Below are 144,179 nucleotides of genomic sequence, written 5' to 3'. Positions count from 1 at the left end.
TCAAGATGTGAGTAAGAGGCAGGAAATAATGGGCCAGGTAGTATTTAAAAGAATACAGTTTCTGTGTAATTATTTTGGGGCATAAGCTAGTCAGGAGGCCGAAAGCAGGGCGGCGGGAAGCCGCCCGCAGCTACACTACAAATGACAAGGGGAACAAACAAAAAACTTCAGAGGACCAGAAAGGACCAGTGGCTCTCAGACTGGTCCTTTTTTTATAGGCAAAAATCATAGAAGTCAGCTCAATGGCTGAGACTCTTCACCACCTCCCCTGTATGCCTCTATATTAGAAGCAGTTTGCCTAGGGAAGAGAGTGGGAGACTGGAACCCTTCAGTGTGCCCTGCAGAAAATTCTCATGCCAAGGTTCTGTTTAGATAGCATCTAACCTGAGGCCAGTGGCTTTAGGGGAAACCTCTAAAATGTGCAAGCTATGATCTCAGCCAAGGAGACACTGAGTATGTGTCCAAGTGCAATGAAGCAGCCAGCTGGCAGAAAGTACAGTTCCCAAGGTTCAGAACAAAAGGAGCACATAGGTAGTTGCTTTAATAGATACAACAGGTTAGTTACCCACAGGCTAAAACTCTGCCAATCAGTCAAGTGTGGTGGCAAGCACCTGTAGTTCCAGCTACTTGGATGCCTGAAGCAGAGGATTGTTTGGGCCCAGGAGCTCAAGATTATCGTGAACAACATAGTGAGAACTTGTCTCAAAGCAACGAAAACTACTCTGTGTTTATGAGGTGGTTAAAATAATATTCTACAACATCATAGTTACGGGTAAGGAGGTGAAAGTTTTCCCTTATTATCAGGAACATGATACAATGCTTTTATTCTGCATTGTGTTGCTAGTCTTAGCTAGTGAGGCAGGGCAAGAAAAAGAGATGAAATCTAAAATCAATGAACTGCTACTAGTCACAGATGAGTTGATAACCATTAGAAAATGTCAATCTCAGAATGAGACTTAATCCCAGCACTAGAGAGAAATATAAGACAGGAGGAGACAGGTTTCAGTGTCAATCTCATTCTGAGGATTGCTGGAGGTGAAATAGCCATTTTTGAACTGAGGGAGAGGTAAGAGCCAATGACTGCTACTTTGCTTTTCCAGTCTTCGAATTGAACTCCAATATCTGTCTCTGGATTTTAAAAATTGTGCTACATCAATTTTTCTCTAATTCATATACAGATGCCATTAAATACCTAGCAAAAATTATAATGGCTCTAAAATTCATCTATAAATGCAGTCTTCGAAGTTGTTGATAATGAACAAGGTATTGGGAACATGTAATTGCAGTTGTGGAGAGATGATGGAGACAGGAGGACCCCTGTGGCTCAATGACCAGTAAGCCTAGCCCAGTTGGTGAGCTCCAAGCCAGTGGGAGACTCTGTCTTTAAAAAAGAAAAACATAGTGCCTGAGAACATCTGAGGCTGTCCTCCAGGATCTATATGCATGTGTGTGCACCTACACCCACATATGAACACACACACACACATAAACAAAGAAACATAAAGACTGTACATCCGTTTCATGATACATGCAAAAATAATCCATTTCTATTATTTTATATTTTACCACAAGACTCGTGGCTTGTTACCTCACATCTTGCTTCCCCAGTAGCTAGTGGCATCTCCCAGACTCAGCCTTCTTTCTCCCTGTATCTCTGATTGGATTTCCCACCAGGTTCTATTCTGCTTGGCTATTGACCAAGTTAGCTTCTTTATTAACCAATGGTAATAAAACATATTCACAACATATGGAGGGACATCCTACATCAGATGGGGCTTTCTGGATCAAGCAGGAGTGAGCTGGAGACTTCCATCCAAGCATGGAGTAGTTGTAGAAAAAGGTTTCATCTAGCTTCCTGTACATGATATTGGGTTTGAGTCTCTATCATATAACTTTTTGTACTTTGGATGTATATAACAAATTATGATCCTTTAACCTCTTTGTGATCTGCTGCATATTATAATAAAAATGTTTACATTTTCTGCACTGAATCATGACTATTCCTAACAATGACCTTTGAAGTCTCCAAGAAGAGAATTGGGCCCCACAATGGTGATTCCACCTGAACTGTAGCAATGCCACTAAGCTGACAAACATTACCCAAAGATTAGCTTTTGACTACAAGCTGCTCAGAACAATTTCAAGGTGGCTAGCTGAGATGGTCCAGCCTCACAAACTACTCTAGCCAGAACTAAAGACAAGCCTTGCACTTTCCCATTACATAGAGACTGGACAACAAATGATACTGCTAGTTCTCCTAGGACTTAATAACTATCCCAATTTTTTCAGGGTCCCCTAAAGATTCTGTTGCCCCCAGAGAGCAGGAACTAATTTTAAGAACATAATGCCCACATTCCCAAGAGGTGGAGTGGGCAGTTTTGAGTCATTCAGTGGATTATGGATATTTATTATCATTTAAGGGGTGTTAGCTACAATTTGTTATTGGGAATGATCAGGAAAAAAAAGTTGAACAAAGATTAGATTCAAGGATCTCTTTCTGAAAAGAAAAAGTGGGCTATATAAATGATAGGATAGGCCTGGAGAGATGGCTCAGTGGTTAAGAGCATTGCCTGCTCTTCCAAAGGTCCTGAGTTCAATTCCTGGCAACCACATGATGGCTTACAACCATCTGTAATGAGGTCTGGTGCCCTCTTCTGGCCTGCAGTCATACATACAGACAGAATATTGTATACATAATAAATAAATAAATACTTTTTAAAAATGATAGAATAAAAGGATAGGTTATTGAATCTACTTTTAAACCAAAAAAAGCAGCTATTATTCTTAAATATTTAACATTGGTATGGATTTTTGAATATTGTTACAAACTTAAGGTTAATTTTGTTATACTGTATATATATTTCTACTCTTTTCAGAGATTGGGTTTATGCAGCTCATTGAAAATGCAATGTATAATTAAGAAATATGGGTTAATAGTCATCTATAGTAGTCAAACTTAGTCATATTAGGCATGTTTTCAAGGTCATACACAGATATATTTAGATAGATGGTCTTCAAACACATCAAAGACCTACAGAATATGGCATTTACTATGTTTTAATAACCTAAGGCTTTTCAAGACAGTGAGATACATCTGCTCTTGGCAACACCAATCAACTTCAAAGAAGATGATGGACATTGAAGAAACTTATGGGAATTCATTCTGCCAATAGCTTTGGCATACTGGCCTTAAGGTGTGGCTTCTTGTCTGTGGACATGATCTCTTAAAAGGAGAAAGAGAGAAGTTGTATGCTCTCTTGGGTTATAAAGGCTGGGTCAGGTAGCATAAAGCAGAACATGGCCAGTTCCCAGCCTTGTGAGTCCATTTTCCCCAAAGCACTATAGATAGATAGATAGATAGATAGATAGATAGATAGATAGATAGATAGATAGATAGATAGATGATAGATAGATGAGTGGGGGGGGTTCATGTTACAGAAACTCCATACAGAGTTTGTTTTCTTTATTGCAAATGCTAACCATTTGGGCAAAGAAACAGTCCTTGCCTCAATTACTGACAATATACTACCTAAACCGGACTAGCAGGATGCTAAAGAAACTGAGTGCCAAAGTTTGCCAAGGCAAGACAGGACAGTCCTTCAAAATTCCCTGCTCCTCAGATATGTCTCTCAGATATACTAGGCCTGTAGGCCAGAGGTGATGCCCCAACATTACAGAAGAACCTAGGGTGACTTTCCAGACAGCCTGATGTCCCTGTCATTAGGTAACATTTCATCCTTCTGGGGTTTTTGATGGAACTAAGACTAGATAGTTATAGTTATATCTTTCCTTTGCTATGATAGAAGCTAAATTAGGTATAAAACGTTAGACTCACAAAAATAAAATAGATAATAGAGCATTTTCTTAATTTTTGTCAGATACAAATGGCATAAAGATATAACTGTAGAAGTGCAGAGTCAGAAGTTGCCAGAGATGCAGAGAGAAGATGGTTATGCCTTACTGAGAAAAGGTATCAAGCCATATGGAAAAACATAAAAATATGGGTTAATTTAAATGTAACAGTCAGCTAGTAACAAGCCTAAGCTATTGGCTGAGCATTTGTAATTAATATAAAATTCAGTGTGTTTATTTGGGAGCTACTGGTGGGGCAGAAACTTCCAACTACACAGAGGCCTATGAATTCAAGGCCAACCTGGCATACAAAGGTAGTTCTAGGACAGTAAAGGCTACATAAAAGAAACCTTGTCTTGAAAAACCAAAAAATAAATAGAATAAAAAACTAACCATCATAATGTGTAATATGAATGAAAATTCCTTCACCCCAATAAGCCTCTCTGCTTATGCAATAACTGAATCAGACCAAATCAAATCAAATTAGAAAAAGCCCAGGTTTAATGGATACAAACACTCCCAGAGGGCTTTACAGCCCCCCAGAGAGGAAACAGGAAAAGAAGACCAGAAAACCATGTGTTTGTTCTCTGGGGGGCAGTTTAAATACCCTGTATGAGTGGCCTCGAGCATCTCTGGGGAGGGGCCATCATTTGGTGGGCTTTCTCAGGGGTGGGATCTGGACTGAGAGAACTCCCAGGGGAGGGGGCTTGGGGTGGAACTTACACCCAAACATTCCAGATTCTTTGGATATATGGATGCTTTGGGGCCGGGATGTGGCTTCCATCCAAACATTTCAGACTCTTTGGGTATAGGGGTGCCAGTTCAAGTCTGGCTACTTTCTGTGGGTATTGGCGATGTAGGGGAGGGGAGAGGCATCCAGTTAACTACTATCCTGGAGACCTCAAGGCATCTGTTTCTTGAGAGAGATGAGAAGGCAGGCTACTAGGAGAAAAAATAGATTGCTATTATTGGCCCTATAAATGGGGCTAGCCATGGGAAGGGTGATTAACTGCCAGAATGAAAGGACTGGAGAAGTGCCCTGGTTGTACAGGAGAGGCAAGGGTGAATGAATGAGATGAGAGCAGATATGCCCTTTAAAACCAGATTTCCGTTGCTGGCTAGGTGTCCATTTGAGCCAGGAAAGATGGTACCAATGGTGAAGTCCCAGGAGCCAGTGCAGATGCTGGTGTTATCTGGAGGGCCCTCTGCAGGTTGGCCTAGGCCCAGGCTGCAGGAGTGACCTGTAAAATATGCTCAAAAATGAGTGGGGTCAAAATAGGCTCTGGAGACTGTTAGTTTTCACCAGACTAGATTTCTTGATACAGCAGCAGGACTTTTCCCAGGAACCTATAGGTATCTCTAAGACAGCTGGAACACATTTACATCTTGGTGTCATAGCAAGAGGCTATGGCTTTAGGTTAAAAGGCATTAACATGTTAGAAGACAGTTAAAGAAAATTTAAATTTTTGAACCTCTGAAGTTACATCTGAAAAAAGCCTGTGAAAGAGGCACATCTGTTTGTAATTTTAGCAGGAAATTTAAATAATGTAGTAATAAGCTATCAGTACCTTAAGTCATCAAATATTAGACAGATCTGAGAGGGATAAGTAAATGAGCAGAAATGAGGCAGCTTTTCCAGCTACCCTGGCAATCCCAAGGCTCTCTGTAGTCTTTGGCAAACACCAGTCTCAGAAGCAGTACTTGCCTTTAGCTGCTAAGCCCAGGAGGCTTGACAGATTTTCCTGTGAAGGTAGGGCTCAGTCTACCTGTCTTGGCAGGGTGAGATGATGGTGTAGTAATGTCTATTTTAGGCAGGGTCCAGGCAGCTTTTTGCTATGTGAGTAACTTTGCCGTATCTAAAGGCAAGCCTCCAGGAGGAAGTTCTTCTACAGCCATGCATCCCCGCGGAGGAGCTATAAGATGCAGCTGGAGTTGGCATATCTCTCTATCATAAGAAGCTCTTTTGTTAAATGCCATTCTCAGCTCTGTAGCACTTGAGAATCAGGGTACCGTGTTACTTGTCAGGTATATCTAAATTAGACATATAAGTTAAATTTAGACATACAGTTTACCCAATTAGTTACAGCTTACCAATGTCAGTACAGGCAAGAAGATTAGAAGGAATATTTCAGTAAGCCAAAGTATATTGGGGGTGGATTGTCTCCTTGGTAGGGCCAGTACATGTTAGTACTCTTACCAAAGATAGCACTGAGGTTACTGCTTTGAGCTTAACCAAAATGGTGGTTATCCACATGTTTGTATTTTTCCAGAACTGTTGTAATTTGGAATTACAAGTTTTACAGATTTTAAAACAAGCACACATACATACACAGACATAAGACAAATATACTATGGGCCATATTACTTATACATATATATTAACAGATAGACAGACAAAACTTTTTCCAGGAAACTGTGTCAGTTGACCAATATAAAAATCCTGGAGTAGGCTGCAGAAGCCAGTAAGTACACACGTGGTCCCATTGAGGGCCAGATCAGAAGATGCTGTAAGGGAGAAGAGAAACATAAGGGCAGAACACCGATGTAGCTCAGAGTAGGGGGGCATGGAGAACTGATTCGTTGCAGGGAGAATTCCAGCATGACCACATCATATGCCAGGAATGTAGAAGTGCAAACAAATAGCAAACAGTGAGAGAAGAAGGAGAGCAGTGGGGCAGGAGCACAGTATCTAGAAATCATGTACATATGGTTTCAGACAGCCCCAATTTGAAAAGATTTTTTAAAAGGTAGCTGCCCAAAGGCATTTGAGGATCAGGCCTCAAATTATAGGTGCCCGTTTCACAAGTCTATGCTGGGACCTGAACCCTAGCACAGTGTGTCCACTGTGATAGGCTTTGGATAAAAAAAAAGAGGGTGCAGAAAATTCCCCTGAACAGAACATTTTCTGAAAAGGGGGTCCCACAGGAAGTCCTGGGCCTCTAAGGCAAAGCTTAGATAGGACAAGTTCCAGACTCTTTGGACATATGGATGCCAGGGGCTGGGGTGTGGCTTCCATCCAAACTTAAAGAAGGGAGCATTGAAGGTAGAGAGGGACCAGCAATAGGGAGAAGGTGGGGGAAGGAAGAGGATAAATTATAATCAGTACAAATTAAGTATGAAAATGCCACAGTAACTGGGCATAAGGGTCTCTATCTGCCACCTCCAAACATGGGAGTAAAGGCATGAGGGTTAGGAGTTCAAGGTCATCAAAGGCCAAACTGGGCTATACTGAATCTCTCTCTCTCTCTCTCTCTCTCTCTCTCTCTCTCTCTCTCTCTCTCTCTCTCTCTCTCTCTGTCTCTCTCTCTGTCTGTCTCTCTGTGTCTCTCTCTCTCTCTCTCTCTCTCTCTCTCTCTCTCTCTCTCTCTCTCTCTCTCTCTCTCTCTCTCTCTCTCTCTCTCAAAGGAATGGAGCTGTAAGATGAATCTGAATGTAAAAGTACTTGCCTTGCTAACCCGATGGCTTGAATTAAATTCCCAGGATTCATGCGGTGGAATAAGAAAACCAATTCCCACAAGTTGTCCTCTACCCTCCACATGCACATGCCTACACACACCGTGCGCATGCGCGCGCGCGCACACACACACACACACACACACACACACACACACAATAGGAATAATAAATAAATTTAACTTCATTTTGTAGTGAGGGGCTGCGGGCAGGCCTGCTTTTCATCCTGCCCGGCTCCCGGCCACCTGCTAGCTTATGCCCCGAAATAACAACACACAAATTGTATTCTTTTAAATACTGCCTGGCCGCTGAACTGAACAGAGAATTCTCAACAGAAGAAGTTCGAATGGCCAAAAGACACTTAAGGTCATGCTCAACCTCCCTAGCTATCAGGGAAATGCAAATCAAAACAACTTTGAGATATCATCTTACACCTGTCAGATTGGCTAAAATCCAAAACACCAATAATAACCTTTGCTGGAGAGGTTGTGGGGTAAGGGGCACACTCATCCATTGCTGGTGGGAATGCAAACTTGTGCAACCACTTTGGAAAGCAGTGTGGCGGTTTCTCAGGAAATTCGGGATCAACCTACCCCAGGACCCAGCAATTCCACTATTGGGAATCTACCCAAGAGATGCCCAATCATACAACAAAAGCATATGCTCATCTATGTTCATAGCAGCATTATTTGTAATAGCCAGATCCTGGAGACAGCCTAGATGCCCTTCAGTGGAAGAATGGATGAAGAAACTGTGGAATATATACATGCTAGAATACTACTCAGCGGTAAAAAACAATGACATCTTGAATTTTGCAGGCAAATGGATGGAAATAGAAAACACTATTCTGAGTGAGGTAACCCAGACCCATAAAGATGAACATGGGATGTACTCACTCATATTCGGTTTCTAGCCATGATTAAAGGACATCGAGCCTATAAGTTTGGGATCCTTGAGAAGATAATAAGAAGGTGAACTCCCAAAAAAGATATAGTAATCCTCCTGGATATTGGAAGTAGACACGATCGCCAGGCAAAATTGGGAACTTGAGGGTTGGGCAAGACTGGGCCAAGGGAAGATGGGGAGAGAAAAGTGTGAAGGGGAGAGCGGGGGGAGCTCGGAGGAATGGGGTGCTTGGGATATAGGAAGGGTGGATATGAGAGCAGGGAAGCATATATCTGAATTTAAGGAGCTACCTGAGGGTTGTCAAGAGACTTGACCCTAGAGGGGTTCCCAGGTTTCCAGGGAGATGCCCCCAGTTAGTTCCTTGGGCAGCTGAGGAGAGGGAGCCTGAAAAGGCCAGTTCCTATAGCCATACTGATGAATTTCTTGCATATCACCATAGAACCTCCACCTGACGTTAGATGAAGAAAATGACAGAGCCCCACCTTGGAGCACCGGACTGAGCTCCCAAGGTCCTGATGAGGAGCAGAAGGAGAGAGAACATGAGAAAGAAAGTCAGGACCGTGAGGGAACCTCCAGCTGGCGACAGATGGGGAAGGTGACTGAGCCCCACATTGGAGCACTGGACTGAGCTCCCAAGGTCCCGATGAGGAGCAGAAGGAGCGAGAACATGAGGGAGAAAGTCAGGAACGAGAGGGGTGCGTTCACTCATGGAGACGGTGGGACAGAACTAATGGGAGATCACCAACTCCAGTTGGAATGGGACTGATGGATCATGCGACCAAACCCGTCTCTCTGAATGTGGCCAACAGCGGGGGCTGACTGAGAAGCAAAGGACATTCGCGCTGGGCTCTGATTGTTCTTCATGGACGGGCTCTGTGAGAGCCTTCTCAGCTTGGTCGATCACCTTCCTGGACCTGGGGGGAGTTGGGAGGACCTTGGTCTTAGCATAGAGTGGGGAACCCTGATGGCTCCTTGGCCTTGAGAGGGAGGGAGGGGAGGTATGGGTGGAGGGGAGGGGAGGGAAGGGGGAGAAGGAGGGGAGAGAAAGGGGAGAAGGAGGGGAGGGAGGGGGGAGGAGGAGGGAAGGAGATGGAAATTTTTAAATATAAAAAAAATAAACCATGAGAAAAAAAAATAAAATAAAAATATGACCAGATAAAAAAAAATAAATAAATAAATAAATAAATACTGCCTGGCCCATTATTTCCAGCCTCTTACTCACATCTTGACTAACCCATATCTAATAATCTTTGTAACACCACGAATGGTGTCTTACCAGGAAAGATTCAGCACATCTGACCTGGTGGCTGGCTTCATCGCATCTCTCTCCCTAAGGAGAGGCATGGCGGTCTGCTCAGAGAGGCGAGGTAGGGCAACTGTCTGAGCCATCTACCTCACTTCCTTTTTCCTGTTCTGTCTACTCCACCTATCTAAATTTTGCCCTATCAAAAAGCCAACACAGTTTATTAGCCAATGAGAATCCTCCATCATCATTTAAAAGACATCCAAAATATACAAATAACAAAACAAAAAGTCAACAATAAGAAAGCAAAGAATTCAATTACAATATGGACAAAAATATCAACAAAGGCACACAGATAGCAAATGCACATGAAGAAATATTCCCCATCATGGGTTAGCAAGAAAATAAAAATAAAATAAAGAAAATAAAAATTAAAATCATGACATCTACTATACACCCACTACAATGGTCACAATTCAGATCCCTGACAACACCAAATGCTTTAGAAGGTGTAGAGCAACAGAGATTCTAGTTCCTTGCTGTTGGGAATGCAAAATGATCCATCCAGTCTGAAAGGCAATTGGCAGTTTCTTACAACATCCAGCAATCATATTATTTGATATTTACCTAAGGGAGTAAAAAACTTAACTTCACACAAAAATTTACACATGTATGCTTATAAAAGCTTTATCTGTAATTGCTCAAAGTTGGAATCAAGCAATAGTAAGTGAATAGAAAATTAAACTGTGATGTGTTCCCTTGATGGTCTATTAATCACTTCTCAAAAGAAAAGAGCATTAAGAACAATTTTTAATTATTTTGCTTTATTCATTTTACATATCAACCACAGTTCCCCCTCCCTACCCTCCTCCTGCCTCCCATTACCCCCCATCTCAACCCACCCCATCCACTCCTCGGAAAGGGTAAGACCTCCCATGAGGAGTCAACAAAGCCTGGCACATTAAGTCGAGGCAAGACCAAGCCCCTTTCCCCTACATTAAAGCTGAGAATGGCATCCCACCATAGGGAATGAGATCCAAAAAGCCAGCTCATGCATCAGGGATAGATCCTGGTTCCACTGTCAGGGGTCCCACAAACAGACCAAGCTACACAACTGTCACCCACAGGCAGAGGGCCTAGTTCGGTCTCAAGCAGGCTCTCCACCTGTCTGTCTAGAGTCTGTCAGCTCTCACAAGCTTGGGTCCACTGTCTCTGTGGGTTTCCCCATCAAGAGCTTGACCCCCATCATGAGCTTGACCCCCTCCCTTGCTCATATAATCTTCCCTCCCTCTCTTCAACTGGACTCTTGGAGTTTGGCCTGCTGATTGGTTGTGGATCTCTGCATCTGTTTCCCTCATTCTATGATGACAATGAAGTAGTCACCAATCTGATTACAGGGGAAGGCCAGTTCAGGCACTGTTACAAGGAGAGAAACCCAAACTGTTGCAAGGAGGGCCCCTTTGTGGCTACACGGCTAGCTTAGCCCCTGAAATAACCACACAGAAATTGTATTAATTAAAACACTGCTTGGCCCATTAGCTCTAGTTTCTTATTGGCTAATTCTTAATTTAACCCATTTCTATTAATCTGTGTATCCCCATGACTGTGGCTTACTGGCAAGATTCTAACCAGCATCCATCTCAGGCAAAAGACCCATGGCTTCTCTCACTCTGCCCTTCTTCCCAGCATTAGTTCTGTCTTCTCCACCTACCTAAGTTCTGCCCTATCAGGCCCAAAGCAGTTTCTTTATTCATTAGCCAATGAAAGCAACACATGAACAGAAGAACCTCCTACACCAAGGTACCCTCTCCACTATTGCTAGGAGTCTTAGCTGGGGTCATCCTTGTGGGTTCCTGGGAATTTTCCTAGCACCAGGTTTCTCCCTAACCCCATAATGCCACCTCTATCAAGATATCTCTTTCATTGCTCTCCTTCTCTGTCCCTCTCCCAATTCAACCATCATGTTCTCTCATGTTCTCATTACCATCCCTTCCCCTCTACTGCCCTCTGTTTCAGTTTACCCAGAAGATCTCATTTATTTCCTTTTCCCAGGGTGATCCATGCATCTGTCTTAGGATGTTTAAGAACAACTTTTAAGGGCTGGAGAGATGGCTCAGTGGTTAAGAGCGCTGCCTGCTCTTCCAAAGGTCCTGAGTTCAATTCCCAGCAACCACATGGTGGCTCACAACCATCTGTAATGGGGTCTGGTGCCCTCTTCTGGCCTGCAGGCACACGCACAGACAGAATATTGTATACATAATAAATAAATAAATATAAAAAAAAGAACAACTTTTAAGGTGGGGGGTGGAGAGATGGTTCAGTGATTAAGAGCACTTACTGATCTTTTAGAGAATCTTGGTTTGGTTCCCAGCACCAATATGGTAGCTCACAACTTCCAGTGATTCAAGTTCCAGGGGATCCATCATCTTTTTCTAACCTTTTTGAGGTCCCCTGCACACATGTGGCACACATGCACTCAGGCATACATATAAAATACATATTTGTCTTAGTTAGGGTTACTATTGCTGTGATAAAACACCATGACCAAAAGCGAGATGGAGAGTAAAGGGTTTATTTCTCTTACAGTCCCACATCACTGTTCATCATCAAAGCAATAGGGCAGAAATTCAAGCAGTGTAGGGACATGGAGCTGATGTAGAAGCCATAGAAGAGTGGGCATGCTTCCCATGGCTTGCTCAGTTTGCTTTCTTAAAGAACTTGGGATGAGATGGTCCCACACACAATGGGCCAGACCCTCCCCCATCAATCACTAATTTAGAAAATGCCGTACTGGCTTGTTTACAGCTGGATCTTATGGAGACATTTTCTCAATTGAGATTCCCCTCATTTTGATGACAGCTTGTGTCAAGCTGACATAAAACTAGACAGCACACACACACACACACACACACACACACACACACACACACCCCACTCCATCCACTCCTCGGAAAGGGTAAGACCTCCCATGAGGAGTCAACAAAGCCTGGCACATTAAGTCGAGCTGTTCACACTACACTTAGTTCCCTGTGAGAATCCATTTGTTTTTGTTGGTTGTCTATTTTTGTGTGTGTGTGATAGAGGTCTATTTTCTTTATTAAAAATTTCTGCCTCCTCCCTGCCTCCCATTTACCTCCCCCTCCCCCCATTCCCCCTCCTTCTCCTGTCCGAAGAGCAGTAAGGGTTCCCTGCCCTGTGGGAAGTCCAAGGTCCTCCCCCCTCCATCCAGGTCTAGGAAGGTGAGCATCCAAAAAGGCTAGCCCCCCCCCCCAAAGCCAGTATGCATAGTAGGATCCAAATCCAGTGCCATTGTCCTTGGCTTCTCAGCAGCCCTCATTGTCTGCCATGTTCAGGGAGTCCGGTTTTATCCCGTGCTTTTTCAGTTCCAGTCCAGCTGGCCTTGGTGAGCTCCGATTAGATCAGCCCCACCATCTCAGGGGGTGGGTGCACCACTCGCGGTCTAGGGAGATGCCCCCAGCTACTTCCTTGGGCAGCTGAGGAGAGGGAGCCGAAAATGGCCAGATCCTATAGCCGTACTCATGAATATCTTGCATATCACCATAGAACCTTCATCTGGCGAGGGATGGAGATAGAGACAGAGACCCACATTGGAGCACTGGACTGAGCTCCCAAGATCCAAATGAGGAGCAGAAGGAGGGAGAACATGAGCAAGGAAGTTGGTTGTCTATTTTGACAGAAAACCTGGATTTGTTTCATCACTGTCTTTACATAGCATTTTGACTTATCTAGTTAAAGGACGTTTTCCTGTCTTGGCTGAACTTTTATGTGTCTATTGAAGAACCTATAAATCAGGTATTCTTGGCAGAACTTGTGTGTGTGTTTTCTTATTAAGTTCCAGCACAACTCACAGGGAAATTTTGGGCATCATTTCACCTATTGCACTTTTGTTCCACTCTTTTATCTCCTTTTTGTGATTATCTTCTCATGTTTCATAAATATTAACCCCAACAATGTAAAATTAAAGTGTAGCTGGTAGAAAATGGTCAAAGATAATATCACTATTGAAACTGGTGGCATAAAAAGTTAAAATGTGTGTTTAAATTTACCAGGAACTAAAGATAACCACATAGAGTTGGGCATGGTGGCTGATGCCTGTAATCTCACATTTGGGAGACTGAGGTAAAAAGCACTAATGTCAGTTTGAGACCAGACTGAGATCCTGTCTCAAAGAACCAAAAAAGGGAGGTGGAGAGGGAAGAGAAGGAGATATGCTAGAGTTGTATTTCATTCTCATGAGTCTAATGATGATCCCTGAACCATTTAAAAAGAGAAGTATTTTTATCATCAAGGTCCCAACGTGCTTTTTTTAATGTGCTATTGATTAGAAATTATGATAAATTTTGCTTTGTTTCTGATATTGATTGTAATTTTGTACAGTTTTTTTTGGTTGATGTTTCTAATTACAATTTCTTTTCTGTTCCTTGTACAATTTATTATCTCTCCTATTCCTTCTTTAGTTAGGGTGCTTTGGAGACAGGGTCTGTTGTATCCTAGACTGACTTAGAACTTGGTATGTAGCTGAAAATGACCTTGAACTTCTGATCCTCCTACCTCTACATTCCTAGTGCTATACTATACAGGAGAATATTATCACCTCCAGTTTATGTGGTATTGGGATCAATCCCACATTTTTTTTATGCTAGGCAAGCAGTCTACCAACCAAACTACATCCCCAACCCATATCCAGCTTTTTCAATCTCCTAATCACATCTTTTAATGTACTGAATTCACAAACATATAGCTAATTTTCTTTTAATTCTTGGACTCTTTCTCAAAGCTTGCTATTCCCAGGACTTCTGCCCACTTGGCGTTCCTGGGATCATTTATGACTGCTTTTCCTGGCATAGACTCACTATCTGGTGGATCCCACCACTTCCTTCTTGGCTTACAGATTTCTTTTGCTTCAGAACATCCTCAAATAGCTTCCTAGGAAAATGTATTTGAGAGAGAAATTTTATTAACATATATATCTACAACTCTTTATTTCATTGTCACACTTGATGGGTATTTTGACTTGTACAGGATGATATTATTGACAACCATTTTTCTTTAGAATTTTTTTGGCAAGCAAGGTTTTATTGAGAAATAGCCTCCCATATCAGAAAGGGGTCCCTAACGATGGATTGTCTATATTCTTGTTGCCCTCTTATCTTTTGGCACCCAGTGTTCTTAGACAGTCTGGTGCTAGTCTCTCAACTGTTCTTTTTTCTCAGTTTTTAATTTTCAAACTCTTGCTGGGCACTGGACTTCCTAGAACACCCCCCAAAGTTCTCATTTATTTCCCTCTCTTTTTTAAAATTTTATTTCTCCCATTGTTTGTCTTTACTGTTTCACTGTTATCTGATAAACCTCTACAATCTTTCTCTTTAATTTTATCTGGGAATATGAACTTAAATAATCTTAACTTTTTGTTGTGCTAGAGATTGAACCTGAGGACATATGCAGGCCAAGCAACCACTGAGATACATCTCCAGCCAAATAATCAAATTTTAATTCCTTTTGTTGTTGTTGTTGTTGTTGTTGTTGTTTTCAAAACAGGATTTCTCTGTGTAACAGCTGTGACTGACTGTTCTGGAACTCGCTTTGTAGACCAAGATGGCCTTAGACTCACAGAGATCAACCCAACCTCTGCCTCTTGAGTGCTGGGATTAAAGGTGTGTGCCACCACATCTAGCTTCAAAATTTAATTTCTAAGAATTTCTTTTTGTCTCTACTTGATCTTTTATATGATGTGCTGTTCCTATTTACGGATACAATACTTTCTCTTAGTTCTCTGAATACTAATTAAATTTAATCTTTTTCACATATAGCTTATATTTCCTGAGACTCCAAATCCTTTTTATCAGCATTGGCTATTAAAGCCAGTTTGTTTTAGACAAAACTGGATCTTTTTGTGTGTTGAAGACTTTCTTCCAATTTCTTTTTCTTTTTCATGTTTGAGAAGACAGGTTCTAATACTGTATCTCTGACTGACCTGGAACTCTCTATGTAGTGTAGGCTGGCCTCAAATTTGTAGTATCCTCCTGCTTGTCAGTCTCTTGAGAGTTAGGATTACAGGTGTGACTACCACACCCAGCTCCTTCTCCTGATTTTTGATTATATTTAGTAATTATTTATAATTAATAAAGAAGGGTTCATAAGCTATTGTTGATTTAATGTTCTTGATGGGAGAGCTGACCAATCTCTTTGTCTGAGGGGCGTGACCCCTCCGGGGCTCCGAATACCTTTAAAAACATCCGTATGTTTTTGTTTGCTCTCTTTGTTTTCCTGGGCTTCTCGCTGGAACCTTGGCTTTTATAAGTTCTCTTTTCTTTCCTTTATTAAAGCTAAATATTGTATATTAAAGCTATTCTGATTAATCATAATTACCAATCGACCATGCCCCTTCATGTTCTGTTGGAGAAATCAATCTGCTTTCCTGATTCAAATGGCCTCTGTATAGGGCACAGGGTGGAGAAGTGGAGATCATAGACCCTATGAGCTAGAATGAGGAAGAAATTACTCAGGAGTTGATAGCATACATGCTGAAAACCTTGACTCTCTGCAGATGTTATTTAGTTTCTTCATAGAACAGTCAGATGTTTTCTCAGTAGGCTTGTGCCAGCTCCCAGCTCCAGTCGGCTGGGGTAGAGCAAAGTTCCAAGTGAAAATGATCATCCAGCACCAGGGAATATGCTGAATCCCTGTGTGTCTGGTCCTGTTTTATTTCATTTTTCTATAACTATAGATTCAGACTCTTTGCTCTTAAACTTGCAAAGTGTCCTCTATCTCTTCTGCAGCTGCCTTGTCAAATATTTTCAGCTGGATTTTCCCAGCTACCTTATTTCTTAAGTAATTCTTCTCTCTATTCTCTCTCTCTCCTCTCTATCCTCTCTCTCTCTCTCTCTCTCTCTCTCTCTCTCTCTCTCTCTCTCTCTGTGTGTGTGTGTGTGTGTGTGTGTGTGTGTGTGTGTATGCAGGCAAACATGTGGATATGGGTGCATATGTACATGTGTATGTGGAGACCAGAGACAACCTCCAGTGTTGCTCCTCAGGAACCGTCTGTGGGGGTCCCTACAAGTTCTACTGCCATCAGGAAAACAAACCGCAAGAGGTAAAGAAGGAAATCCAGTTCAATAAGATTTAGTTAGCCTGTGTTGGTTCACGTTTCTAGAGCCTAACCCCAGGCAGGTTTGTTTGTTTAGTTGGTTGGTCTGTTTTTGGTTTTGTTGTTGTTGTTGTTGTATTTTGATGTTTTTGAGACAGACTTTCTCTGTGTAGCTCTGACTATCCTGAAACTCTCTCCGTAGACCATGCTGGTCCCAAACTTAGAGATGCACCTGCCTCTGCCTCCCAAGTGTTGGCTTTAAGGTGTGTGCCACCATACCTGGCTCTAGGCAGTTGTAAGTACATATGACATATGTAAGTACAATACAGTTTTGGAAAAGTTTTTTGGTAACAATGATCTCAATTCCATGTGCAGGATGAAGATCGAGGCCTAACTACATAGAACCTCTCTTGCAACGTACATGTGACCTCTACCATGAATATGGGTTCTATAGCTTAGGTTAGGGACCTAGGGTCTGGTGTGGCTTCAGTCACGCGGATGGCGTTGAAGTCACCAGGCTGTAATGTATATGGGACATTTCCCCTAAGGACGGGCTCTGTTGACTGAGAAACCAAACTAAAGGTGAAGGTCTAGGGAGGGAGAGTCAAACATAATAATCTGGGAGATTCGGGTGTGGCCTGGCTCTGCAGACAGCACAGATCACCAGGCTGTTAACAGCATCCTCTCCAGGTCTTCTGGTTGGAAAACAGAAGCAGGCATTCCTTCTGTTGAAGAGACAAGCCTGTGTGTTTACCATTCCTAGTTCCAGGAGTGCTTGTCTGTGAGCACAAAGATCTCATACCCTCTACATACACCACGTTTTGGAGATCGTGCCTCTCAGTTGCCTGATACTTACCAAGTAAGCTAGGCTAGCTAGCCAGCTCCAGAATTTTGCTTGTCGCTGCCTTCCCAGGATGTTGTAGAATATTACTTTAACTATGTAAAGATATGTTGCATTTGTTTTACCTTGCCTGCCTAAGGCATCTGATTGGTCTAATAAAAAGTTGAATGACCAATAGCTAGGCTGGGCTGGTGGATAGAGAAAATAATTGGGAGAAGAGAAGGAGAGACAGGAGAGAATGAGGGAGAAAGAGGGACACACCTGGGACCAGCCAGTTAGGCAGCCTCCAGCCAGACACAGAAGAAGGAAAAGTAAAACATAGAGAATGATAAAAAAAAAAAAGGTAAGAAGTCCAAGGCAAAATGTAGATGTACAAATAAGGTTAATATAAGTAGATGTACAAATAAGATTAATATAAGTTATAAGAGTTTTAAGAGTAAAGAAGGGAAGCTTTCAGCCAGGCAGTGGTGGTGCACCCCTTTAATCCCAGCACTCAGTGTAGTGAGGAGCTGCAGGCAGGCCTGCTTTTCATCCCGCCTGGATCCCACACGGTTAGCTTTACACCCGAAATAACAACACACAAACTGTATTCTTTTAAACACTACCTGGCCCATTAGTTCCAGCCTCTTATTCACATCTTGATTAACCCATATCTAATAATATGTGTAGCACCACGAAGTGGTGCCTTACCGGGAAGATTCTAGCGTACGTCCATCTTGGGCTGGAGCTTCATCACATCTGTCCCAGAGAGGAGAGGCGGGGCAATTGTCTGAGCCATCTACCTCACTTCCTTCTTCCTGTTCTGTCTACTCCACCCACCTATGTTCTAACCTATTAGGCCAAGCAGTTTCTTTATTAATTAACCAATGAAATCATCAGATAGATAGAAGACACACCTACATCAACTCAGGAGGCAGAGATAGGTAGATTTCTGTGAGTTTGAGGCTAGCCTGGTCTACAGAGTGAGTTCCAAGACAACCAGGGCTGCTACTCAGAGAAACCCTGTCTTGAAAAACAGAAGAAGTAGGAGGAGGAGGAGGAGGAGGAGGAGGAGGAGGAGGAGGAGGAGGAGGAGGAGGGAGGAAGCTTTGAGAGCATGTGTACACAGTCATAAATGTATGATTCATAAAAATTAATTCATTTATTGTTTTTTCTTATTTTACCTTTAAATATATATTTATTTTATATATATTAGTGTTTTACTACATGAAAGAGATTGGTTTTCATTTTGTTTTGTTTTTGAGGCAGGGTCTCATATAGCCTAGCCCAGTCTTGAACCCCTAATGTAGCCAAAGATGACTTTGAACTTCTGATCTTCTTGCCTTTATCTCCTAAGTGCTGGCTTTACAAATGTGCACCACCAGGCTAGGTTTATGTAGAATTAGAGATTGTCTCAGGGCTTTGAACATGCAAAGCAAGCACAATACTACTGAGTAATACTTCCAGCTTCTGGGGTTTTGTTGGTGTGTCTGATGTATGAATAGCTTTAGGAGATGTTCCATAAATATCTGAAGCAAAATAGTGTTTATACTTTTGTGGCATCATCTATTACCTTCAATATTTAGGATTCTGTCATCTTTCTCATTTTTCTTTGTAATTTTGAATTTATTCTTCTAAAATATGTTTTCCATCACTCCCACAAATTTTCAGACAGAGTAAATGTGCTCTAGCTTCCATATTCCTAAAATCCTTTAGTTTGTTGAGGTTTTGCTAATGGTTATGTGTACTATATTTTCCTGCTTTAATCTCCCCCATAGAAATTGAATCCAGGGAGGTTTCTCTTCCACCCGCCAGTTCCCAAATAATCACTCTGAGGTTTAATATCAATTACAAACTGTTTGGTCTATTAGCTCAGGCTTATTTTTTAACTAGCTCATACATTTAAATTATCCTATTTATATTATTCAATATTTTACCATGAGAATTGTGGCTTGTTACCTCACATTTTGCTTCTCAGGTGTCTGCCAGACTTGGCCTTCTTTTTCTCTTTATCTTTGCTTGGATTTCCCACCTGACTCTATTCTGCCTGGCTATTAGCCAAAGCAGGTTTTTTTATTTACCAATGGTAATAAAACATATTCACAGCATATAGAAGGGTATCCCACATAATTTATCCTCAAACTTTATCTCTCTATTTTAAAGGAATATTATTTTTAAATGCTATAGTCCCATTTTTTAAATGGCTCATTTTTATTCTCCTAGTAAAATACTTTTGGTACAATATGTTTTTCTACTTTTAGTGAAAAAATGAACTGTGTCATTCAAGTCTTTTTTAAATCTAATTTAAGGAACTTAATATTCTCTTTGCCAGGCACTCAGGAAGCAGAGGCAGGTGAATCTCTCTGAGTTTAAGGATAGCCTGGCCACAAAGCAAGTTTCAGGACAGCCAGAGCTACACAAAAAAAAAAAACCCTGTCTCAAAAAAAAAAAAACCAAAAAACCAAATCACAGAATTTCGAAAATGGCTTGACATCTTCCCACATTACTCTTCTCAATGCAGGATTCACTTGTTATAGTCCATAAAAGCCCTTGGGTTTATTTATTTATTTGTTTCTTTTGGGTTTTTCAGACAAGATTTGTCTATATAGACCTGACTGTCCTGGAACTCAGAGATTCACCTGCCTTTACCTCCCAACTGCTGCAATTAAAGGGATGAACCACAATGAAAGGCTCAAAGATCTTAATTTATGAAGATTGGCATTTTTATGTTGACTTTTCCATTCCAGCAATATGGTAGTTGATGTGTTTTTTTTTTTCAACATCTTTTAACTATTTTGGAACTTTAGCTAGTAAGCCACAGCCATGTGGCCATATACAGATTAATAGAAATGGGTTAAATTAATATGTAAGAGTTAGCCAATAAGAAGCTAGAGCTAATGGACCAAGCAGTGATTTAATTAATACAGTTTCGGGGCTGGAGAGATGGCTCAGAGGTTAAGAGCATTGCCTGCTCTTCCAAAGGTCCTGAGTTCAATTCCCAGCAACCACATGGTGGCTCACAACCATCTGTAATGGGGTCTGGTGCCCTCTTCTGGCCTTCAGGCATACACACATACAGAATATTGCATACATAATAAATAAATAAATATTTTTAAAAAAAATTAATACAGTTTCTGTGTGATTATTTTGAGGCTAAGTGGCCGGGAACCAACAAGCAGCTCTCTCCTCCAACACAAGATGTTAGAGATTCCAGAGTCATGGGATATCTGCCAAGGAGAGCTGCTAACAGGGAGTGGTACCTAACCAAGAGAAAGAAATGTGTTGCAGTCAACAAAGCAGAATGTAGTTGAAGATCTGCAGAATGTTTTGACATTAGACATGCAGATGCAGAGTTTAGAGTTTGCCCAGCTGGTTTTTGGTCTTGCTTTGGTCCAGCATTTTCTCATTATGCTCCCTTCCCTGGTTTTAGGAACAGTAATATATATCCTGTGCCATTATATGTTGGAAGTATATGATCTGTTTTTTATTTTAATTTTTACAGGGGGATTATAGTTAAAGAGGTTGCCATGAATCTCAGAAGAGACTTTGGATTTTGAAACAAATTTGGCACTGTCATAGACTATGGAGACTTTTGAAGTTGGAGTAAATGCATTTTTTTTGCATTATGATATGGCTATAGGCCTTTGGGGGCCAGGGAGTGGAATGGGGTGGTTTGAAAGAAAATGGCCACCAAAGGGAGTGGCACTATTAGGAGGTGTGGCCTTATTTTTTTGGAGGAAGTTTGTCACTGTGGGTGTGGTCTTTGAGGTCTTTTTCTCAGTCTTCACTCAATGTGACAGTCAGTTGACTTCCTGTTTGTCTGCCTGCAAGATGTAGCACTCTCAGCTCCAGCACCATGTCTGCCTGCACACTGCCAAGCTCCCCTTCATAATGATAATGGACTGAACCTCTGAAGCTGTAAGAAAGCCTCCCCCAATTAATTGTTTTCTTTATAAGAGTTGCCATGATCATGGTGTCTCTTTACAGCAATAGAAACCCTAAATAAGACACACATTGTATTTTATTTGATCATCATGGATTAAAGCTGTAACACAAACTACAGAAAGCCTACAAATTAATAGAAACTAAACAACTCTCAACTGAATTATCATTGTTCAAGGAAGAAATAAAGAAAGAAATAAAAGGACTTCCTATAATTCAATAAAAATGAATTACAGGGGCTGGAGAGATGGCTCAGTGGTTAAGAGCATTCCCTGCTCTTCCAAAGGTCCTGAGTTCAATTCCCAGCAACCACATGGTGGCTCACAACCATCTGTAATGAGGTCTGGTGCCCTTTTCTGGCTAACTGTACACATAATAAATAAATATTAAAAAATGAATTACAGCACACCCAAACTTATAGGACACTGTAACATGAGCGGGCCTGTTTGTTGGGGTTTTCTGTCCCACCCAGTTCACCTCAGCCGGCAAGCCCCAAAGAAAATTACAGAGTCTACATTAGGTTATAAAGCTGATTGGCCCAGGTTACTTATTTGTTCTTGTAGTTTATATTAACCCATTATTCTGATCTATTTTAGCCATATGGCTTGGTACCTTTTTCAGCTGGCAGATCACATCCTGCTTCCTCTGCGGTCTGCACAGGACTGGGAGGAATCAACTTCCTCCTTCCCAGAATTCTCCTGTTCTCATTGCATCATTTCTACTTCCTGTCTGGTTTTCCCACCTTTACCTCCTGCCTGGCCAATCAGTGTTTATTTAAAACATGATTGACAGATTACTGACACTTCTCCTGCACCAGGACACAATGAAAGTGGTACTAATAGAAAAGTTTATAGCACTAAATGCCTTCATAAAGAAATTGCAGAGATCTTATACTAGCAACTAAACAGCACATCTGATAGCACTAGAATAAACAAGCAAACACACCTAAGAGAAGTAGATGGCAGAAAATGGTCAAACTGAGGGCTGAAATACAAAAAAAAATAGAAACAAGGAGAACAATACAAAGAATCAATGGTTCTTTGAGAAAATCAACAAGATAAACAAATCTGATGGAGGAGAGTTATCTGTCTATGTTTCTTTCATTGGTTAATTAATAAAGAAAACTGCCTTGGCCCTTTAAGAGACAGAAAATTAGGTAGGTGGAGTAGACAGAACAGAATTGTGGGAACAAGGAAGTAGAGTTGGGGAGCCGCTTGAGGCAGTCGCCATAGTGAGTCTCCATGCTTTTCCTCTCCGAGATGGACGCAGGTTAAGATCTCTCCTGGTAAGCCACATCTCGTGGTGCTACACAGATTACTAAATATGGGTTAAAGAAAGATGTGAGAATTAGCCAATAAGAGGCTGAAACTATGGGCCAGGCAGTGTTTTAAAAGAATACAGTTTCCGTGTAATTATTTCGGGTGTAAAGCTAGCCGGCGGCCGGGTGGCAGGACGCAGCCCCGCCACTTCCCACTACACAAATCCTCATCTAAACTAACTAAAAGGCAGAGAGACTATCCAAATTAACAAAATCAGAAACAAAAAGGAAGACATAACACCAGAATCCATAGACTCTTTAGGCAAGTAACTAAATGTACTCAACAAAATTGGAAAAATCTAAAAGAATGGACAAATTTCTTGATAGATACCACATAACAAAATTAAATCAAGATCAGATAAACAATTTAAACAGACCAATAACCCTAAGGAAATAGAAGCAGTCATTAAAAATTTTTTCTAGTAAAAAAAAAAAATTCAGGGCCAGTTGGTTTCACCAAGAGACAGATGGCTTAAGCACAGACTTCTACCAGACTTTCAAAGAAGAGCTAATACCAATACTCCTCAAATTATTCCACAAAACATATACAGAAGGAACACTGCCAAATTATTTCTTGAGGCTACAGTCACTCTGATAACAAAACTGCTCAAAGACTCAACAAAGAAAATTACAGACCAATTTCCATCATGAATATTGATGCAAAAATACTTAATAAAATACTGAATCCAAGAACACATCAAAAAGATCATCCAACATGATCAAGGAGGCTTCATCCCAGAGATACAGGGACAGTTCAACATACAAAAATTGGTCAATATAATCCACCATATAAACAAACCGAAAGAAGAAAGCCACATGATCACCTCATTAGATGCTGAAAAAGCCTTTGACAAAATCCAACTCCCTTTCATGATAAAAGTCTTAGAGAGATCAGGGAGTACAAGAAACATACATAAACATAATAAAATCAATAAATAGCAAGCTGACAACCAATATCAACTGTTGTGGAATATTAAAGTGTGTCACATTTGTTTACACTGTGGAACATTTGTTTAATGATGCAAAGGTGTGTTGCATTCTTTTGTGTTGCATTTGTTTAACTCTGTAAAGCTGTGTTACTTTGCCTGTCTACAACACCTGATGCTCTAATAAAGAGCTGAATGGCCAATAGCAAGACAGGAGAAAGGATAGGCAGGACTGGCAGGCAGAGATAATAAAAGAGGAAGAGAAATCTGGGGAAGCAAGAGAGATCAAGGAATGAGAAAAGGAGGAGAAGCAAACTCCATGGACCAGTCACAGAGTCAGACAGCCAGACACAGAATAAGAGGGAAGAAAATATATACAGAAATATACAAAGGTAAAAGCCCACAGGCAAAAGGTACACAGGATAAATTAAGAAAAGCTGACAAGAAACAATCCAAGCTAAGCATGGGTATTTATAAGTAATATTAAGACTTGGTGTGATTTATTTGGGAGCTGAGTGATGGACCCCCCCCCCCAAAAGAGTAAAAGAGCAAAAAAGCAAAGAGTGAAAACAAACAACAAATTTTGGCATACCAATGTGGAGACAGAGTAAAAGAAAACCCAACAACAATCACTTAAATGGAGAGAAACTTAAAGCAATTCCACAAGGCAAGTCTGTCCACACTCCATATCTATTCAATATAGTACTCAAAGTTCTAGCTAAAGTAATAAGACAACAAGAGGAGATCAAGGGGCCAAAAATTGGAAAGGAAGAATTTAAAGTATTGTTGTCAGATGATATGATAGTATGCATAAGCGACACCAAAAGTTCTACCAGGGAACTCCTACAACTAATTAACACTTTTAGTGAAGTAATTGGATCCAAGATTAACTTTTAAAAAAAGCCAGTAGCCCCCTTATATACAAATGATAAAAGGACTGAAAAAGAAATCAGAGCAACAACACCCTTCACAATAGCCACAAATACTATAAAATATCTTGGTGGTAACTCTAACCAAGCAAGTGAAAAACCCATATAACAAGAAATTCAAGTCCTTGGGTAAAGAAATTGGAGCATATATCAGAAGATGGAAAGATCTCTCATGCATTGGTAGGTGGTGTAGGAGGTCCTTCTGTATTTGTGTTGCTTTCATTGGTTAATAAAGAAACTGCTTTGGGCCTGTTGATAGGGCAAAACTTAGGTAAGTAGGGAAAACTAAATGGCATGCTGGGAGAAAGGAGGTAGAGTCAGGGAGAGGAATGCCATGGAGCCGCCAGAGACAGACATGCCGAATCTTTCCTGGTAAGCCACTGCCACGTGGTGATATACCAATTAATAGAAATGGGTTAAATCAAGATGTGAGAGTTAGCCAATAAGAGGCTAGAGCTAATGGGCCAAGTGTGATGGAGGAGTGTCTATGTGTTACTTTCATTACTAATAAAGAAAACTGCCTTGGCCCTTTAAGAGAACAGAAAATTAGGTAGGCGGAGTAGACAGAACAGAATTGTGGGAACAAGGAAGCAGAGTTGGGGAGACGCTTCAGGCATTCGCCATAGGGAGTCTCCATGCTGCTCCTCTCCAAGACGGATGCAGGTTAAGATCTCTCCTGGTAAGCCACACCTCGTGGTGCTACCCAGATTACTAAATATGGGTTAAAGGAAGATGTGAGAATTAGCCAATAAGAGGCTGAAACTATGGGCCAGGCAGTATTTAAAAGAATACAGTTTCCGTGTAATTATTTCGGGTGTAAATCTAGCCGGTGGCCGGGTGGCAGGACGCAGCCCCGCCGCTTCACACTACACAAGTGTGATTTAATTAATATAATTTCTGTGTGGTTATTTCGGGGCTAAGCTAGCTGGGCGGCCAGGTTGAACAAGTGGGCCCTCTCCTTGCAACAGGTAGGATTAACATAGTAAAAATGGTCATCTTACTAAAAGCAATCTACAGATTCAATGAAATCCCTATCAAAATTCCAAGACAATTCCTTACAGACCTTGAAAGAACAATACTCAACTTCAAATAAAAAATGAAGAGTCCCAGGATAGCTAAAAACAATTCTGTACAATAAAAGAACTTCTGGGTGTATTACTATCCCTGATTTTAAGCTCTACTACAGAGTTACAGTAATAAAAACAGCCTGGTATTGACATAAAAACAGACAGGTAGATCAATGGAAATGAATTGAATATCCAGGCATAAACCCACACACCCATAGACACCAGATTTTTGACAAAAAAGCCAAAAATATACAATGAAATAAAGAAAGCATCTTCAACAAATGGTGTTGGTATCACTGGATTTCAGCATGTAGAAGAACACAAATTGATCCATATTTATCACCCTGCACAAAACTCAAGTCCAAGTAGATCAAAGACCTCAACATAAATCAAGTTACACTGAACCTGATAGGAGAAAAAGTGGGAAATAGCCTTGAATGTATTAGCACAGGAGACAACTTCTTGAATAGAACACTGGTAGCACAGACTCTAAGGTCAATAATTAATAAATAGACCCTCTTGAAACTGAAAAGCTTCTGTAAGACAAAGGACACTGTCAATAGGACAAAATGTCAGCCTACAGAATGAGAAAAGATCTTCAACAAGCCCACATCTGACAGAGCACTGATTTTCCAAATATATAAAGAACTCAAGAAACCAGACATCAACAAACTAAATAATCCAATTTTAAAATGGGGTACAGATCTATACAGAATTCTCAGCAGAAGACTCTCATATGGCAGAGAAACACTTATCTCTCTTCAGTCACACTGGCCTCCTTGTTAAGTCAGGCAGTCCTTCCTTAGGGTCTTTAAACTTGCCTAGAATGTTTTCCCCAGTTACCCATATTGGGGGGGAGGCACGAGGGCGAAAACCAGAGGATATCTAAATAGCACTCCTATCATACTTACCTTATCTATTTCAGAGTCTTTATTTCTATGTAAAATTTAAGTTCTATTTACTTGTATGTTTAGTCTGACTCTTCCTTAACATGATTCTAGTTTGTCTCCTTGTTCAGTAGTAAAACAGTGCCTAGCAAGTAAATGAATGGAGGGGGACCCCAATTTGAATTAGAAAGTCTCTTGTTGAGTATAAGATTAGCACAAGGAGTTTTGGATGATAACTGATATCAGGGTAAGGTTGCTTTGACACTCTTACCTGACTCCCTACTACCTAACCTTCCATCATGCTCTTAAATTCAGGTTGCTGGGTCTCAGGTTCAAAATTATTACGTCTTCAAAAACAGTGCTAACCATCTGATCCAACAATGACAGATCTCATATAGGCTTGGCATGTTCCATCTTCCTACCGTAGAAGTCTGCAAAGACCAGGGTTTGATATGTTGAGTTTACTGCCGGCCCTAAGAGCGTGACATCTAGAAATTAAGTGAACTAATACAATGGGTAGGCCCCTTAAAATAAGTCCCTTTGCTTGGAACAATGTTAGGCTTCTCAGCAGGCAACTTTGCTGCTTCTACTGAAAATGATACTAAGAAAATGCTGGTGCAGTCAAATGCTTATTGCCCCATACCAGATGCGGATGTGCTCGCGGATAGAGGGTCAACTGCTCAGCAGGGTGGCGCTAATAGGCACCGAGAGCCTAGGCTTTCTTACGCGCCAGCATCCACAGGGGCTCCATTAAACCTTAGCATTGAAATGCGGCCCACAAAACCATCCCCTCTGTGCCCTTGCCGCCTCTTTTCCCCAAATGACAGTCGATTGCCACCAATCCGGACTGAATGGGGTCCGCCCCCTTTTCCCTGGCCTAAACAGACAGGAACTCCTGCCAATTGGGGGCGTCACTTCTAAGGCTCCGCCCCAGACTGGGCGCCACAGCCAATGGAGCGTAGGCTTGACGAGGCGCCGGAGGTGGGGCACGGGCGCGCAGGTGCAGCAGCACTCAAGCTGGCCGGGAGGGCGGGGCGCGACGTCGGCCGTGCGGGGTCCCGGCATCGGTTGCGCGCGCGCTCCCTCCTCTCGGAGAGAGGGCTGTGGTAAAAGCCGTTCGGAAAATGGCCGCCGCCGCTGCCGCCGCCGCCGCTGCAGCCGCCGCCGCCGCCGTGCCGAGCGGAGGAGGAGGAGGCGAGGAGGAGAGACTGTGAGTGGGACCGCCAAGGCCGCGGGCGGGGACCCTTGCCGGGGGGCGGGAGGTAGGGGCGGGACGTGGCGCGGGAGGGGCCCGCGGGGTCGGGCGACAAGGCTGGCGGATGGCGTCCCTCCTCTCTACCCTCCCCCTCCCTCTGCCACCAGTGGCGGCTTTCTTCTCTACTCGTCACCCTCAGTCGCTGGCGACCGTCCTCAGCGCGATCTCCCTGGAGCCACCTTCGAATGACGCCCTCCCGCTGCCCGCCCCCTCTGTGCGCATCATGGGCCTCGGCCGTGCAGGCGCCCTTGTCGGCCGGGTTCTCCAGTTGGGGCTGCGCGCGCTCCTGCCCTTCTTGGGTCTTTGGGCCGCGGCAACGTCGCGCGCCCGCGGTCCCGGCCTCTCCCTGGATCACGCTGTCTCCTCTCCCTCGCGCACCCCCCTCCCGTTACTTGCTCCCCCCCAACACACACATATTCACTCTATCTCTCTCTCCCTCCCCCCTCTCTCATTTACACACACGCGCGCGCGCGCGCGCGCGCACACACACACACACACACACACACACACACACACACACACACACACACACCGCGCGTGCGCAGTCCACCTCCCGTTGGGAGAGTGCGCCACAAGGGCTTCTGAGCTCTTACCCCCATCTCCAGGCTTTGCTCCCCCCTCCTCCTCACCCATTCCATGACTTTTTGCCCCCACTGTAAGCGAGTCGGTTCTCTAGCCCCATTCCCCATTTGGCAGGAACAAGTAGGTGGGGGTTATTGTCCACCCACATAAAGGACTAGACATTATGTTCTGGGTCCCACAACTCATCTGTGGGAAGGGGACTGTGCGTTCCTCAGCACCTGAAGCTCTTCCTGAGACCATGCCCTCAGGGTGCTCTGATTCTTTGGGGGTGCTGTGCTGTGGCTTCGGAATATGAGCGTCTTCCCACCCCACCCCCTTCCTTCGCCAGCGATCATCCAGTTACATAAGTGGAATGGGACATTGTATGTTACGGGCTTTCTTCTTCCTGGAGCGTTCAGGATCGCCAGTACCAGATGGGGCAAGTTCATCACATCATTGTGACTCCTGTAGATTATCTCTGAAAGTTCATTCTCTTTAGTTTGATTATAGTCAAATCACTTAAAATAAAACACAGGTGACTTTTATTTGACAATATTTTTGAGGTTTTTGCACTGAAGGTTTAAAGCCATTATGGAGTCTAAAAAGATTGCTCTCACAAAAAAGACTCTGTGTGACATTGCTACGTATGGACCCCTGAAGGGTAAAGCTTGCTAGGAGTAACTGTGCTAGTTCCTTGTGTGTTTGGGTATGGGTTGATCACAGCAAAAATGGGCTCCACCACAAAATTGATATTCCTGACTCATGGTCAGGCAGAAAGGTGCTTCTGGTTATTTTCCTAGGAACAGAAATGGACTCTGTTGAGCCATTTGCATGTTGTCTCCAGTGTTGGGACTCATTATCCCAAACAGTGAGACAACAGGATCAAATACAGGTTGGTTGATGGTGATCATGAAACATAATGGACTAATTTATAGTGCGAGGTGGCTGAAATGTTGTAGAACTCTCACAAGTTCTAAGTATTTTATTATGCTATATAAATGAAGCCAATTTGGGCCTGGATAGTAAAATTGTACTAATAGGTAATTATTACTGTAGAAGAGAATTTTGAGTTCATGATTGGAATTGTCATGTGAATATCAGTTTCAAATAATAACATGATTAAGATGACCTCTGGGGTCCTTTGAAATATGCCGGATCTCTATAAAAAGATAAAGTCTGGATTGTTTAGGCCTTTGGGGAATTTCCACCAAGGATTTGGAAAAATACATTTATTTATGGGCTTTTGGTTTTGTTTGTTTTTAACTTCAGATCTTATGCAGAAAGCCTAGGAAACACTTGCTTTTATTTATTTACCTGGATATGTCAGAACCTTAAAAAATCCAAACAGTTTAGAAGTACAAATGTTCTAAAATGAGTTGATGCACATGACCCATTCATGGCAGGGCAGCCGAGCAGCTGATCAACAAAGCTCATTCAGTTTCACAAACACACGCAAGCCTTGCTTGTCAAAGATTACAAGGTTTGTACATTTGAGCCTGAACTCAGAGTTGGAATCTTTAGTTTATTTTCATATTCTGCAATGTGTGTGCTTCCTTCAGGTGCCCTTCCAGTTAGCTATTTGTTGTACCTCTAGCTCTCCAAACAGTGTAAGCAACTTCCAGAATACAGTTTCTTTCCAAAGTGCCTGGTGACATCTGAAGTTAGTGTGTCCTTGAGAGTTGAGTTTGTGTATCCTAAGAGTTTGAAGAATCTGTATGGTTTTCTTGCTAACATTGATCTGTCACATATTCCTATTTCCTTTCCATGAGAATGTGCCTTAAATGTTTTAAAGCTACAGTAGCAGATCCTTGTTTCACTTAGGAAGAAAGCATCATGTAGTCAGTTGTACTCTGAGAATTTTTTCTTTTTTGTTATTGTTGTACTGGTGGTCAAACCCAGGACCTTGTGCATGCTAGGCAATCACCCGACCACTGAGCTACATTCCTAGCTTTCTACTCTTTCTTTCATGCTGTTTGAATCCTGAGGTACATCTGGGGCACCACATAGACCACAACGATTTTGGAAGGTTATGATCCATTTTTGCAATCTGTGTTTATATTTTCCAGATAGAGTTGTTCCCTCTGCCTGATCTGCTTCTATGAGGCCTAATCTACTGGGGGCAGGGAGGCAAAGCTATGGAGTTTGAAAGAAAAACCGACTACAGTCCCATGTGCCAGTGCCCCAACTCCACCCAAGCACTCCTGAGAAGTTTGTTTCTTTAACCTAGAATAAAGAACAGCAGTGGTAAACTTGTTAACTTGTTTGCATGGTAAACTGTGTATCCTGGAACCTTTTATGTTTCCTAAAGGTGACTGTCAGTGATAATCTTTTAATTGGCCAAGAACAGTTTATCACCAGGCTGTTTGAGTTACCTCTGGGAAACAGAATCGTGGACAATGACATTTGTAGTAACCAATGTTTTAAGCACAGCCTCTACTGGAGAATTCCAGGGAAGTGGCAAAGTACCTCATTTTCATCACCTGCTCTGGTAACACCTGTGCAGACTAGGCTGTGTGGCTGACAGAAACTATCTTTTTTGTTGGGTAGAGAACAGTGCCCACCACAGCCTTTTGTAGTCACTCTGCTGTTGTCCAATCAGAACACTGCCTACTCATCATTTCAGGAAGGACTAATGTCAATGGTTCCCTTCTTCTGGGGCTTGCTTATACAGAAGATGTGTGTGCTCTTCTCGTTTCCACAATTGTCTTCTGCTTTTATCTTTCAAGTAACATTTTCCATTGAAAGTTTGATTTGTGTGTGATGGCTTAAATACTCGATTAGTATGTGGGATGACTGAGTGATAGCAAGACTCTGAGAGAAGGCAGACATGCCTATTCCCATGTTAAAGGGGGCAGTATGACCAGAATAAACATTGGCGTTTTATCCTTCTTCTTGGCACTCTGCTAGCACGTGGTACCTCTTTGCCAGTACTATGGATGTCTGAACTCTTGTTATTGACCAAGCCTTAGTAAAAATGTGCTTATCTTGGCTGGAGGTATTATAGCATGAACATTTTTGTTGGATTTTCACCTAATTATACTCATTTTTAACTTTTTCCCTGTGAAATCTTAAGTTAAAGATCTCAAACTTTTTAAGAGCTTAGAATAAAGCTTAGTTCAGCTCCTAATGAAACGTGGCTTAGTCAGTAGTAAAGTGTTTGCTTTGCACCTGGAGGTCACTGATTTCAGATCCAACACTACCAAAAACAAACAAACAAACAAACAAACACGAGTAAAATTGCATGTAGGTAAAACTGTTCTTGAGAACTTGTGACTTTGCAGGCCCTCCTAAACAAGGTATTGGTTTGATTTTTATTAGGCGGGTATTTAAAAATATTAACTTTGGGATTTCAAAGTGTTCCATGACTTAAATTATGACAATTAAGAGGTTTTACTGAGCCTTAAAAGATAACTGTAGGCATCATCTAGGGAACTGGTAGTCAGCTGCCAAGGACTTGGTTGCTGTTGCCCTTCATCTGGATTTGACTCCATGAGTGACTATAATAGTTGTATAATGTAAGCTTTTCTATTAGTGATATCTTTGCTGGGAGAGCAAGGTATCTGTTAGCTAATATGGCACAATTTAGGTTTTAACAAGGAAGTGATGGTTTATCTTGATGGCAATGTCCTTATTTGAACATGTGTTCAAAAACAAGACAGGCTGAAGCAGGAAGATCTGAGTTTGAAGACACCCTGAACTATATAACAGAACTGCCTAAAAAAGCAACAACAGGGACTGGAGAGATGGCTCAGCAGTTAGGAACACTGGCTACTCTTAACAGAAGACCTAGGTTCAATTTCTATTACCTTCATAGAGGATCACTATAACTCCAGTCCCAGGGGATATGATGGCCTCTACTGGCTTCAGCAAGCAGTTCATGCAAGTGGTGGTACACAGACATGCTTTTAGAGAAATGCTCATACATATAAAATAACAATAAATATCTCAAAAAAATTTAAAAACAATAACAAAAAAGTCAAAAGACCCATTAATACAATATGTTATAGACATTGAGATTTACTGCTTTGAGGGGCTTAAAGTAATTGGTTAGAGATGGACTTCTCTATTTTGGATGATAGCTTTGGCTCTCCTGGTGCTTTTTGTCTTTTATCTCAAGGTGAAATTGTGTGATATTAGAACAGTTCCTTGCAGCTTTGACTGCTGGAAGCAGAAGAGAGACTTGGCTTTTGGATTTGGTGTGGTTTTTTTTTTTTTTTTTTTTTTTGTGGTGATGTTCTGATGTTGCCTAAACTCTTGAACACATTCTGTCCTTGACTTTTCCTGTATGATGTGGTAGAAGAAATACCAGAAATCACCACTTGTGGTATGCATTGTAGTTTCAAAGTGTTCCCCAGAGGTGTCAAGACCTTTGATAGTGTTGATTCTGACATGCATAAATCTTGTTTTTATTTTAGCATTCTGTGTCACGTGGCAGTAATTTGCAGTTTATTCTTTGCTTCTAACTAGATGAGCTGGGAAGTAAAATAGTACTTTGTCTGTGATTATCTTCAAAATGTCCCAAAAGCCTTGGGAAAAAAGTGCAGCTCAATGGGGACTTTCAACTTACAATTTTCTTTGTTTTAGGCTCCATAAAAATACAGACTCACCAGTTCCTGCTTTGATGTGACATGTGACTCCCCAGAATACACCTTGCTTCTGTAGACCAGCTCCAACAGGATTCCATGGTAGCTGGGATGTTAGGGCTCAGGTAAGTAACCTTCCTTTTTTTTTTTTTAGTATATGTCCTGGTTTGGCCATCTGTTTTTAAAACAAAACAAAAAAAAGGAAAAAAAGATATATATTACTCTTGGACAGTATAAAAGTACCCCAAAGATGAAAAACATAACTGGGCCAAACTGTGCCATATAATAAAAAAAAGTCACTTCCCTGAGCCCTGAAAGGTCAGTTCAGTCTGGGTAGAGTTACTTGGTAGTCACAATGTTATCTGGGGGTGGGTGTCAGATTAGAGCTGGAACTGGTGATTTGCAGCTTCAGTTCACCTTGAAGCAGGAGAGCGCTTGTCCTGAGCTCTTCACCTATGCTGCTGCTCTTACCTAGTGGTCTTCAGCATGATAACTTTCTTTGCTTTGGTTTGGGCTAAATGACTTACTGGTGGTGTACTGCATTTTCAGATATAGGAACTGGTATTTGGTCTCCTAGAAGGATACCCTTCTGAAAGTGTCACAGAACAGTGGAAACTGTAGCTAATGGTGCTTGTTTTCTGTGCTCCTGTGATGGAGTGCACTCAGATATATGTGCAGCTCTTGTGATTCTAGAGCAGAATAGGTGCTTTTGGAAAAGTTGGAGAGCCAAGTAATTATAGACCTAATATTTAGGTGACAGACCTGCTGTACTGTGGTACCATTGTGTTGACTTTAGTTTTGTTAGAGTGAATTGTTCTGTAATTTCTCATCCATTATCAGGCACAAATGCCTCAAGCTTTTTTTTTTTTTTTAAATCAGTGGTTATTCCACATTTGATATTTTTGTCACCTGAATTTCTGTGAGACAAAACAGATAATTCCATTTAAATTTTTCCCATTTTCTACAAAAGAAAATGTTGACTGTTCACACATGCTGCATTGTGCTTCCAGCCCAGACCCCCAAGTAGCCTTTTCTGTATATCTAGTATTTATTATACTTCATAAAGCTGTTGTGTACATACACATTACCTCATACTCAATAGCCTATTTATCTGGGGGAGTTAGTTTTAGGTGGAGGAGAATAGAAGGAAATGAAGACCTTAGCACTGCTTCCAGGTCCCAGGTTTGGTTCCGCTCTTGATCCTGTGACTTTAGTTGTCATTCTACTTACTATGATAGGGCATGCTCTGTTCTTTGTGTTCCACATATTTATGCTGGTGGGAGTTATATGGCTGGTGCGTTGTCTCAGGAATTCTGCAGACTAAATGTAATAGCAGCAAAGATGGGTTTCTTCTGGTAGATGTTGAACTGGGAGTGGTCTGTGTTTTTTTTTATAGTATTTTTCTCAGTTTGCAAATGCCATTATGAAAAAGGTAATAATGACACTACACATTTCTACATAGAAATATAGAGAAGGTGGATAATTTTTTATTAAAAATATTACTAGTAAATGAGAAAAACAAACATATGAGTTTGAACAATAGAATTTGTCTTTACTTGTAAAGAATATCATATCTTTTCTCCTTTAAAAAAAGTTGTCAGGCATGGTGGTATACCACTTTAATCCCAGCACTTGGGAAGTACAGGCAGGTAGATGGATCTTTGTGAGTTTGAGGCCAGCCTAGTTTACATAGCGATTTCCAGGCTAGCCAAGGCTACCATAGTAAGACCCTGTCTCAAAAAACCAAAATGATAATACTTTGTAGAACTTCATGAGCTAGTCATTTTGAAGAATGGCTGCCTAGACTTGAAGGTACTGGTAGGTATTGGCACATCACCTTTCCAAATGGCTGTCTCAGTTCTTGGGCTTTATAATTAAGATAGATGTTTTAAATCAGTTCTCTTTTCATTATTAATAAAGTTAAAACTCAGTAATCATTGGCCATTTGTATCTGGCCTATGTAAATTTTTGTGTTCATTTTCTGTATTCATTATTCCATCACAGTATTTTTATTTTTTTTAATTCTGTGTGAGTATGTCTTTCTGTTTGTGTCTTTAGGGATATGTGTGCATATGAGTGCAGGTACCTGCAGAGGCCAGAGGTAGATCCTCTTGGAGCTACAGATATGGACATTTGTAAGCCATGCCACATGAGTGCTAAAAACTGAACACAGGTCCTCTGCAAGAACAGCAAGTGCTTTTAGATGCTAAGCTATCTCTCTAGATCCCCAAGATACTTCTTTTTAAGTGGATCTTTAAGAAACCAGGGCCTTGTACTTTCTAGAGCCCCTGAACTAAATACCTAATCTTTCTAAGAACTCTTAATATATTAAAGATTTTAACTCTTTGTCATGGTACAGATATTTTCCTACTCTGTCATGGATTTTGATACTGCTTGTCTTTCTACTATATAAAATCTCAGGCAGCCCAGTGATTGGCTAAATGGGTTAAAGATAGGTCCACCAAGCCTAATGACCTGATTTTGATCCCCAGAGCCATGTAGTAGAAGAGAACCATCTTCTGCAAGTTGTCCTTGGACCTACACATATGCACTGTAGTACATACATGTGTAATATGTACTTACTAAAAGTATTTAGGATTTATTTTGCTTTTAAAAAGTGTTTTCCGAGGGCTACAGGGATATTTTAGTGGTTAAGAACATAAGGAAACTTGCTGCATGGCCAGGCAGTGGCGGCACATGCCTTATATTCCAGCACTCAGGAGGCAGAGGCAAATGGATCTCTGTGAGTTCAATCTACAGAGTTTCAGGAGGACAGCCAGGGATACACAGAAACCCTGTCTCAAAAAAAAAAGAACACTTACTGCTCTTACAAAGGGCCTAGATTCAGTTCCCATAGTTCACAACCAGGCATAACTACTGTTCCAGGGGATCGGTCTCTTCTGGCCTTCATAGGCATCAGGCATGCACATGGGAATAAACATACATGCAGGCAAAACACACATAAAATTAAAAGTTTTTTTTTCTACTCAGTTATTTGATATTCACTTTCATTTTCTTTCTGAAAAAACTGGTGTATTATGTTTATAATATATACATATTTAATGTACACCATAAGTTCATGGGTTTCACATTCCTTTTTAAATTTGTTTTTTAAATTCTCCCCCCCCCCCAAAAAAAAACTGGGTGTTGGTGGCACATGTCTTTAATCCCAGCGCACTAGGGAGGCAGAGGCAGGTGGATCTCTGTGAATTTGAGGCGAGCCTGGTCTACAAGAGCTAGTTCCAGGACAGACACCAGGCACCAAAGCTACAGAGACACCCTGTCTTGGAAAAACAAAAAATTAAAAAAAATAATATTCTCTCTCTCTCTCTCTCCCTCCCTCTCCCTCTCTCCCTCCCTCTCCCTCTCTCCCTCTCTCTCTCTCTCTCTCTGTGTGTGTGTGTGTGTGTACGGTTTAGACTAAAGAGACTAAGGGATCATTAGAATTGGTGTCATGCCTATTTATGTCTCTCTAGCCCTTAGTTTTTTTTTTAAATTAGCTTACAAAATGATGGTTTCATTATGGTATTTTCATATGTATTCTGTTCTGTTGCTCATTCTTCCCTTTTCCCTTTCCTGTTCTTCTGCCTTGGCCTGCTAGTCCTGTCTGTAGAAGACCCAAGAGGTTTCATGTCATATGTGTTCTATTACCCGCTTCCCTCTTAAAGTTGCCCTGTGTTTTAAAAAATACTGATTTTTGTATTTTGTTTGGTGGTGGGATGGTTTCTAGAAAACACTTGGTTTTGTCTTAGTCATTGGGTGAACTAGTCATTCAGTTTTCAGATTTATCAAATGCTGTTTTCTTTAGATAAACAAAGTATCTCTTACGTTTTTCCTATTTTCTCTGTAAAGCTGTGTTTTGTTTTTCCTGAAATTTGGGGAATTTGATGGTGGTCCTTTCAGCTAGCATTTATTCATTCACCTGTTTTGAGTACCTGCTTTTTTGAGCTAGGGGCATTGCTAAGACCAGGAACTGGCATTTTCTCCTTCATGGATGTGGGCTACAGTGCTTTCACAAGACTTGAACACAGCAGATCTTCACAAAAGCAGGTTTTTGATAAAATGGCAAGAGTGTAGAAGAGTGTGTGTTGAATTTTTCAAAGAGCCAGGTGTAGTAGCACACATTTTTAGTCCTAGCACTTGGAAGGCCGAAGAGACAGACCTCTAGGTCAGCTAAGGCTATAAGGGCTCTGGCCCTTTTTAAAGTGTGTCTAAAGAAGCCAGAGAGATGGCTCGGTGATTCAGAGCACTTGTTGCTCTTGCAGAGAACCCAGGTTTAGTTCTTAGCATCCATAACGATCCATAATTCCTGTTCCAGGGAATCCTTTCTTATCTCTGTAGGTACCACACATGCATGTGGTACACATACATACATGCAGGTAAAACATTCATAAACATAAAGCCAGTAAATCTTAAATTTTTAAGTATATTTGGAGACAAAAATCTCACTGAGTTGCCCAGGCTAGCCTTAAATTTGTAATCTTTCTGCCTTCCTTGCTGGACTGACAGACATGTACCACAAGATCCAGCATATATTAAGTTTGTTTTAGTCAAAATACACATAAAAGTTGCCATGTTAACTTTTATGTTAAAATGATTACCATGCCATTTAGTGTGTTCAGATTGTTGTACACCTATTATTGCCATCCATATTGAGATCTTTTTTTTTTTTTCAAATAAAGCTGCAATTTTGTGCTCGATGAACATTCCACTTTCTTCCTTTATGCCCACCTTTTGCTAAACCACTATTCTGCTGGCTGTCAATTTGACTGGTCTAGTGCCTTATTCTGAATGTTTATGCATATGTTTTTATGTATTTTGTGTCTGCTTACACACGAGTGTGTGGGAATATATCTTTTATCTGAACTTTAATATATGGTACACAGTTGCAAAGGCTTGCCTTTTATTAATGTATCTTAGAGATTATTTGAAATTAGTTCATAGAGAACCATGCCATTCTTTTTAACTGTTGGGATTAAATAGTCTTATTTATGAGATTTACTGTAATTCATTTAACTGTTTTTCTATTAATGAGTGTTTGTGTTTCTGATTGTTAAAATTTCATTGATTCCACTAGCTAGCTTGGTATAGTGGCACATATCTGTAATCCCAATACTGAGTAGGCAGAGACAGTAGGATCATTGCTAATTTGAGGCCAGCATCTTCCACATAGGGGTTACAGACCATTCAGAGCTATAGAGGAAGACCCTATCCACCCAAAAATGTTAATGCTATACATTCTTCCCTGTAGATGCTATTTAGCTCAGTGAAAAGTTTATCTGTAAGCGAAAGTTCTAGAAGTGGAACTTGCTAGGTCAAAGGATATAAGCATTTTAAAATTTCAAAATATTGCTAAACAAAGGGGTGGCCATTTGGTTGTAGATTTTTTGGGGGGAAACTGAGTAGATGAACACAGGAATTTATGACTACAGTACTATTTTTAGAGATTAGAGTGTAATTGGGCTAGGAGGAAGTTGTTTTTAGCAGTTAGCACTAGAAAACAAAACTTTGGAAGCTTCCATTTCATAAAATACGATCTCATGTGAGTAGGGCATTTCAGGCAAGACATTTTACTTGACAAGGGGAATTTTAGCTAATTTCTCTTTGTGAATCTTGAAGAAAATGGAATATTTTTATTTTGAACCATTCTAAGTTATGGTAGCTTCTTTGGATGCCTGACTGAAGAGTATGTCCTCAGATGTTGGACCTTCTGCCTATTTCCTATTTTAATATGCATAAAAATATCCTGTAAGTATTTGGGACTAAATTGCTATTGCTTCATTTCTCTATGGCTATTGTAGTATATATAGCAATACTTTATTCATATAACCTCTACTGATTGAGCTTCTGTTGTGTAGGGTAACTGTGCTAGCTACTGGGAACTGTCCTTAATCCTGGCCTAATGTAGATACAGATGGGCAAATAGGCTGTGATTTTTTTTTCCCCAAGGGCTTAACCACTATGATTGGGAAAAGTGTATGCCACTGAGGGAGCATATAAAATGTTAGATTTCGGGAATGGAGGTAGATAACAGTTTAGTGTTGTTTTAAATGGCAGTCAACTCCTAGATAGTAAGAAAACTTTAGCTGAGTCCAGGAGAAAGCATCAGTAGGAAAAAAAAAGTCTTAAGGATAGACCAGAATTCCTCACAGGTGAGACATGAGAGAATATGTGGGGCTGGCTCAGTACATAGAAATAGGCAGGTAGGAGTGGCAAGCTGGTGCCTGTGGATGGGAGCTCTTGTGTTTTCAGGCATGTAGTACAGATGTTCAGGCAGCTGTATGCCAGGCAGGCTCAGCTTTCCTTACAAGCTACATCATACTCTGAGATACTACTCTTACTCTCAGAGGCAACAAGCAGTTCCAAGCAGTTCCATGCTGCGGGAAGGTTACAGCTAATACCTATCTGCCTACTGGGGCGTAGCCTCATGGACTATTTACCTGGATGCGGAAGCGCATCCAGCCCCTTCCTTCCTCTCTCTGCTTGCCCCTGGGCCCTGTTTTGGCTGTTCGGTTTGCTTTGGATCTGATCTTCGTCCATCGTTCAAGCAGAACATCCTGACCTTGTAAGTTTACCCCTTAATAAACACCAATCTGTTTTCTTAGTTCTGAGCTAGTGTGAGATTTCCTTTTTTGTTAAGCGTCCAATCATTTCTACCTTCAGTTCCATGTCCATCCATTCTTTCCCATTTCCACATTGAATTTGTTCTGGAGAGGATCTATTCTTTGGCCAAGTTCTGTCACCTACCCGTTCTACCTATTGTGCCTCCAGAGCTCACATTATAGATATCTTCACAGAACCTCCTTCCCCTGCAATTTTGGCCCCCAGGAGACTGGCAGACATTAACTAGGACAGGGCTTTTCCTTCCAACATAGTTTATTAACATAGTAATGCTCAATAGTGCCAGCCTGTGAGGTGGTCCAGACTAGCAGAAGCTATCTGTGGTATTAAATGATACTTAGTTCTCTTGATTTTTTTAAATATTTTATTTATTTATTATGTATACAATATTCTGCCTGTATATATGCCTACAGGCCAGAAGAGGGCACCAGACCCCACTACAGATGGTTGTGAGCCACCATGTGGTTGCTGGGAATTGAACTCAGGACCTTTGGAAGAGCAGGCAATGCTCTTAACCTCTGAGCCATCTCTCCAGCCCTTGATTTTTTTTTTATTCTATAAAAATACTTACCACTGCTGGGTGGTGGTGACACACACCTTTAATCCCAGCACTCGGGAGGCAGAGGCAGGCGGATCTCTGTGAGTTCGAGACCAGCCTGGTCTACAAGAGCTAGTTCCAGGACAGGCTCCAAAGCCACAGAGAAACCCTGTCTCGAAAAACAAACAAACAAAAAAATACTTACCACTAACCTATACCTCCAGCCCTTAAGCCCTTACTGATTTTTATTTGCTGGGTTTTTTTAAATACATGTATGTTTTTGTTTTTGAAACAGTGGTGCTGTGTAGCACTGACTGGCCTAGAACTTTTTGATTTTTTTCAAACAGTTTCATATACCCCAGGCTAGCCTCAAAATCACTTTGTAGCTGAGACTGGTCTTAAATTACTAATCCTACTCCACCTCCCAAATTCTGGGATTAGATGTGTGTATTACCATACCTGACTTTACTATTTTTTGATCAAGACTTTGATAGTTAAGGAAATGTGTGAGCAAACTTGCTCCTTTCTTGTCATGGACTAGGTCCATCCTGATGAGCCATTGTTATCAGCACATGTAATTCTCTCAGCCTGGACTCAGGAGCTGAAACTAGAACCTTCTGCCAGATCCTCTGAGCTTTCAGCTCTTCTTTCCTCCCTAGGTCATTCTCCTACAGTCTTCCTAGCCCCTATACTTTATTCATATGGTAGCTTCCTGAGTACTTTTTGATCAGACATAAGTGTTAGCAATTTGCATATTCATGCCAGGCTCCTTTTGTAGAACCCAGAAACAGTCCAGCTAAACCCCAACCCATGGTTAACATTAATTTTCCTGCCTTCCCAAAGCAACCAATCTGCTAAAATTGATCAGGACACATTGCCTGTAAGGTTTGTATTGTACATACAACATAGGATATTTTACAGTGCTTAGCAAATTTGCAGGATGCTGCTCTTTGCAACTCTTTTCTTTTTTTTTAAGTATAGTTGTGTTGATCTTCATAGACCTTGTTATTTGAGTCTCCTTTTGCTATGGGAACATTTTTGCAACAGAAGCCTAGCTAACCAGAGTCTTCACATTGAATGAAATTAGAAACAAGGATTGGCATTTGGTTTATCTTTACATCCTTTGGTTCTATTAACCAAGAAGCTGTTGAATCTCTGTGTTTGTAAAATGTTTCTACAAAAAAGATGGCATCTGTACGTAGCCTTAACTCCCTCTTTCTCCTTTATAACCTTTCATATTTCTGCTAAATCATGAATTTAATACATTTGCATCATGATCTTAATTTTCTCCATGGGAGTTGATTTTGAAAACCTTAAAATATTTTGACTTGTTTGGGATTTTTAATGCTCCTGGGTGTTCTCCCCCAATTTGGGACCATATCTGATTCTTTTTTTTTTTTTCCGAGACGAATATTTTTGTAACATTCCTGGCTGTCCTGGAACTCACTCTGTAGACCAGGATGGCCTTGAACTCAGAGATCTGCCTGCCTCTGCCTCCTGAGTTCTGGGATTAAAGGTATGTACCAGCATGCCCAGCATTTTAAAAATGATTTAAACATTATATACTAGTTAGTGTTCCTTACGTTTACTTGCCTAATTGTTGAAATTTTTTCTTATGTGTCCAATTCCTGATAATCCTGCATCTTCATTAGTTTACACTACTGAAAGAAATATCCTTTATAAATGAACAGATTCAGTATGCCAAACTACTAAAGGAAAATTCCGTTGTTTGAGGTATGTATTGACATTGCTTTGATATGTTATATTCTAATTTTTCCTACACATACTTACTAATTCATTTTAAAAATATAAATTTCCATGTGTTTCTAAGTTTTGTGTTTTTATAAACAGCAGAAGGTATTAGAGGATATTAAGAACTAATTTGCTCTAATATTTTTAGCTGTTTTTGGAATTATACTTGGCAAAAAAATAGACAAATGTCTGCAAGTTGTGACAGTTTGCTTTTTGCTCTTTTAAATTATAGGATAAGTAAATCTAGTAAGAGTTTTTGTCTTGTAAAAACATGGGAATGATTAAAATTATAAAATCCAAGTAGCTAGGACAGTTGAGAGTATTTTTTAAAAAGTTATTTATATATATATGGGTGTTTTGCCTGCATATGTACTTGGCTCCTGAGGAAGTCAGAAGGCGGCTTCAGGTCCTCTGAGACTGGAGTAACAGACAGTTGTGTGCTGCCATGTGGAAATTGTACTGGGGTCCTCTGAAAGAAAAGCCAGTGCTCTTAAAACCACTGAATCATCTCCAGCCCTGAAAGTGTGTTTTGAAGTAATACTACCTTATTAAAAATGTAGCTTATAAAGCTGGCAGTGGTTGCCTCTAGCACTCAGAAGGCAGATTTAGGTGGATCTCTATGAGTTCAAGGCCAGTCTGAGCTACAAGACCTAGTTTCAGGACATGCTCCAAAACTAAGAGAAACCCTGAATTGAAAACCAAAACAAACAAAGTAGCTTAGAAGTTCTTCCAGGTTAAGACAAAACAAATATGATATCTTTTTTTGGTGTTTTGCTTGCATGTTTGTCTGAGTGAGATTGTTGGATCCCCTGGAACTGAGTTATAGACAGTTGTGAGCTACCATGTGGGTGCTGGGAACTGAACCCAGATCCTCTGGAAGAGCAGCCAGTGCTCTGAACTGCTGAGCCATCTTTTCAGCCCCAAGAAATATGGTATCTTTACGCATTTTGGGCTTTGGTTGTGGTTTGTTTTTTGGTTTTTGGTTTTTTTTTTTTTTTTTTTTTTTTTGGACAGCATGTCATGTATCCCAGACTGGTCTTTAATTCCTCACATGCTGTGGATCACCTTGATCCTTTTACTTCCACCTCAAGTGCTGGGATTACAGGTAGACATCATACCAACAAGGAGAATTCTTTAGTTTTAATATGCAAATGAATTTTTACAGTAAGAAACTTAGAAAATACATATAAATACAAAGATTAAAAGTTAAAAAAAAATTCTGCTGCCCTTAATCCCAGGACTCAGGTGGCAGAGACAAGGCTGATCTCTGAGTTCTAGGCCAGTCTGGTCTACAGAGTAAATTCCAGGACATCCAGGTCTATACTGGGAAACCCTGACTCGAAAAACAAAACAAGAAGTTAAAAAACGTTCTGATAATTCACCAGGCAATGGAAATTCTTGTTACTATTCTTGTGTTTCAGAGATAAGGTAGTAGAATACTCAGTAGTAGAATGCTAACATGTTTATAGACCTGAATTCAGTTCCAGTCCCACAAGGAATTATATCTTTTTAGATTTCTAGGTTAAGAGCTTTGACTCTCAGACTGACAGTTCAGGGATTTGTGATCTCTGTTGGGAAAAACGTTTCATTTTTGTTCACTGAAAGTTGTAGACAATAGATCATTCATGGTACTGTTGGGAATAACTCTAGCCTTGGCATGTAGCTCACTGGTAGAGCACATAGTTAGCATGTATAAAGCCCTGGATTTGGTCTCTAATACCAAGAAAGTATGTGACTATCACCAGTAGAGGATAAAAATCTTCTTAGATTATATTATATTTATTATAGATATACAAAATGTCATATGTGTTCATTACTGTTTCTAATTTTTATAGTTAAATCTACTTCTGGATCTGATTAATGATTTGCTGAAGAAGCACATGCTATTTTAGTGCCAGTTCTTAAAAAGCCATTAATCAGTTTCTGTGTATTTTATATATTTCAAATCATTTCCTAAGGAGGAATCCAGAATCCAAAATGGGTTCATGACAAAGAAAAGGTTATGAATGCCTGCCCATCTGTGGGCTGAAAGTGTAGTTTATTGGTAGGATGCTTTCCTAGCATTTGTGAGGTCCTGAGTTTAATACCCAGACCTTGGAGTTGGGGTGGGGAAAGATTTCTATTGTGTTTATTATTCCATGCAACAATAAATTAAAAAATAAATCATGTCAGACTTGGTGATGCATGCCTATAACCCAGGACTTGGGACACCATCATAAGTAAATAAATAAAATGACCAGTCAATTTGAAAAATACCCAAAGAACACTTTAAAATAGGGGCTTGGAATATGGATCACTGGATAAATACTTCCTATACAAGCATGAGAATCTAAGTTCTGATCACCAGTACCATGATTAAACAAATAGATGTGGCAGAGATGGAAACAGGAGGATCCCAGGGCCAGCCAGTCTAATCAACCTATGAGGTCCAGGTTTATTGAGAAACGCTTTCTCAAAAAATAAGGTGGGAAAGCTGAATAAAATTCTCAGTGATTGTGAGCCTAGCCTTTAGCAGTTGAGCCATCTCTCCAGCTCGACTGCCGGGCAGTGGTGCCTCCCAGCAATTGGGAGGCAGAAGCAGGTGGATCTCTGTGAGTTTGAGGCCAGCCTGATCTACAAAGTGAGTTCCAGGACAGCCAGGGTTATTAAGCAAAGAAACCCTGTCTCCAAAAATAAAACAAAACAAAATTCTCAGTGGTTAAGAGTGCTTATCGCTCTTGTAAAGGACTTGGTTCAGTTCCCAGCATCTACAACTCACAACCATGACTCTAGAACCAAGATACCTGTTTTTTCTACTCTTACTCTTTTGGCTTTGGCAGGGGAGGTGCCACCCAGCGACCAAATCTATCACACACATGGAATCTTATTATTTCTTATAAATGCCCAGCCTTAGCTTGGCTTGTTTCTAGCCAGCTTTTCTTAAATTATCTCTGCTGCGTTTTGCCTCTGGGATTTTTTTATTTTCTTTTATATATCTTACTTTCACTCTTATTCTGTGGCTGACTGTCCTCCTCTCCTTGTTCTTTCTTGCTCCATTTGCTCTTCCCAGATTTTTCCTCCTATTCTCTTTGCCTGTCTGCCCTGCCTATCCTTTTCCCTGCCTTACTATTTATTAGCCATTCAGCACTTAGACCATCAGGTGTTTTAGACAGGCAAAGAATCACAGTTTCACAGAGATAAACAAATGCAGCATAAACAAAAGTAACACACCTTATTTTCTACAACAGACAGCTCTTACCTTCCTCTGGTCTCCTTGAGCACCTGCACATCCATGATGCATGTACACACACATACACATAAAATAACAAATCCCTTAAAAATAATAAAGTAAACTAGAAAGCAATAGAGGAAGATACTACCTGCCAATCTCTAACTTTGTAGGGTTTTTTTAAATGATTTATTTATATTTCCCTGGATGTATGTCTGTGAGGGTGTCTGACCCCTGACTCAAGTTACAGGCAGTTGGGAACTGCCTTGTAAGTGCTGGGAATTAAACCTAGGTCTTCTGCAAGAGCAGCCGGTGCTCTTAACCACTCAGCCATCTCTCCAGCCCTCCAACCTCTCACTTTGTATATGAACACATGGGTATGCACATGTGCACCTGTAGATGGAGCAGCGGAGCGGTGGGCTGTGTTCCCGCCGCCCCATTCCCAGCCGCCTGGCTAGCTTATGCCCCGAAATAATTACACAGAAACTGTATTCTTTTAAACACTGCCTGGCCCATTAGTTTCAGCCTCTTATTAGCTAATTCTCACATCTTGCTTTAACCCATATTTAGTAATCTGTGTAGCACCACGAGGGGTGGCTTACCAGGAGAGATCTTAACCTGCGTCCGACTCAGAGAGGAAAGGCATGGCAACTGCCTATGGCGACTGCCTGAAGCGTCTGCCTCACTGCCTTCTTCCCAGCATTCTGTTCTGTTTACTCCGCCTACCTAATTTTCTGTCCTATCAAAGGGCCAAGGCAGTTTCTTTATTAACCAATGAAAGTAACACATAGATACTCCTCCATCACGCACCCACACTAAATAAGTAAATAAAATTTTAAAAGTAAGTTATCACTGGACTAGAGAGATGGTTCAGCAGTTAGGAGCACCCATAGCTCTTACCGAGGACTCACGTTTGATTTTAGTACCTATGTTAGGTGGCTCACAACCTGTAACTCCAGCTCCAGGGGAATCCTACACCTCTAACTTCCATGGGTGCTTGCACTCTACACACACTTAAAATTAAATCTTTATAAAAAAATTGAGGTGTCAGTGCCCAACTAAGCAGTTAGATAGGGATAAAGCATGGGTATACCAAAAGTAGACAAAGGAACTGGAGAGATATCTCAGTAGTTAAATGCACATATTACTCTACATTGGGTGAGTCACAACTACATTTAAATCAATCTCCAGGGGATCCAATGCTTTCTTCTCTTTGGACACCCTCACTCAACATGTGCACACTACACTTACCCCATAACCCATAAAGATAATTTTTAATTTTTTTGTTTGTTTTTTCAAGATAGGGCTTCTCTGTAGCTTTGGAACCTGTCCTGACACTAGCTCTTGTAGACCAGGTTGGCCTCGAACTCACAGGGATCCACCTGCCTCTGCCTCCTAGGTGCTGGAATTAAAGGCGAGCGCCACTACTGCCTGGCCAAAAAATAAATGTTTTTAAAAGATACAAAATGAAATTTAAAGCTTCATCTTTTCCATTTTGAAACAAGTGTCTCACTATGTAGCTTAAGATGTCCTCAAATTCATCATCCTCCTGCCTCACATTCCTAAATGCTAGGATTGTAGGTATGTGTCACTGTACCTAGATCAAGTTCATCTTAATTACACCTAAAATTTATGAACACATATGAGTAGTTTACAGATATGCAGAATGTAATAGAACAGAATTGGATTTTTTTATTAATTACTACTGTATATTTAAGTGTGGGCACATGCTTTTTGTGCCATGGCACTCATGTGGAAGTCAGAGGAAAATGTTTAGGAGTCAGTTTTCTCCTCCCGTCATGTGTTCCAGAGATTAAACTCAGGTTGTCAGGCTTCTGTTACAACAAGCACATTTGCGTGCTGAGCTATTTCAGCAGCTCAAAAACCTGTTTTGAGTACTTAATGCCACATGAATCACTTCATATTTAATAGCCTAAAAGTTGATATTAATAGCCTATGCTGTTGACATTTTAGGTAGGTTTTTGTTATTGTTCTTTGAAACAGAATCTCAGTGTGCTGCTTACTTAGGTTTACCTCAGACTTGCAATCTTTCTACCTAAGCCTCTTGAGTTCTAAGATCACAAGTGCTGTTGGCATTTTAAGTTTTCTTCTAGTTTTCCTTACCTGCTTGAGTATGTGCATACATAACGTTTTAGGTGAAAGATGTAGTGTTGTAAGTTGCCTTCTTTTCTCATGTATATTTAGGTATCTCTGCATATCAGTAAAATAGATTGGTGTGAGTATGTTTCCCTAAAATAAAGATAATTCAACTACATTTCTCATTCCAAAAATAATTATGTATTAGAACTTGTGATCCTCCTGTCTTCCATAATAAAAATATTATATTTGATAGAAAAGTTTTCATGAAATATAGGAAGAGGAAAAGTACAAGTTGTCCCTAATTTGACATGGATTGGTAGCTAACATCTGAATAAGGTTTTTATACCACTAATTTTAATCCCATATAGCATTTCAATTTCATTTTATAATTTTTCAAGGTTGTGCCTGTAGTAAGTAGTATCTGTTGTTTCTGCCTTTTCATTATTTGAATGATTTATCAGCAAGCCAGTAGCACCAACTCTGTCTTTACCTAGGTCTTCCTGATCCTCACATTTATTGGCTTCCATAGCATCCACTTTAGCTGCCCATTAAATTTAAAGTTGTAAAAATAATTCTTAAACTTGTTTCTTCTGCTCTTTACTCCATTTTAGGAAAGAGCACCAATATCTACCCAGTTACTCTATCTAGATTCCAACAGTCAGCCTTGATTCTGCTCTTTCCTTCATCATCTTTTCCTAGTATGATAACCCACTTCTCATCATTTCCACTGCCAAGATCTCAGTCCAAGCCACAAATGACCTCTCAGATGGATACAGCAGGACTTTAGATTACTTTTTAAAGAGTCCTCATTGACATCTTTACAAAGAAACCAGGTCTCTTGGTTATAGTGACACTCCGTTTTTATGTAGTAAGATTTTTGCATATTCCACACATTAAGTTATCACCATTCATTCATCCCACAATGGAGTGAGGTGTGTATAGTGGCCTAGACACTGGTTTAGGCAAGGGATAGGATGATCATAAAGCTTGAGTATGGTGTCAAAGGCAGACAAAATAATTACACAGTATTTACTTGCTTAGAACACTGGTTCTGAACTTGGGTTGCAGCCCCTTTAGTGTCAAATAACCCTTCACAGTGGTCACCCAAGACCATCGGAAAACACAGATATTTACATTACAACACCTAACAGTAACAAAATTACAATTATGAAGTAGCAACAAAAATAATTTTATGATTAGGGTCACCACAATATGAGGAATTTAATTAAAGGGTCACAGCAATAGGAAGGTTAAGAGCCACTGGCTTAAAAGGAAAAGTATCAAGTCAGGACTCACTATCCTGTATACTATGTATGGGAAGATCCCAGCCTTGAATGAGTTAATTAATCCTTTCCTGAGGAGGCACAGTGACAAAGCTGGGAACTGAGGAAACAGGCAAGATATAAAGTGCAAGATGGCTTTCTAGACTGGAAAAAAAATGGTGAAGGTTTTGAGTCAATCAGAAACTTAGCTTCATCTAGAACAGAGCAATGTAGTTTAGCTTCGTCTAGAACCGAGCAATGTAGTGGGTTGGGTTTTTTTGTTGTTGTTTTGTTTTGTTTTCTCTTTGTTCTTTGAGGGTACCAGCTCCCCCCAAAAAAACCATACAGCAACTTACTCTTTCTTATGAATGCCCAGCCTTAGCTTGGCTTATTTCTAGCCAGCTTTTCTTAAATTATTCCATCTACCTTTTGCCTCCGGGCTTTTACCTTTCCCTGTTTCTGTATATCTTTTCTTTCTTTCTTTTTCTGTGACTGGGTGGCTGACCCCCAGCATCCTCCTCTCCTCCTTTTCGTACTTCTCAATCTTCTCTTCCTGGATTTCTCCTGCTAGTTATTCTTTCTGCCTTCCAGGCTCACCTAATCTTTCTCCTGCCTTGCTATTGTCTGTTCAGCTCTTTATTAGACCAGTTAAGTGTTTTATACAGGCAAAGTAACACAGCTTCATGGAGTCAAATGCAGCATAAAAGAAAGCAACACATCTTTGCATCATTAAACAAATATTCCACAGCATAAAATAATGTAACACATTTTTAACTAATCCACAACAGAACAAAGTATAGAAAATGGCGAGAAGTGGTTAGAGAGACTGACAGCAACTCTGGATCATGCAGATTTTGGATGTTGATATCAGAGCGATAGGAAACTTGAAGGTTAAGTTTGTTTGGGGTTTGAAGTTTAATTTACAAAATACGTTTAATTATGACATTTTCATATGTATAATAATTTGGTCATATTAACTTCATTGGCACTCAGAGTTAAACCTCTTGCTGGTTGTGTCTTCTTATTCCCTAAAAATTCCCCTTCTTCTCTTCCTTTTAGGCTTCCACTTAGAGAAAATATGGTATTTGTCTTTCTGTTTTAATTCCTTTGAGACAGAGACTCATGTACTCAGGTCCTGGCTTCAACTTTGCTAGGTTAGGATGACTTTTAAATCCTCCTGCCTCTACCTTTTCCAAAGTACTGGAGTTTCAGATGTGTACTACCATGCCAGGTTTTTGTCTTTCTGAGTCTGGCTTATTTTTGTTCTCTCATAAGTGGCCTTCCTTTTGTCTTTCCTTCCCTAGATTTTTAGAGTCTTTTTTCTTCTGTGCTCTGAAATTTAAAGAGGCTGTGTCTGAAACTCTCTTTTCATTCATTGTTCTAGGGATTTCTCAGTCAGAACACTTTTGTATATTGTCATTTTTTTAAATTAACATCTTGGGCCAAAGAGATGGCTCAGTAGTTAAGAGCACAGGGGACCCAGGTTCTATTCCCAGCACCCAAATGGCAGTTCACAGTTATCTGTAACTCCAATTCTGGGGGGGACCTAATGTCTTCTGCTGGCCTCTATGACTACTGTGTCAATGTGGTACAATTACATGGAGGAAAGACAGTTGTGCAAATAAAATAAAAACAAATACTCTATTCTTTTGTTGTTAATTTTGGAACTTTGGGTTATCTCAATTTTTCTTTTAATTTCCAGTTATTTGAACAGTCCCCTCATTTTCTGAGCCTCTGTTAAATTCTTTACTTTGTTCTACCCATTTTTCTTTACTTTGAATCCTGTATGCCCACTGCCTAGATTTGTCAGTTGTTAACATACTAGCATATTTGCTGTTCTGTATAGATTGGTACATTTTTATACTTAATTTGCTGATCATTTGAAAGGAATTCACAGACATGATGGCATTTTACTTTTAAGTACCTCTCCTAAAAATTACTATTATATTTTCCAGTCTAAGCAAAACACCCTGGGTCATATCTAAACCACACCCACTCCAATTTCAAATTCTCTTCAACTGCTTTTTATTACTATGAGTTGGGCTACAAAGCAATTACATTTTACATATTTACATTGCATTCAAGTTTTTCTTCCTTTGTCTATTTTGACAGGAACATCCTCTCCACTTCCACTTTACCTTTAACAATGAATCTTTAAAAAATATTTAGGTTTATTTATTTTATGTGTATAAGTATTTTGGTTGAGTGTATATATGTGTGCCACATGTGTGCTTTGTTCCCCCAGAGATCAAAAGAGGGTGTTGTATCCCTTGAAACTAGAGCTCTGAATGATAGTGAGCTGCCATGTGAGTATTGGGAATTGAGCAGCAATTACTCTTAACTTTGAAGTCATCTTTCCAGCCTCTAACATTGATTTCTTGAATCAGTCATCCCAGGCAACTCACATTTTAGAAGTCTCTCTTAATATAGGATTTAACTTTTATCCATTACATTAATTGCAAATGAGAAGTTAGGTCATCAGGCAAGAATCTCTCACAGGCAGTGCTGGATACTTTATCACGAATCAAAGCAGGAAGCACTTACTGGTTTGTCTTATGTGTTATATGAAACTACACTTTACTATGTGATTAAAGGAGATAACTAGTCAGGTATGGTTGACAACCTGTAATCCCAGCACTCAGAGGCAGAGACAGACAGTATCATGACTCCAAAGCTAGCCTGAGATCCTGTCTCAAAACAAGCAAAACACAAGGGTGCACAGTGTGCATACACACTGAAGGTAGATGGTCACTGCCAAATCTCTTCATTATAAATGTACAGTTGTTCTGTTGTAATCAAAAAATAATCTATGAGGTTTGGCACCACACAAATATCTTCTTTCCCACCAGTTATTCACCTAATGACTTAGCATTTGTTGATGATCCTTGCCTGAATCCATTATTTTACTACGTACTGCAAAATTACAGTTTTTTTAAATTCTGTCATCTTTCAATTACCATCCTTCTGTAAAGAATTCTCTTATCAATTAAGGAAGAACTATAATTCCTCCCCCAACAGGTATAGATTCTTAATCTTTGCCTTTAATTACTAGATTAATTACTAAATTTCAGAACAAAGAGATAGTGAAACAATCACCTTTGGTAGTAACAAAATATTTGTTGTGTTTTTCATGTTGTTGTGGACTCATGAGGTTTTATTTATTAGAAATTTTAGAATTCAGCTGGTCCATGGTAGTATACATCTTTACACCCAACACTCGAGAGGCAGAGGCAGGTGGATCTCTGAGTTTGAGGATAGCCAGAGGTATACAGAGAAATCATGTCTTAAAAAGGAAAGAAAAGAAATTTTAGACTTCAGAAAGTCATTGTTTTATGATCAAGTTATCCTGAATTTGGTCTTTGGGTCCCATATATGTATATGTGTATGTGTGTGTGTATTTATGTATGTATGTATGTGTTCGAGGTTGTGGGAGTCGCATCAGGTGGCAACTAGTATTCAGATGTCAACCCACCAAAAGGAATGATTCTCTGGTGGAGGAGAATCCTGTCCAGGCAGGGCCTGTGCATCCACCAGTACTGGAAACTGCTGCTCCTGTCTCACATGTGCAAAGCAACTATAGTGTCTCCCCAGTACCTGCACTGTAGTGTTTAATCTCATTATATCTTAATCTTATGGACATTTATATCCGTGGGTGGTCAGGAAGATGATTTCTCATTAACTGTATAGTTTTGATATATAGAAAATATACTAGAATGTGTTTCATACCTAGATCTGTATGACACTTAAAAACCTTATTTGTTCCTTTTATTCAAGCTGCACACAATTAGCTCATTTTTACCTCAGAGCAAGTTCAAACTAGACTGAATGTTCTGTAAATGGATCGTAAGTTAAATAAATTTACAGTTATACACAAGGTCAGAGTTGCAGGTGTCTAGCCAAGGTTATTAACACTAAGCAACCTAAAAAATCATGCCAATTCTGTGCTTGTCAAGTCTGACTGATAAAGACCTATGTCTAGCAGCTTGTCTCACTGGACACAGTGCCCCCAGCCTCAGGTCACAGTCTTACACCAGAAACCTTGAAACCTTGCATTGCCATGGTAAATAGCTCAGCTCCTTATCAAGTTTATCCAAGCAATGTGTTATGACCAATGAGATGTAACTCAACTTTTTTCTTGCCTCAAGCCTCCTGTAAAAAATGTATTCAAGTTAGGTGAACAAAGAAGTAAGAGAGAATTGGAACAGAGAATTGGAGCCAATGATTAAGGATATGGAGAACTGGAACTAAAGAGAATCAGAGACAATTAGATCAATGGAATTAGAGCTGCAGAATAATAAAGACAATGACCCTGAGATCATGTGTGAAATTATTACAGCAATCTTTAAATCCTCACTCCTGAGACGTCCTCTCTGAGTTACCCTGGGTAGTGGCTTGAGAACTGGACTTTTAGGCTGCTAAATTAAATGTATGTATGTATGTGTGTATGTGAATTGTTTAACAATGGCTGTCTATCAAAGGAAGGTCCAAGAATTTAGTAATTGTTCAGTTCATGAGACTGGGTGTCTCCTCTGATCTTCAGTATACGCCGAACTCCCAAAGAACTTGCCAGTGAGAATGAATGAGAAAGGAGAGAGAGAGAGAGAGCTCTTCTTTCCTTTATATAGGCTGCCAGCAGAAGGTGTGTCCAGATTAAAGATGGGTCTTCTCACTTCAGATGATTTAGTTAAGAAAAAAAATCCCTCACAGGTAAAGCCATCCACTTGGGTTTTAGTTAATTCCAGATGTAGTCAAGTTGACAACTAAGAGTAGCCATCACAAATCTACCCCTTATCAACTTGACACTCAATCATATCTCCTTAAGTCATGTTTGATTTCCAAATGAAAACAATAACCAGGTCATGATTACATCTAATATGATATAACTATCTCTTTTTCTTTTTTTTCTTTTTTTTTTTTTTTTTTTTTGTTTTTCGAGACAGGGTTTCTCTGCAGCTTTTTTTTTTTTAGAGCCTGTCCTGGAACTAGCTCTTGTAGACCAGGCTGGCCTCGAACTCACAGAGATCCGCCTGCCTCTGCCTCCCGAGTGCTGGGATTAAAGGCGTGCGCCACCACCGCCCGGCTTAACTATCTCTTATATAACCCCAAATGCATTATAAATTTTAGAATAGGTGGCAATGTCACTTGAGAGACATTCTTTTAATATCAAACTTGAATATGGTAACCACTGATATTCTCTTAATTGATGTTACATTACATTACAAAGAAATAGGAGAAAGAAAATGCAAATATCTATACAAATACATTCTTAAAATTTGACAGAAACACTCATATCAATTATAATCCTTGCTTCTGTAACTGGTCACATGGCTTTCATTGTTATTTATAACTACCTTCCTCTACTGTCTCTTCTGTATTTCCTCTACCCTCAAAAAACACCTCAGTAAGTCTTGACTCTTTTCTTGGAGAAGTGATCCATACCCAAAGGATATGGAAGAAGTGCTCCAATTAGTCAGCCTGCCACCAGGTCATTAGCTGATCACCCCCAGGGAATGGTACTATGTCTGAGGCTCAGTGTTTGTCTCTACTGTTGTAAGATCTGGCCCTCAGGAACAGCGGTAGCCAGGTTAGCTTTGGTGAATGGACGACCATGCTGTCTAGCCAATGCATAACCTCTTTCTCTGCCTCCATGGCCACTTTGTTTGAGGGCACGTTGGACCATGACAGGGATGGCTGGGGAAAGAGGCTGAGTGTTTATAGAATGGACCATCCTGAGTTGATTACTGAACTCAGCTGAAGTCACCTTTTGATGAGCATTTACATGGGTCACAAGTATCTTCACATCCTTCTTCCATTTGGGGAAATCTATCCACATCTTTCCCAGTTCTCACCAATTTTCCAATCATGTTCTTTACAAGCTCCTGACCATCCAGCTAGTCCATCAACTATAGCCCATCACACATCTGACCATTTCTCCTTCCAGACAAAATGTATGGACATGTGTTCTGCCCACTGTGAAGAGTTACCTTCACTGGTGTCTTTCAGGGCTATCCCAGAAAGGGACTATAAGGCTGCAGCTGTCCACTTCTGGGTGGTTCCTGCATAATGTGTGGAACCATCCGTAAACCAGGCTGTAGTCTTCTTTTCCTCGGTTAACTTATCATAGGGCACACCCCATGAGGCTATAGGTACATACTAAGCAGCAGACAACATTGTAATGGGAGTAAAAACAATAGGCATTTAGGCAACTTCATGTAACTTGTTTGTGCCTCGGGGCCTGCAAGGACTCAACCACATATGTACTTCCATTTGATAATGGATTGCTGCTGTACACATGGTACTTTATCGCTTGGTAGGTCATGTAGCACCCAGCTAATGATGGGCAGTTTAGGTCATGTGGGAACTTGGCCCATTGTCAAATATTTGTTTTCCAATAAGACCCAATAGCAGGCCAAGAGCTGTCTTTCAAACGGAGAATAGTTGTCTGCAGATGATGGTAGAGCCTTGCTCCAAAACCCCAAATGTCTCTTCTGTGATTCACCTATAGGGGCCTACCAAAGGCTCCAAAGAGCATCCCAGTCTGCAACTGACACCTCTAGTACTATCAAGTTTGCTGGATCAAATGGTCCAAGTGAAAGAACAGCCTGCCCAGCAACCTGGACCTATTGAAAAGCCTTTCCAGACTCCACTCAGAATTAACATCTTTCTGAGTCACTTGTTATATGGGCTGGAGTAACACACCCAAGTGAGGAAAGTATCTTCAGAATTCAAATAGGCCCACAAAGAAGTGTGCTTATCAGTGGTGCAATAATTTTATCATGTGCAATAACTTATTTTTCACCTTGGAAAAAATATCTCTGAATACCCCACACCACTAGACTCCTAAGAATTTCTCTGAGGTATAAGGCCCTTGAATTTTAGTTGGATTTATTTCTCATTCTTTGATGCACATATGTGTTACCATCAAGTCCAAAGTGGTTGCTACTTCCTGCTCACTTGGTCCAACTAGTATAATTCATCTATATAGTAAAACAGTGTGATATTTTGTGGAAGAGATATACAGCCAAGATCCCTTCTAAGTTATGAAACTAGATTGTAGAGTAAATATATCATTGAGGTAAAACTGTAAAGGTATAGTGCTGACCTCGTCAAATGACTTCTGGTGGAATTAAGGATTATGGACAAGTACTGAGGAAAAGGCATTTGCTAGATGAATAACTGCATACCATGTTCCAGGAGATGTGTTAACCTGCTCAACTAAGGATACCACATCTGGTACAACGGCAAGTGGACTTGCTACTTGATTGAGTTTTTAATAGGTAACTGTCATTCTCCATGATTCTTCTGTCTTCTTCACTGGCCAGATAGGAGAGTTTTTAAGTCCTTGATGGTGACACTAATTTCTTCAGTTCCTCCAGGGATGCAGTACTGTTTTTGACTATTTTCCCTGGCAGAGGCAACTGTACAGCCTTTCATTTAGCCCTTCCAAACAAGAATGCTCACTCCAAAGGTCAGGGAACCAATGTGAGAATTCTTCCAACTTCTAAGTATATCTATTCCAATTATACATTCCAGGGCTAGGAAAATAAGCACAGGATTAATTTGGGGACCCACTGGACCCACTGTGTGTCGAACTTCAGCCAAAACTTTATTAATCACCTGACCTCCACAAGTATCTACTTTAACTGGAGAGCCATGATGTTTCTTGGAGTTTCCCAGAATCAGAGTCACTTCAGAACCAGTGTCTGATAGACCCAGGAAGTCTAATCGTTTCCTTCCCTCAGTGTACAGTTACCCTTGTAAAAGGCCATAGGTTCCTCTAGAGACAGACTGGAGAAAAGCTAATGGTCAAATGCTGAGGGCTTTTTGTTTTTTAATCAAGGCCCTTCCTTGGGGAAACCTGGCCATCCCTTCCTTTAGGGGGTTCTTGATCGACAGACTTGCTCAAGTCTAGATATTGGTTCACAGGACAAGATTTCCTTTTGTCATGATCCAATATAGCTTTGTATCATTTGTTTGAGTTTTTTTCCATTTATACAGATCAAACAGAATTCAGTAGGCTTATTATCTATTTAATGTCTGGAAACACCACAATTGATTAGCCAGTAGTATCAAAAGTCCATTAAGAATCAAGGCTACTGTCTTAGTTAGGGTTTCTATCTCTGCAATGAAACACCATGACCGAAGGCAAGTTGGAGAGGAAAGGGTTTATTTGACTTACACTTTGCATTGCTGTTGATCACTGAAGGAAGTCAAGAACAGGAATTCAAACAGGGTAGGATCCCAGAGGCGCGAGCTGTTGCAGAGGCCATGGAGGGGAGCTGCTTACTGGCTTGCTTCCTCTGGCTTGCTCAGCCTGCTTTCTTATAGAGCCCAGGACTAGCAGTCCAGGGATGGCACAACCCATCATGGACTGGACCCTCCCCCATTGACCACTAAATGAGAAAATGCCTTATAACTGGATCTCAATGAGGCATTTCCTCAGCTGTGGATCCTTCCTCTGATGACTCTAGCTTATGTCAGGTTGACAAAAAACCACCCAGTATAGCCACCATAAAACTTAACTTTGGCAGTTCAGCACTACCATCTGGCCCCTACTACCTCAGGGCCCAATTAAACCTATTGCATTTAATTCATCCAGTTGAGCAGCAGTGTCTCTCGTCCTGATGTATGCATAAGGAAAAGGGCAACAACGTAACTCAATGGTGTTGGTGCCCCTATCATCATTTTGTGTCTTACAGGATCAGTGAAGGGCATGTCTTCTGGGCCTTCCCATTGTGTAGAATTAGGTTTTACACAGCATACCCACACTAGCATTGCAATTTTCCTGAGTCTTCAAATCCCTTCAACACTGAGCCAAGGAATATCAGGCATCTCCAACTCCTTTTTTTCAGTCGGCCATCTTTTGACAAATGCTTCAGCCAACCATGCAAACAAACCTTTGACAACTTTAACTGTTCAGTCTTCCATATTAAACCTAGAATCTCCACTCAGAGGTCCCAATTTTATGTTCCTTCCACCATTACCTACACCCTTAAAGTCTGTTCCCACACATATTCCCCAGACTTCTGCGTGATTGAATTAGCGAACACATTAAGTTCTTTAGTAGTATATGCAACTAACTCTTCATGGACTGTACTTTTCTATCTTCATTTTAGAGCTTGCTTAGCTTGTAGTCTGGTTATAGGTCTAGAGGCAACAATTAGTGAACCCTTAGGGATATCAATATTGTCTTGCCTGGCATTTCCTTCAGACAAAAATCACTGCTGCTTTAGCAGACAATAAGGGATTAATTTCTTCAGTGAAAGACCAAAAAGATAATATTTCAGGTTGAAGAGATGGGAGTGCATCTTCTACTGAGGGTGGAGAGACTACTTTCTCAGGTGAGATAAACTCTTGAGAATCTGAGGGTTCAGAGTTCTCGATTCAACAGGATCCTCCCACACATCCCCATTCCACACAAGAAGCAGAAGTTGGTACAAATTACAGAATCCCCCCCCTTTTTTTTCAAGACTGGGTTTCTGTGTGTAGCCCTGGCTGTCCTAGAACTCACTCTATAAACCAGGCTGGCCTCTGAACTTGGAGATCTATTTGCCTATGCCTCCTGAGTGCTGGGATTAAAGGTGTGCGCCACCAGGGCATGGCAGTATTCCATTCTTAACCAATTAATGCTCATACTTTAACTGCCTACACTCTCAAAGGCTGGGACTTGAATTTTCAATGTAGTTCATCCAACCTTATAATGAGGACTTTGGTTTGATTTTCTGCAACTTGAGCTCTGTGACTGCTGGAGAGAATATTCTCTTCTAGGGAACATTTAGAAAGCTTTAGACTGTTTATATATATGTACATCTGGAGCCTATCAATTTTATGAGTTGTTTTTGTTTTCCTTTACCATATTCTGTGATGCCAGAAGTTGGTTAATTTTATCACAAAGCTCATTCTTTTCCTTTTTGTCAGTTTATCCAGAGATGATCCAACCAACTTGAATCATCATTGTCTTATTTTTTTTCTACAATGTCAAAAACTTTATATACAGAGTCACCAAATCTCACAATTGGTGAATCAGAATAGTCAAATACATTTGTCTCCTTAAATTTGTAATATAGTTCACATAATGGACTTTCGGTACTTTACAAGCTTCTACGAGGCTTCAGTAACTGGAGAGGCGTCAATAACTGTAGGTGTTGGCAAATCGGAACGCCTGTTCCAGATACTTAAAAAAAATTCATCCTTGTACTTCTGTTGCTTTAGAACCACTTCTGATACCAAAATCTATATTAATCAGGGTTCTCTAGAAGAACAGAATATATTCTATTAGATTTTTTTTAGACTGGCTTACAGGCTATGGTCCAGCTAGTCTAACAATAGCTGTCTGTCAAGGGAAGGTCCAAGAATCCAGCAGTTGTTCAGTTCATGAGACTGGATATCTCAGCTGGTCTTCAAGTATATGCCAGAATCTCAAAGAATTAGGTTCTAATGCCAGTGAAGTAGTGGACTTGTCAGAAAAAAAAAAAAGCTAGCAGACAGTAAGCTTCCTTCTTTCCTGTCCTTTATTTAAGCAAGCAGCAGAAAATGTGGCCCAGATTAAAGGTGGAGCTTCCCACCTCAAAGGATACAGATTAACAGTGGCTCTTCCACTTTCAAATTAATTAAAAATAATTCCTCACAGGTGAACCTAGCCACTATGATTTTAGATAGTTCCAGATGTAGTAAAGTTGACAACAAAGAATAGGTACCACTCCAGGTACCTATTCTTTGTAATCATAGCACTCATTGGGTGAAGGCAGAAGGGTCAGAAGTTCAGGGATGTCCTTGGGTACCGTAATAAATTCATGGCCAGCCTGAAATTCATGAAAGTCTATCTCAAAAAAAAACTTCTCTACAAAAATGTAAAATACCACTTAAAGGGCACTGGAGAATGATCAGAAGTATGCAGAAGCTGGTGCTAAGTGGATCATTGGAAGAAGGAAACATCACTGGAGTGAATTTCCTCCTTATAATGACTGCTCACCTGAGAACTATCCAGTCAAGTTATCTTGGATAGAAACATGTAATCATGGGTTGAGAAATCAGAATTCAGAGTAACCACCACACTTAGGAACCTGTGAGTGGAAATCAGCAAAAAATCAAGGGGCCTAAATTCTTCCTTTACATAGACTCCACCAAACTCTTGCTAAGGTAAGACAATTTGGAGTTTGAGTAAGACAAGTTGGTGTTAACTACTAAATTTTAAAAACCAGAATGCTTATGCTGGGGAAGATGGTTTAGTAGTTAAAGTGCTTTGGGTCCCCCAAACCCATGTAAATGCCAGGTGTATGTGGCTGCTTGCCTGTAATTTTCAGCCGAAAAGCAGAGACAGGATCCCAGGAGTAGGCTGGATAACTAGATATGGGTTCTGTATTTGATTGAGAGACCTTGCCTCGATGAAGAAAGTAGAACAATGGAGGATGATTCGCAACATCAACCTTGGACTGCTACACAAATGGATACATACACTCAAACCCAGGCAAACACCCATATACACATGTAAATCACATACACATAGACATGACAAGAATATGAAAATCAGACTTCTTTCTTGGAAGCTAACAGAATTCAAAATAGGACAGTGTATCACAGTGGTATTAAGGCAAGAAAAAGGGAAAAATGTAACTTACTTGAGCAGGTGTCAGAGTCAATCATTTCTTCCCATAGATAGTAGCTGTTTTTAGCTCATCTGATATGTGTTGTAGGTACAAAATCATGAAATCAACGGATATAGCTGTAGCAAAAAAAAAAAAAAACATTTTTACAGAAACAGGCAGTGGGTTACATTAAACCAGTAGGCCATTTCTGCCCATCCTTGTTTAAAAGAAAAACCAGTTGTTGGAGACCCGCCTGAAGACAGACTAGATGCTGTAATCAGCAGAGAAAGATTTCAGAGTAATATATTGTGTCTGGAACGATGGAACAAATCAGTAGTCCTAAATCCATTCACAATACCAGTCACATTAAGCATAAATAGATGAAATATTTCTGGGAAAAAGCAGATTATAGACAACTGTTGTTGAATTTTTTTTTACTCTTTGCACTTCTCGGGCCCACCACCCAGCTCCCAAATAATCACATGGATACTTATTATTACTTATAAATGCCTGGCCTCAGCTTGTCTTATTTCTAGCCAACTTTTTTTTTAATTATCCCGTCTACCTTTTGCCTCTGGGCTTTTACCTTTCTCATTTCTTTATATCTTTTCTTCGCTTCTTATTCCATGGCTTGCTGTGTAGCTGGGTGGCTAGCCTCTGGTGTCGTCTTTCCTCCTTTACTCATTCCTCCCTCTTCTCTTTTTCTTCCTATTTATTCTCTGCCTGCCAGCTGTGCCCATCCCTCTCCTCCTAGCTATTGGCCATTCAGCTATTTATTAGATCATATTGGCCGTTCAGCTGTTTATTAGACCAATCAGGTTTTTTGGGCAGGCAAAGTAACACAGCTTCACAGAGTTAAATAAATGCAGCATAAAAGAACACAACAGTGGTGGTGCACACCTTTAATCCCAGCACTTGGGATGCAGGGACAGTGTGAGTTTGAGGCCAGCCTGGTTTACAAAGCAAGTTCCAGGACAGCCAGGACTGTTATACAGAGAACCCCTGTCTCAAGGGGAAAAAAAGAGAATGCAACAGATCTTTGCATCATTAAACAAATATTCCACAGCATAAAAGAATGCAACATATCTTCAAGTAATATTTCACAACAAACTACACTAAAAAGCAAGACCCAAGGCCAGGCATGGTGACATACATGCTTTTAATCCCAGCTACCGGGAGAAGAGACATGGGAGTCTCTTTGAATTCAAGGCCAACCTGGTCTACATATTGAGTTCCAGACTAGTCACATATACACAGTAAGACCCTGTCTCGAAGGAAGTAAAAAAGTTATAGGCAATTAAGAGCCACCCAGCATGGATGCTGGGAAGTGAACTTGTGTCCTTGGCAAGAGCTAGAAGTACTCTTAACTGCTGAGCCATCTCTCCAGCCCCAAGATAATTTTAATATGACACAATGAAATTGAAGGGCTAATACTGTCAACGGATATAAAGGAATGTTGAGGTGACAATACTAATATGAAAAAATAGACTTTGAGATGCAACATGTTAACAATGTTAACAGATAAGACATTTTAAGGGATGAGGATGTGGCTCTGTTAGGACACTTGCTTAGCATGTGCGAAGCCCTGGTCCAATACCGGTACCATAAAAAAAAACACATTTTTAAATGATAAGGGTAAATTCATCAGGAAGGCATTCACATTCATAAATGTATACATGTCCAACTACAGAACTATAAAAATAGAGGAAGAAAAATTAGGAAGATTAAAGAAAGCATTCTATAAACCCACAATGAGTCTGGGAAGTTTAATTCCCTTCTTGGTAATTGATAGAACTTGTTAAAAACTCAGTGAGGCTATAAAGGGTCTTAACATTGATGCTGACCTTTAACCTAATTATCATTTGCAGAGTAATATACTCAGTGACTACAGAGTATCCATTCTTGCCAAAGGAAGATACAGCTCAACACTGAATCCTTTAATGGAGTGTAAAACAAATCTTAGTAAAATTTTGAAGCTTGATTATATTCTCTAATCAGAATGAAATTAAATTGGGAATCATAACCATGAGATAGAAAAGGCCCCACATATTTGAAAATTAACACATTTCTAAGTTACCAATGAATTAGGGGAAACATCCCCACAAAAATTTTTAATATTCTAGGTATGAATTACAATGAAAATAATGTAAGATTTGTGTGATATGCCTAAAAGACTGCTTAAAAGGAAAATTATAGCTCTAAGTAATTTCTTTAAAAAGAAAAATGTAGGTGGACAATGGTTTTACATGCCTTTAAACCCAGCACTAAGGAGGCAGAGGTAGGTGGATGACTTTGAGGCCAGCCTGGTCTACAGAGTTGCTTCCAGAACTGCCAAGACTACACAGAGAAACCCTGTCTCCAAAAAAATAAGAAAAAGGTGATCTAAGGTTTTTCCTTAGAAATCTAGAAAAAGAAGAGCAAAGTAAACCCAAAGCAAATAGAGGGAAGGGATGATAAATGTAAGTTATAAGTCAAACAATAGAGAATTAGCAGGTAAAAATTAGTTCTTTGTTATATACAAATGGCTAATCCACAAAGCTGATGATCTAGTTACACTAATTAAGATTATCAGTTTGAAGTCATACTGGGCTACATGTGTATGATGCAAGAAAATCTCACCAACATGACTGCCCAAATGTGAGCAGAACAGTAGATACACCAAAATGGATAGGGAAAAGCACACAAGGCTTCAACCCTCACAGAGAACTACAGGATAATGAGGAAAGCTGAGAGTGGAAGAGGTGGTCTTGTCCCCGAGGGAAGTACACAAAAATTGGTTGTCCAGTGCCAGACAGTCAGCACTGAAAGCCATACATACAAGTAACATTATATGGACTAAAATGGTTATATTTAGGAACATATATGTATATACATATGTGTGTGCCATAACAATGAAAGAACAGACCATAAATTTGAAGGACAGTAGGGAGGGGTATTATGGAAGGACTTAGAGGGATAAAGGGGGAAAAAGAAATGTGATAATGATATACTCTCAAATATTAAAAATACTAATTTTTTTCAAGGTTTATATATATATACCACATGAGTGCCTCGTGCCTGTGGGGACCAGAAGAGGTTATCAGATCCCCTGGAACTGGAGAGAGTGTTACAGATGGTTGTTAGCCACCTTGTAGATGCTATAAAATGAACCCAGATCCTCTACAAGAGTAGCAAATGCTCTTAACCACTGAACCATTTGTCCCAGCCACTCAAAAAATGTTTTAAAGCACACTAAGTTACCAGTGTCCACCATAAAGGAGAATATTGGTAAAGGCCTCTCAGACATCGAAGGGACTTTAAGAGAATATTATTACTTTTTTTTATTTTTCCATTCAAAAATTTCCACTTCCCTCCTCCCATTCCCCTCCAGCTCCCCCACTCACCCTCCTCCATCCCCCTCCAGCCTGTGTACTCTGCCCTGTGGGAAGTTCAAGACCCCCCCCCCCCTACATCCAGGCCTAGGAAGGTGTGCATCCAAACAGACTAGGGTCCCAAAAAGCCAGTACATGCAGTAGAAACAAGTCCCAGTGCCTTTAACATTGGCTTCTCAGCCCCCATTGTCAGCCACATTCAGAGAGTCCGGTTTGATCACATGCTCATTCAGTCCCAGTCCAGCTGGATTTGGTGAGCTCCCATTAGATCAGGCACACTGTCTCAGTGGGTGGACCTTAAGAGATTATGACTAACTGAACAAGTTGACTAAAACTGAAGAGTAGGAATTTGAAAGATAGAACTTAAAACAGATATAATAGGGTACTGGAGAGATGGCTCAGTGGTTAAGAGCACTGGCTACTCTTCCAGAGGACCTGTGTTCAATTCCCTGCACCCACATGACAGCACACAACTGTCTTATTACTCAAGTTCCAAGGGATCCAACACCCTTACACAGACATATGTAGACAAACACCAATGCAAATGAATCATTTTAAAATCTTATATGTGAGGAAATAAAAATATTAACCTTTGTTGTAGCAAAGTTAACTTACTGTCAAAAACTTTAGTCAGAAGCCAGGCATGGCATGATGATGATACATGTCTGTAATCCATGTACTTGGAGGGTAGAGTGACTGGATTATAACTGAGGTCAGCCTAGACTACACAGTAAACCCAAGGTCAACATAGGTTACAGGGTAAGACCCTGTCGCAAAAATACCACCTCTCAACTTCCTGCCCAGAAGTTCCACCTATCCCCCTCTCTCCGCCACCTAGCTATTGACTGTTCAGCTCTTTATTAAACCAGTCAGAAGGTACCTTAGGCAGGTGAGGTAAAAACAGAGACACATCTTCACAGTGTACGGAAATATCCCACAACAAATTGTGTCACAAATCTGTAATTCCAGCATTCAAGAGATTGAGGCAGGAGGATCTCAAGTTTGAGACCATTCCAGGCAAGTTGGGGATACAGCTTTGTGGTAGAGTACTTGCCTAGCATACACAAGACACTGAATGGATTCAACTTCCTATATAGTGTAGAAATGGGAACTGTGAAAATTAAAGTTACTGTTAAAGTAGGCCAGTTATAAGAAAGAACAAAAAAATAGGTTTGATAAAGGGCTTCCATTTAAAATATATGAATAACTACTATAATTTAATAAGATAATCTAGTTTTATACAGTTGAACCTTTTTTCTACTTTTTGTGTGATGTGCATTTGTGTGGGTACACAAGTGTGGTTGAGTGTGCAGTGTTATGGAGGCCTAAGGTTAATGTGGGGAATCATCCTCTTCCACCTATTCATTGAGGCAGGGTCTCAATCAAATCTAAAGCTTGCCAATGTGGCTAGACTAGCGAGCCATTTTGCTTCTGCAGTCTCCTTCTTCAAAGACTGGAATTACAGGTGGGCTACCACACCCACCTGACATGTGAGTTTCTGGGAATGTGAACTCTGGTCATTGCTTACTTTCATGGCAGATGTGGCAAATGGTTATCCATTGAACCAAATTGCCAGCCCCCAAAAGAGGTACTGTTTCAATGGATACTTCATGAAGGGAAGATTATTTGAATCTTTACATTGGCTTTAGTGAAATGCAAATTATAAACACTCTGTGGTGTCACTGCATCCCCACTGGAATGGCCAACATTAAAAACTGATAACAAGGGCTAGGACTTTTGCATAGTAATAGAGTGCTGGTATGCTGGCCTGGCATGTGTGAGGTCATAGGTTTGATTCCCAAATAAACAAAAATCCCTGTCACCACCAGATGTTGCTGATAATATACAATAGGACTGGCTAGGAAGGATGAGAGGGAGCTTACCACTGCTATGTTTATGTCTTGCTAAGAGTGTTACACAGCTGCATGCACTTAGCAAAAGTCATCTATCTCAAAAAAAAAAAAGCGGATTGCATATATGAGGCCCTGAGTTCAACCTCCAAGGCTACATAAAAATAATCTGTTGGATTGATGGATGGGTGGATGCTGTTGACATTGGGACAGTGTAGGTAATGAGTGTACAGACATTTTTGTATTGTTTTTGATTTTTTTATGTAATTGAAGGTTTTCTATATAATATGTTAGAAATCACTTGAAATGTTTTTTTTTTTAAGTTTTGGGTTTTGGGTTTTTTTTTTTCTTTGTTTAACAGAATTTCCCTGCATAGCCCAGACTGGCCTTGAGATTAGACTTTCCTTGTCTCAGCCTCCCAGTGGTTGGGAATACAGGGATACAATACCTACCTAGCTTTCTCTTTACTTTTTAGATTAAAGCATTTTGATGATCATGAAATCAGGTCTGGACCTGGAGAGATGACTTGGCAGTTAAGAACACTGTTGCTCTTAGAGGGACCAGGATTTATTTTCCAGCACCCACATGGGGGCTCAAACCTCCTGTCATTCTACTTCTAGGAGATCTGATGCCCTCTTCTGGCCTCGAAGGGCACAAGATATATACGTGGTACACAGACATACATGCAGGCAAATCATTCATAAACACAAATTTCTCTGAAAGAAATCACTCCTAAATTATTCTATCCTTCTGATCCATTTCCCTTGTTTCTTATACTAAGGATTAGCATGTTGTACCCATACCAGTTGCTGCCTCAGTCTTTTTTTTTTGTTTGCTTTGACTTACACTTTCCAGGAGATCACACCCCATTAGCATAATAATCTTCTTTTCTTCAGGCTATGTGCAGCTATGTCTTCATTCTTCTTCCCATTACTGACTCCCTTGTGTAGATGAACAATGCTTTTTCAGTCTGACAGTTTCCTGTGAATGGACATTTGGGTCATTACAGACTTCTTTTCTGGGAAATGATGCCATACTGAAAACACTGTATAGTACATGTGTTGTTTTGAGTTCGTAGTACCCTATTTTAGTTTCTGAACTCTTACCATCTGTTTTCTTATTGTTTATTGATGAGTCTCGTAGGATTTCTCTGAAATACTGCCTGCTTTCTCTATGAACAAAATTGGAGTCTATATGATATTGGTTCTCTGAACCCCCATCCCCTGCCCTGAAGAGCCTCTAAGGTTGGGATATGTAGTCTGCATGGTCTCTCTTCAGAGGGATTCTAGAAGCAGGAGTTCTGTGGCAGGTTGACAGACAGGCTCAACTTTAGAAGGATTTAGGAGAAAACAGTCTAGTTGATCCTCAGAGGCCAAAAGAGGTGGACTTCACGTGGAAGAAAGTTAGGTTCTGTCTAAGCATTGATGTCTTGGGAAGGGAAGAACTGAGTAACTTCAGTAGTATCAACCTCACAATTGGCACTGTATACCAAACTTTTATGAATTAATACCTAACAAACAATAGGCCTGGCCTATTTGTATGAATGAGCATGAGAGTTTGAGAGAAACTGGTAGACTTATCTGTTCTGGTCTGGTCTGATTTGAGAGTCTCTGTAGTTTGGCAGAGTGTGGGCACCATCTGCTTTATACCACCCTGTCATTTTATTTTATTGGGGTTTTTTTTTTTGAAGACAGGGTTTCTCTGTAACCCTGGCTGTCCTAGAACTTACTCTGTAGACTAGGCTGGCCTCAAACTCTCAGAGGTATGCCTGCTCTGCCTCTGCCTCCCAAGTGCTGGGATTGAATTCGTGCGCCGCCACCACCCAACACCTCCCTGTAATATATTTTATTTTCTTACATAGTTTTTCCTTCCTCCTTATAGTATATGCAAGTTTGCTAAAATTGCTTATCTTGATTATTTGTAAGTCTGTTACTGTCTTTGTAGGAGGTTTCGTCTTTTTTTTGTGTGTGTCTGCAGTTGTATTTCTTAGTGGTTTGAAGAACCATGTTGTAAATGCCCTTACACAGTTGGCTGTCCTTTAGTGAAAAATTTTAAGGTTAAAGTAGCACAAATCTACTTACATATCAAAACTTGCAAGAACCCTACCTGTGGTACAGTAAATGTAGTTGGAGTTAATGGAATCAGAAGCTATATTAGAGTGGATGGGTGAGGGAGAAGAGGTCTATTTAACAGAGAACTCTGTTTAAGAAGTTTTGGTATACCAGGCAGTGGTGGCGCATGCCTTTAATCCCAGCACTTGGGAGGCAGAGACAGGCAGATCTCTGTGAGTTTGAGGCCAGCCAGGTCTACAGAGCATGTCCCAGGATGGACTCCAAAGCCACAGAGAAACCCTGTTTGGAATTTAAAAAACAAAAGTTTTGGTATTATTAAGACATGATGGTGTATGCTTATAATCCCAGTGCTTAGGAAGCTGAAGTAGAAAGACTGCTACAAGTTCATGGCCAGCCTAGATTCTGGCCTACATAATGAGTTCCAGACCAGTCTAGGCTACAGATGAAACTGTCTCAAAAAATAAAAGGGGTAATTTTGGCTTGATTCTCCAACACTACATACAAGAAAAGAAGTTTATTATAATCTCAAATCTGGGAAGACTGAGGCAGGAAGATTGTGAGTTCAAGGAGTTTTGTTGTGATGAGATCTAAAGAACTAGGAATAGAGTTGATGGTCATGTAAGGTTTCAGAGAGTTTTTTTAAGTGAATGGATATGAAAGCATGTCTAGATCACTCTGAATGACTCAGGATCAAAAAGGATGGGAAAGAGGAGACTGAAGCTGAACGAGTAGAGGCATTCTGTGAGAGGAGAGGTAGCATCCAGAGAAGCTAGCTGGAGTTGGTTTGAAACAGACTCCCTTTTGTGTTCCTAAAGATGTAAATACAGGACTGAGACATTTGGTGAGAATTATGGTAGCTATTGCTGCGTTTATGGGGCAGTCAGAGCAAAGCATTCCAAACTGTGTAGCTGTGCCAACAGCAATACATTCCTGAGTAGTCTGGCTGCCAGGTCTGAAACCAATGTGTGACAGTGGCTCCAGAAGATCCAGCAGGGGAACTTTTCTGGCCTCTTCTAGTTTCTGGTGAGTGCCAAACAGTCCTAGACTTTCCTTGGCTTGTGATCACATCATTCCAGTCTGCTTTGTCACATGACAATCTTGGCATCTATGTCTCCTTTTTTCTGCATAGCTACCATTGGCTTAGGGCTTATTTTGACATCACTCACTCTCCAGGGCTTAAGATATGCACATATCTTTTGCTGATCACCACTGTAACTTGTCTATATCAAGGGTGAAAAGCTCTAAACAAGAAGTAGGAAGACCCCCACCACCACCGGACAGGTTGCAAGCACAAGAGCAGTAGCAGTCAGCCTACCATATGTCATGATCACACCACAGTAGTTCATCCTAAAGTAATTTGTGATGAACTTAATGAGATACCTAGTTTGTCACAGTAACATGCATGTAACTCCTGGCTTGAGGTGATGGTATAGAAATCTCATGTTGTTGCCAGCATTTAGAAGCTATAAAACAGGAATGCTCTCATACTTCTCTGTACCATGGTTTGTAGCTGCAGAAGGGAATAGAACATTCAAAATTAAAAGTACTTTACAAGTACTTTTACTTTTTTTAGACTTATTTAAACACCTTTTTTAGACTTATTTTGTTTGTGCTGATGAGTATTGCCTACGTGTGTGTGTGTGTGTGTGTGTATGTGTGTACCACAGTATGTGTGTACCACAGTAAAGAAACAGCCTAGGGCTGGAGAGGTGGCTCAGAGGTTAAGAGCACTGACTGTTCTTCCAGAGGTCTTGAGTTCAATTCCCAGCAACCACATGGTGGCTCACAACCATCTGTAATGAGATCTGGTGCCCTCTGCTGGCCTATAAGATATATGTAGGCAGAATACTATATACATAATAAATAAATCTTATTAAAAAAAAAATAAAAAAAAAAAAAGAAACAGCCTAAGTAGCTGCTCTTTTAGGGTAAGATGGAGACAGAAGTTTCTATCCCACCTGGTCCCACAGCCATTAAGTCCCAAAGAAACACATAGAGGCTTATATTAGCTTGGGCTTATTATTAACTAGCTCTTACAACTTAAATTAACCCACAATTCTTGGGTTTAGCCACATGACTTGGACCTTTTCTTGGTACAGCATTTTCATCTTGCTTCCTCAGTGTCTGGGTGGCAACTGCAGAGTGAGCCTTTCCTCTTCTTAGAATTCTCCTAGTCTGTTCATCCTGCCTATACTTCCTGCCTGGTTACTGGCCAATCAGCACTTTATTAATCCAATACAAGTGATGAATCTTTACAGGGTATAAGACCAATGGTTTTTTATTGTAGGTAAGAGAGGGAGAAGAGCCAGAAGCATTTAGAAGAGTTCCAGAGCAGAAAGAGAAATAAACTTGAAATGTATAACAAGTACTTGTGAATGGGGACTGAGAAGCTTGAATGTCAGCATAGGCTTTGATGTGCAGCCGTGGGTGTTGTGCAAGGCCACTTATTTGTTTCCCGGCCACCCAGAATCCCAAAATAGCCACACAGAAACTGTATTAATTAAATCACTGCTTGGCCCATTAGCTCTAGCTTCTTATTGCCTAACTCTTACATATTAATTTAGCCCATTTCTATTAAGCTGTGTATTGCCACGTGGCTATGGCTTACCAGCGTCTGTCTCTGGCAGGGCTACATAGCTTCTCTCTCATTCCGCCTCTTTTCTCCCAGCATTCAGTTTAGTTTTCCCCACCTAGCTCTGTTCTACCCTATCACATCAAGCCAGTTTCTTTATTAACCAATGATATTCATAGTATTACAGAGGGTAATTCCATATCACCTCCCCATTTCCATTTAAATAAAAAGGAAGGTTTTAATTTTAACATAGTAAAATTACATATAACAAGACAGGTATCAAGCAAGACAATATTTATATCTATCTTTTATCATAATTAACAAAAACTATGTTCTGTCTGTTCTTCAATTCCATCAAGAAAAAAAACAGAAAGTGCATTGTAAGCAACTTCCAAAACTCTAGAATTGACAGAAACATCTTGCTGCCTGGACAGTCACCCAAAGTTTTTTTGTAATGTTGGGGCATCCATCTTCAGTCTACTGGCCCATAGTATCTGACAGACTTTTTCATGAAACAGGAAATTTGAAGAATTGTTCTACCTTGTAATGGCAAAGTCCATCAGTTGCTTTCTTCTGTGTCCTGCAGAATGTCTAGCAAATGTTCATGAAGCAGGAATCCTGAAGGATCGTCTCACCTTCTTTAGGCAACTTCAGCAGTAATTTCTCTGTGGGTCCTGCATGTCCAGTTTACAACATAGCATCAAGCAGTCCAAGCAAGAGCAGTTTCTTGTCCAAATGGCTAACAAACTCCAAAAGGAGCCTCTTTGATGCCCATCATCCTCTGGAAGTAACTGGTGCTGCCAGGAACAGATGTGTCTCATTGTCATGAAAAGTTCTAAGTTATTAAAACATTTTAAATGCCATATTCTGTAGCTGTTTGAAGTGGTTGAAGAATACCTATCTATGTGAGCCTATACCTATATATCTCTACATCTAGAAAACCTAACATGACTACAAACTTGACTATTATAAATGATTATCTATTAACCTATACTTCGTAATTATACATTACATTTTTAAATGAGCTGCACAATTACAGTACCTTAATCAAGAGCAGAAATATCTCTACACAGTATAACAAAATTAATCTTAAATTTGTATCAATAATCCATGATTCATACCCATGTAAATCTCTATAGCATATCCCTCTTTAAATGTAAAGAAACATTTACAAAAAAGTATTTGGGAATATGGGCATAGTTCTCTCCAAACTGCTTTCTGCTTTTTGTTGGGCAAAATAATTTTTTGAGGGGTGTTCAAGGTGACCTTTCAGCAGGTCTTGGTCCATCAAACAACATTAGTCTGGAATTACTCCACAGGTTCTCATCCTCTGTGGAAATAAAGAAGAACCTCTTTTCCAAAGCAACATATCCTTATACCCAAATTTTGAAGACAAGATACCTTTAAAGTATATATGTTGGTCACTTAGCTCCTTCATAGTCAAAAAAATCAAAGAAAACACAATAATATACCTAATCCAGACTCTGTGTATATGCCATCTTTATGTGGCTTATTTGTTTTTACTCTATTACTTTTTAGTATTTATTTCATTGTCTTTATTTCTTTAATCTATAATTGTCTGTACTTTGTCTCTTTAAAGACTTAGTTTTATTTTTTATAAACCATTTACTTCCTTTTATAACTGTCTATACTTTTTTTTATTCTCTCAAGCCTATGTACATTTATCCAACACTGTGACCCATTTAGAGGTCTATGTCTGAATCTGTCCTATTGTGTATCTGTAATTCTTTTCTGTCCAGGAGCATTTCTTAAAATGCTAAGCACTTCTAAGGCTGCTTTGCCTTTTGGCTCCACCCAGTCCAACATGGCAAGGCAGAGGTCTATTTAGCGAGAGCCATCGTTACATGTGCCCCATTTTCAGGCACACAGCAGGTCTGTTAACATTAAGCAAGTTGTAGCACTCTGCTCACAAACCCCATTTAAAATGCTTCATAGCTGGACCTCCAGAAAGAGTCAGAGTTCATGCTGACAGCACAGCCCAGGAAACCGCCATTTCAAAACCATGTGGCTTTTTTTTCTGCTATGGCTGAATAATCAGTAAGAACTCTCTTAAAGGAGTCACAGCGTTAAGCCGTGCTTAACTGTTGTTCTTTTTTTGTCTACAATTCTTTCCCAAACTCTCTCAGGTTTTAAGTGAATTTTAGTCGACCACGTTGGCGTGCCAATTTGTTGTACGAGGCTGCTTGTTTGTTTCTCCGGCTGCCCAGACTCCCGTAACATGCGTATATGCCAATGGATAGCTATATCCCTTCTGCCAGAGGCAAATTGTATTAGTCATTGTTCTCTTGCTGTGAAGAGACACTTTCCAGCAACTCTTATAAAGGTAGCTTATAAATGGTGGCTTGCTTACAGTTTCAGAGTCTTAGTCCATTATCATGGTGGCAAAGAGCATGGCTGAAGGCAGTTGTGGTGCTAAAAAGTAGCTAAGAGCTACATCCTGCTCTTTAGGCCAAGAGAGAGACTGGGCCTGGCCTGGCCTGGCCTGGCCTGGACTTTTTAAACTTCAAAGCCCACTCCCAGCAACACACTTCTTCCATCAAGACCATACCTCCTAATCCTTCTCAAGCAGTGCTACTGCTTAATGACTAAGCATTCAAATATATGAGCCTATAGGGACCTTTCTTAATCAAACCATCACAAAAGGGAAATGACTCCTTTTGGGTGATGGGAACCTATTTAACAAGTTCCTAAGGAATGCTGGATTTTATCTAACTACCAGAAATTGAACTCATTTCTAGACATGGACTTCCTGAGACCTAACCATACACAATAACAATATGTATGTGCACCATGTCTGTGCCTGGCGCCTGTGGAAGTCAGAAGGCATAGAATCTCCTAAAACTGGAGTTTATGGGTGCTTGTGATCTACCATGTGAGTGCTGGGAATTGAACCCAGGTCCTCTGCAAGAGTTCTTTTAACCAGTGAGCCATCCATTCAACCCTGTCAAAGACTTTTTAAAGCTGTATTTGTTCTGAAGGTTAGCCACATCTTTTTTTTTCTTAGTGGCTTAGCATTCTTAGTGGCTAGTGCTAGTTCTAGTACCAGAAAATTTCACCCAGATTATGTTGTTTTTCTTTTTTTACATTATTTTATTTTGTGTGTTTATATATGCACATATGTTACACCAAATGCTTTACCTGTTGAGCCATTGCACTGGTCCTTAAATCTTGTATCTGCAAAAGAAGAGTTCCTCTTATGTTTCAAACTTACTGCCTATAGTGCCCAACTCTAGTACTTTCATTACCTTGGGGGCCCTTTAATCCATATTTGCTTCCATCTTTAATCTGGCTGTACTTCCCATTCATCTCACTCTCAGTTTCAGTGCCATGGCCAGTTGTTTGTACTTAGTCAACACACCAGCTTTGATGAAATTCAGTCATCTGCCTTTCTCCAGTCTACTCCATACACACTGAATATGGTGCCTCTTTAGTATGTTCCAGGTAAGCCAGATGGTGTTAGCACACACCTTTAATCCCAGCACTCAGGAAGCAGAGGCAGGTGGATAGCTGTAAGTTTCAAGGCCAACCTGGTCTACAGAGCTAGTTCTACGACAGCCAGGGCTACACAAGGAAACCCTGTCTCAAAAAAATGAGAGAGAAACTCCAGGTAAGTCTCATGTTGGCCAGCATATTATAGTTTCCCATATTTGTTTGCTCCATTTCCTTTGACTATGTGTTAGATGGCACTGTGATAAATACCTGAAGAAAACTTAAAGGGGGATGATGTATTTTGGCTCAGTTTCCAAGGTCTTCCTTTATAGTCAACTGGTTACATTGTTTCTGGACCTATGATGAGGAGAGCATCATGGCAGAAGGGGATTAGAGAAGAGCTACTTACTTCATGGTGGCCAGGAAGCAACGGAAAGTTCAGAATGGGGGAAAAATATATCCCTCCAAGACATGCCCCCGGTGACCAATTTTCTTCTAACTAGATCATACCTAATAACATTTCTACCACCTCTCAGTAATGCCATTAAGTTATGAGGCCATCAGAGCCCTCATGGTTCAGTCTTCTCACAGTGATTGGATCTACCTGCTGGGGATCAAGATTTCAATATATGATCTTTTGGCCAGAGAGTGGAGAGGTGAGGTTGGAGGAAAGGAATGCTTTCTATCAATTATAACAGGCTGTCATGCTTCCTCTCACCTGGTAACTGTTCTGTTAGTTTCCAGAGATGGGGAGAAGTCCAAATAAATGTCCACAGACCAGCACTGCTTCACACACACACACACACACACACACACACACACACACACACACACACACACACACCCGCAATCTCCCTTATTCTGTGAGAGACCTAGTCCTGCACTCTCTCTTCTGTTTCAGGACATGTCTCCAGAACTCTCTGGTATCAGACTCTCCCCTCAATTCCCTAGCAACCTGTTCCTACTTCTTCCACTTCGGTGGCACTGCTTCTGGCTTACTGCCTTCCAGCTTCACCAGTTCTCTTTCCCTCCTTCCCTTTTCCTTTCCAGTGAGACTCTGTATCTCTCCATGCTTTCCTGACCTCTTTGCTGCCACAGCTAGGCCAGGCTATATAGTAAGGCTTCCCAGTAATGACCTTCATATTGTTCAATATAGGTCCAGTTGTTGCTTATCCTGTTTTAGGACATTTCAGCCTCATTTGCTCTATAGAAATCACCCTCTTCCTTCTGTCAGTATCTGCACTGATGTCTACCTTCTCATAGGGCCTATCCTGGCTGTACTTTTTTAAACTCCAGCCACAGATTTTGTTCCTTTTTAACAGTATATAGCTGACAGTGCTTATTTTTACAGTCAGCCCATTGTAGCATATGTTGTGCAAGACAGGGTTTTGATTCATGATATGACCCAACATACTAGAACAGTGCTTGGTGTCCATGGTTCCTCCAGAAGCCCTGGGCAAGTATATAAATATCCCTTCTTTCGTCTCTGTTCCCTATGTAACATGAAAGGGCCTTGGGCCCCAGATTTCTCCCCTCACTCCCAAAGTTTCCCCAGATTTATGACTCCCCCCTGTTTGTAAACCATTGAGTTCTACATTTGTGTCTCTAGGATGACCAAGTCACAGAACTTTCCATATCTATGACTTCTCTTGCTCTGGTCTCCTTTATAGTCAGGAAACTCCCTGTTTCAGGCTCTTGGCCCCAGTTGTCATCTGTTCCTGGTATCACACAGCTAGTTCCCTTTGTAGTTTTCTTCAAGTCTGTTCAAGGATAACTTTTCTACTATGACTCTCTGTGGCCACATCCTTCAAGGTCAAAGTCTTCTTCCTCTGCCCATTCACTGCAAAGCCTAACTAACACTTGTCACAATCTGCCATAAACTGAATATTTTTGTTTGTGCACTCCTCCTCACACTACAGTCTGAACCCCATGAGGGCAGGAGGGTTGGGGTATATCTCCAGTACCTAGAATCAGGAATAACTATTGAATGGACGAATAGTTCTGCATTGGAACCGTGCCCTATGGTTTTTGTCTTATAGTAAGCAGGACAGACTAGAACACAGCCTGCATGCTGTTAGTTCATCAACTCCAGTGTGGCCAACAGGGACACTATTGTTCATGAGTTAATTAAACCTGTAGCTGTGAGTCAGAGGTACACAGAAAGGGATGATATATGGATTTGGAGTTACTTTAGAGGAGTTGTAGTCACCCAAAACAGAATAAATCAATGGGAGTCTAAATAGCACCCACACATTCTTCCTTCTTTTAAAAATAATTGTATGGTTTAACAGCACAGTTTCTCAGCTCAACTTTGCAAAACAGGAGACATGAATTTTAAAGGCTGTCAGGTGCCTCTGCAATCTGTGGCTTTATATTTGTGTAACAACATTTGTGTTTTTGCCAGCAGATGTACTACTTAAAGTACCCATGAGAATGACCTCTGTGATTTTCTGTTTCACTAGAGGGAATCTTAGGAACTGATGAATGCATAGAGACTGGCACTGCCACCAGCTCCAGCCCCAGGGAATTTACCACTCTCCATCTGGGCCCTAACCTACCCCTGTCACTGCCCCTTTCTGGCACATTTTTCTACCCTCATGATTAATGAGTGCCTCAAACACAGAAGTCCACAGCTGACTTCCCTTCACTTCTTCCCCCATATAGGAGGGTACCCTGTGTGTTGAGGCACCTAACAACTGGTCAATGAAAAAGGGGTGTTCAGTAGAGTCTTCCTGAATGTCTAGGGGAACAGGAAAGGCAACATTTCTGGCTTATTCCATAAAATCTAACCACTGCATTTAAGCAAGTGTGTCACCCATGTTTGGTGCCCCGGTTCGCTCACAAGGCTTCAGCTGCTTCCTTCACTGCTAGGTGACTACTGTAGTTTAGGACTGTTTTCTTTGCTCTGACTAACCAAACTTCCTGGGTCTCAGCAATTTAAACATATTTAGTTTTTCTGGTAAGATTGAAAAGGAAGAGTCTGCTATTGTAGGAGGTGGTGTGTTGTGTAATTACTTATCTTTTAAGTTTTGTAGAGTTTTACAATAAGGTATGTGTTCTTTGAATAAATGATGCTGGGAGGTCATTGCCTAGGAGACATAATTTATATTCAGTACAGTCTGCATTATGCAGGTTTGGTTTGTTTCTCACATTCACTTAGAAGCAATTGAAAGACTGATTTTTTTTGGATAATACATAGGAAGGAAAACCCTTAACGTTGTCATTTTTTTTCTTTTTTTCGTTAATGTGTATGTGTCTATATGAGTATATCCCATATGATTGTAGGTGCTCACAGAAATCACAGAAGCCTTGCTGGGCAGTGGTGGCGCACGCCTTTAATCCCAACAATTGGGAGGCAGAGGCAGGCGGATCTCCATGAGTTTGAGGCCAGCCTGGTCTACAGAGTGAGTTCCAGGACAGGCACCAAAAACTACAGAGAAACCCTGCCTCAAAAATCCAAAAAGGGGGGGGTGCTGGAGAGATGGCTCAGAGGTTAAAGAGCACTGGCTGCTCTTCCAGAGGTCCTGAGTTCAATTCCCAGCAACCACGTGGTGGCTCACAACCATCTGTAATGAGATCTGGGGCCCTCTTCTGGTGTGCAGGCATACACGCAGACAGAATATTGTATATATAATAAATAAATGAATAAATAAATATTTTTTAAAAAGAAAAGAAGAAAAAGAGGAAAAAAAGAAATCAGAAGCATCAGATTCCCTGGTGCTGGAGTTATTTATTTGTGAGCCATCCAACATGAATTCTGAGAGCTGAACTCATGTAGAACAGCAGGTGCTTTTAAGCACTGAGCCAATGCCACTTGTTTTTTTTTTAATGAGTTGAGTTATGCAGTCATTATGACATCTTAGTGGAAAAGCAATATTGTGAATATACCTCACATATGGTATATCATGCATATTTTTTTTGTTTCTGTTCATCTTGATATCCCATTTGTATTGTAAGAATCCCCTTGGGGCTGTAGAGAAGACTCAGTGGTCAAGAACACTTGTGGAGTGCCCAGGCTCAATTCCCAGCACCCACATGAAACCTAACAACTATCTGCAACCCCAATTCTAGAAGATTTTGTGTCTTCTGGCCTCCTCAGGCACTGCATGCCCATGGTGTACAGACATACATACAGGCAAAATACCCCTACACATAAATGTTTTAAAAATTCCCTTGCTGGGCATGGTGGTACATGCCTTTAATCCAGCACTCAAGAAACTGAAGCAAGTGGATATTTGTGAGTTCAAAACCAGCCTAGTCTACATAGTTCTAGGCCAGCTAATGCTATGTACTGAGACCCTGTCTCAAAAGAGGGCGGGGGGGGGGGAATGGAGAGATTTATCTTTTCTATTGCTGTGATAAAATACCAGGACCAAAGTAGCTTATAAAAGAAAGCATGTAATTTGGAATTTAGGGTTTTGGGGGGCTAGAGTCCTCTGCTTCCAATTGTGAAATAAGGTATTAGCCCTCAGATGTTCCTGCCACTGTGTCCTCTTTTACTATCATGGACTCCAATCTTCTGAAATTGTAAGCCAACTAAACACTTTATTTTATAAGTTGCATTGTTCATGGTGTTTTGCCACAGCATTATAAAAAAAGTAGCTAAGACAGATGACTCAGTCATTAAAGCACTTGCTGTTCTTTCAGAGGATCTGAGTTTGGTTCCACACACCATGCTGAGTGGCTTATAACTTCCTACAACTCCAGCTGAAGGCGGGGGCAGTTGATGCCTCTGCACTTACTTGCACATACCCAACACAAATATACATAATTGCCAAACATGATGATGTATTCCTTTAATCATGGAACTGGAGAGTCAAAAGGTACATATAATTAAAAATCTTTAAAACACCCTCCATTGTTTTCTTAGCCTAAAGACAGAATTGAGAACTCATATTCTACTTGTCTTTCATGTACCATAATATCTGGAGGTAGATTTCCTAGGCCACTAGTAACTCTTGTGTGCATGTACAATCTAAAGCCCTTCAGTGTGTATATTCCATCCCCAGCTTAGTGTCATAGCTGTAAGATGGCCATCAGTATTATTGCCATTGTACCTTTCTAGACAAGACAAAGGGCAAAAGTACCATACGCATATACCACACCCTTGCAGGTAGCAGCTGCTTCCAGAGTCTGACTTGTTTTTGTGGTGTTACATGTATGTACATACATATCCAAACATTTTTATTTTCCTTGCACCTGTTTGGATTAATGTGGGGAAAGTTTATTTTTACAGGAGTTGGAATTGTCTATTTTGCCTGATATAATAAATTGATAAAGTTATTCACATCTCTTTTTAAGAACCTAAGACATTCTAGAAGAGATTACCATTCCGATTAATTAACTCATTAAATCTCTATCATGTTTTCAGGAATTGTAATAAAAAAAGACATCTTACTCTTAACATTGGATAACACAGTGTAATAAACTTCACAGCAGTAGAAACCCCAACTGACAAGTGTATAAGGAAGGGTTCCTTTCTCCCTATGTCCTTACAAACATTTAGTAGCTCAATAACATCATGATCAGAGAACTTGGTGTAGTGACACCAGCCCTTGCTATTGGTTAATAATTGCTTTGTGACCTTACATAAAACAGGCATGGGCCTGGCTCCATCCTCAGCCTCTTATCAGAGACTTGGGTCTCAGCTGACATCCCATTAGGTGGTGATAGAGAGCGATAAAAGGAAATATAAAGGAAATAAAACTTGTTAGGATTTATGGTAGAATGGAACTTACATGAAGAATGCATTTTATCAGATTTTACCAATATTTTTATTAGTATGTATTAATTTTACCAAATAATGGGGTTTCTTTATGATATTTTCATATAGGCATAGGTTGTGTGCCTGTTCTTCCCCCCCCCCCCCCCATTACCTTCTCTTTTCTTCCTTGACCCAAATTGTAGTTTGGAGGATTTTTGGTTTGAGGTTGTTTTGTTTTGTACTCTTTCTCCTCTTCTCAAATACTGCCTGCCCTACCACCACTGGGCCTTCTTCAGAACAAGCTAGGTAAATAAGAACACACAGCTAGATGACATATGCTCTGCTTACAGTCCCCCAAGGTGACTCAAAGTCATCTGTCCTTCCCTACAAGACCAATATCCAAGGAGCTGCTAGGTTGTGCCACACTGCCCCTTTCTTTATCCCACCTTTCCCTTGACTCCTACCACTGTCCTGCATCAACCCCCCTCTTGAGAATTCCTGTGGTCTTTTAAGCTTTCCTACAATTTCACACTATCTGCGTAATCAGATCTCTCTCCCCTGCTTTAATCCCAAGTGCTATGTACCTTCCTGGCTTTGAATGACATCAAAACCCATAATGTGACCCTTGCCTTTCTTTCTAGCCTTTTCCCTATTCCCTATCTGGATTAGATTCCCCCATCTCTGTGAACCCACACCCATCCTCTTTCAACAGCTGCTCGTTGATTGTTTCCTATCTTGTGTACCTTAGAGGCAGGACGGCTATGACTCTCAACATCTTTACACCAATAGCCTCTGTCTCTTTGTCTCAGTCCCTCATTCGGCAGGTGACTGTTGCTCATGTTAACAGCCTTCCTAGTGTCTGACTCCATCTTCTTGACCACCTCTATTCCAATGAATGACCTCAGCCACACATCTTCATACTCAAGGACTGAGCTTTGTCATGACTAGAAACTGCTCCACCCATAAAGTCTAACTCAGACCCCTTGATGACAAGGATTTCCTGTCTGACCAGCTTATGTCTGTTGCTGTTCCATGTCCCTGGGACTTCATTTGTCCTCCCTTCTTTTATGAATCATGCTCATCACCATAAAAATGTGTTTTAGAATTTCCTGTTTAACCATGCACATCCTCTTCAGCCTCTGTCCAGTCTCTGCTTCCCCTTTTAGTCAAACTCTTTCCAGAGTTCTCTGCTCACAGACCCTCCCCTCACCTTCTGTAGTCCACTGTATAAAGGGTTATATCTCCCTGTGTTCCATGAAGTGGTCCTACCAGTGGACCTTCACCGTGTTATGACCAGTGGCAAGTCTTCTTCCTTCTTGGCATTATGTTCAGTCTTTAACAAAACTGTTTCTTTGTTCCTTTTCTGGGACTCCACAGTCTCAAGGTACCAATATGTGTTTGGGGGACTTCTCACACCACTGTAGGAGTTTGATGGGAGGCCAAGTAACCTCTATAATCAATGAGAATGCCAATTGTCTGTTTATTACCTAGCTTTTCAATTAAGGCAGCAGCTGGTGAACCACATTCCAAGAGTTAGCTCTGGCTCACTGCTGGATTTAGTTTGGTTTATTTGTGATAAGGTCTTATTATGTAGCCCAGATTAGCCTCCAACTTTTGATCCTGCTGCTTCTGTCTCTACAGAGTGCTGGAATTATAGTTTTGTGCCACCATACCTTGCTTCCACTGCTTGGTTTTGCATAGAAAATTCTTCTGGAACTCAGCTCAACCATTTCTTCATGCATTGCTTTTGGCTGTAGTCCTGCTACAATTCTTAAGTTGAGTGGTTGTGACAGAGCCTGTGTAGCTATCAAAGTAGAAAACATTTACTATCTGGCCCTTCACAGAAAAAAAAACTCCTGGGCCTTGTGCATGGATATGGATTAGGCTCTGCCAGTGACCATCACCGGAGGAATGGGCAGGCAGGGATGCAGGACTGATGAGCTCCAGAGCCAAAGTGGCCACAGTGCTGGCCAATGTTTTCTCCAGGCAGAGTTGCAGAGGCAATACCAGATGCCTGGGCCAGATTGGCAGAAGGATTTAGAGTATTCTTAGCCAACTGGACTCAAACCTGTTCCTCCAACCTCTAGGAATTCTCTGACCACCGAGTAGCCATTTTGAATCTCAAGTTACTTTTTTAGTTTGAGGGAGTTGTTTGGGTCTAGGAGGCATCCCAAGGTGGCTTTGTCTGTTTCGTTTTGGGATGTGTGGGGGGGTTGATTTTTGAGACAACATCTTATTCTTTACCCTGGCTGACTTTAAACTTACAGTCCCTCTCCTTTAGCCTCCTTAGTGCTGGATTATAGGAGTGCACCACATTGACTGTGAATTTTTTTATTGTTCCCAAATATACATAACAACAGAGTGTGCCTATGCTAGCACTTGAAAGCCTGAGAATCCCAAGTTCAAAGCAGACAGAGCTGACTGACCCTTTCTCAACTACCTAAACTACTTTTTTTTAAAAGAATGTTAACATTTAATTTACTTCCCTGTGTGGTTTCAAGCTTACCTGGACAGAGGGTACTACTCCCAACACCCTTGACCTCCTCAGTTATTCTGCTGAAGAATTTAGCCTTAAGCAATGAGTGACAGACTGCTTAGGGAACTTTTCCTTCCCCAGAACTTTGCAGTAGCCTGATTGTACCACTTCAAAGATGGGAGCAGCTCTGGTCTTGTTTGTTTGTTTGTTTGTTTGTTTGTTTGTTTGTTTGTTTGTTTTATCATTTGCCTTGCCTGCTCTGTGACCAATTTTAGGGTTAGGGAGACTTAATACAGTCAAGAGAGCTTGCAGGTCTTACAGAGGACAAGAGTTCAATTTATATCACATTGGGCAGCTTACAATCTCCTGTAGCCCCAACTTCAGGGAATTCTGTGCCAGTTTCTGGCCTCTGCAGGCACCTGCACACACATGCACAAAAAACATAGACATACACATAAATACATTTTTAAATTAAATTCCAGAAGAGTAAAAGGAGAACCCTGCTAGAACACAGTCAAAAGCCCAAGGGAAAGGGAGGAAACAAAAGATGCTAAAGAAGCAGGCTTCTCAGAGGAAGAAATGAGACACTAAATGAAAACTTCTATATTGAGCACTGGGTCTGGCTTTTTTCTCCCTTATCTCATTTATGGAGACAGTAGACACCCTACCTGGATCCCTTGACTTTTAGCAGATTTGTGACCATTGTATCCCCATTTTAGAGCTTTCCTGGGTACTTGATGAGTTTTCCCTAGCTCCTGATATCTCTATTTTATTTTATCAAAGTTGCTGTTTTGGAATACCATCCATACCAGGAAAAAGCAACAGCAGATACTTGGCCCAAGTGTGGCATAGACAAGACATGTAGATGTTTGAGGAACATTGAATTAACAAGTGAGTTAAGTGAGTGAAGTGGAGCAACACATACCATTCATGGCAGTCTTACTCTAATATCATGTACCACCATGCCTAGCTGTGGTATGACTTCTACTTAAACCATGCCATTGGCTACTAAGCATTCTAGAAGGATTTTTGCCATAAAATTTATATGTGAGTATTCATAGAAACACTTCATAATAGCCAAAGGACGAAAAGAACCTATATGTCCATCAGTGAATAGTCATGGAACTTTTTTAATGGTGTGTGTATGTATTTGGTGCATGAGTGTCTGTTCATGTAGGTATGCATATGTGTGCCCAAGTGCATGTGTGGAGGCTAAAAGAGAATATATCAGGTCTCTCTCTCTCCCTCCCTCCCTCCCTCCCTCCCTCCCTCCCTCCCTCCCTCCCTTGAAACATGGTTTTTCAGTGAGCTTCCTGGCTCTACCTACTACCATTTGCCATCCCTGGGGTTACTCTAAAAATGTGCAGACATACCCAGCATTTTACATGGATGCCAGAGTTTTGAACTCAGCTTCTCATGCTTGTCTTGTGGAGCAAGTGCTTTTACTCACCAAGCTATCTTGTCAGCCCCACAAAGTGGTATCTCTATAAGAAATTATTATGTCATAAAAAGGAATAAAATTCTGATCCATGCTACTTTGAAGACATCATGCTATATGAAAGAAAAGAGCCATAAAAGGCCACAAAGTTTATGATGTCACTGATAGTTAAATGTACATAATAGGCTGATTCAGAGACAGAAAGAGATTAGGAGTTGTCAGGGACTGAACATAATTTGAATAATTAGCAACTGCTTATGAGTACAGGGTTTCCTTTGAGAGTTATCAAAATGTTCAGGAACTAGACAGTAGTAATGATTATTAAATGCCACTAATGGTAAGCTTTATGTCTATGTTTATCTTACCACAGATTTTTTTGATGAACTATCCTAAGGATATTTAGCTAATAATCTTCATCCTAATCAAAACCCCTAGTTATTAAACTTTTTGAACTAAATTCCTTTCTGAAGGGCCTGCAGTGGTGGTACATACCCTTTTATCAGTACTTGGGAAACAGAACCAGGGGGATTTTAAGTTTAAAGTTAGCCTGAACTACATAGCAAGAATTTCTTTTTTTTTTAATTGGCTGTGTGGTAGTGGCGCATGCTTTTGATCCCAACAGTCAGGAGGCAGAGGCAGATGGATCTCTGAGTTCAAAGCCAACTTGGTCTACAGAGAGTTTCAGAACAGTCGGAGCTACACAGAATAACCCTGTCTCAGAAAAAAAAAGTGGGATTGGGGATATGACACAGTTGTTAGAGTGCTTGCCTGGCATACATTAAGTCCTGAGTTTAATCCCCAGCACCATATAAATGAGATATAGAGACAAGAGGATCAGAATTTCAGGGTCATCATAAATTATATGCACATATACGTAAAAGTATGGTTCAGTCTGAGCCTAGTGGCATAGGTCAGTGATCTCAGCTACTCTGGAGGCTGGAGCAGAAGAATTGCACATTCAAGGCCTGCCTGAGCTACAGATTGTATTCAAAACCTTCATTCAAAATTTTTTGTGGGACTGAAGAGATGGCTCAGAGGTTAAGAGCACTGACTGCTCTTCCAGAGGTCCCGAGTTCAATTCCCAGCAACCACATGGTGACTCACAACCATATGTAATGGGATCTGATGCCCTCTTCTGGCATACAAGTTTTGTGTCTGGCTTCTTTCACAGGATGTTTTCTCAAGGCATGTCATCCATATGATTGATACTATATAGGAATTCCCTTCCATATGTAGGTTCAGTAACTTTCCATTGTTTTAAAAGGTTATTCTCCATTCATCCATCAGTAGACACTTGGATTGCTTCTACCTTTTGATTCTTAGGGGTCAGGCAGCTGCAAACATTAGGATAAGTATGTTGTGGGCCTATTCTTAATTTTTTGGGATCTGTACTTCAAAATGGAATTGCTAGGTCATAGGAACTCCATATTTAATATTTTGAGGCATTGTCAAGACTTTCACTACAGAAATTTTGTGTTCTTTGTTTTTGTTTGTGACAGGCTGATCTCAAACTTACAGTGTAGCCAAGGATTGCCTTGAACTTATGGTCCTTCTGCCTCTGCCCCCCAAGTGCTGGGATTACTTAAAATTCATGCCACCACTCACTGCTAAGATGGGGGTTTTCTTGTTGTTGTTTGTTTGTTTTTATTTGTTTGTTTTGGTTTATTTTCGGGACAGGGTTTCTCTGTAGCTTTGGAGCCTGTCCTGGAACTCGCTTTGTAGACCAGGCTGGCCTCGAACTCCCTAGTGCTGGGATTAAAGTTATGCGCCACCACCGCCCACCTTTGTTGTTTTTTTAACTGGTATGGTGGATTTGGGTTCGGATTTTTATTTTATACACTTCTAAAAATAAGATGTACTATAAAAATTGGTTGCCTTTATTTGGGGAGGGGCCTGTTTTTATTTCACAAGAACTGTTTTTTTTCTTTTAGTGGTTTTCTTTTTCAGGTTCAAGTCCATCCTTTATTATATAATGTCTATGTATACCAAATCATCACATCACATTTATCCAACTTAAATATAATAGTCTTTATATCTGAATATTTGAAATATATTTGAATATATAATAGTCTTTAATAGTCACTTAAATATGTTTAAATAAAGACAGCTCCATTAGACTCGTACTCATGTACATAAGGATTTCTATCCACTCAACTCAGTTTGATCTAAATTTTACTAATATGGAAAGATTTAAATCTTTCATTATATTTCTTTTGGCATTTCAAGACATAGGTTGTTTCTTGGATCTTCTCTATAGAAGAGACTTTAAAATGCATAGTGAATTTAGAACAAGGCAGCTGAAGCTTAAACTGTACCATTGTAGCCTTCAAGCAGAAACTCTTCCCCTCCTCCTTAGAGACCAATAAGACACTCTTCCATTGCCAGTTTTATTTCATGGATATTTAAACAGCTGAAGCTGTCATTTCAAATTGCTGCTGCCTTTATATTACTTCATGCAGAGAAGCCTCCCTGAATCAGAGATTCTACAGCAGATACTGAAAGTGAAAAGGACTGAGTGCAACAATTAAATCACACTGTAGGGCGAAAGCAACTGGTGTAAGGAAAGAATCTTGTTCTCTGACCCCAGACTGTTTCTGTGGGGAAGTGGCCTCTATCCTGCGCCCTAAGTCCATGATGACCTTGTATGCTCTTTTAATTCTATGTCACTCCATGAGATAACTAGAAATGAAAGATGCTAAGAAACACTCTCTCCTGAAATAGGCCTACTGTACACATGAGTGAAATTAGGAAAACCTAGAACATTGCTAAGTTGCTGAAAATTTCTTAGAGCTCATACAAAAGAGGGCATGGATTGTGCTGGGTTCAATTGAAAATCTTTCGGATGCTGAATTTACCTGACTTTTTAGTGCTCTTCTTAGTTCGGGTTTCTATTGCTGTGATAGTACACTGCGACCAAAAGCAACCCAGAGAGGAAAGAATTTATTTTACCTTACAATTTAAAAGTTCATTATTGAGGGAAGCCAAGGCAGGAACTGATGCAGAGGCCATGGAGGGGTGTTGCTTACTGGCTTCCTCCTCTTGTGGCTTACTCAGCCTGCTTTCCTATACCACCCATGACCACCAGCCCAGTGGTTGCCACACCCACAATGAGCTTGGCCCTTGATTGGGGGGGGGGAGCTAACCAATCCCCTTGTTTGAGGGACGTGCCCCCTCTGGGGGCCCCAAATACCTTTAAAACATTCTTGTGCATTTGTGTCCGTGCTCTTTTGTTTCCTACACTTCGCTGGAACTCTGGCTCTGTTTCTCCCATTTTCTCCTTTTATTAAAGCTGAGTATTTTATAATAAAGCTAGTTTGGTTAATTCCAATTGCTGACAGACCACGCCCCTCCACACCCTCCCAGATCAATCACTAATTAAGAAAATGTTCTACAGACATGCCTACAGGATGCATTTTCTCAATTGAGAGTCCCTTTTCCTAAATGACTCTAGCTTGTATCAAGTTGACATAAAACTGACCAGCACATGTTCCTTGTTTTCTTTGAGGCAGGGTCCCTCTGTGTAATCCAAGTTAACCTTAAATTTACAGTCCTTCTGTCTCAGCCTCCTGACTACTGAAATTATTTGTTCACCACCACACTCAGCTTCCTTCTTTCTTGTAGTACTAGAGATTGAACCCAGAGCAAACAGATGAATATTAGACAAGCATTCTACTAAGCTACTGAAACATGCCTCCAACCCTTATCCCATAGTGGTGGCAGTGGTGTGTTTGAAACAGGATTTCCTCTATGTAGTAGAAACAGGGTTTCTCTAGGTAACAGCCCTGGCTGTCCTGGAACTCTGTTGACAAGGCTGGCCTTGAACTCACAGAGATCCACCTGCCTCCTGGAGTGCTGTAATTAAAGGTGTGTGTACTACCCACTCCCAGCTTCCTCCCCTATTTTTAAATTTAAAAGCCTTAGGGATTATAAGTAGTCTTTCCTCTGTTATCATTGTTTGACTGGCTTAGACTGCCCCTGTTAATTTACTAAATACAGAACACAGCCTCCTGGTTCTGCCTTGAGGGTCTCTAAAATGGGGTTACTATAGATAACTGTCACTATAAAAATGCAGGTAATTCTCATTTCCCAACTCCTCTGGATATAATGATTTGGCCTCCTAGTGCAACAAGATTTCTCTAACTTTTAATTTTCCTTTGCTGCATCCAGTAAAGGCATCCTAGCTGTGGAATCACTGAATGTTGTTTTATTACCCAAGAACATTGCCTTGGACTGTAATAGAGATTTAATATGTAATATCTGTCAGAGCCTCTCCATTCCAATGTGATATGTACATTGGCGGAGGGGGACAGTAATTCTTTTTTTTTTTTTCAGTGCTGGGACTTGCCTTTTAAACCAGTAACATCACACAAAAGGCAAGTGCTTTACCACTGAGCTGCATCTCCAGCTCAAAAATATGAGGTTTTAAAGGAAAAACTAGGGTAGAACCACTACAAATATATATGACTTAGTAACCAGAGCTCACTAATGAAACCATGCTGTTTACAGGGACTAGAAGATAGCTTGGTCTGTAAAGTTATTGCCTCATAATTATGAGAAACTGAGTTTGATTCTCAAGAAGCTATATACAAAACTGGATGTGATAGCACACATTTGAAATCCCAGCACTGGGGAGATGAAGACAAGATGATCCCTGACAAGTACCAGGCCAGTAAGAGATCCTGCTTCAAATGAGATGAATGACATTCTTGATGATGACACTCAAGATTATCTTCTAGCCTCCACATTCATTTGCACACACATATACCAGCACATATAAGCGTAAAAAATAAATAAATAAAACTCTAGCTAGACCTTTAGCCCCAGCACTTCAGGAGGCAGAGGTAGGTGGATCTCTGTGAGTTCAAGGCCAGCCTGGTCTACTGAGTGGGTTCCAGGACACCTAGGACTAAACAGAGAAAGCTTGTCTCAAAAACCAAATAAATAATTATAAATAAATAAGCAAGCAAACTCACTCTAGTTACAAAGCCAAATGTGGCATGCACCTATAATCCCAGCAATTAGATGATCAAGAGTTCCAGGCCAGCCTGGACTTCATGAGACCCTGTCTGGAGGGAGGAGGTCTGGTTACTATAATGTTGTAGCACACTGCAGTCATCCCTTCTCACCATAACCAGCCTGCTTGCTTTCTTGGGCTGCTTCAGAAGGTCCTAGGCGTTATTATTAACTCCTGGGCAAGCAAGTTTCTGGGAGCCTAGATTTGGCTACCTTTGGCATTGCTTTTTTTTCTTAAACATGAAGACTATAGCTTTACATCAGTTCATTCCCATGTGACAGCTTCACCATATACAGTGTAGTGTTGTTGCTGTTTGAGCTACTAAAAGAAAGTGCCTCAACAATGTTTCTAGGTGTTTCTTTTTGTTTTGCTTTAAAAAGAATAAACAAGCTTTGTGGACCTTTAATACTAGAACTTGGGAGGCAGAGGTAGGTGGAGCTGTGTGAGTTCAAGGCCAGCCTGGTCTACAGTATTGAGTTCCAGAACAGCCAGAGCTACATAGACCCTGTCTCTGAAAAATAAAAAACAGTGTATGGATATGTGGTGCTTGCTAGCCTAGCTCACCATGTATGTAATATGCAGCCTGATCTAGAACTTGCAGTGATCTTCCTGCGTCTGCTTTCTAAGTTCAGTTGTTTCTCTTTCTATCTTTTTTTACAAAGGCATTCTCTTTGTAAAGAAGCTTGCTTCAAAATACTACTCTTGGAGCTAGGGAAATGGCTCAGTGGTAGAGTACTGCCTAGCATAACCATAAAATTGCCATCAGGCTGAGTCTGGTGGTATATACTTTAATCCCAGCCCTTGGGAAGCAGAGCCAAGGGGATCTCTGGTCAGCCTGGTCTATATAGTGACTTCCAGGAACCCCAGAGCTACATGATAGAGAGACTCTATCCCCCCCAAAAAAAATTTTTTAATTGCCATAAACAAGTAGTTTCTGATGATATTGATGTCATTTCCCCTTTTGAAGCATATTATCACATTGACACTATACATATCCCTTCAACCCCTGAATCATTTCCCCTTTGAAAGTTGGAAGTTGTTATGATGTTCAGTTATAAATACTTAAGCCTGGCTTTCCTAAGAGCAGACAGCATAGTTACAACACTCCGGAAGTTTAGCAATGAGCTAATGTAGAGCCTTATTCACATTTCCCTGAATGTCCCATTAATGCCTTTTTTAGTGCCTTTAAAACTAGAATCCAATCCAGGGTTTAGTGTTGCATTCAGATGCTCTGTCTCCTCAGTCTTCTTATTCTTTAGTCTGTGTATTCCTTCCTTCCTTTGTAGGTATGTTTAAGACAGTCTGTGATGTCTTTGCTAAGATATTTGTTTGGTTCAACATTTTTAGGTGTTTCAACAAGAGGGTTGTGTGCCACATTTACTGGAAACTGAGCAGTCCTACTGTTGTAATCATCTTTTATAATTACTGCCCTGTGACTCTCGGACCTTCAGGGATCTCTCCAACCTCATCTGCCAATTCCAACCCACTGATGTACAACACACTACTGCTAGCTCTTAAGCTCCCCATTTGTTCATTTACTCAGAGCCTACCTACTTTCAGCACTAACCTAGCTGGTTAGTTTACTAATTACCAACTAATTACTAACTAATCTGGTCAGAAAGATATAGACAGCAAAAGAAGCAGATGTAGCATTCTGTCAGACTCCTGACTATTAACATGGCATATGTTTCTTAAGTGTTAAGCACTGAGACTAGAGCAGCGAGACAGGAGTTGGTGTGTACAATGGTATATTTTATGTTCATGGAGGGTAGAGGTGGTATGCTCTACTTCCAGGACACAGAGGAAGAGAGGAACAGAAGTAGGGAAGGCCCCTGAGAAGTGTCAGTTTAACCTACAGGATGAAAGATCTCCAAATGAAGAGGCAAGAAAGAGCAAGCCCAGAGCTGCTGTTGATACAGGGGAAGGTATCATGGGTTACTTTTCCTTCTGGGAAAAGGCATCACAGTGGTTGATAAAATCCTACTGGGGCTTCCCCCATTTGTAGCTAGTAGCTGTAAAAATGCTGTTAAGTACATGTTCCTCACCCAGACTTTCTTCTCAGTCACTGGAACTGCTGCCTGCCCAGACTTTTACACAAATCTTAACTTAGTTCTGCCCTGTTACCTTTGAGCTCTGTTGATTCTCCCCTAAACAGATCCCAAATCCTTTACTGCCTACATCCTTGCCCATGCCTAGGCTATTGCTAAAACTTATTTTACTTACTGTTTTTGTACTACCATCCCCAGCTTTACTGGCACCACAGGATGCCCCAAAACCAGTCATCCATTTCACCTTTGAGTTTGTCTAATGTCTATACTACCCCTGGAACATTATTGTTGGCTTTGGAATATATCCCACTTAAGTTGGAGTCTTTTTTTGTATAATATGTTATGTTTGGTAATATACTTAGGCTCCTTTGTTCCTGTTTAGATGCATTATAATAGCATATTTTTGTTACTTTTGTTTTATTTTTAGTTATGTTAACATTTACAGTTATATTCCAAGAAGTGTTCAGCAGGGGCTCTTATCTTGTTCTTACCTATCCTAGACTAGCCTGCAATCCTGCACGCCAGATCCATAAGGTAAACATACTTGCAATTTGTTTTTATACTTCAAAAAAGATCAGAAACGGGGCTGGAGAGATGGCTCAGAGGTTAAGAGCACTGACTGTTCTTCCGGAGGTCCAGAGTTCAATTCCCAGCAACCACGTGGTGGCTCACAACCATCTCTAATGGGGTCTGGTGCCCTCTTCTGGCGTGCAGGCATACATCGAGGCAGAATGTTGTATACATAATAAATAAATAAATCAAAAAAAAGATCAGAAACTCATCCTTCCCTAGCTACATAGCCTTGCATTATATAAGCATCCCATAGTTTATTCACCAACTCTCCTTGTTGACACATATTGGAAAGGCCTGCAGTCTTAGCTAGTGAAAATAAAGTTTTAGTGAAAATTGTCATAACTGTCTTGTTAGGCATTTCCAGAGGTATCTCCCTGGGTAGATTTTTAGAAGGTGTTCCTTTGCTCATGTGACTTATGTTTGACCTTGTGGTGGTTAACATATTTCAGAATACTAGTGAGAGTTCCAAAGAAGCCAACTTGTCCTCTTAGTCTAGTGATTTTCTCAAACTCAAGTACTGTTCAGAATCAGGGAAGCAGCCCTGCTATTCAAAAGGCCCCTTTGCAAGTGATAAGTACCTTCTCTATACCACTTTGGCCTTTTTCTTGCCAGCTGTACTAGTAAGTACCCTTCCTTTCCTCTGTCACTGAGAGCTTCCTTATAAGCCAGGCCTGAAAGTTGAACTGTGAGCAGACCACAATGCTTCCAGATGAACCTCACAGCTTCATGGGCTTACTTTACAATTCTCTTACTCTTAGACCAATAGGCAAATGCTACTTCTTTCCAAACCTTCCTTAGTCTAGCCTGTAGCTTAGAGGTGTAAGCAGTGCAATGTGACCAAATTCTGTAGTCATGGGATACTCACTGTGTACAGGAAGGGACCCCACGAAGAAAAAACAAAACCTGTAGAAGGAGCTACCTCTCTCCACAAGTAAGAATGGGCAGGTGTCCTGTCCTAGAATATGGCAATTATTCTATAATTATACTTTTCTCTTTCCTCTGTTTCTGCTGAGAATAAGGTGATTGTTTGTTCGCTTGTTTTTGGTAAGGAATATATTGTGGTAAAGACCCATATGACCCAGGATCCCTTTTTTTGTACTAGAACCCTAGGCAGCAGTTGCTGTTTGCCTGAATTAGCAATAGTTCTACAGTGCCTTGGGACCTTTTTGTCTATAATTCTCACAGAAAGGATGCCTCTCAGATGAGATTAACTACTGTTGAGATGAGGAAACTGCAGCCTACACTACTGAAATCACTTACTGGGGTCCTTATTTTGAGAATGGCAAAGTCATAAAGCTGCTGCTTTTCCCAAGGACCTGGATTCAGTTCCCAGCACCCACATACTGGATCACAACCATCTATAACTTTAGTCTCAAGGAACCCAATTCCCTCTTCTGGCCTCCACGGGCATTAGGCTGTCATGTGGTACACAGTCATACATGCAGACAAAATAGATTAAAGAAATAAAAGAAAATGATATAGTCAGAATTGGAGCTCAGGTTGACCAATTCCAGTTTCATATGTTCTTTTTATGACTGCTGTATAACACTTTTCAGGGGGTTTGAAATCCTAAAATAGGTTATAGTAGGCAGTTCCTTTTCCAGCAGTGGAGGGCCTTTTGTCATGTGACAAGCCCAGAGGGGCCCACAAGTGTAACTTATAAACTGATGTCTGCTAGTGATATGTTGAGAAACCAACCCTATGGTGCTTAAATTCAAGAGAAAAATATATGCCCTTTCACAGCACTAGAACTAGGGTTTGGCATAGTATGATAAAAGTCAAGTGCATTTGACCAACATCACCAGAAACCCAAAACCTCTAAAGAAATCTTTGGGCCTCAGGTTGACCCAAGGATACATTATCCTAGGGGAGTTACCAAGATCTGAGTATGCAGTAGCCGGGGATCTCATGTATGGTGCCCAAACTTGCCTGTACTCACTACTCTGCACGCAACTGTGTTCTCTGTGATAATTACATATTTGTTTAATACTTCAGGGAGGAAAAGTCAGAAGACCAGGATCTCCAGAGCCTCAAAGACAAGCCCCTGAAATTTAAGAAGGTGAAGAAAGACAAGAAAGAAGATAAAGAGGGCAAACATGAGCCGCTACAGCCTTCAGCCCACCATTCTGCCGAGCCAGCAGAGGCAGGCAAAGCAGAGACATCAGAAAGCTCAGGCTCTGCCCCAGCAGTGCCAGAAGCCTCTGCTTCCCCCAAACAGCGGCGTTCCATCATTCGTGACCGAGGACCTATGTATGATGACCCCACCTTGCCTGAAGGTTGGACACGAAAGCTTAAGCAGAGGAAGTCTGGCCGCTCTGCTGGAAAGTATGATGTATATTTGATCAAGTAAGTAAGAGCAAGTCCTGTGTCTATGGATCAGGAAAAGCCAGATGGGTGGAGGGCTAGATACAAGGATCCATTGAAACTACAGCTCTGTAGGACACTTAAAAACTAACATCACTTAAAAACTAACATCAACACCAGATACATTCAGAAAGCACTACAGAGGTCCCTACCCTGTTTCCCTGCTTCAGAGTAGTTCATCCTTTACCTATGCCACATGTCAAGTTTTTTCTGTTTGCCTCTAAATCAGTGTTGGGAAAGGTTTGCTGTTTAGCAGGGCCACTAGAAAGGGACACAAACTGTGTGCCTTTCTAACTGCTCCTTTTGCATTTGTCCAGTTTTGGACTGACCTCATAGTGTTTTCTGTTAAAGTAGAGTAGCTTCCAGAGCCAGAGGATTAAAGGAGCAACTAAGAAGTATATCGGCTCTACCCCTTAAATAAATGATTCCAGAAAAGGCTATAAATTTCCCCAGTATTGGGGGAGGGGGGTAGCTTTATTTAATCTTCAACTCTGAGAAAGGTGAGGAAAGCTTTATTGCACTGAAATGGGTTTCCAAAGAGGCTAGACTCCATACCTCGGTTCAGATGCAGAAATGTTTTGATGGTAGATTAGGTCTGGGCACCAACCAACAGAATCAGCCCAGCCCAATATTTCCCTAGTACCAGGCCTGATTCCTTTGGTTTCTGGATTGTGGAGAAGCCAGGGCGTACAGAGGAGTGGACTTAGAGGTAAACAAGTCCTCTGAGGCTTTTAGGTCCAGCTATTCTGGCTCTTGAACAAGCTATATAGGTACCCACTACTCCTGATAACATGATTTCTACCCATGCAGCAGTGCATTGCATCAGACCTATGTGTGCCCTCCAGTTTTAGGTCATCTCAGTTCTTCAGTTTGACTCTTGTTCACTTACAATGTCTTATAAGAAAGCATGTCAATATCATCTTCTCTACCTCAGTCTCTTAAGTTGTCATAAAAAAATGCTGTTGTTTGTGTCTCTCCATTTGTCTCCACAGTCCCCAGGGAAAAGCTTTTCGCTCTAAAGTGGAATTGATTGCGTACTTTGAGAAGGTAGGCGACACCTCCTTGGACCCTAATGATTTTGACTTCACGGTTACTGGGAGAGGGAGCCCCTCCCGGAGAGAGCAGAAACCACCTAAGAAGCCCAAATCTCCCAAAGCTCCAGGAACTGGCAGGGGTCGGGGACGCCCCAAAGGGAGCGGCACTGGGAGACCCAAGGCAGCAGCATCAGAAGGTGTTCAGATGAAAAGGGTCCTGGAGAAGAGCCCTGGGAAACTTCTTGTCAAGATGCCTTTCCAAGCATCACCTGGAGGAAAGGGTGAGGGAGGCGGGGCTACCACTTCTACCCAAGTCATGGTGATCAAACGCCCTGGCAGAAAGCGAAAAGCTGAAGCTGACCCTCAGGCCATTCCTAAGAAACGTGGCAGAAAGCCTGGGAGTGTGGTGGCAGCTGCTGCTGCAGAGGCCAAAAAGAAAACCGTAAAGGAGTCTTCCATACGGTCTGTGCATGAGACCGTGCTCCCAATCAAGAAGCGCAAGACCCGGGAGACAGTCAGCATTGAAGTCAAGGAAGTGGTGAAGCCCCTGTTGGTGTCCACCCTTGGTGAGAAGAGTGGGAAGGGACTGAAGACCTGCAAGAGCCCTGGGCGAAAAAGCAAGGAGAGCAGCCCCAAGGGGCGCAGCAGCAGCAGCAGTGCCTCCTCACCCCCTAAGAAGGAGCACCATCATCACCACCACCATTCAGAGTCCCCAAAGGCCCCCATGCCACTGCTCCCACCCCCACCCCCACCCCCACCCGAGCCTGAGAGCTCTGAGGACCCCATGAGCCCCCATGAGCCCCAGGACTTGAGTAGCAGCATCTGCAAAGAGGAGAAGATGCCCCGAGGAGGCTCGCTGGAGAGCGATGGCTGCCCTAAGGAGCCAGCTAAGACTCAGCCCATGGTCGCGTCGACCACCGCCACAGTTGCAGAAAAGTACAAACACCGAGGGGAGGGAGAGCGCAAAGACATTGTTTCATCCTCCATGCCAAGGCCAAACAGAGAGGAACCTGTGGACAGCCGGACGCCCGTGACCGAGAGAGTTAGCTGACTTTACACAGTGGATTGCAAAGCAAACCAACAAGAATAAAGGCAGCTGTTGTCTCTTCTCCTTATGGGTAGGGCTCTGACAAAGCTTCCCGATTAACTGAAATAAAAAATATTTTTTTTTCTTTCAGTAAACTTAGAGTTTCGTGGCTTCAGGGTGGGAGTAGTTGGAGCATTGGGATGTTTTTCTTACCAACAAGCACAGTCAGGTTGAAGACCTAACCAGGGCCAGAAGTAGCTTTGCACTTTTCTAAACTAGGCTCCTTCAACAAGGCTTGCTGCAGATACTACTGACCAGACAAGCTGTTGACCAGGCACCTCCAACACCCTCCCCCCAGTGTGCTCATTAGAGACAGCAGTTGAGAGGACACTCCCATTTTTGGTGCCATTGATGCCATGTCCATAGCTTCCCTGACTCTTCCACCATCCCAGGTCCCAATCTGAGGGACTGGGAGGTATGAGGCAGGAAAAACCATTGGATTCTTTAGAAAAGACTGGAGGTGGCCAGTGATTGTGGCCCAATGATTAGAACTGTGGTGGCACAAGTCTGGCCCCACATCCACCCAATCCAAAACTGACAAGGTTATTTTGGAAAAACAGGAAAGTGGCACCTGTCTGATCAAGTTCTGGCATGGCTAGGAGCGAGTCCTGAACTGCTAGATTGTAGACTGCCTGAGCCACAGAAGAGGATGACACAGGGTGAAATGTCATCACCTGTTCATAAGGCATGCTCTCCTAGAGAATGTTAAAGAGGCCATGAAGGCCAGCAGGACCGGGCACAGGCAGGCTGGGTGGGGGTCAAGCTAGGCCTAGTGCCACAGAACAAGAGCAGCCTGTGACTAATAGTTAAGGACTTAGTGGATGGAACAAGGGGTATGGGGGAAGAAAGAAAAATATTCTTCCAATTACTTTACAGTTTTCCTTTAGGGACAGCTTAGAATTATTTGCACTATTGAGTCTTCATGTTCCCACTTCAAAACAAAGAGATGCTCTGAAAGCAAACTGGCTTGAAATGGTGATACTTTGTCCCACAAGCCACCAGATGTGGCAGTGTTCAGAACTACCTGGATCTGTATATACCTGAGCTTGTTTTAAAGTGGGCTCAGCGCATAAGGTTCCCACGAAGCTCCGAAACTCTAAGTGTTTGCTGCAATTTTATAAGGACTTCCTGATTGCTTTCTCTTTTGTCCTTCCATTAATGCTTTTCTTCCATTTCATGCTTTCGTTTCTTCTCCATCCTCCTTCCCCTAGCTCCTAGTTGTCTTTTCTGTTCCAGGCAACTTCAGTGCCCAACCACATGCTTACCTGACAGCAGTCAACCACAGCCCTAGGATTCTCCCTGCCCTTTGACTTCCCATTGCCAGTGCCAGCCATCATGTTTAACCCTGAGCAAGTGCTGGGCTCTGCTGAGTCCTTCCTAACCTCTGAAGAACAAGAGGTCAGTAAGCTCTTGCTCCCCTAGGTAGCTTCTTCCTTACTAAGAAAAATGTCAAAAGGCTTTTCAGACCCTAAACAATGAGCCTTTTTACCTTCTGCTCTAGAAAAGTGGGCTAGAGAAACTAGGCCACATGTGGTAGCTGAAAGACATATAGAGGCCCCCTGTGTTCTGCCAGAATCACTGAGTGGCCCAACAGGGGCACCATGCCCACTATCCTTGATCCCACCCAGAAATCTAATGTCAAGCATAGTGTGGTAAGGCACCTGTCAGGACTTGAGCAGGGAGTAACACCAGGGCTCCTTGCTCTTCTTCTGACATAAACACCTGCGAAGTCTTTTTCTAGTAGAATTCTTTCCCTTTTGCTCACTGGGGACTAGGTGGAGCCAGCACACCTCATATTTCAATCTCTGCTCTGTATGTGTAATGGTGGATTTTATAGGTTTGGCTTTGCCGTGGGATTTTAATTGATCAGTTTTTATTTGGGATCCCAAAGTTTTAACCTCTGTTCAGGAAGTCCTTATCTAGCTGCATATCTTCATCATATTGGTATATCCTTTTCTGTGTTTACAGAGATATCTTGTATCTAAATCTGTCCAACTGAGAAGTACCTTATCAAAGTAGCAAATGAGACAGCAGTCTTATGCTTCCAGAAACACCCACAGGCACGTCCCATGTGAGCTGCTGCCATGAACTGTCAAGTGTGTGTTGTCTTGTGTATTTTCGTTACCGTTCCCCAGCTTCTTTACTGCGGTGTAATCATGGAAGAGTGAAACATCATAGAAATCATCTAGCACTTCCTTGCCAGTCTTTAGTGATCAGGAACCATAGTTGACAGTTCTAATTGATAGCTTAAGATAAAACCATGTTTGTCTCTTCTGGAATGGTTAGAACTAAGTGAGAGATTTTGCCCCATTCTGATTGCAGTCATAGTTGGGCTTTCTTGCATATTTGTATCCCTTTCCTTGTGCTACAAATGCAAACCTTGCAACCAACTTCCTGTCGGGCAATCATTTTGCCTGCTCTGCTGTTGATCCTCAGCATTGGTTCTGATTCCTCCTCAGGAAGGGAAGAGGGGTCAGAAGAGGGACTCTCGAGGGTCCAGGCTTCCTCCAAGGACAAAAGGCCCCTGCGGGCCCCCACCGCACCCCACCCCTGCAGTGAGTGGCCTCACACTCCCCAAGGACACCTTTCCATACCCTCACAGCATCTAGCCAGGTTGACATCAAATTGTTTATTGTGATTTGCTTGGGGTTTTGATGTTATACTTACTTAGTCCAATGAAATGTGACTCTTAGGCTGGGAATCCCTCATCCTTGGAAGACAACTTAGGCTGATTAGACATTCACAGTTGGGATTGCAGCACTTCGGGTGCCATTTTCTTTAATTTGATCCCCATCTTCAGCCTCCTCACTTCCCAGCTTTCCCTTAGAGCTGGTTTCAAAACTGCAGGTGGTTGTGTCTGCAGCTCCTTAGGGGGTTTTTTGTTTTTGTTGGGTTTTTTGTTTTTGTTTTGTTTTGCTTTTTGTTTTTTTTTGTTTTTTTTTTGTTTTGTTTTTGCTTTCTGCTTCCCCCCCAAACCCCCGCATTCCCTCATCCCCAAATAAGGGCATCATGAGTCAGTCTACTTTAAGTGGGCAATTTTGGTGGGGTTTTGCCCTGTCAGCTAGGGACTCTATATAGGCGATCATGCTGCCTTTGCCTTGTAGTCAGGTTGACAGGAAGTAGAAAGGGAAAGCCATAGGATTCTCACCAGCTGTGTCTGGCTCAGACTTGGAGTATGGCCTTGCTTTTGATGTATTTGAATATTGTAAAGATTGGGTGGCATCTTTCACTGGATATGTAAAGAATACAGGAACTGACCAACAGCTTTCAGATACCTGGGTCTAGATCTTGAATGTCATATCCAATCTTCCCTACCATGTTCTTGTTGTTAGTTACTACTACCTCTCCCAAACAGATTGTTGTATATCCTCCAACTATGTTCATCCTGGCCCATTCCTGCCCATTCTTGAGTCTGACTTAACCAGTGGAACTGATGCCCTTGACAGTGTAGTGAGTTGAGAACTCTTGGTCACAGCCAGCCTCTAGTACAGCTGCCTTCTGCTGGTGCTGTATTTCCATATCAAAAGGCACAGGGGAGATCTAAAAGTACTACCTCCCCTAGTCCATCAGTGCCAACGTAGCCTGTGATCCCAGCATGGGTACAGAGAACTCTGTTTAGTGCTATCCCAACAAACTAGAAGCCACAAACTTTGGAAGTGGGAACCAGAGCGGCCCAAATTGCCACTGCTTCCCCCAGCTTGTTCTTGCTACGACAGTGATAAAAGGGCAATAACCAGAGACTTACTGCCAAGTTTGGTAGGGAAAGAGTTTCCAGAGCTAATAGGACTTTTGAATTTTAAGTAAGTTGTAATAAGTGGCTCAAGCACAGCCAGGAACGAGCAAAAGAGTTGGAACTGATCAGATGAGACCAGTCAGATTTCATGCCACTCAAGTGGAATCCAGCTGCCTGAGCTCTATAGCACTTCTCTAACCACAAAGAGCAGTCTAGCCAGGCTCTTCAGGCTGAGGAGAGGTCACAGGTGCCAGTTCTAAAAGAAAACATTTGTGCATCAGTTCATGGCCTATATCTTTGCCCCACTGTTTGCTGATTCAGGTTCACACAACAGATTCTAGGACGGATGGCTGAGACTTGGAGAAAAAAGTTTCTAGAACCCCTGTGGACCATGGCATAGCAAAGTCCTAAGTTGAAGGGGGCTAGGCAGATGCAGCAATGCCCTATGCTGGACCAAGTACCCTCTTCTCCATTCACATCCTCTTCTGGCTCTTCCTTCCTGTTCTCTGCTTCAGTGAACCAGCCGAACTCTGAAGAGAGTTGTTGATTCTCTCCATTTTGATGTCCTTCTATTTTAGGTACTATATTAATCTTTAGAAAAAGCTTAGTCTAATTGTTACAAATCGCTAGGATACTGCCTCCCCCAGTATGCTAAAGGGGAAAAATTGAACACTGAAACTAGTTCTCAACTATTTAGTAGGAAAACCTTGAAAACATTTGGCAAAATAATAATAATACATTTTGATGGTTCTGAATAAGAGGAGGCGTTTGCAAAAAAAAAAAATGTTGATCTGAAAGTACTTAGTTCTGGTGAGTGATCTGAGCAAAGGGAGCTCCTACATCTGTGGAGGTCAAACTGGCAGACTCTTGAGATTCGAGACATTATTATTGGAAAACCTTTTTGGGTAGCTGACCCCAGGATACTACTTCTGACCTTGTCCTTTGCTAGTATGAAGGTTAGTGGCCTACCAGATTTCAAAGCTTCATGAAACCAGCTCTTGGTGTATCAAGTGGAACACTTGTCAATGACCCAGAAGGCCCATCACAAAGTGTCTTCTCTCTTCTCATCTTCACTGAGCCTACCCAAGCACTACTGCATAAACTAGGGAGGGTCTGCTGCCTACAGATCATCCCTCCCTGGGACATACTGTCTCTTGCACTCTTCCTACCCCTCCCTCAGGATCTTGGCATAGATGAAATGGCTGTGTGGCAAGTACTTTGGCATGCCCTCCTAAACTTACCCCAGTGCCTCTCCCTGCCTCTTTAAGTCAGCCTCCCACTAGGGAGGCATGAGAACTCATAGAGTGGAGAAGGGAGGAAAAGAAAGGCAGGCAGGCAATGCAAAGGCTCTAGGAGGAAGGACAGGCCCTCAGGCTTTGCACAAGCAGGACTCAGCCACTCATGGAACTAAGTGTTATCTTTGAGTTTAAGAACATTTGGGCAACTTGCAAATGACCTTTGCTCCTTGCTCTTCCTCTCATCTATCAGGTCCTGTTTAGCACAAAGAGAAAATGCAGTGAAAAGGCAAAGAGGTTTGGCTCCTGCCCACTGATAGTCCCTCTCCCTGCATTGTTTGTGTGTCAAGTGGCAAAGCTGTTCTTCCTGGTGACCCTGATTATATCCAGTAATTTATAGACTATATGCATAGGTCTGCTTTGTCTCTTCTATTCTGGGCTTTTGATTTGCTTTTCAGTTTTGCTTTTAGTTCTCCTATTTTTATTTTATGTACCAACTAGACACACAAAGCAGTTGAATTTTTATATATATATATATATATATATCTGTATATTGCACAATTATAAACTCATTTTGCTTGTGGCGCCACACACAAAAAAAAACTTTTGAAATTATACCTGTTGCTTAATTACAATATTTCTGATAACCATAGAGTAGGACAAGGGAAAATAAAAAAGAAAAAAAAAGAAAAAAAAGAAAAAAGACATCTGCTGGTCACTTCTTCAGTCCAAGCAGATCTGTGATCTTTCCTCACTTCTTTCAAAGGCTTCCCTGTGCTAAGTGAAGGAAGCTCCAGGCTGCACCCAGGTTTTGTACTTTGTTTCTCCTCTCCTCTGCCGTGAAAGGGGCCCCATGATTCTGGGTGCAGAACAGTTCATTTCAGCATGGCAAGGGAAAGCAGGCGCACTCCCTTTACCTGCTGAAATACAGAACTTAGTGGGCACAGCCCAGTCCTCACTTCTAGCGGTGGGGAACTGGCATGCATGGTGGTGGCCCGATTTCCTCCACCCTTCCCTGGCCAGGGAGAGCCTGTGTGTAGTAAGTCTGGCAGGCTTCCCCCAATTAGCAGGGCTCGGAGTATTTAAAAAACCCTCCTCACTTTGCCGAGTCCAGGGACTGGAGAGGAGATAGGAGACTTGACCTATCTCTAAACTTGTTAGCTGTACCAGGTAGAATGCCAGAGACCCCAGAATCACATCCAGCAGCCCAATGGGTCTCTTCCAGAAAGTAGTGAAGACTCCAGAAATATCCCTTTCTCTTCTTCCTGCTCCCATGAGTAACTGCATTTGCTTTTACAATTCTTGATGAGCAGTATCTGCTAGACAGTTTAGCCGTAACAGTTCTTTTTGCAAAAAGATCATTCTTAAGTAATTAAAAAACACCCCCCTCAAAAAAATCCAGAACCTTGTTCTTCCAAAGCAGAGAGCATTACAATGAGTAGGGCCAAAATCTGCCCTACACCTCTACCCTACCCTCCTCATCATTGCTTATGAGGCCAGAATATAGCAGAGATACTTTGTAGGCCCTTTGGGTGGCTGGGCTACCCTTGTCCCTCTTGGAAGATGGGCTGGGGAAACCTCTGAGACCCTATTCTAGGACCTTACTCTAATGAGCAATCAGTATTAGCAGAGTATCACAACATTATTCCCTAGTCAGCATGGGATGGGGGCAGAAGGGGCCAGAGGGTTGTTGCCACTAATACTTGGCCACTGGCCGGTGAGTGACAGTGTGAGTGCTTTATGGCTGATGTGAGATCAGCACCCAAGTTAGCTTCACCTGATGACCTCTAGCTCTGCCTGGATGGAGCAGGCCACCTGGTTCAATGTTTCTGGGCAGCTTGGACAATGGAGTGCAAAAGGCTTGTAGAACATGAAGCCTGCTCCTTACCTTGCTACCATGGCCTCCTTTTCCATTTGATTTGTCACTGCTTCAATTAATAACAGCCGCTCCAGAGTCAGTAGTTGATGAATATATGACCAAATATCACCAGGACTGTTACTCAATGTGTGCCGAGCCCTTTCCTTGTGCTGGGCTCCCTGTGTACCTGGACACTGTAACGTGTGCTGTGTTTGCTCTCCTTCCTCTTCCTTCCTTGCCCTTTCCTTGTCTTTCTGGGGTTTCTCTGTTTGGGTTTGGTTTGGTTTTATTCCTTTTGTGTTCCAAACATGAGGTTCTCTCTATTGGTCCTCTTTAACTGTGGTGTTGAGGCTTCTATTTGTGTAATTTTTGGTGGGTGAAAGGAACTTTGCTAAGTAAATCTCTTCTGTGTTTGAACTGAAGTCTGTATTGTAACTATGTTTAAAGTAATTGTTCCAGAGACAAATGCTTCTAGACACCTTTTCATTAAAACAAAGCATTTGAAGGGAGGGGATTGGTGACTAAGACAAGAGGGTCAATCTGAAGAGATGATCCCTGCTCAGATCAGCCAAAAGCCACCAAGAAGTTAAGCACTGGATTCCATTCCAGGTCAAGAGACTGAAGTTAATATGTTGCCATTTTCAAAGTTAGCAAAACCAGGTTTTGTTCCACCCAGTGGATTCTTTTGATTCCCTTTCCAAGATTATTACTATTGACAATTTTAAAAAAAGACAAGGTCAGTTTCTTTCAGGCGGGGAGGGGATATAAGAGCAGAGCTGAGCTCACTGAGTAGGGAAAGGCTAGGCCTGTGTTTGCTTCAAGAAGATGCCCCACTGAGGACACAGGTTAGGAAGGAGACAGAAAATTAATTAGCAACTCCCTGCCTAAAAAGGCTCTTCCTGGATAAGCCAAGGCAGTAGACATTATTGTCTCTAAAGCATGTTTCAGGTACATGACCTGTCAATACACTCCTTTCACACCCCATGCTATCCCCTAGTGCATTGTACTAATCTGATATCTCGGCTTTCCACCATGCCTGGGGAATAAAATGATGGCAGAGGATTCGCTCCTTCAGTATCCTCCGAGTCCCAACAAAAGCTGGGTGTGAGATATCCTCTTCTCTTTCCATGGCAAACATCTTCAGTAAAGCTGTTATCCTCATTACACATTGTTTCAGGCTCATAAGAGGAACAGACCTGTGCTCCCTTAGAGCCTCTTGTGAGGATAGTGCTACCTGTAGTGACCAGTTGGCCATGGCATTTAGTAGCTGGAAGAACCAGACAGGGTACATGCTCCCTCCTAAATCCATGTTGCACTCCCCTCTGCCAGCCTGAAGGGTGAGATCTGTAGGACAGTGCAGCCAGTGACAGGTCACCCTGTATTGAAAGATGTTGGCCCCAGCTCAAAAAGCCCATCTGAGTTTAGGAGCAGGCACACAGGACACAGAGATCCAGGACAGACATAACTGGAGGGGTCGGTCTTGAAAAGCCCTCTGTCGCATTCACCTTCAGTTTTTGTGTTTTGGGACAATTACTTTAGAAAATAAGTAGGTCGTTTTAAAAACAAAATATTGATTGCTTTTTTGTAGTGTTCAAAAAAAAAGGTTCTTTGTGTATAGCCAAATGACTGAAAGCACTGATATATTTAAAAACAAAAGGCAATTTATTAAGGAAATTTGTACCATTTCAGTAAACCTGTCTGAATGTACCTGTATACGTTTCAAAAACACCCCCACTGAACCCCTGTAACCTATTTATTATATAAAGAGTTTGCCTTATAAATTTACATAAAAATGTCCGTTTGTGTCTTTTGTTGTAAAATCAAGTGGTTTTTCATAAGGTTCTTTTACTATTTGAAAAGATGGGCAGCACGTGGTTTTATTTTATTTTTGTAAGTTTTTTAATACATGTGAAAGCAAAGAATACTCAGCATGCCTTTCTAAGTGATGCGTTTGCACCTTTTGTTGGGAAGTACTGTATCCTGTGCTGTTAGCATTCTCGATAAACCTCTCTGTGAAAGTGACTCAAGGTCTGGGCTTTCATTATAAGTCAGAAGTCCCTTTCAGCTCACCTGACAGCATGATGGTGGGTTTGATCCAGCTATCCCTGAACCCCAAATAGCCTCTCAGTACTGGAGTGGGAGGGAAGGGAGGCCTGTCTCATATGTTGGCCTCCTTGGAATCTTCCTCAGTTTGCTCTGTGTCAATGCTTCCCAGGCACACTGCACTAACATGTGACAGGAAGGCCTGGGATGAGTGTGCCTAGAGTACAACTTCCCTCTCCTGACCAGTGTGGCAGGGGCAGCTACTGGGTCCTGGTATGCCATAGTGTTTTTTTTAACACCTTTCTCCTCAACTATGACTTCTGTGAGTGGCTAACCTGCCTTCTTGACCAGGCTAGGGATGGTGAGAAACTGCCTAAAGGGATCCCTTGTGTCACTGGTTTCCTATAAGAATATGAACCTTCTGCATCTGCCCACTCATAGCTGTCCTCAGACTAATCTGGCGTTGAGGAGAGAATAATGGGTGTGTCACATGCTATTGTGGGCATACCTAGTAAAAGTTACCTTCAAGTCCTGGCCTCGAATGTTAAATGAAAGGGTTGAAGATTCACCAGGTAGACATAGAGCATCTACTGTGTGCCAGGCCTATACCAGACACTGATAGTCTCCAGTACACACAAAAGGACCAAATCCCTGCCCGTAGAGCTTAGCATATATGCACACAATAATTTTGAATACTAAAGTTGGTGCATCTCAATAATGACTGACCATTAAGAAACCACTCTGTTCAACATATGGTTGACCTCTTGGGTTCTGCTTGTTTGGCAGGGTCCAACTTCTAGCCCAAGGTGACCTGAATAGGGTATAGGGTGATCTGCCTCAGCCTCCCAAGTGCTGAAATTACAGATGTGAGGCACCATGCCCAGCTTTGTTTTATTTATGACAAGGTCTCACTGTGTAGCTCTGGCTGGCCTAGAACTCTGCATAGTAAACCAAGCTGGCCTTCCTGCCTCTGCCTATGGAGTGCTGGGATTACAGGCATGTACCACCACACCTAGTTTGACCTTATCTTGAGAGTAGTCAAATTGCCTGTGGTTTCAGAGAAGAGGCCAGAGTGGGAGCCAGCCATGGGCCTTGTGTAGACCTTTCTAGAAACACTGTAAGTTTCTTAGAGGACAGACAAGTGAGAGGGAACCTTTTCTATCTAGAATTGATATGACAAGAGGGTCTTGGAGAAACTGATCAGAAGAAAATGTTGCTTTACAAGTGTGCTTTCAGCTAGAAAACGGAAGGCCATGTTGCTGCCTATGGGAAAGTTCATAAGTATGAAACTCCAACAAGCTCAAGATGTGCCCAAGAGAAGAGTTAGGTGGGGTTTAGGAAGCTTTCCCCACAGCTTTTTATGCTCAATCTTGTCAGGAAGGGGTATATGCAAACTCAACCACAGAGACAGAATGAGAAGTGCTTTGTAGGATAGTCGACTAAAGAGGATTTTTTTTTTCCGGGTTTGGTCTGGGTCTTGTATCCCTGGCTGCCCTGGAACTCACTATTTAGACCAAGCTAACCTCAAATTCACAGAGATCCTCCCAGAGATCCATCTGCCTTTGTTTTCCAAGTGCTAAAATTAAAGGTGTGGATCACCAAGCCAGACAGCAAGGAGTTCTTAATGGCTTAAGGCTGTTGTATGTAAATTCAGGTAGGTGGGCAGTGGCTGGCTACACCACCTTCCCAACAGCCATAAAGAGCTGGGACTATATGGGAGGGCTTTGGGAAGGTCTTCTATAAGAAAGTGATTTGGTGATTTGTTCCTGAGGCTTATCAGAGGCATAAAATTCATGCAGGTAAGTGATATTGACTAATGGTAAGTATAGTCATACCAAAGAGTTCCACAATAGCCCAGAATGAAGTATACAAAGGTTTATTTGAGAATAAAGTCATAGTAAGGGTAGCAATTCACAGTCCTCTATGTGCTGGGAACTGGGAACCGAATCCAGAAAAAAAAAAAAAAAAGAGGGCTGCGCACACTTATAGTACCTGAGACCACATCCAAAATGGGCCAGTAACTAAAAGGCTATTGGCTGAAAGTGTTCCCACAACACCTCCTCCTTTTGTCTAAATAAGAGGGTTCTAAGGCTAATACAAAACTATATACAGGGGGCTGGAGAGATGGCTCAGAGGTTAAGAGCATTGCCTGCTCTTCCAAAGGTCCTGAGTTCGATTCCCAGCAACCACATGGTGGCTCACAACCATCTCTAATGGGGTCTGGTGCCCTCTTCTGGCGTGCAGGCATATACACAGACAGAATATTGTATACATAATAAATAAATAAATAAATATTTTTTAAAAAAACTATATACAGTAAGAACAAATATCAAGTATAAAAGTATATACAATAAGAACAAATATCAAGTATTTTCCAAGGAAAAGAGGCAAAAACATACATAAAAATTAGAATTACAACCAGCATGAACAAGCAAGAAACATGTTAAATGTTTCAATAGTTATCCTGTTCTAAGGAGTCTAAGTCTTATATTAAAAATGGCTTGGCTTAAAAAAAAAAACAAAAAAAATTTAAAAAAAAATGGCTTGGCTAAGTCATGAGAAGAAACTATGACTATTCTAGTCTTCAACCCATCAAAGACCTGTGAAGGAAAATATTACTTGAGTAAACAGGAAGTGCACTCAAGCAACTTCCAAAAGGTGAAAGATGCTTTTCGTGTACACTTATAGTACTTGAGACCATGCCCAAAATGGGCCAGTAACTATTGGCTGAAGGAGTTCCCACAACAGCTAAGAGTAGTGGACACATGGGAAGAGGACTTCAGAGAGGAGAGTGGGACCATAGGAAAGCAGTGTGCACTGAGGCCATGGAGTGACCCAAAAAAAGCCAAAGAAATCCCTGAATGGAGAACATTAGAGTGGGCAAGAAATACTCTTGTGGTGAAGGTAGTGTCACTGGCAACTGCTCTAGAAAAGAGTGGGGGAGGCTGCTAGACTCTAGTTTCCTCATGAGGAAAAGAGCAAACTAAGTCAAAAGTGTGGCAGAAAACGGAAAAGGATGGTAAAAGCTAGACATCATGAACATGAGGACAGAACAAGGCTCTGTTAAGAGACAAGTGTGTTGGTTAGCGAGCTAGTAAGGAACCTGCACAGGCAGATACTGTGAAGATCCTGGAGGCGTGGGTGGGGGTGGAATCTAGCACACAGGCGGCGGCACGGTGTACAATCTTCCATTCTTTGAACGTCCATCCTTACCACCGGATGACTAGAGTCAGCTAGAGGGCCGTTTTGTGACCCACATTTGACCCTGCTCTACCAACATTTCAGCCAACTCTCCACGGCCCCCCAAATAAAGCCAAAAGGAGCCTCTCCGTGACTTTCACCAGGCTTGATATAAATCACCTTTGTAGAACATCTCTTTCCTATGCCCTTTGTCTCCAGAACTGGAAGTCGTTCTTCATCCTGCTCAGTCCTATTCAGAAGGTCCCCACTCCTGGAAGCCCACCCTCTGTGTAGGATCACTATCCTTGGTTCTTCCGCGGGGTACGCCCTCCTGCAGAGCTCCCCCCGCCCTCCCCCCCCCCGGTTAGAGGACAGCGTGAGACGCCCCCGTGTGGCCGAAGGCCGCGGAGGGCAAGATGGCGGCGAGCCCGAGCACCGCCTCTTCCGCCCTGCCGGGCGTTGCACGAGGCCCGCGTGAAGGGGAAGTGAGTCAGTGTTTGTGGACCCGGCCGGCTTAGGCCCGCGCCCGCCGAGGCCCCGAGAGGCCCCGGCCCGGCGGCGGCGTCAGCCATGGCCGGGGGGCCGGGTGCTGGGGAGCCTGCGGTTCCCGGCGCCCAGCACTTCTTGTACGAGGTGCCACCCTGGGTTATGTGTCGCTTCTACAAAGTGATGGACGCCCTGGAGCCCGCCGACTGGTGCCAGTTCGGTGGGTGACGACAGGCCGGCGTGGGGCAGGGGACCCGGGCTTCTGGCGCTAAAACCTGACATTCCCTGCCCCGCAGCGGCCTTGATTGTGCGGGACCAGACAGAGCTGCGGCTGTGTGAGCGCGCCGAGCAGCGCACAGCCAGCGTCCTGTGGCCCTGGATCAACCGCAACGCGCGCGTGGCTGACCTCGTTCACATCCTCACGCACCTGCAGCTGCTGCGTGCGCGGGACATCATCACAGCCTGTGAGCGAGCGTGGCCCCAGGGACCCTAGGGACGGGAACCCATGGGAGGTGACGGGTACAGAGCCTCCTAAGACAAGGGACCATATGGGAACCCCTCCCTACTCTCTCTCTCTCTCTCTCTCTCTCTCTCTCTCTCTCTCTCTCTCTCTCTCTCTCTCTCTCTCTCAACACATACAGAGACTGAGACAGACTTGAGTCACAACCCTCCTCTCCTTCCTTGTTATCCCAGGGCACCCTTCTGCCCCTGTTCTGCCCCCAAGCACTGCTGCTCCAAGGCCCAACAGCATCTCTGCGGGCTCCCAAGCTGAGGACTGGAGCCCCCGGAAACTGCAGTCCTCTGCCTCCACCTTCCTCTCCCCAGGTAAAAAGAACCTGGGTGTTGTGCTTGATAGGCCTGAAGAAAAGGCCACCATGACTGTTGAGATGGCTTTAGACTGCTGCTGGTCTCTGCCTCTCACTGGCATCTTTATGAAGCTTTTCCAGGCTCCCAGACCTATTCTGAGCCAGAGCTCCTCCAGGTTCCAATCCCTGCTTCCCTCAGGCCACCACTGCCATCTTCAGCCCCTTCCTCTACTAAGGTAGGTGTCCTTTAACCCCCAGGGAAAATTCCAGACATGGAGGAAGAAACTCAGCTTTTGGTGTGCCACAGAGCCCACAACAGCACAGCCAGGTCATCTGAGAGACAACCAGGGTTGAGGGGAGCTTGCAACCTGGACCAAGAATAGACAGGGTCCTCACCTGATCCATGGTCTCTTCCAACAGCCAAGCCCAGAGACCCCAATGTCTGACCTCCAAAGGACACATCCCTCCCCATTTTGCTGGCCCTTCTGTGAGATTTCCCAAGGCACCTGCAACTTCTCTGAAGAGCTCAGGATTGGAGAGGGTGGTTTTGGGTGTGTGTACCGGGCAGTAATGAGAAATACCACATATGCTGTGAAGAGACTGAAGGAGGTAGGTGTAACAGTGGGGTAGCCACCTGGAAGACAGTCCATCAGTCCTTGTTTGTCCAGTTTCTCCCTCCATCAGCCCTCACTTCTGCAGTCCCCTGCCTCCAGCCTTCCCAAGCAATTCCTTCAGTCCTCTGATTCCAGTTCAAGGACCCCAAAGCCTTCCATTGTTATGGGCCTGGAAACAGCTGGCAAGCTTGGCTCATTCTGCCTACTTTCCCTGCCTCTTACCCCACCATGTCTGGCGCTGCAGGAGGCTGACCTAGACTGGACTGTGGTGAAACAGAGCTTCCTAACAGAGGTGGAGCAGCTGTCAAGGTGAGTCTTGGGGGTCCTTCCTGTCTGGGGGCACAAGGAGAGATCCACACCAGGGCCTCATCAGTCTCTAAGACTGTACAGAACAAGACCTGGCTCCCTTGAGCCCACAAGGCCTTGCCAGGCCCAGATGAGGGAACCCATCAAAGGCTGCGCACCCAGCCTGGCCTGATGAAAAGTAGTGGGGCCCAGAGAACAACTCAGACTCCACCCAGCAGTGGGGGCTGACATCTTTAATCCCAGCACTCAGGGAGGCAGAGGCAGGTGGATCTCTGTGAGTTTGAGGCCAGCCTCTTCTACAGAGTAAACAGCCAGGGCTATTAAACAAAGAAACCCTGTCTTGAAAAAAACAACAACAAAGAACTCAGACTCCTCTCTTTGTAACAGGTTTCGTCACCCAAATATCGTAGACTTTGCTGGCTACTGTGCAGAAAGTGGTTTCTACTGCCTTGTTTATGGCTTCCTGCCCAATGGCTCCTTGGAGGATCGACTCCATCTTCAGGTAGTCCCAGCTGGTCTGGCATCTTTATTGGCCGGTCCCTTAGCTTATATCAGGCAGTACCTGAGCTTCTGGTTCCCTCTCAAACTCAAGGTTTGGCCCAAGGGTTCCTTTCTTCCTTTTTATTTGCTTGTTTGTTTGAAACAATGCCTCACTACCCAGCCCATGCTGGCCTCAAACTGGCAATTCTCCTGCCTCAGTACCCTCTGTGCTAGAAGTATAAGCATGTGCCATTATACCCATTTTGGCCCAAGATTTTCCATACAATTCTTCTGGCCTCTCCCCTGCTGTTCCTCTAAAGAGGGGATTATTGGCATTGCAAGCAGAATAGATAAAAGATTTAGTCCACATAGCTCTTGAGGGATGTGAATGAGTAGAGACAGGCTATCTAACTGAACCCAAGGTTGAGCCATGCCTGAGTGTCATACTCACAAGCCTTCATACATACAGGGTAAGAACTTCCTTCCTTCTCGATTAATCTATGGTAGGGTATGATGGGAGAAGGACATCAGTACTTTCTGTGCACTCAGGTGAACCCGAGCCTATCGGATTCTGTCCTGAGTCCTGAGAAATTCTCTAGCTATTATTCCAGCTGTAGAGTACTTGCCAAAGCCTTGGGAATAGTTTTAGTTACCACTTGCTCATGAATTAGGTCATGGACAGTCTTGCTCCTCATTCTCCAGAAAGGAAAAACTAAGGCTCAGAATAAAGTGGATAGCTTGCTTCGAGCCACAGAGTGACAGGTGAGGAAAAGGTTGAGAGTCAAAGAACAGCTGCCCCTAACTGCCCCTGTGTCTCCATCTTTGCCACTCCAGACCCAGGCCTGCTCCCCCCTCTCCTGGCCTCAACGACTGGATATTCTTCAGGGCACAGCACGAGCTATTCAGTTTTTACATCAGGACAGCCCCAGCCTCATCCATGGAGACATCAAGAGGTGAGGAGGGGCTCAGAGGAGCTGTGGGAATAGTCTTATAGCTAGGAGAACAGTGGCCCCTGCTCAATTAGCACTCCTATTCTGAGTGCCTCTGTGAGATTCCTCCTGCCCAGTCCTGTGGATATATGGACAAATGCTGCCTGGGACCTCCGAGCTGAGAGTACTTAGGGCTCTGAGCACCCCTACATGGTGCATGTATGGAAATGGAGCGAGTGATAGGCCCAGATGGTGAGCAGAAGCCAAACTATGTGGTGAGGCCCTGGGACAGCTAAGCCCTCAGACAACTGGGATATGGTGTCAGTCACTATTACTATTCAGTGTGCCAGGCTGGTAGCCTTTAGTCTAATTTACCAGGGCCACTCGGGTGTGGGGGACAGAGAATGCTAGGACCTGCCTAAATTGCTGCCATTCTTCCTTCTCCAAGTTCTAATGTGCTTTTGGATGAGAGACTGATGCCCAAGCTTGGAGACTTTGGCCTGGCTCGTTTCAGCCGCTTTGCAGGGGTCAACCCAAGCCAGAGTAGTACTGTAGCCCGGACTTGCACAGTACGGGGTACCCTTGCCTACCTACCTGAGGAGTATATCAAGACAGGCCGGCTGGCTGTGGACACTGATACCTTCAGCTTTGGAGTGGTGAGTCCCAACCCTTCTGTTGGCTTGGGAGGGAAAACCAACAGTAAATAAATGTAAAAAAGCCTAGAAAATTCTAGGCTTAGGTCACTGAGAAGCTAGCATAACTTTGGCCCTATACAACTTCCTCCTCCCTAGCACGAAGTTGTGTTTGTAATTTTATATCCTAATTGCTTTAGCTTAGTTCCCATACCATAACTCTGTCCTTGCTGGGAGTTAGTCTTTACTCTTTACCTGCCTGTCCGAAGACCACTCTCCCATTATCCTTGATCTATCCCCACTCTACCTACAGTCGTCTTTTCTGCACATAATGTCTCCCTGCTAAGACCTGGGTGATGCTCTCCATCCCACCCTCTAGGTAATACTGGAGACCCTTGCTGGTCAGAGGGCTGTGAGGACACAAGGTACCAGGACCAAGTATCTGGTGAGACTCCTGAGGTGGTGCATGGAAGGAGGGGGGACAGCAGCAAGCAGTGGGTGCAGCCCCAGAGGGTGCAATGATACAGATCCTCTGCAGTGCCCCACAGCAGCCTGCCACTGCCACTGCTGACTCATCTTTGGAAGTGGGTGAGTCTCCAAGCAGTTTCTTTTACCTTGCTTGGAAAAACCTGTCTTTCTTCTATATGTGGACCTTGGGGCTAGGGATGTAACCTCAGTGGTAGAGTGATTGATTACCTTATTGCAAGGCCTGGGTTCCATCCCCATCAAAGAGGAAGAAAAGAATCTTAACAGGTCCCCCTCTGCCCTGGACTGGGGACAAAGAAACGGACATTCCTGATACCCTGAGACCAAAGCTGCAGTGGAACTCAGAAAAGGCAGGGCCTAGGAAAGGCAATGGGGAAAAGTTAGGCTGTTGTATGGGCAGTTCCAAGCCATCCTGACCCATACACCAACATTCCTGTGCACTGAGATGGGGCTTAGAAATAAGAGACTTAGGGGCTGGAGAGATGGCTCAAAGGTTAAGAGCATTGCCTGCTCTTCCAAAGGTCCTGAGTTCAATTCCCAGCAACCACATGGTGGCTCACAACCAACTATAATGGGGTTTGGTGCCCTCTTCTGGCCTGCAGAAATACACACAGACAGAATATTATACACATAATAAAAATTAAAAAAAAAAAAAGAAATAAGAGACTTAAAGCCTAGCATCTGAGCACATGCTTTTAGTCCCAACATTTAAGAGTCTGAGGCAGGAGGATTGCTGGGAGCTACATAGCAAGACCCTCTATCAAAAACAACAAAATTAGTCTATTATGGTGGCATATGCCTATAATCCTAGCACTTGGGAGACAGAAGCAAAAGGATCAGGAATTCAAAGTTATCCTCAGTTGCACAGTAGTTCAGCATTAGCCTGAGCTACATGGAACCCTGTCTCCACAAAAGTACAAAGAAGACGCAAGAAACCTGGGTTTTAGTCCCATCTTGATAGTGGCCATGGTTCAAATTCCTGTTCTTCATTGGGCCTCAGTTTCCCATATAGAAAACAGATTTCAATACATAAGCACTATTCCAACAATTTCTGGACCCAGAACACACTTGGCTAATACTGGGTCTTCACCTTTTACAGAGTTGTACATCTCCCATAACTTCTCCTGGATGGGCCTATTTTTGTCCACTGTTGGGCTCAGCAGGGGGTTTAACACAGCCAACAAACTGAACCAGACTCTACCCATCCCTCCTTCCTTCAATCTTCTTCACCATTTGCACATCCCAGCTCAAGTGCCACTTGCTCAGGTCCCATGGTCCTTGCTAACATACTAGTCGGTTTGTTGGCATCTACTTCCCACACTGCTAGGAATGTCAGGTCTGTAAAACAAGGCCCAGAGTGTTTGGTTTGTAGCTGTTTTCAGTAGAGCCGCAGACAGCATTGGGCTCACAGTGGGTCGTTAATGAACCCAGTGAAAGAAGACCATAGGGCTAAGCGACAGTGGTCTTGAAGATTTGGCATAGCCATGCTCACAGTATTTGTCCTACAGAAAGACCTCATTGAAGATGAGGCTGAAGAGGCTGGAGTGGCCCTGAAAAACACCCAGCCCAATCTGCAGGTGGGTGTGGCCACAGATGCGTGGGCTGCTCCAATTGCCGCCCAGATCTATAAGAAGCACCTGGACTCCAGACCTGGACCCTGCCCACCGCAGTTGGGCCTGGCCCTGGCTCAACTAGCTTGTTGCTGCATGCACCGTCGGGCCAAGAAGAGGCCACCCATGACCCAGGTATCCCTGGGGACATAGTGACCAGCCAGAAACCTCAGATTCTTGCCCTTCTTGATAGCACGAGCTACACTGAGCCTGATCTCTTTACAGAGGCAAAACTCCCAGCATACATTCCTTGCTTGCTCTTTTGGCTCTTCTTTGGGGCAGTACTCTGTGGAACTAAGTGGTGAAGGGCTGCTGCTGCTTCACTGGGTGGGGCTCAGATCCCGGTCTCAGGTAGAAGAAAAGGGCTCTTGCCATGCCTCCTAGTTGGGGCGCTGTGTCACCACCTTTGTCTTTTTCTCTTACTTTCTGCCTCTTATTCTGGTGATAATTGAGATTAGAATTCATTAATGGCTTTGGTGGCCATGAATTGCAACAGTCCTTGTGATGGAACAAAGGGGCAATATTTTCCCAGCTACAGAGTGTACCAACTTTGTGTTCTCTACTGTTCTCACAGCTGTCTGGTGCCTGTGTTGGCAACCTGAATAAAGGCAAGTGTAGGACAACCTGAAACAGCTTTGTAGTTTGACCACAGGGTGTCAAACTTGAGCTACCCTGTCCAAGTAAGAGCCCCAGCTCTGCCCATCCTGAGAGCCTCTCTCTCCACGCAGGTGTACAAGAAGCTAGAGGGGCTACAGGCAGGACCTCCTTGGGAGCTAGAGGTTGCCGGCCATGGCCCACCTTCCCCACAAGAGAACTCCTACATGTCCACCATTGGCTGTGTCCAGAGTGAGGGTGAACCATGGCAGCCTCTGGTAATGCCCAAAAGAGCCCATGTCCAGGCTGCCCCAAAACTCCAGAAAAGCCCCAACCAGCCAGTGGAGAGTGATGAGAGTGTTCCTGGCCTCTCTGCTGCCCTGCACTCCTGGCACTTGACTCCGGGTTGCCACCCAAGCCCAGCATCCTTCAGAGAGGCTGTCCAGGGGAGCACCACCAGAGAATCAAGTTTGAGGAGTGGCCCAGGCTTCCAGCCCACAACCATGGAAGGTATCTCTGGGGATGGGTATCCCAAGGTGGGACAAGGATCTCCTTTGACAGTAACCTATTTATTCCCCACCCATGTCTTCTGAGCAGAGGGATCTAGAGTCAAATGTCTGGCCTACTGTGACCTTAGCAAGCTCAAAGACATGGAAAGGGCCACAAAGAGTGGCTTGGGTACTGTCTTATTTGCTCTTGCTGGGCCATGCTCCCTACATGGGTGAGAAGAACTAGGAGCTCCCTTCTTAGCCCTTCTCCTCACCTTATGCCTGAAGTCAAAAGTAAAGAAGGCTCTGCCCAAGCAGCCTAGGAGCCTGGTCTGTGGTGTGGTCCCTCTCCCAGCCTGGGCCTCAGTTTATTGTGAAATTGTACCCTGCAGCCAATATCACAGGCAGTGGGGGCTAAGAAGACTCTGGAGGCTAGAGTTATCACTCGGGGTTGCCAGGGAGAACTAAGAGATTACTGTCTCTGCCCAGGCTCATCCATGAGCAGCTCCTCCTTGTCATCAGAACCACCACAGATCATCATCAACCCAGCCCGACAGAAGATGGTACAGAAGCTGGCCCTGTATGAGGAGGGGGTCTTGGATAGCCTACAGCTGCTGTCATCAGGCTCTTTCCCAGGTACCTGGATATCTCCAGCTCAGCTTCCTAAAGAATGGACCCCCGAAGAGCCTCCAACTCCTGTCATACACATATGTATATAAGCTCATACACTGTAGTTCCAGGGCACACAGGCATACTTCCTTGTGTCAACCCCCTAAACAGCAGAACATTTGTTCTGACTGCACAATTAAGATCCCTACTCACGGAGAATGTAGGACAGGCAAGCCATTCCCTCTAATGATGGTTGGCAATGAGCTGTCAAGATATGCCTGGCTCAGTCTCTTACTCCCCACCAAGAGCACATTTCCTTCACCTGTGGGTACCAGTCTCCTCCCACATGCTCCCAAAAATCCTGAAGTCCCAGCAGGAATTTACCACCCCATGTACTTTTTGAAAAACTGCTGTTTAGAAAAAGAGAGCCTTAGCTGAGCATGAGAGAGCGCCTGTAAAGGTCATCCTTGGCTATATAGAAAGTTTGAAGCCAGGCTCGGATACATTAGACCTTGTGTCAGAAAACAAACTACCATGCTGGAGAGATTGTTCAGTGGGTAAGGGCATATGTAAGAGCTTTTGCAGATGTCCTGGCTTCAGTTCCCAGAATCCACATTAGGTAGTTCACAAGCACTTATAACTTCAGTCCCAGGGGATCTGAGTCCCTCTTCTGGCTTCCACAGACACCTGTGTAATAAGGTGCACATAAAACTCACCCAGGCACACACACACATATAAAAATAAATATCTTATTATCAAAAAGCAAACGAACAAAAAGCACCTTGGTTCCAAAGAGTACCCTGAGCTGGGCAGTGGTGGTGCACACTTTTAATCCTAGCACTCAGGAGGCAGAGGTGGATGGATCTCTGAGTTTGAAGCCAGCCTGGTCTACAAAGTAAGTTCCAGTACAGCTAGGGCTACACAAAGAAACCCTATCTCAGACAACTACAAGCAAACAGCGGGGGGAAAAGTGCACTGTAAGTTCTATAGTCATGGTTTAGCATTCAAGCCAGGGCATTTGAAAGACATTGTCCCCAACTTGCTAAGAAGTATTTTCTCTTCCATAGGCTTGGATTTAGAACCTAAAAACAGGCAGGGGCCTGAAGAAAGTGACGAATTTCAGAGCTGATTTGCCTGTTCACCCAGGCAAGTCCCTCAGATTCAGATGTCAAAGTTCTCATGGTTGGAAGTTCTCATGATGTGCAACCTTCTCAGTAGCCCAAAGGCGTCAGGTGTGGGACCTACCCTGGCGAAGGAGAAAGTGCTGGACCTGCTGTTCTCAGGGTGCGAGCACAGGCAGGGCCAACTGAAGAGCCTGCAAGAAACTGATAGAGCAGGCCATCTCAGGCCAGCATTTGGGAGCAAGGCCAGCAGAGCACCTAAGAGATGGGGTAGTTAGTACATGACAAAAGAATGCTAGCTACGTGGGCCCCGTGGAGGCAAGTGGGGCTGTTTGTATGGTGGGAGCTGGCTCCCTTGAGAGCTAGACAAGGTATCTGCAGCTCAGGCTTGCAATAACTGTTTGTCCATCCCTCTGAACTTCCCTAGACCCCCAAGAGAAAGTAGCTATTGTGCTTGTAAATTGCAAAACTGAGTGTCTTTCAGTTCAGTCCACTAGCTGGAAGTGAGAACTCTGAGGTTCCCCCAAGAGTCCAGTAGAATCCCCCTTCACATCTTGGGTGGGTATGTGCTCGCCTTGCCAGACACCTGTGAGCTGGTTTCATGTGACTGCCTACTAGGCAGGTTGTCTCTAGACCCTGGAGGTGAGTTGTGGATGACCCAAATTGAGCTGTAAAACAAGGTACTGTTTATGGCAGAAAGGTCTAGCAAAGGCAAGCTTTGTGGTACCCAGACAGTGAGAAGCCCATAAAGCAAAGCAAAAAGTATTTGAGGAGGGAGGAAGGCTCCATTTTAAGAAGCAAGTTTTTGTTTAACCAAGTGTCTTCAAAAGTAACCTAGGGTTATAGCCCAGGCTTATAGTGATTCTGTGTTGAGTCACAAGTCACACTACATGCCCCTGTGAAGCACTGGTAACATCCAGTTTGTCCTAGAGTAATAAAAGTACATTTTACTATCTGATTAAGCTTGTTGATTAAAAATTTGTTGCACTAAAAGCTTTGTGCTTTTCTAATACTTTACATCCTGATTCTTGGGTATCCAGTCAAACTTCAGGCCCCCACTGTTAGCATTCAGGCATCTGTCCTGGCCTGCCCTTGGGGTCCTGACAGGAGACTCCTCAGCTGCAGCCACTAAGAGCACCTCCTGTGCACATTTGCTACTTTCCCTTATAAAGGGTGGGCCTTGCCCACCTCCTCTCTCTTTCTCTTCCTCTTCCTCTCTCTTTTTCTTCCATGACTCTTGTCCCCAGGGACCACTTTCTGCCCCCTTCTCTCTCCTCTTGCAATAAACCTTCCATGTAAACCCTATTACATGGTATGATTTCTCTTCACGGCATTTTTAAATAAATTACAATACTTAGCCTCTTTTTTATTCTCTTGCCATGCCCAGACTGGGGATAGATCCCCAGTGCTGCTACCCTTGCTTTCATGTGCCATTAAGTTTTTCTTATAGATCCCATGGGTATTAATGCTATTCGAAATGAAACTTTCATGTCCTAATTATTCATCAATCATATATAGAAATATAATTAAGTTTTGCCTCTGATCTTTATTCTGTGACCTTACTTAAATGCACTTACTAGTTCCACTTGTTTTGGGATGACTATTCTGGGATAGTGTGTATACAATCTTCCCATCTGAAAATAAAGACAATTTTACTTCTTCTTTGCCAACTTATATGCCTTTTAGTTTTTATTTTAGACAAGGTCTCACTATGTAGTCCTGACTGTCCTGGATCTCAATATGTAGACCAGGCTGATCTCAAACTCAGGAGATCCTCCTGCCTCTACCAAGGTATGCACCACCATACCCAACTGCCTTTTTTTTTCTTCACTTACTACACAACTATAACTATCTATAAATTTTGGATACAAGTAGGAAACCCCTCCCACTCTTAGAAGTTCCTTTTTGTTTGTTTTTTGAGATAAGATTTCTCTGTATAACAGTCCTGGCTGTTCTGGAGCTAGATAGAATTGTCTTACAGCTAAATGTGCCATTAACTGTATTTTTAAAGCTTATCCTAGCTGTCAGAATTTGTGTTCTAAAGGTTAAATTGTAAGAGGAATGATTCAAATTAATACTTCGGAGTCTCTTAAAATATACATGGAATTTCCCTCCATTCTGTTCATGCAGTGATCACACTGATTTTGAAATGTTAGACTGGATTCATATTCTTGCTTGATCATTGCATATTCTTTTTGTTGTTGTTGTTTTGTTGAATTCCATTTATTAGCATCTTATTTTTTGTTTTTCATTTGTTTATTTGTTTTTCTTTCCTTTTTTCTGGTGTTTGGAGGCAGAATCTCACTATGTAGTCCTCCCTGACCTGGAACTCACTCTGTAGACCAGACTGGCCTCGAACTCACAGAGATCCATCTGTCTCTGCCTCCTTTAAAGGCATGTGCCCTCCCTTCTCTGTGTGTATGTGTACACAACTTTAAACCATCTACTAACCTGTATGTTCCATTTTTGTACCTATATTCATTACAGTTACTTGTACTGTAGCTTTCTTCTAATATCTTTCTCTGATTTTGGTAACTGAGCTCAGAAAAATAAGTTGAAAAATATTCGTTCCTCCTTTTGTTTAAATAGTTTAAGCATACTTGATAATTGTTTTTTATATATTTCATAGGTTTACTAGGGAAGTAATTTGAAGGGAAGCTGTGGTCAGAGGTTTTCTGTCCCACCCTGTCCCACAGCTGTTCAGTCCCAAAGAAACACACAGAGGCCTACATTAATTATAAACTGGTTGGCCTATTAGCTCAGGCTTCTTATTAACTAACTTTTATATCTTAAATTAACTCATAATTCTTGTCTGTGTTAGCCATGTGGCTTGGTACCTTTTATCGGTGAGGCATTCTCATCTTGCTTCCTCTGCGTCTAGCTTACAACTTCATCTCTGCCTTTTCCCTGAATTGTCCTAGTCTGGTCACCCTGCCTATATTCCGTGCCTGGCTACTGACCAAATCAGCATTTTATTAAACCAATACAAGTGACAAATCTTTACAGGGTACAAGAGCATTGTCCCACAGTAGGAAGCCATTTGAACCTAGAATATTCTTTAATATTGATTCAGTTTGGGTGTTGTTTTGTTTTGTTTTTGAGACAAGATTTCCTCTGTGTAATCGCTCTGACTGCTCTGGAACTCACTCTGTAGACCAGGCCATTCTCAAACTCACATAGATGCCTCTGCCTCTGGAGTGCTGGGATCAAAAGCATGAGCCACCATACCTGCCTAGGGTACATTTCTTGTTGTTGTTTAGTTGGTTTGTTTCATTGGTTGGTTGGTCAGTTGGTTGGTTTTGGTGGTTTTGTTTATTTTGAGGGTGTGCTTTTGGATTTTTACTGTGCTAGTTATTGAGCCCAGGACTTGATGGAAATCTCATAACACCTGCCTCAGAAAGCTTTAATTGAAAATTTAGTGTCAGCCTAGAGTGGTGTTTCACATCTTTAATCCTAGCATTCAGGAGGAAGATGCAGGCAGATCTCTGTTACTTGAAGCCAGCCTGGTGGCAGAGGAAGTGGGGAATCTTGGAACTCCAGGAAAGCCAGGCCTACATATGGAGACACTGTCTAAAAACAATTAAAAAAATTAAAAAATAAGAAATTCAATGTCTTTAAATTAGATATTTGTCCATTCAGGTTGTGTTTTTTTAATCAATGTTGATTATTTGTGTACTTAACCTCCTTTAAGAATTTTTCTTTCTCATATAAGTTAGTATACCCCTTTATTTAATGAAAATCATAGCAACTCATACTTTTATTTTTATTGCTTTTATTAAGCTATATATTTTTCTCCACTCCCCTCCCTTCCTCCCCCTCCCCTTCATCCCTTCCTCAAGGTCCCCATGCTCCCAATTTACTCAGGAGACTTTGTCTTTTTCTACTTCCCATGTAGATTAGATCTATGTATGTCTCTCTTAGTGTCCTCACTGTTGTCTAAGTTCTCTGTGATTGTGGTTTGTAGGCTGGCTTTCTTTGCTTTATGTTTAAAAACCACTTATGAGTGAGTACATGTGATAATTGTCTTTCTGGGTCTGGGTTACTTCACTCAAAATAATGTTTTCTAGCTCCATCCATTTTCCTGCAAAATTCAAGCTGTCATTATTTTTTCTGCTGTGTAGTACTCCATTGTGTAAATGTACCACATTTTCCTTATCCATTCTTCAGTCGAGGGGCATGTAGGTTGTTTCCATGTTCTGGCTATGACAAACAAAGCTGCTATGAACATAGTTGAGCACATGTCCTTGTGGCACGATTGAGCATCCTTTGGGTATATACCCAAAAGTGGTATTACTGGGTCTTGAGGAAGGTTGTTTCCTAATTTTCTGAGAAATCACCACACTGACATCCAAAGGGGCTGTACCAGCTTGCATTCCCACCAGCAATGCAGGAGTGTTCCCTTTTCCCTACAACCTCTCCAGCATAAGTTGTCATCAGTGTTTTTGATCTTGGCCATTCTTACAGGTGTAAGATGGAATCTCAGACCAACTCATACTTTTAACATCTATGGGCTCTGTTGTAAGAGCTGTTATTCCAAGTACTGGTAATGTTTCTTTTTCTTTTTTTTTTTTTTTTCTTTTTCTGGGCACAAGTAATTTCCTTTTTTTGTGGGCTGGTATCTAAAAGGCTGTTGGCTGAAGGAGTTCCTCAGCACCCCCCCCCCATTTTGTCTAAATAAGAGGATTCTAAGCCTAATACAAAACTATATACAAAAGAGTTCCCACAACACTTTTGTTTATTTTTCGTTTGTTTTTCTTATTATAATTCGATCATCTTTTTCCAGTTAAGTTGGGTACAGCCACACTGACTTTAAAAATGCTTATGGCTGAGGGCTGGAGAAATGGCTCAGCCGTTAAGAGCACTGACTGCTCTTCCAAAGGACCCAGGTTTAATTTCTAGTACCCACATGGCAGCTCACAACTGTCTATAACTCCAAGATCTGACATCCTAACACAAACATACATGTAAACAAAACACCAATGCACATAAAATAAAATAAATTATTTTAAAATGCTATGGTTTTGAGATTTTTTACTATTATTTTTCAAAACTATCCTTATTTTATGTATATGAGTACCTGAATGCATGTACATGCACCATGATTTTGCCTAGTGTCAGAAGATGTGGTGCCTGTATCATCTGGAACCACTATCAGGTAAGGATCTGGGGATTAAAAAACACGTCACTCTTGAAACAAGAATGCCAATTTTATTGTGTTCCAGGGCAGCTTATATAGTGTTCTCCTTGACTAATGGCCACTCCCTATCTCTCAGGATTTTCTAAAGCAAGCCCACCAGAAACCACTTCCTTGTTATCAGGAACTCATGAGGCTCTTGTGCTCAGAGCAGCTGCAGGCATAGGAAAAAAATTGTTTACTCCAGCAGGTAAGGGGTCATAGAAAGTTCAGGGTCTAAGGGTCTGCAGCCCCTAACAGGAAGAGATCAAAATGTGGCATTGGAGTCCCTGGAACTGGAGTTACAGGGAGTTGTGAGCCATCATGTGGATTCTGGGGACCAAATGAAAGGACTTGAAACAAGTGTACCTGCAAAGCCATTTCTCCAGCCCTATTTTGTTGTTGTTTTGGTTTTTGTTTTTCAAGACCGGGTTTCTCTGTGGCTTTGGTGCCTGTCCTGGAACTAGCTCTTGTAGACCAGGCTGGCCTTGAACTCACAGAGATCCACCTGCCTCTGCCTCTCGAGTGCTGAGATTAAAGGCATGTGCCACCACCACCTGTCTCCAGCCCTATTTTTACATTTTTAATTATGTATAGTTGTGAGTACCTATATGTTAGTATGTGCATGTGAATGTAGGTGCCCTCAGAGGCCAGAGGCATCCTCTCCTCCTGGAACTGGAGTTAGAGACAGTTCTGAGATACCTGACGTGTGCTAGGAACTGAACTCAGGTCCTCTAGAAAAGCAGTAAGCACTCTTAACCACTGAGCTTTCTCTCCAGTACCCTGCTTGGGTTGTTTGCTGGTGGTGGTGGTGGTGGTGGTGGTGATGGTGGTGGTGGTGGTGGTGTGTCTCTGTATGTGCCACAGCGCATGTGCTGAAATGAGAGGATTGCTTGTGGGAGTCAGTTCTTTCCTTCCACAATGTGGGTCCTGAGGATCAAACAAGTCATCAAGCGAAAGTGCCAAGCATCTTTACCCTTTAGGTCAGTGGTCCTCAACCTTCCTAATTAGTTGTAGCCCTTTAATACAGTTCCTCATGTTGTGATGACTCCCAGCCATATCACTGTTATTTCACAACTGTTATGAATCATAATGTAAATATTTGATATTTGACCCCTGTGAAGGGGTCATTCAACCCTCCAAAGGGTTGTAACCCGTCAGTTGAGAATTGCTACTGCCTCAGGCCATTTACCAGCCCCTTAAAACTCATTGTTTGAGACAGTATAGTGGTATTTTATTTGTGTTTTAATAAATAAAGCTTGCCTGAAGATCAGAGGGCAAAGCAGCCATACTAGTCAGCCTTAGAGGCCAGGCAGTGGTGGCACACACCTTTAATCCCAGCAGCTACACTAGTTAACCATAGAGGTCGGGCGGTGGTGGTGCTTGTCTTTAATTCAAGCACTAGAAAGGAATGTAAGACAGGAGGAGACAGGAGCTCAAGGTCTCAGTCTGCAGTCACGCTGAGGACAGGATCGTCCAGTCTTGGTAAAGATAAGAACTCTCCGGTGGTTGGCTGCTTTGCTTTTCTGATCTTCAGCTTGAACCCCAATTACTGTCTCTGAGTTTCTATTACTTGAGCTACAAAACAGTATCTCTCTATGTATTCCTGGTTGGCCTAGAACTTGCTATGTAGGCCAGGCTGACCTCAAACAGATCGACTTGCCTCTGTCTCGAGTGCAAGAATTAAAAGCACAGACCAACACACCTGGCCTTAAAACTGTTTTGTTTTGTTTTTGTTTTTGATACAAAATTTTGTTATATTGCCTAAACTGATTTCAAACTCATGGGTTTAAGCCATCCTTCCATCTCAGTCTCCCAAGTAGCTGAGGCTGTATCTGTGTACTCTCCCAGCAGCTTCTGCTCTCATGTAAGCTTGAAGTATAGCTTCTTCTATCTTCTACACCTTTAAATGTGTTGTTTTTGTTTTTCACTTTGAGATATTTTCTAATTTCTCCTTTAACCAGTAACTTACTTAGAAGTGTTTTTGTTTAATTTACAAGTACAGTCATTCCTTGGTATTCATAGAAATTGGTTCCAGGACCTTCTATGGATAGAAAAATCATGGATGCTTAAGTCCCTTATATAAGGATGGAGCTCAGTTTGTGGAGTGTTTTTCCAGCAGACACAAAGTCCTAGGTTCCATCCCCAGCACTGTATAAATGGATCCTGCCCTGCTACTTTCTTGTCTTGCTTTTCATTTTTTGTTGGCTTTTTATGCCCCACTGGGTTTACGGAGGATTTCCTGCATGAGCACTGGCGAGGGTTATTCTCTCGCATTGGTAACTTAGCAGTGCTCCTTTACAACTGAAACTTCTTTAAATTGTGTTGTTTAGAGAATAATAGCAAGGACAGAAATTTGTATTTAGTGTATATGGACTTAGAAAACTGAGTCAAAGCCATAAATTCTCCTTTTCTGTCTTTCTTTTGAATGCTGGGCAGAGCCTACATAAGCTTTTTTCTGATACTTCGTGTTTCCTTAGTTTTTCTCTAAGGCTCCCTCCCCTCCTGGCCATGTGGCTATCTGTCCATCATGTGTTTGACCTCCTTTTCTTCTCCATTCTCCTCTGTGCAACTGCTGAGATTTATAGCTTGACTGCCTTGAAATATTTTTAAACTCTAATGCAAGTATATTATATAATTATCCTCAGCCGGGCAGTGGTGATGCACACCTTTAATCCCAGCACTTGGGAGGCAGAGGCAGGTGGATCTCTGTGAGTTTGAGGCCAGCCTGGTCTACAGAGTGATTTCCAGGACAACTGGGACTGTCCCACAGACTGTCTCAAAGAACCAAAAATAAAATAAAATAAAATAATCCTCAAATTTCAGAAGAAATGTTGGTTGGTTTTGTTAGATCCATAGATATGGTACCATGAACACAGAAGGCTAGCTGTAATGTTTTACAGATTATCTTTTGCTATTGGTTTTTCATGTGATTCCATTGTAGTGACAGTTTATTAATTTCTTCAGAATTTATTGGGAAGACTTAAGGTCTAGCATATGGTCAGCTTTGCAATGTGCCTCGTACATTATTTTGTCTTGATTTGTTTTGGATTTGTTGCTGTTATTGTTATTTTGGGTTTTTTTTTGTTTGCCTCTGGCTGTCCTGGAACTTGCTTTGGAAACCAAGCTGGCCTGGAACTCACAGAGATTCACTTGCCTCTGCCTCCTGAGTGCTGGGTTAAAGGCATGCACCACCATCTGGCTGCCCTATATACTTGATGAGTCTATATTCTGTAGCTGAGTTGAGAGTTCTGTGTCAAGTAGGTCAGAGTACTTATTAGTGCAATACAAGTCTCAATATCCTCAATAATATCCCATCTCCATTCTGCCTTGCAGACTGAGAAAGATATTGAAATGTTCAACTGTAATTATGAATTCATGTTTCTTTCTTTAGCTCTGTTAGATTTTGTTGCAGATAGTTTGAAGCTCTCTCATTGAATATGTTGTGCCCACGTCACATGGAACCCCCAAACAAGACCACCACAGAGCCTGTATCTGATACAAATGCTCTGGGGTGTATTGATTACAAGTTAGCTAACTCAGACCATAATCTGACACTCCAACACAGTGGGTGGAGGAAAACGGCCTGAGGCTCCAGGGTAAAAGGATTTTTTTAAAGAGAAAAACTGCAAGCAGGGTGGCACAAGCCTTGGTGTTTTGGGACTCAGTAAAAGTATACAAATTTTGAATTTGTTGGTTGGAGTATAGGGGAATTTAAAACAGTGACTGTCAGCAGACAATAACTTCAAGACAGCAGTTAATCAGGTACCTACAAGGGTGTTTATAGCAAGCAGATATTGTCTGGACACCCTGGTGGGTCACTTTGACCAGTGCTGGCACAGTTTCTTGGGAATATTTATGACTTTGTTGGGCTATATTTACCGCCTAGTTAGGTCCTGTCTAAAATGGAGTTCTTTCTCAAAATGGACTTTGTTCTGCTCCTTTAAATACATTCGTTCTTTTTTGTTTGTTTGTTTGTTTGTTTGTTTTTCAAGACAGGGTTTCTCTGTTTAACAGCCCTGACCATCCTGGAACTCACTCTGTAGACTAGGCTGGGCTCGAACTCATAGAGATCCACCTGCCTCTGCCTCCCGAGTGCTGGGATTAAAAGTGTGTGCCACCTCCACCCAGCTGAACACATTTATTCTTAATTTACCTTTTTATTGTTATCAGCTATTCTTTCCCTAGAAATGCCCACCTTTAGAAGTTGGCTTTATCTGGCATGAATATAGTCACTCTAGATTTCTTAGGCATAGTTTTTTTGTGTGGTATAACTTTCCCCATATTTTAATGTATTTATGTCTTTACATTTGAATACCATCTATGGCCATGGTGGCTCACACCTGCAATCTCAGCACTTACAAGGTTGAGGAAGAATGATTTTCATGAATTCAAGGTCAGACTAGGCTACAAGATGAAACTTGTCTCTAAAAAATAAAATTAAATTAAATTAAAAACCAGCCAAAGAGATAGCTCACTAGTTATTCTTCCAGGGAATCAGGGTTCAGTTCTAAGTGATCACAATCATCTTTAACTCCAGTTAAATAAGATCAATTGCCTTCTTCTGGCCTCTGAAGGCGCCAGGCCTGCATGGGATACAAAGACAAACATGTAGGCAAAACACCCACACACATAAAATCAAATAAAAAAAAATTGTAAGCCAGGCATTAGATTTGGATGCAGGAAGATCTGAGTCACCATTCTTGAGGCCTTGGGACCTGGGAGAATAGAGCGGATAAATGAGGCAGACTAAAGTCTTAAGTAATAGCCAACTTTACTGAGAACCTCTGGCAATTTGCACTCAAGAGTTAAGAAAGGTCACCTAAAGTAAAGTTCTCAAGAGTTCCAAGTGGTATGTGTAACACCCGATTCTGCGTTACCCTCTCGGTACAGTTCGTGTGCCACTGTACTGTATGTGAGTCGGGCAAGGGCCTGGAGATTGAAAGAACACACAAGAGACCTGGGTCATTCGAAAGGAGATCAACGGAATGCCATTTATTCAACTTTGGGGAAATCCTTATATACCTAGCTGCTGCACAAGGATTTCCCCCCAGGCAGGTAGGAAATTACCACACCAAAGATGGAGTCAACAATGACCTACAGCTAATCACCAGGAGGGACAGAGGGAGCACAGGAACAAACAGAATGTTTTAGCTAGCTGACCAGAAACTGTCCTCAAGATGAACCCCAGGAACAAGGGTAGATCCTGGCCCTACAGGTATACAGTCGCAAGCACATGTGGCAGAACATGTTTTTCCATAGAGGCACATAAAGGATAGTCTAAACATTTAGCTAGATAATGTTAGCAAGCAAGCAATTATGAGTAAGCTGAAGTAAACTCAATCCTTTTTGCTACACCTGGGAGGAACACAAAACTACATCCCAAGAACAATTTCATTCAGGTTTTCAAGAAACTGGGCTCACAAGACTCTTACACACACCAAAGAAACAAATAAATGCAACTTTAAAAATATATACTTAGATGCACATATATGTTTAAAAGGAAGGAAGGGGATGAAGATCATTCATGGACTAAGGGTTAGCTCACTGATGGACCGCTTGCCCACTGTCCATGAGACTCAGAAAGGCTGGCCTTCCCCCACACCTCTGCCTTCTGAGTGCTTGTGGGACTGCACCACCAGGCCCAACAATATTAACCAGGTTCCATCCTGTTTAACTTCTTTTTTGAGACAGGGTTTCTCTATGTAGCATTGGCTGTCCTGGAACTCACTCTGTAGACCAGGCTGGTTTTGAACTCACAGAGATCTGCCTGTCTCTACCTCCTGAGTGCTGGGACTAAAGGTGTGCACCACCATTGCCGATCGCAGCTTGCTTTCTTATACAATTCAATACTAACCACCTAGTGGTGGAATCAATAATCAATCATCAAGAAAATGTCCCCACAGGCCAATCCAGTCAAGAATAACCCAGTTGAGACTCCCTCAAAGAGTACTTGTGTCAACTGATAGCTGAACCGAGCTAAGAGACCTGGCTTATTATACCCTGAGTTCTTTAGTCTGTAAATAGTAAGAACCTTCCACACAAACACACTCTGGTACTCAGATTTATTTTAAATCCCAAAGATAGTTGTATTTTGAAGTCTGCTTTCACTTACATTCACCCTCATATATACTCTTTCTAGGACTTTCCACTGAATGAAAAAAAAAATGAAAGGAAAGGAAAGGACATGACTGTGCCTATGTAGGCTGGAGAAGAAAATTTATTATAGATATGTGGGAGAACATAGCCAGAAGTATTCAGGCATCTGCACTGGTCTGCCCTTGGGGTCCTGACAGGAGCCATCCTCAGGTGAGCAGCCACTAAGAGGACCTGCTGTGCACATTCAATCTTCCCTTTTAAAAGGGCCCTGCCCACCTCCCGAGTGTCTCTGTCTCTCCCTCCCTCCCTCCCTCCCTCCCTCCCTCCCTCCCTCCCTCCCTCCCTCCCTCCCTCCCTCCCTCTCTCTCTCTCTCTCTCTCTCTCTCTCTCTCTCTCTCTCTCTCTCTCTCTCTCTGCTTTGCTTTTCTGCTACTCCTATCCCCAGAGACTGGTCTCCCCCCTCCCATACCCCCTTTTATGCTTCCTTTCCCCTAATTAAAAAAAATCCCTCCACGTGAGTCCTGTCTCATGTCATCTTTCTTGTGCCATTTTTTAAATTACAACATTGGTTCGCTGATTGACAAAGACTCTCCTAGTGCTTCATCCTGCCTGCAGGCAATCTGAGGTATGCCAGGACCCTGGAATGGTGTCCACATGACAGCCTTGCTTCTCCTGATCACTGAGTCCTTCCCTCTAACACTGGAATGATAGGTGAGCTCCTCCCCTTTCCCCACCTCTGGCTGTTTCCCATGAATGAGACTCCTTTTGAGCATGTTTTTTCTCCTTTTGGCCTCATTAAGTCCTGATACCAGGCAACCATGGCTCTTTCGGACTCAGAGCCTTTGCATGACGACTCACTGGGTGGCCTGTGCCTATCTCATTTCTCAGACCCTGGGGTCCTTCAGTCCCTGCTCCTTGAGTGATGATATTTGTTTATAAATGCTGATGAACTGATCCAACATAGATATTTTGAAAATACCTTGACTTCAGAATTTGGATCTAAGGTTATGATACTTTGGAAAAAAGATTCTTCTTTTGTTTTCATAGAGGATGAGATCCTGTGGATTGCTCTGTCCCAATATGGTATGATAGACTACGCCCTCCTGAAAGGTTGCTGTGAACACCTTCAGAAAATTACTTCATTCAACTTCTAACTGAGATGAACCTGGCAGACAGGTTATACCATAAAAGATCTGATTAACAGCATCCCCATTCAGCAGGAAGCAGTTTGGAGAGAAATAACTGCACCCATATTCCCAAATATTGTTTATAAATGTTCTTTTACATTTAAAGGGGGATTTGATATAGATATAAATAATATACACTGATATAAATTTTGCCTTATTGATAGATATTTAAGGTCTATTTTGTTATATGTATATATATTTCTGATCTTGATTAAGGTATTATGATTGTGTAGTTCATTAAAAATGTAATGTATAATTAGGAAATATAGGTTGTTAATGGATAATCATTGATAATAGGCTTGTAGTCATGTTAGTTAGATTTTCTAGATATGTAGAGATATATTTCAGTTAGATAGACATTCTTCATATCTTTCAAAGGCTACAGAATATGGCATTTTAAATCTCTTAATAACTTAGGATTGTTCATGACAGTGAGACACGTCTGCTCCTGAAAGCACCAATCTACTTCAAGAGGAAGATGGACATCGAAGAGCCATTTGGGCAAGAAACTGCTCTTGCCTGGACTGTTGCATAAACTGGACACAGAGAACCCTCAGAGAGAGGACTGCTGAACTTGCCTAAAGGTGAGATGATCTTTCGGGGTTCCTGATTTATGAAAGAGTCTGTGAGAAATTCTGCAGGACACAGCAGATACTGACTGACCTGCCTTTGAAATTTCCTGCTTCATGGAAATGTCTGCTGGAAACTATGGGCCTGTAGGCCGAAGATGGATGCCCCAATGGTACAGAGGAACTTTGGGTGACTGTCCAGGAAGCGAGATGTCTCTGTGATTTCTAGAGTTTTGCAAGTTGCTTACTTCTCATTTACTTAGGTAATATTATATCCTTCTGGAGTCTTTGATGGAGTTGAAGAATAGATAGTTATAGTTGTTTTCCTTTGTTATGATAAAAGATAAAATAGATATAAATATTGTAATTGTAATTCTTACTTGATAACTGTTTTGTTATATGAAATTTTACTATGTTAAATTTAAAGCCTTTCTTTTTTGTTTAAACAGAAAAAGGGGAAATGATGGAGGACTCTCATTAGTTAATAAAGAAACTGCCTTGGCTTTTTGATAGGGCAAGATTTAGATAGGTGGAGTAGACAGAACAGAATGCTGGGAAGAAGGGAAGTTAGGCAATCGTCATGCCTCTCCTCTCTGGGTCAGTCACCGTGAAGCCAGCCACCAGGTCAGACATGCTGAATCCTTCCGGTAAGACACCACCTCATGGTGCTACACAGATTACTAAATATGGGTTAAAGCAAGATATGAGAATTAGCCAATAAGAGGCTGAAACTAATGGGCCAGACAGTATTTAAATGAATACAGTTTCCGTGTAATTATTTCGGAGCATAAGCTAGCCAGGCGGCCGGGATCCGGGCGGCAGGAACGCAGTCCATTGTTCCTCACTACAGTTCAGGGTAGGGAACAGGGTATGCCAGCCAGGAGGATCTTGTAACTGGTTGGACCTGAGGAATGCAGGGAGAACCTGGCAGCCAGCATCAGCTTTGGTATGTTGAGCACCTCAGCATTTGGCCCAGGTTTGAAACCTGATATCCATGACTTCTTACACACCACGTTCACTCATGGAGACGGTGGGACAGAACTAATGGGAGATCACCAACTCCAGTTGGAATGGGACTGATGGATCATGCGACCAAACCCGTCTCTCTGAGTGTGGCCAACAGCGGGGGCTGACTGAGAAGCAAAGGACAATGGCTCTGGGCTCTGATTCTTCTTCATGGACGGGCTCTGTGGGAGCCTTCTCAGCTTGGTCGATCACCTTCCTGGACCTGGGGGGAGTTGGGAGGACCTTGGTCTTAGCATAGAGTGGGGAACCCTGATGGCTCCTTGGCCTTGAGAGGGAGGGAGGGGAGGTATGGGTGGAGGGGAGGGGAGGGAAGGGGGAGAAGGAGGGGAGAGAAAGGGGAGAAGGAGGGGAGGGAGGGGGGAGGAGGAGGGAAGAAAAAAAAAGAGTAAAAAAAAAAAAAAAAACCTGCATCTCCTCCCCATCCCTGTCCTTTATGGTCTCAAAGTACTTTATTTCCTGGCAGAAAATAAGATTAAGAAAATAATCAGATACTCACTTTAGAAATATTTTAAGAGTGTGAGACACCCATTCTCAGCAGTTTTCAGGGTACCACAAACCCTTAAAGTCATTTGTCCCCAAACCTGTCTTCTGTGGAATAATCCTTGGTTTAATAAAAAGCTCCTTGGCTGGTAGCCAGGCAGGAATTATAGGCAGGACAACCAAACTAGGAGAATTATGGGAAGAAAGAAGTGTTGTGGGCAGACACATGGAGAAAAGCAAGATGAATGTGCCATGTTGAAAAGATACCAAGCAACGGGACAAAGCATTAAATAGAAATATGGGTTAAGTTTAAAAGTTAGCTAGTAACAAGCCTGAGCTATCAACCAAGCATTTATAATTAATATTAAGGCTCAGCGTGGTTATTAGGAAGCAACTTCTGGAACACAGAGAAACTCTGTCCACCTGAGTACAATCCCTGGGATTTACATGAAAGGAAAAGACCAACTCCAAGGTGTCTTCTGAATTCCACATGCACTGTGGCAGGAGTACACACATGCATGCACACACAAATGTAATTTATAAAATGTTAGTTAGATTTTTTTCAGAGACAGGGTTTCTTTGGGTAGCCCTGCCTTTTCTAGAACTCAATTTGTAGACCAAACTGGCCTCTGGCTCCCAAATGATAGGATCAAAGGTGTGTGCTACCACACCCATCAATTAGATCATTCTTAAGATTTATTTTTTATTATTTTGAATTATGTGTGCCTATACCTGGAGAGCACCAGGAAACTCCTCTAGCCTAGTGAGAGAATGTTTGTTCCCTTCAGGTTGCTGTTGTTGTTTGCTTGTTTTGTTTTGTGGCCCTGAACAGACTGGAAATCACTATATAGCCCAGGCTGACTTTAAGTTTGTGATTCTCCCACCTCTTTCACCACAAAGCTGGGATTACAAGCATGGGCCACACATGGCCCATGTGTTTATTAAGGGTGTTGGAATAAAGATACTGTTTTTTGTGGATGTTGTATTCATGAGCATGTAGATGTGTATGTATAGGCCACAGATCAACTTGGGGTGTCTTTTGCCATTGCTATCCACCTTAGTTTTTTATATTTTATTTATTATGTATATATACAATATTCTGTCTGCGAGTATGCTTGCAGGCCAGAAGAGGGCACCAGACCTCATTACAGATGGCTGTGAGCCACCATGTGGTTGCTGGGAATTGAACTCAGGACCTTTGGTATAGAGCAGGCAATGCTCTTAACCTCTGAGCCATCTCTCCAGCCCTCCACCTTAGTTTTTGAGATAGCGTCTCTCAGCCGGGCGGTGTTGGCACACGCCTTTAATCCCAGCACACCGGAGGCAGAGGCAGGTGGATCTCTGTGAGTTCAAGGCCAGCCTGGTCTACAAGAGCTAGTTCCAGGACAGGCTTCAAAGCTACAGAGAAACCCTGTCTCAAAAAAAAAAAAAAAGAATAGAGATAGTGTCTCTCACTGAACCTTGATCTCTAAGATTCTGCTAAACTGGCAGGTCAACAAACCTCAAGTTACTACTCCTGCTTCTTTAGAGCTTTAATAAGATGTGATCCACAACTAGGTGTGATGGTACAAGTTACTAATCCTGACATTTGGGAAATAGATAATTCTGGTGAAATATCCTTTAGTGACACAGGCTACTCTCAGGTGGAGAAGCTGTGAGTCCATAGTCCTTTTATAGACTGGGTTTTTTGTTGTTGTTGTTTTGTTTTTGTTTTGGATCAGGGTCTCACTGTGTATCCCTGACTAGCCTGAAACATGCTATCTGAACCAAGCTGGGCTCAAACTCACAGAGATCCTCCTGCTTCTGCTTCTGCCTCTGCCTCCCCAATGCTGAGATTAAAGGTCTTTCCCACCATACCTGGTCCTTCTGTAGACTTTTAAAGGGGAGATTTTCTGACATTAGCAGTTTAGAGAAGGCCCTAAATAGGCTGTTGCCTTGGACCTGGGCAGCAGGAAGCTGATTCTATTGCCTTGTCCTACCCTGGGGCTGTTAAGTACTAGGAGTCTAGCAGTTTAGGGAAGGCACTGGATAGCATATAAAACTGTGGCTCTGATTGACTTTGGCCCAAGATGGCAGAGAAACTGCAGAAGGTGGTGGCTAATCACTCTACAGTGGTAGATCTAACAGCTGGAATTACAGTTCTACACCCACCAAACCTGCTTTGAACACCCTACCTTTTAATGATAACTCCCAGGAACTGTGTTTTCCCTTTCAACCAGAGTCCATTGTAACACCCAATTTTGTGTTACCCTCTGGCGAGTTGGGCAAGGGCTTGGAGATTGAAAGAACACACAAGAAACCTGGGTCATTCGAAAGGAGATCAGCTGTTTATTTAACCTTGGGGAAATCCTTATACACCTAGCTGCTGCACAAGGATTTTCCCCCAGGCAGGTGGGAAATTACCACAGCAAAGACGGGAGTCAACAATGCCCTACAGCTAAAGACTCACATCCAACTCCCTTGGCCCCACCGTCTTATAATAATAAAGGTTGGTGGTCTTATTTGAGTAGGGCCTGAAATGTTTCTTGGCTTATATCCAAAGAGGGCGTGCTGGAGAAGCCAACTGTCCTAGCAGAGGGGAGCTGTGCTAGGGTGTCTGCAGTTCTTGCAAAAGATGGCTTGTGGGAAGAGGCTGAATGATGGAAACCAAGGTCACCATGATTCTGAAAGGAGGGAGTACTTGATTTCGACTTTAGCCAGAGGCCAGGGACAACCCTGTTCATTTACCCCTCTTTCTTGGTTGGAGTTCCACTTGCTGCCAAACCGAGCGAAGGACGTCAGGATTAACACATATACCCCAATCCACCCTCACCTTCTGAGGGCGACCTCTCAGCTTTCCCTAGTTCCCAATATCTCGGTGGGACCTCCAATTGCCGCGCACCGTGCCCCGTGTCTGCACAGTGTGCTGGCACCCAGTTCGCAAGATTTGGGCAAGGGGCAGGAGGTTAAAATAAACACAGACAGACAGAAAGACAGCGACACAGGTCATCCTTGAATTCCCCAAGAATGCCCCCTTTATTGTGTTCAGGGGCAGATTATATAGAGATAGCCACTCCCCAGCCAAACCCACCAGAAACCACTCTCCTGCCATCAGGAACTCCTGCTCAGAGCAGCTGTAGGCACTCAGATCAGGGGATTACAAGAAATTCAGGATCTGGGGTCTCACTGCTCCCAACATATGGTGAGTTCCAGACCAACCAGGGCTATATAGAAAGACCCTGTCTCAAATGAATTTTTTCTTGAGCTGGCAAGATGACTCAGATGTTTGCTATATAGTCTGATGACTTGAGTTTGGTCTCCAGACAAAACTGTTTAATCCCACAGTGGAAGGAGAGAACTGACTCCCAAAGGTTGTCCTCTGACCTCCACATATGTGCCATGACAGAAGCACACACACCCATCACCCTCACACAAATAAATGATAGATAAATGAATGAATGAATGAGTCATTTGACCCAGGTGTGTTGGAGTACAGCTTTAATCCCAGCACTTTGGAGGCAGAGAATTTGAGATGAGCTTGGTCTACATAGTGAGTTATGGGACAGCCAGAGCTACATAGATTATCTCAAAATAGAAAAAGAAGGGCTGTAGAGATTGCCCAGTGGTTAAGAGAGCACTGTCTACTCTTCCAGATGATCCACGTTCAGTTCTCAGAATCCATGTGACAGCTCACAACTATCTGTAACTCCTGTATCAGGGGATCTGAAGTCCTCATACAAACATACATGTGAACAAAATACCAATGCACATAAAAATGAATCTTTTAGAAAAGAAAAGAAAAATTTGAAACTGAGCACCTAAATTAAATATCTTTAATTTGTATTTTATGTGACTGATGTTATATTAAACCTAACAACTGTCTGAAAATATATTTACTATCTTTTTGTTGTTTTGTTGTTTTTGTTTGAGATGGGGTCTCAGGTTACCCAATCTGACTTTGAACTATTTATATAGTAGAGACTGACCTTAAATTTCTGAACCTTCTGCTCCAGCCTGTGGAGTGCCAAGATTACAAGTGTGAACCACAACACTCTTGCATTCATTTTTTAAAGGGTATTTACTTTTGGCAGTTTTCTGCATATTTAATGATTTTTATCACCTTTCATTATTTCTTTAGAAAAGTTAGATTCTGAGCTGGGCGGTGGTGGCACATGTCTTTAATGCCAGTATTCAGGAGGCAGAGGCAGGTGGATCTCTGTGAGTTTGAGGCCAGGCTGGTCTACAAAGTGAGTTCTGGGACAGGCCCCAAAGCTACAGAGAAACCCTGTCTCAGAAAAGAAAAAGATTCTTTCCTTCTTGCTACCTTAAATAGCTTCTTGTCTTTGATTTTCAATAGCTAAACCATAATGTGGCTGAGGTTCTCATATTTATTTTACTTAGTGGTTGTAATCTGTGGTTTGATTTTAATGGCTTTGAGGAAATTCTCAACCAGTGTCTCTGCAAATACTGTTTTTATCTTTTCCTTTTGCCTTTGGGGAATAGCACTTTAAATCTTGCTCACAGTGTCGTTATACAGTACCCTCAGTTCAAAAGATAATATCCTGGACAGGCTTGGGGATGAAACACTTGAAATCCTAACTCTTGGGAGGTGGAGGTTTGAGAAGGAGTTCAAGGTCGTCCTTGGCTACAAAACCAGTTTGAGGGAACCTTGAACTTCATAACAAAACAACAAAAAACCCAGTGCCTGTCAGACAGGTGTCTCAAGCCTAGGAGGTTGAGGTAGAAGAATTGCTGGAGTTCAAGATCAGCCTGGGTTATATGGCAAAATCCTATGTCAGCACCTCTCACAGATCCAAAGGCGAGAAAAACAGTCCTATAACCTTCTCAATATCAGATAGCTGGAAAGTACTCCAGCATGTCCACAATCAGAATTTCTCAGTCTGGAAGTGCAACACAATGGTAAAGCTTATGTAAGGTCCTGGGTTTGAGCTCCTGAAGTAAAAAAAAAAGTACTGAAATTCCAATTCCAACACCAAATAACCAGTACATTTCTTGTGATGGTTAATCTTGATTATTAGCTTGACAAGGTTTAAAATCATGTAAGAGATACACTTCTGACCAGGTGGTGGCACAGCCTTTAATCTCAGGACTCGGGAGGCAGAGTCCAGCCTGTTCTACAGAGCAAGTGCCAGGACAGGTGGGCTGTTACAGAGAAACCTTGCCTTGTGTGGGGGGTAGGGGGGTGGAGGGGGCGGGTAGGGACTTCTAAGAAGAGAAGACACCTGGATGGAGGAGGTAACAGCATTCCGTGAACTGAGGTCCTGGACTGAGTAAAAAGGGAAGGGAGAAAGAGAGAGAGGAAAAGAAGGGGTGGAGGGAGGGATGGAGAAAGACAGCAGCTAGCACTAGCTAAGCAACAGAATTCACCTCTGTACTTCCTGATTTGGGACTCAATGTGACCAGCTGTTTTCATGCTCACGTCACCACATCTTCTTTCTATTCCATGATGGATTGCACTATTAAACCATGAGCCAAATAAAAACCTGCCTCCTTAAATTGCTTTTTGTCAGGTATTTTGAGATAACAACAGAAGTAACTAATTCACTTTTTGTTTTTTCCAAATGCTTTATTTCTCTCATTAAACTCAAATTTCTGAGGCCTGCACCACGGCCTGAGCCACTATGGTCTCTCTGATGGGAGGTGGCAGTGGCTCATGTCATACTAGAATATGGATATGAAGCAAGGGTCACTTCCAAAAACTAGTCTAAAACTAGTCTTTGTCCTTCCCATCTCAGATGTTAAACTTTCCCTTTGATTTAGCGTTCTTCATGACAGGTCTGGCCCCAGTCAGATCAGAATGACATGGAATCAAATATGTGTGCCTTAGTTTCTCTCAGTTGAATTATTTATTCCTAGGGTTTAGTTGTTTTTGTTTGAGACAGGGTTGCCCAATGCTAGCCTCAAACTCCCGATCAGTCCTCCTGCTTCCATTTCCTAACTGCTAGGATTGTTGGCAGGCACCACCGGCCTGGCTTTCTCAATTTAAATATGATTGATACTTAGCAACAGGGATAGGAATGTTTGCTTTCATTTTTCTTTCTTTCTTCTCCTTTTTTTCTAAATATCTGCAAGAGCCATGCTATGATCTATAGGACACCAGTTGCTGGAGCAGTCTTGAGCAAGCCCTTGTAAAAAAGGAAGTTTATTTCACACTGTCAGCAGGAGAGTCTAGAATGAAGCTGCAGTCAGTGAAGGCTGCATATTAAGTAGAGATAAGGACACCCTGGCCCTGGAAAAGGCTGTAATCTGTGAGGGACAAAGGAGGGAACAGACTCTGCTCACTTAGAAACTAGAAGGGAAGACTTGCATCTTTCTACCACCTTCATTCATTTTTAAAAATCCTCTCGTCAAGACAGCAGATGTCAAACTGGAAAAAGCCCTCAGTTGTCCTCTGAGAGAATTAAAGTCAGGCAAAAGTGGCGGGAGGCCTCCCTCTTGGGTTGGGTTTTTGCTTAGTCACTGCCTTAATGGCCACAGGAGATAACGACTCAGCTTGTTTCTAAGGCAACCATTGAGCAAGCCAGCAGTGAAGCCAGGTCAGAAGCACCTCCCAGGCTGCCACCAGGTTACCTGTTTTATTTTTACTGTCTTACCTAAACTCCTAGAAAAGAAAATGCTGGCTCCTAGTAGAGGTAGTCACAGTGGCCTCCAAAATATTAGGCAGTAGCAAAAGGATCACCTATGCAAATCTAGAAAGTTAACTTTATTTGCATTATTGTTAGGGATTTAGACCTCCCCTCTTTTAATTGGTTTACAAAATAGGTTTCAATGGGCCTTTAATCCCAGTACTTGGGAGGCAGAGGCAGATAGATTTCTGAGTTCAAGGCCATTCTGGTCTACATAGTTCCAGTACATAGTTTTCTCCAGGACTAGGCGGAGAAACCCTGTCTCAGAAAACCAAACAAAACAACATGAAAGAAATTATCAAGTTTCATTGCTTTTTCTGTTGCTGTTTTGAGGGAAGGTCTCCTTGTAACCCAGGCTGACCTTCATCTCCCTGTGGAGTAGAGGTTGACCTTGAGTTCTGATTCTCTTGCCTTCTCAGGAGTGCTTTGTGCTGCCACACCTGGTTTTTGTGGTGCTGGAGAATACTAGGTAAGCACTTTCTGAATTGAGCTACATTCCCAGGTTCCCTTCATTTTTTTTTTAGATTTATTTACTTATTATGTATACAGTGTTCTGTCTGCTTGTATGCTTGCACATCGGAAGAGGACACCAGACTCATTACAGATGGTTGTGAGCCACCATGTGGTTGCTGGGAATTGAACTCAGGACCTCTAGAAGAGCAGCCAGTGCTCTTAACTGCTGAGCCATCTCTCCAGTCCCCCATTGTCTTCATGTAATGGAGACTGCTCATTTGTTTCCTGGCAGCCAAGACCCAAATAATCACACAGAAACTACATTGATTACAACACTGTTTGGCCAGTAGCTTAAGCATATTCCTAGCTAGCTCTTATATCTTAAATTAAGCCATTTCTATTAAATCTATTTATGCCACAAGGCTGTGGCCTACCAGTAAGGTTCCAGTGTCTGTCTCCTTTGGCAGCTACATGGCATTCCTTGACTTTGCCTACTCTCTTTCTATATCTCTGTTCAGATTTCCCACCTGGCTCTACTCTGCTAAGTCACTAGCAAACACAGCTTTTTTTATCAACCAATAAAGCTACACATATACAGAAGGAAATCCCACATCATCTCCCCTTTCTGTCTAATTAAAAAGGAAGACTTTTAACTTTAACATAGTAAAGTTACATATAACAAAACAGTTATCAAGCCAGAATTAGTTACAATATTTATGTCTAATTTATCTTTTATCATAACTAAGGAAAACTATATATGTCTTCAACTCTACCAAAGACCTCAGAAGGATATAATATTACCTAAGTAAACAGGATGTGCATTGTAAACAACTTGCAAAACTCTAGAATTGACAGACACCTCTCGCTGTCTGGACAGTCACCCAAAGTTCTTCTGTAACATTGGAGCATCCATCTTCAGCCTACAGGCCCATAGTATCCAGCAGACTTTTCAGTGAAGCAGGAAATTTGAAGATTTGTTCTGTCTTGTACTGACAAAATTCATCAGTTGCTTTCCTTCTGTGTCCTGTAGAATATCTGGCAGACTCTTTCATGAAGCAGGAACCCTGAGGTACATTCACCACCCCTGAAAGCCATGCTCACCCCCCCCAGCTCCAAGGATGCAGCAGCTCTATGCCACCATAAAGCAATTTGTAACACACTGCTCACAAACCCAATTTAAGTGCTCTGTAACAGGACCAGCATGAACCAGGAAGCCAGTTATTAAAGGAGTCATGCAGTTTTTACTGCTAAGACTGAGTCAGAAAGCCTTCTGTGAAACAAATCATGCCTCTGCTTGCCTCTAGCAAACAGAGCCCACCTAAGAAAATACTGATACCAAGAAGCCATGCTTAATTCTGTTCTTTTGTATCTAGAATTCCTTCCCAAGCTCTCTCAGGTTTTATGTGGCTGTAGTTACCCCCACGTTGGATGCCACTTTGTAAATGGAGACTGTTCATTCATTTCCCAACCACCCAGACCTGCCTGAATAATCACACAGAAACTATATTAATTACAAGACTACTTGACTTATTAGCTCAGGATTCTTATTAACTAACTCTCACATCTTAACCCATTTCTATTAATCTGCATATCACCACAACACTGTGGCCTACCGGTAAATTTCTGGTGTCTCTTTCCTTCGGCAGCTACATGGCGTCTCTCTGACTCTACCTATTCTCTCTATATATCTTTGTTCAGATTTCCCACCTGGCTTTATTCTGCCCTTTCTTAGACTGAAGCTACTTCTTTATAACCAATGGTAATATAACATATCCACAGCATACAGAGGGGAATCCCACATCATCTTCACTTATCTTTTATTTCACACACTTAACCCTTAGTTTGATTTTCTTTATTATGCCCTTTCTTCTTCTTAATGGTGGGACCAGTTCTTTCCACATTTTCATGTGTATAATTCTGGTCTATGCATATACTTGGAAATATTTTTTTCTAGTTGGCAACATTATTCTGGTTTGATACTTTTTACATAGAAACTGACTAATTTTTAACAGCTCTGGCCTGTACGCCGTGATTATTTATTTTCAATTTATTTTTATTTTATATGTATGTATGCCCAGTGACTGCAGAGGCCAGAAGAGGGTGTCAGAACACCTGAAAGTAGAGTTATAGACAGCCCCTCCTTGGAAAACCTCCTATTGAAAACAATATAAAATAAAATTTCCCTTATAAAAGAATCTTGAGTTAAGAAGGAAATTAACAGGTACCTTTTTTGTTTGTTTAGTTACTTTTTTTGAGACAGGGTTTAATTCTGTATCCCAGGTAGGCTTGTCTCACAGTCTTAGTAATCATGCCTAAACCTCTTCAAGTGCTGGGATTATAGGCATGAGTCAACATGAGAAAAACAGATTTTTCTCACTTTGCATGAGGTAATGACAGTTTTTATTTAAGCAAGCTCCATGAAAAGAGATGGGTCTCTCACATTCCCAAGTGCGGGTTGGAACCAAGAATCTCGGAGGAGGGTGTCCGGATTGAATGAATGCACAGAGCACGAGGTTGAGGTGCACCAGAAGCTTCTTTATTGTCCTGCTGGGGCTGGCTTTTATACCATGGCACCAAATGAGGAGGGGGCAGTGAAGGGACTGTAACCTGACCCTGGCAGGGATCAAGGAACGGGTCACCATGCACTCAAAATTCCTTCCTTCCCCAGCTCCAGGAGCAGAGGGAATTTATTATGTTTTCTCTTCAGATAAGCACCTCAAATGGGGCAGGGATCTCATAACTCGGGACTGTAGTTCCCACAATTCCCCCTACTATATTTTATAATGAGGGGTCCTGTCTTAGGTCCTGCGAGGGAAGTACCTTCTCTTACCCATCATAGGGCCCCCGATGCCCTGTCTTAGGTGGGGGGTCTCCTAACAGGTTGCCCGTCCTTGGAGACCCTTATTTTTTCAGCATCTGCAGCCACACCTCATGACTTCTGGGAGAGTCATGCGCCAGACTGAGTAACACCTGACAGTGAACAAGCTCAGTCAGGGTGAAGATGTTTAAGACTCGTTTTAAGAGGAGCAGGCCTACTGCCACCCCTACTAGTCCCAAGATCCCCAGGGATAAGACACCTCCCCATCGCTGTGCCCAACCCCCAATCTGGGCCATAGTATTCCACCATCCCTCAGCAGATACAGGTTTAACAAGAGTTTCATTAATTGCAATAATTTGATGTACCAAAGAGTGGGTGAAGTTTACAAAGGAATCATTCCAAGGCCCCCTAAGGTAAGCATTAAGGCGTTGCACCTCAAAGGACATATTTTTCACTTCCATAAGGGTCACACAAGCAGAATGATAAAAATGAGAACAAGAGGCTTGTTGCACCATCCACGACACATTAATCTGTCCTGTAATAAGGCCGTTTGCTGATTTAAATTTAACATCCCCAATTGAATGTGTGAGTTAATGGTATTTTGAGTTTCTAAGGCCTGGGTAACATGGGCAGCAAGAGTGTTAACAGTCTCTGCAGTAGCTGTACTCTGGGACACGGTGATTCCTTCAATGGTGGTGGCTGTGGCTGATCTGGCAATAGCTGCAATGACTGCGGCGGTGATCCCAAAGTCTCTTCTTTCTCTATATAAGATAAGCTCTCGTCCATCATGTGGGTTTTCTACCACCAGGGGAACCAGGGCAGGAATTCTCACCAACAGCAGGGACTCTTCCTTCGGGGACCAGCAATTGCTCAAAAAGCAGGAGCTTGAAGAACAATTAAGGACACCATCCTCTCCAACTGACCCATTAAAGGAGACAAACATAAAGGGAGGTAGAACACAAGCTAGGCTGACAATAGAGAAATTCATTCCCGCTGCATAATTAGCCTGGAAGGAGATTTCAAAGATGTCCGATGTGTTCTATCAGGCTGTAGCATTGAAGGCCAAGCCCCTTTGAATGGCTAAAGACCTAATATCTGTACATGCACGAGAGCCACAGAGAAACATGCCTGCGAACGTAGGTGAAACCCCTGCCATATTTGGGTTTCTATAGGAATAATCAAAGGCCCCTCCCAAGGAGTTTTTAAAGGTAGGTCGGTGACCAAACCACCATAAATATTTATCTCCCTCCAATTTCCATGGTTCCTTAGGAGCACAATTTCCCCAAGGCAATGGTAAGTATAATCTGAAGGATTGTGGCATCTTCCAACATAAGGGAGCTGGTCTCGGAGGGGTAGGAAGTCCAGAAATATTTCTTTTAATTTATTGGGTAAAAGATATCTCTCAATCCAAAACAGGGATATCCAAAAGAATTAGAAGAAAAGTCTCCCAGAGAATAATTACTAAGGACCACACATGGTCCAGAAAGGGAGACACTAGGCATCGCTGAAATATTGCTAATCCTCTGGAAGCAGAGAGCATGGGATATATCAAACGTTAAATTACCCAGTGAGGATCTTTCTAATGCTGTATTTGCTGCAGGAACTCCCAAGGTATAATTGGTGGAGTAAAAGGATGGAAAAACAGAGCTTATTTTACTTACAGGCATCAGTATGGGTGGATTCCTCACCAGTGCCCATCTCAGGCCTCCCTCGATGTTCTTCACTTGAACCCATATTATCAGGGCCATTAGTGCCCGATTCCATTGGCCGAACATTCCGCTCCGGCACCCAGATGGATTTTTTGGTTCCTGGAGGGAAGACACAAATGGCTCCCCTCACCCTAGCCAGCATGGGTGTGGGTGATTGCCATTGTCCCATGATACTATCTTTCCATATAACCCAGACCAGAGATTGGGAGGATTTCTGCCACTGTCTTTCCATTGCTGATAGACCTTGTTTATCTACTGTTAAAAAATTTAAAATGTATAAAATTGTAGATAATTGGGTATTTGGGGAGGTAATATACTCCCCCTTCTTTATTTTACAAAAAAACTGCTTAAGGGTAGCATGCATGCACCCCACTATGGCCTGTCCTCTGGGATTATGTGGAATTCCAAAGGTATGTGTAATTTGTTGTTCTTGGTAAAATTTTGCAAACCGTTGGTTGGTATAAGCCAGTCCATTGTCTGTTTTGAGAAAGTCTGGGATGCCCATATAGGCAAAAGCCTGTAGGCAATGGGCAACAAAGTCCTTAATCTTTTCCCCTGAATGTAGGGATGCATAAATTACCTTGGAATAAGTGTCTACAGAGACATGTAAAAATTTAAGTCTGCCAGCTTGGGTCAAATGGGTAACATCCATCTGCCAAAGGTGGTTAGGATGGAGGCCTCGAGGATTAACACCCTCGTTGGGGGCATTATGAAATGGAACACAAGCTGGACATTGGGAAGTGATTTGAGTAGCTGTGGCTAGAGAACAGCCAGAGTGAAACTTTAGAGAAGAGGCATTTAAATGATACTTTTCATGAAGATGACGGGCTTGTTGTTTCTCAGAAAGGAACAATACCATTGGGTGGGTGAGGGAATCAGCGAGCTTATTTCCCTTTGCCAAGGGCCCTGGCAGATCAGTATAGGCCCGAATGTGGCCAACAAAGGCAGGAAACACTCTTTGGCATATAAGACTTTGCAGCTGAACCAAAAGGTGGAAAACCTGAGAGGTAAGTAATATGTATGGCGAGATTTCCAATGGCCTGACAATCCTTGCCACATATATACTATCAGTATACAAGTTGAAGGGTTGATCCTTGAAAAGAGAAAAGGCCATAAGGCAGGCCGTGAGTTCTGCAGCTTGGGCAGAAATTGGACCTAGGGGCTGCTTTTCTTTAATTGAATCAGAGACTACCACTGCATAGCCCTTGGAAGAACCGTCGGTGAACACTGAGCGCACTCCCTTAAGGGGGGAGGTTTTAATAATTTTTGGAAAGATAAAAGGATGATTCTTAAAAAAGGAAATTAAACGGGAATCAGGATAATGGTTATCAAATTGGCTCCAGTGGTGGTGATGAACAAGGTCCATCCATCTTGAACCCTCTGTAGCCTTGTTATTTCCTCTTTTTAATAAGCGATTAGAAATTTATTTGGGATCCTGCCAAAAACTTGTAAACTAAAATCATATGCCTTCCATAGGAGCTGCAGCACCATTTCATAATACGGAGTCATCACCTTCTTAGGGGAAGCAGGTAAATGTAGCCAATAAATGGGTCCCCCTTGCCAAAAAACACCAGTAGGAGAAAGTTGTGAGGAAAAGACCATGAAATAAAAAGGGCGGGCATAATCGAGGCGGCAGAGATGTGCTCGCTCAAGAGCATTAAGCAAGGCATGTAGGGCTTCTTTTGCCGCTGGAGTCATGATCCTGGGGGAGGCAGGGGAAGGGTCCCCAGGCAGCATGTCATAAAGGGGCTTAAGAGCTCCCGTAGGAATGGAAAGGGAGGAACGGATCCACTGAACATCTCCCAATAATCTCTGCCAGTCATGGAGGGTCCTCAAATGGGAGCAATCCAGCTGCAGCCT

At 42.2% G+C, this 144,179-nt stretch overlaps 2 protein-coding genes and 1 long non-coding RNA gene across 5 annotated transcripts; all 3 read left to right on the top strand.

Annotated features, from left to right (window-relative positions):
* The first annotated feature begins 27,491 nt into the window (after nucleotides 1-27,491).
* Mecp2 (methyl-CpG binding protein 2) lies at nucleotides 27,492-103,817 on the top strand. The gene is made up of 3 exons (XM_038316400.1): nucleotides 27,492-27,661; nucleotides 92,480-92,830; nucleotides 93,841-103,817. The coding sequence occupies exons 1-3, from the start codon at nucleotides 27,576-27,578 to the stop codon at nucleotides 94,931-94,933; spliced, it is 1,530 nt and encodes a 509-aa protein (XP_038172328.1). The 5' UTR covers nucleotides 27,492-27,575; the 3' UTR covers nucleotides 94,934-103,817.
* A 3,675-nt stretch (nucleotides 103,818-107,492) lies between these two features.
* Nucleotides 107,493-117,137, top strand: Irak1 (interleukin 1 receptor associated kinase 1). Of its 2 annotated transcripts, XM_038316932.2 has the most exons (15): nucleotides 107,493-107,724; nucleotides 107,801-107,968; nucleotides 108,198-108,329; nucleotides 108,443-108,546; nucleotides 108,731-108,919; nucleotides 109,169-109,233; nucleotides 109,618-109,732; nucleotides 110,545-110,663; nucleotides 111,088-111,295; nucleotides 111,651-111,716; nucleotides 113,266-113,502; nucleotides 113,593-113,718; nucleotides 114,096-114,471; nucleotides 114,939-115,085; nucleotides 116,126-117,137. In XM_038316932.2, the coding sequence occupies exons 1-15, from the start codon at nucleotides 107,589-107,591 to the stop codon at nucleotides 116,185-116,187; spliced, it is 2,250 nt and encodes a 749-aa protein (XP_038172860.1). In that variant the 5' UTR covers nucleotides 107,493-107,588; the 3' UTR covers nucleotides 116,188-117,137. The 2 variants fall into 2 exon arrangements, with proteins under 2 accessions (XP_038172860.1, XP_038172859.1); XM_038316931.2 differs by lacking the exon at nucleotides 113,593-113,718 and having other exon boundaries at nucleotides 107,496-107,724.
* A 10,361-nt stretch (nucleotides 117,138-127,498) lies between these two features.
* On the top strand, nucleotides 127,499-129,129 carry LOC119805511. 2 transcript variants are annotated; one of them, XR_005283908.1, is made up of 3 exons: nucleotides 127,499-127,661; nucleotides 128,067-128,162; nucleotides 129,071-129,129. It is a non-coding gene; the product is annotated as an uncharacterized LOC119805511 (long non-coding RNA). The 2 variants fall into 2 exon arrangements; XR_005283909.1 differs by having other exon boundaries at nucleotides 128,038-128,162.
* The last annotated feature ends 15,050 nt before the right edge of the window (nucleotides 129,130-144,179 follow it).

This window comes from Arvicola amphibius, chromosome X (genome assembly GCF_903992535.2).
Source record: "Arvicola amphibius chromosome X, mArvAmp1.2, whole genome shotgun sequence".
In the NCBI taxonomy this organism is placed as follows: Eukaryota; Metazoa; Chordata; class Mammalia; order Rodentia; family Cricetidae; genus Arvicola; species Arvicola amphibius.
The sequence above is the reverse complement of the archived record's forward strand: the minus strand, read 5'-3'. Positions and strand labels throughout refer to the sequence as shown.

Excerpts from the sequence above, each read along its gene's own strand:
- Irak1 (XM_038316932.2), top strand. The coding sequence starts at position 107,589 with ATGGCCGGGGGGCCGGGTGCTGGGGAGCCTGCGGTTCCCGGCGCCCAG. Across the intron at positions 108,547-108,730 it reads CAGCCCCTTCCTCTACTAAG|CCAAGCCCAGAGACCCCAAT; the intron begins GTAGGTGTCCTT and ends CTCTTCCAACAG. Across the intron at positions 113,503-113,592 it reads AGAGGCCACCCATGACCCAG|AGGCAAAACTCCCAGCATAC; the intron begins GTATCCCTGGGG and ends ATCTCTTTACAG.
- Mecp2 (XM_038316400.1), top strand. The coding sequence starts at position 27,576 with ATGGCCGCCGCCGCTGCCGCCGCCGCCGCTGCAGCCGCCGCCGCCGCC. Across the intron at positions 27,662-92,479 it reads GGAGGCGAGGAGGAGAGACT|GGAGGAAAAGTCAGAAGACC; the intron begins GTGAGTGGGACC and ends TTAATACTTCAG. Across the intron at positions 92,831-93,840 it reads TATGATGTATATTTGATCAA|TCCCCAGGGAAAAGCTTTTC; the intron begins GTAAGTAAGAGC and ends TTGTCTCCACAG.